We start from the raw sequence: 109778 nt of genomic DNA, 5'->3' as shown, positions 1-109778 counted from the left end.
CTCAGCGGGGATGCTACGAAGGTGTTTCACTGCCAATCTGGCAACGTCTCAGCAAATGGAGAGCATTTACAAATCTCACACCATGCGCAGAAGGTTGAGAAACGCAGGGTGTTACTGATGTAAGAAATGTGGGCAGAGTTGGTCTCACACACACACACATACTCAAACAATAAGCAGTGGCAGTGGGCTAAGAGTTTTAGTATATAGAGAAATATACATCTCAGAAATTTGACAGTTCAACATTTACTTTTTATAAACATGCTCAAAGCTGAATATATCAGTTAAAGGTTAAATCCGAACAGGAGGGGTCTCTTAAAAGGCTCTGATCTTGCAAATTGTTATTGTGATCAATCTGTTCGACTCTTCTCAAATGCTGCATGTGAAGTTAGCCGCACTTAAAGCTAACACTAATGCTTTTGGTTTAGTATAAAACGCCGGGAGCGACTCTGGTTTTAAAGACTAGGTCACATGCCTTTGCAGCAACAGAGAAGGTTGGATAATTCTTACACCTGAAGGCACAGTAGGATCTCTGTGGAAAAACGTTTTAAAAAATACACAGTGAATTCAAACAGTACTTCCTACTGACGCAATATGAATCATGTCTCAATCCAACAACTTTTGTATTTTTGAGAGATGTGTCAAAAAATCCAGTCCACCAAATAAGACAGGAAGACATTACAGAAAAATGAAGATTTTCTCAGTTGAGCAGTTGAACCAGTTTTGTTCATTTCTGTTTGGAACATTATGTCAAGCTGTGTTGCTTTAACAAAGCTGAGCTGTGCTGAGTGTTGTGCCCGTATCACTGTGTTTCATAAACTGAATGGCTCTGAATCAGTGGCAGTCAGGCGATATTTGGTGTTGGTTGTCTGATGATGACTCAACACTTGAGCGTGTCTGTAGAGAATGGTCCTGACCTTGGCTGGAAGAATCTGTTCTGACTGTTTCACCTCTTTAATGGTACTTTTTTCCCCTCTCATTTTGATTTTTTTGCCGTTGGATCCATGGAGACTAGTCATCATAGTTAGTGACATAATGTACCACGTTCTAAACCATATTTTATCTTGGATTGTGACAAGCGGATGCAGCGCTTCAGTGACGTGTAGCCTTACAGGCTACTGTAGGTCTGCAGCCAGCTTTTTCATTCTGGCACAATTTATTTTGACAACGGTACTAAATCTGGCATATCTGTGGAGCATTGTGCATTACATTTTTGGGTCACGCAGTAGGCTAATATAACGTCTGTTGCAGTTCTTTAATTATTTCTCTCATCTGCTTGAGATGAGACTTATGACAATCTGAATTGTTTCTCACAGAAAAGTAAGTTAAGAGATTTATGGTTTTGTCTCTGGTTCATACATGTAGAGTGAGTCACACATTCATGTGACATGTAGAGTAAACTGACACGGGTGCACAAACGTCATATTGCACTGTGAATTATGTATTTGTGACACAACCTAGAGGCTATTATTAGTCCACACAGGTTATACACAGGAGAAATATTCATTGTACAAAAGATGTAAATATGTATATTTGAAATATGTGTGCAGATGTTGAATAAAGATCACATTTTTTCATACTCACATGCCTTGTTTTTTTCATTACTGTTGCTCGTCTTCCTCTCTCTCTCTCACACACACACACACACACACACACACACACACACACACAGACACACGCACCTGCACATTACACAGCTCGAGTGCATGCCTTGAAGGCTGTCCTGCAAGAATTATCTCCACACAGCTCTCCATCACTGTGAGAGAAAACAAAACATTTTCTCATTTTCCCCAGCACTTTCAATTTCATCCTTGCAAGGCAAAAAACTCTCCCTCTCTCTCCATCTCTGCCTCTAACCGTTTACTCTTCTCTGACCTTTGCGTAATGTAACATTTAACGCCTCAAACACACAAATGTCAATAGTGGGTCAGTGTCTTTTCCTGGAATACGCAAGGGGGAGCATATGCACTACTCTCTTTCTTTTTTCCCTGGCTGCAGCGGTAACCGTTGGAGCTTGAGGTCAGCACATCAAACACTGAACACCAGCACTATTTAAACTCACATACATGTACTTTTTATCTAATCCACTTTTGCTTATGAATCATTGTTTGACCTATAAGAGCTTGGCATGTCTCCACCGTCTGTGTGTTATGACTACCCCAGGCATGGCTGGCTGAGGCTTGCGTAAGCGTTGTGTGCGTGTTCATGCGCATACCTGCCTGTCTTCATTTGTGTGAGTGTGTGTGTGTGTGAGCACAAGAGTCAGATTAGGTATCAACAGGGTAGCTGGAGTGTCTCAGCTGCTGGGAAGCTGCCAGACCAACGATTGCCCAACACGTCAGAGGCGGGCTCTTCAGAGGATGACAACAAGGCCCCCAAAAAGTCAGCTAGTAGTAGGTCAAGTAATGAATATCTGAAGAAATGTGTGTGCGTGTTGGAAAAGGGTGTGTTTGAGAAGCTGTGGGAAGGTGTGTAAGCAAGTTGTATTTTTGTGTACATGAAGAAGTCTGTTATTAAAGGGTTTACAAGATATGCGTCTGTGCTTTGTTGCCACCAGTGAGATGAATACATTGATACAACTCTCATGCCTGTTTGCATGAAAATGGTAGCCAGTAGCTTAGCCTGACTAGCACAAAGAGTGGAAACGGGGAAACAGCCCATGGATAAAAGGAAGTGTTTGTGGTTAAATGAGGTTAGGTGTTAGGAAATCAGGTGTAGAGTTTGTCTGAGTGATCTCATCCTGTCCCTTGGCCACAAGTGTAAACTTTATCCTTTCTTGTGATACGGGATTATTAAGGTTTCACACCCACATAAACCTTTCAATAACAGACTACACAACTTCCTCATGACGTAAACTCCCTCTTGGATGGATGTTCCCCTCACACACACACACACACACACAAACACACACAGTGTCATCGGATATTTAATAGAACAGAAATTACAGAGGAGAGCATTTGCTGGTATTTCCAGGGACGTTTTCAGATTTTTGAAAAAGTTTTAGGGCAGCTTTAGAAATAAATGGTAAACTTTTTACCGTCACTGTGAACCATACAGGAAAAATGTGTAAATATATATAAATAGGTGTCACCCAGCTCTGTTTTCCCATGATGAGCCACACAAGGAAGTGAAGAAGCAGATCTGAGATTTGACTGTAAAGCACCTGCTTCACACTCCGCTCTGAGATGATTTTAAGTATTGTGCTTCTTCCTGGAACTCTTTGGCACAGGCAAGCGGCCCACTGATGCAATGGAAACAGTCCTGTGTTTAAAAGACTCTTTGACCTGATATATTTCATAATATAAATCCCCGAAAGGAATGTGAGGTATTGTGTTGATCATCATAGTTCAGTGAGGAGTCTGAACGCTTGTAATAAGGCTGGTATTTTCAACTGTCATCTTAAATCACAAAGGCATACCTGGAATTGATTTGAATGAAGTCAAATGATGATCTCTGCTGCAATCTTGTGGAGGTACGGCAAACTGCAGCTTTGTGTCACATCAAATGATTTTCTAAGACTCATGTCCATATAAGGTGCTGTAATAATCCTTTTTATAAAAACACAAACAAGAATAGTGTCTTATCAATATTACAATTCTGGCCTTTATGGATAATTGAAGTGGAAGAATCCATTAATAGTGAATTACAGGAACAGGCGTAATTGCAGACCTCATAAGGTGAGAAACAAATGGGGAAGAGATTGTGTGGCTGAGGTCTTTGTGATTTGTGAGATACTGATTCTCAGAAAACAGACGCTGAAGTTGTTAATTGTCTCTTTAAAACTTTTCTTTTCTCTTAAAACTTTTCTCTTTGTGAAAGTCTTTGGTGGTGTTTGATTTAAGCGGTTCACTGAGGGTTCTCTAATTCATTCTGTACACAACCACTGACAGCTTCTCTTTTCAGATAAAGAAAGTAAAATGTCACAATCATATAAACACAAACAAAATAGCCGTCACAAAGACAAAGACCAAGACAACATTACCTCCAGCCCTCATCTCACACATACTGCTCACTCAGCTCAGAGTGCTTTGTGCTAACAGATAGGCTCCATGGGCTTATGGTTAGCTCAGTAGATGGCAGTCTTTCAAATTATTTGATGCATTGGTTGCTGTCGGACTTATACTTTCAACAAATATAACAAAAATACTTGTAGAATAAGTTGCACACCCTACATTTGATTAATTTAAAGGTGCATTTTGGAGTATTTTCCAGTGTGAATCCTTTACGTCTGAGAAACATGTTGAATGTATTAATTTCTTCATAAATCAAACTTGATATCTTCTTTGTTTACATCCATGTTTACTAGTTAATAGTCTTCTTCATCAATGTCTTTTTGGCAAATTACTGCCATCTGTTGATCAGTGGAATAGTGAGAAACCATTGGCAGAGATGTATTTTTTTGCCACCTGCATGCTCATGTGCATGTACAGAAACAAACAAGGACCCACTTGTACAAATGTAACTTTTTAGCACTACTAGTGGTCAAAATCCACTTTTCAACAAGAAAATAATCATCAGATCTATCAGCAGTAAAGACAACCGTTAGTTGCAATTCTCGTAAAATACACTCTCCAAGAAAACATGTAATAACATAATCATCTTTCTCTGACAACATGAGTCTCCGTTGGAGGTAAATGGGAGTCTTGAGTGTCGTCTGGGTCAACAGGCTCTTAAGCACAGTCAGGAGGGGAATGAAGAGTGTTTCTCTGATGAGGTTATTTCAAGTAAAGTGGCCCCTCACGGCTCTGTGTTATCATCATGATTGTTTTCTACTCAGACAAATAAAGTAAAACAAAAAAACATTGTTATGGTATTAAAATATGTTGATGGCATGGCAGTGGGCGGCCTGATCTACAGGGCTTATTTATCACAACCTCTCCGACTGGTGTAAATCCATTTGTTCAGATAGGAACATCTATCAGTGTAAGTTTTATCTGCCATCTCCTACTGATAGATGTGTTGACCCATTTAAGGAGAGAATCCTCTCTTAAAGCGACTCCTCGGGCTGAAAATAACTTATGCACCACAGTGTTGGTAAGGTTAACATGAAGTCTGTCCAAAGACAGAGCTGTGCTTCAGATTTGGTCACAGCCGCAGAGGCGCACATCAAACAATGCTTAAACATGTGTCATCTTGTGTTGTATGGGTGAACACTGTGATGACAGGTCTTGGCACTATAGCTCCAGGAGAGGGCAGTGTTTTCATGCACCTGTCCAGGCTAATCCCCATCTTTGTAATTAAACTATCCTCTTTGATACAAGGAGCAGGTGGATCAGAGGTGATCAGCACTGGATGTAAGGGTATGGGTGAAGTACCGGCACCCAAGACAAGCATTGAAATCAAAGGACATTATTTGTCTTTTTCACAGATTAACATGCAAGTGCTATCTGAATGGGATCAAAGCTGCTGATGAAATCTACATAACTAAAGCATAACTGATCACTGAGATTTTTTTATCATCACACACCATTTGGAGGTCATTGTTACCTCAACAATATACAGTCATAGACTCATGCATGCCCATCCATATTTTTATTTGAGTCGAACACCAAGAAACAACCTCAGATCTGGTTTTTATGGGGTCTTAAACAACAGCAGGCCAAAATTGTTTTAACCGGTTATAAAATCATCCATCTGTCGGTGGAACCAATCAGCCTTTCCTGGCCTGAGCTCAGGCTGTTAAAGGTGTCGCCAAATTAGCCAATCAGAGCAAAAATACCTGTTAGCTCTTCAAACTGTTTTTTTACACAGCAAATGAGAAACATTTGAATTATTCTCAGTGGCACCTACAAGCGTTCTGGTACTGCACAGAAACCCTCAGTGTAAGTCAGCTTTTACTTGACTTCATTGTACAATTATATTCTACAGTTTTTTTTTATAGTAGTTCCACAACTTAGCCTTGACAAAGATTTAAATGTTAGAAAACTTTATCGTACTGGAATAATTTGCAGATACTGTATTATGTGATTAGAGTGATCTCTATTCATTCACTATGAGATCTTACCTTGACTGAGTATTTACTCTTTAAAAACATACTGTATTAAGGATTATTAGAGGGCTGAGGGTTAGACTTTTATCTCTGCTTTGTAACTACAATCACTGAATGGAACAGATATAAATTGTGCCCTCAAATGTTTTGTCATATCCTAAAGGATATTAAGGATATTTTTTTTTACAATTTATTCATTTCTAACATACAAAGAGTCCATTTCTTTTATCCAGTATAAGCATAAAGTGATACAAATGTTAAACATCTAACTAAGGCAATGTAACAACAAAGCTCATTTCCCTCCTCTCGCGTCTGTATTATTCAGTGTGTTGTATGTTTGATTAAAATAAATGTCTCTCCTGCAGGTAAAAGCATGAAAAGCAATGTATTAAGTGCCAAGCATACAGCATGTGCTCCACATCCCACATAAGCTCATCATCACATCTATTTATCTCTAGTAGCTGCAGTAGAACAGGAGATAGACTGCATGTCATTTCATCTATGAGTTCCACTCTATGTTTCACTGCTGTTTCCTAGAAATCTGTTACCACAGACATCACGGCTGCTGCTAATGGCGCCAGTGGAGAGCACTGTGGCATTCTCTGAAAGCTTTAAGTCATTTATGAGACCGTGCTGAAAGACAGTTTTGAATAATTTGGATTCTTAATTGAGAAATGTTGTATTTATAGTCCCTATTTGGACTATTTCTGGTAAAAGTCATGAGGGGCTCGAGCCCATGCCAGCATGCAGATCATTAACAGGCTGCAAAACCATCGTAAGACTAGCTCACACACTCTGATCTGACTAAATCTTTTTACTGTGAGAGAAACCTGAACACAAAAATATGAACAAAATATCCAGGTGTCCCACAGGAAAAACCAAGAGCTCAATCAAACCCTTCCTACAGTGAGGCTTACAGCTGTGGCACCATGCCTCGCATATTTGCCTGTTTTTCAAAAGGAAATGACTGTAGCAGAACTCTCATGCTCCACCTACATTACATAGGTATTGAATATCACACATTTATTTTTGGTTAAGTACGTGTGAAAGTAAGATAGAAATCAACAAGGCAAAAACAAACTGTTTTAGTCTTCTGTTTTCTTCTAGTACGTTTTGTGTTTTTGTCTTCTGGGAAATATTGAAATGAAGCAGTTCTCTGCTGTCACCCCATGGAGTGTTTTCACTCAAAAATACCCTCTCTTGCATGTCACTCATGCTTCAAGGGGCGCATGGTAGCTTGTGCTTTCAAGGCTGCCTTGTTCAAAAGGCGCAGTGTCAGCCTACCTAATTCCTGACTTTTTAGTTTTCCCCTACAGACTTGAGTGCTTGAACACAATCACCGCCAATCTCTCTGCAATAGACCCACGTCTGTGAGGAGAATAGAAATTAGATGACTTTGTGCTTTTCATCATTCATGGTATGAATTGGAATTTGGCCCTCAGAGTTTGTTGTTTCTTGTAGGAAAAAGATCTTGCAACATATGAAGGTCATGAGAAGGAGAAACCAAGTACTGAAGTGTGTAGACGCTAAACCAGTTAGGGAGACCTGACAAGTGTGGGTGTACAGTATATATATGTATAAGCTGCTTAATCCTTAACCCCCTCTTAAATGATAAATCAGCACTTTTGCTTACTGATGACAGAGAAAAAATTGTGCGCTGACCAAAGAGATTAGCTCAAAATAAAACAAAGAGCACAGTGTTAAGGAGATTTTCTCTGCCACACAGGGCCACGCTGACTAAATTAATATACACTGGCCTTGGCTGCAGCCTTTGTGGTCTTTCATGCCACTGAGCTTTGTAATGATTCTTATTCTGTAAAAATGTTCATTAGCCAACTTGCTGCTCACTTCAAGCCGGTGGATAAGATGTTGAGTACATAGGTCCCATTGTATGTCGGGGCAAATACACAGATCAGTTGCACCCGGCAGCAGCATTAACCCTTGTCCTACATGTGTACTCGCATCCAAAACTGCATTCTTGAGAGGAAAAGGGCTGCAGCACCTCTGTGCCTCAGCATATAGACAAGCAGTTCCAGTGGTGGAACTTACAGCACTAATCTAAGAGCTATACTTTAGCATGCTATTGAGGTGCTTCACATAAATATCTCAATTTTATGTCACTTTATCTTCTATACAACATTTCAGTGGGAAATATTGTATTTCTTTTCTCGCCACCACAGGTTAGGATTTTGGCTCAAAATATTTGCAGAGTCGGATTTCATGTGCAAAACCTCTTGTAGATGTGATACACCATTAAACTTAAGATGAAATTGATGATTCGGTAAATTAAAAACAGTCAGTAACTGCACTTCCCACAAGTGTGTAAAAAATTAGCTCTGTATCATCCACTTTACTTGAGTATTCTTAAACTGCGGTATCACTGCGGTTTAAACTGATGTATAAAATCTGAAGACTTCTTCCCCCATTGAGCGAATCATTTGAGTGCACTTCATGTGCCTGTGCTAATGATAATATGAAAACATGCTATGTGTAATTGAACTGAACCTCACTGATTCTCAGGGGAGGGATTAAACACACACGTTCCCCTGACATCCTGTCTGCACGCTCGTCTAATTCACTACCAACGCTCTGTTCTATTGGCTTTAACAACTAAGAGGATATAAGCGTTAATAAGAACATATTTTCTAAAGTTGAGAGGAGCAAGCTCGTACAACCGTGTCTCTGTGTCCAAGTAGGATCTTAGGCTCAGAAACTGGTTTTACAGATGATGGATCGGTTAATCAGTTGCTTTAAAATCAGAATTTGTCTTTGGATTGACCTCATGCTGACCTCAATTGTTATTGTCATTGATCATCACTATGTGATGTTCCTCCTCACTTCACTTAATGAGTTTGTCCTTGAGCTGGACATATTGCGAGCACTTACTTCTTAAACATCCTTTCATTAGTTACAGTACAAGTACAGTGCCTGAACTGTGCCAAACATGAAAAGTTGACGAAGGGATTAAGTCACCAATCCACGGAGTTGCACAATGGCCTCCTCCCTTTCTTTCCATTTACTCTGAGCTCCCCATGGGTGAGCCAGGGGGTTATGAACAGGGGAGCAGTGAAAGGGGTAATCTTTCACTCCTTTGCATAGCATAAAGGCTTAGCTGGAGATAAGCTCACTCTCTGCGGCATGCACGGCAAGTAATATTAGATAGACACCGCTCACTTTAAAAGGAAAGTTGGTCACACATCTGAGAGACTAATGAATTATACATGCAGAAATACCACAATACACATGTATGTGGGTACAAAGGACCAACACACAGACCTGACAGTGTACATGGCATTTAAAGTTGGCACCATAATGACTTAGAAAAGTGCTCTGTAAAATGAAAGCTTCAGGTAAAATCAATTTAAGTTGCTTTAGGTTGTTTTGGAATGAGCATGAACACACACGTGTGTGTGTGTGTGTGTGTGTGTGTGGGGGGGGGGGGGGGGGGGGGGGGTACAGGGCAGGACACAGGTAGCTTCTGTATTCATGAGTCAGCGAGTGATGGATGGAGAGGAGAGAAAAAACACTGGCTGACAGAATGATGGACAGATGGAGAGAAAGCAAAGCAAGATGGGACTTTAAAGGGAGCTAGCCGAGGGTTGGGAGGGGAGGTGCTAGAGAGAAATGCAGCAGCAGGAAGTGAGAGAAAATGAAACACGACTGAGGAGAGAAAGGGAGAGAGGGAACAATAGAACAGCAAGAAGTCAAAAAGGGGGGTTGTAGCAAGCTGGCAGTGCAGTTTGCATGGCTCCACTCTGCGGGTGACTTTAATTACTTTTCAGCGTCACTGCCTCTCCTGGTCATGAGCTGCATGCTCCGATCACCAGCCTCTGATTATTGGGCCTTTGTGAGGGCATCCGCCCGCTGTCAGGCCGTAATTACGTTTGCGCTGGAGAGCATCGCAGCACATCAGAAAGCTCGCAAGGCCATTATCTAACTGTTCTCCTCTCTATGGGCTTCAACTGCATGTGCTGAGGAACTTAAAGGTTAAGGCCACTATATACATAATTTGTGTTAAGTGATGCTGTCAGTGGATCTCGAGAGTAATCATTTCCTCAAGGTTAATAGCAACTCAGTTTTCAAGGCTGACTTAAAAAACAGAAGAGTCAAAAAAAAAGAAAAGGGGAACTGAAGGCAAAAATAAGAGATGATTAATAATGAGACAGCACAATAAAGCACCCAATCATCCAGTCATTGTGAAATTCTTAACTACACACTTCTTCATGCTTCCACTGTGTGTAGTGGCGACTTAAGAATAACAAGAATAACAGCCTGAAGGGTGAAAATAAAGCACTGGTTTCTTGTTAAACACAAATGTTCCCATGGTCACTGTGACCGCACCACATGTAAGCAAGATGCTGATCTGTTTACTCCCCCGTCTTCCTCTCATCCCACCTTCTAGAAACCTCTTCAGTCACTTTTTAATTCACCAGCTTCTGCAGATTCTCTCCATGAGTTTCTCTTTTACCTTCCTCATTCAAGTATTCTGTGATTCACCCTTGGACTGTACTTAATGCAATAGCTCGCAGCCAATCTCAAAATTGTAATTTTTTAGCTGAGCTCCTGGACAAAGTTGCTCTCTCACATCTTTTTCAATCACAACATGAGTTTTGACAAATTCCAAACAGGTTTAAGATGCACCACAGTATGGAGACAACTCTGCTAAGGGTAACAGTGACTTGTTACCGTCTTTAGACTGTGTTTTATATATATACATACCATTGAACCTAAAATTACTGGTATTGTATTGTCTTTCACATATGTGATATGATATATTCACAGTTGTGGGGATCCTGGGTGAGGGAGCTGCTGTGTGTGATCATGGACACACCTCCTCTAACACAGCTGCAGACTATCATGCAGTAATGGACGGTACTTAAGCAGTGTGGCACTTCATGATGTACGTGTTTGAGAGAGGTTCCTTTAAATGAAACGCTGACTCTCTTTCTAATAAATTGTTGAAGAGGTGAGAAGTGTGTGTGTGTGTGTGTGCGAGAATTGACTTTCTTTGGAATGACTCTGGATATCATTTTAATTTTGTGGGACCTCTCTACTGAGTTTGATTCCGTCAGCCAGTATTTCCTCCTGGATCGTGTGAAAGGTGTAGCAGGCATTTAGAGTACAGTCTTAGAGTGTGTTATTTCCTTTCTACACACAACACAACACAACACAACACAATCTTAAGCTGAACTAAAATATCTTAATTATTGGATAGATTGCCATTAGATCTACTCTAATCTATTCTAATGTCTTTTGTGATCCCCATCAGGTCAAAATTTCTGTTTCTTCAATAAATTGGAGCTGATTACATTCCCTTCAACCTCAGCTCTACTTTGTCTTTAGTGCTCATTAGCATGTGTTTGCATGTTAACACACTAAACTCAGACAGTAAACATTGTGTCTGCTCAACATCAACATGTTTTCATTGTGAGTATGTTAGCATGCCGTTGTTAGCATGTAGCTCAAGTGCTGCGGTGCTTGAGTACAGCCTCACAGAGCTGTTAGCATGGCTGTTATGGCTATATAAATACAGTGACCATAGATTACTGCAGCCACAAATCTCCACTCTCCACTTATTCTTTCTCCGTTCTGTCCTTTGTCCTGTCTGTTTTTGTACTGTCTAACCTTTCTTTTCATCTTTTTTTTTGTCTCCTCTGGCTCTCTACATCCCTTGTGTCTGTGATCTTAGTTATTCCCCTTTTCTCCACCTCTCCATCCCTGCCATTCTCTCTCTCTCTCTCTCTGCAATCATTCTCCATTGAACCAAGAAAGAGGGAATGAGATGGCATTAGGGGCGAGCTGCAGGTGTCTATTGAAGTGTTGTCCAGCCAGGCACCCCACCTTCAAGCGTCCACATCCCACAAGCCCACCGTTGTCTGAAGGTCGCACCTCTCCGAGCTACCGCACGCAGCTGCTTAGGGCCTCTGAGTCCCGTTCTCATCTTGCAGTCCAGCACCTACCTGCTGAGCAACATCAAAAGAGCTCGGACAGACCTTCAATCACGCCAAAGCCAAAAGATTATCGGCTTGGTGTGCGTCTGTGAAGGGAAGAACTAAGGAATTTATCTGTTTGTGATGCTTGGCTTTATGTGTTCTCTTCCACCTAATGTTAAATTAAAGTCATAAGAAAGAAAGATTTATGAGGCAAGTGATGAATAGCAAAGAAAAGTGGCAGTCCTGCAGAGAGAGTACACGGTATCAGCAACGCTACATGACACATCGACATTGCTCTATCTGATAGGAGAGCAGAGTGAGGAAACTCCTTTACTATAACCGCTACTGAAGCAGATGTTTAAAATTCAGCAATGAATTACAACTAAATACATCACTTGCTACAAAAATCATTGGTGACCAAACTGAACTTTTCATTTGTTTCCATTTATACACAATTCTCCAGGTCCTAAATATTGTGATCTTGCGTCAGATCTGGAGCCAGTTACGGGCTCTTTAAGACAGGCTGCAGATGACTCTCGTATTCTGGACGACAGTGGGACACGATGATGGACACTGACAAGACCTTCATTTCTTTCTGCCAGTTAAAAATCTCCCGCTATGCAACAAAGATGAGGTCAGCCTTTGATTAATAGAGTTATGACTTCAAGGTTTTGTACCATTTAGGACAGAAAGTCTTTGTGGGTCAGTCACTAGCACTTTATAAAGACAACTTGCTTTCCCTTTAGCGGAGCTTTAAAGCGAACAGAGGAATGTGCCTCTCCCTGTGCTCCTTGAGGCCATTTTACCGCCGAGCAAACACCACTGGGAGGATTAAAAGGTTTAGGTCTAGCTGGAAAAGTGAGCCACACAGGTTTGGTTGTTATTAAAGCAAACACTTCCCAAGCATTTGTAGACAAAAACTACTGCACAAGTATGTCTTGCTTTAGGCTCATGCCGTGTTTCTGTGTTTTCTGGGCACCTGATAAATGTAGAGCCAGTGTTCACTCTTGGTCTCCAACAACTCCCGAGGGAAATGTTTGAATTTTTAGGGGCTAAATTGTCAGATTTTATACAACTTCCTGACATATGTAGTGGAACTCCCCAAGACCCGTCAACAGACTTTGATGTGTGAAAATGGTGCAGTTCCCCTTTAAACCAAGAATTTTGAGCAAGAGGGTCACAGGCTTTATAATAATAATAATAATAATTCATTTTATCTTGGTCAACAACCCAACTTTCCATGTTTTAGGAAAATGCATTTCTTAGTTGCTCATATATCCTGCTAACTGACAAGAAAGCAGACAGACAAAAGGGACAGGAAATGTAACATCCATTCTAGAGCTAAAATAAGAGAATTAGAAGATGGTTAACTATCTCCCTGATTGTCACTACTTGCCGTAGTCACCTATTCATAAAGCCTGACTTGAAACTACTCCTTATATGAAGGTCTGTATCCTGGCAACCATAGAATTGGCCTTGAAATGTGATTGGAAGTTATCCCTGGCCTGGAGCTAAAACATCTCCAGGGGAGATTTCTAAGACACAAATATGTCACATTTCAAACCACCTCTTCAGTCATACACATCCGTTGTTAACTGCAATACAACTCCAGGTCTGCCCTCCCTTTAAACATCATTATAGCCACAATTTACAGCTTTACATCTCCTCTGACTTCTCTGGGTGATAAATTCCTCGTGTGTACATGTAACGGTTATATCGTCTGGAGCAAATGTTGTCAACAGCCTTTGATTGCTGCCGCACTTGACTGTGTGTCTCTTTCATGTGCGTCATGTCACGTTCAGCATGTTTGGTTTTCAGCACAACCAGCCATCAGAGGAGCAAGAGCATGCGCTCCCCGCACGAACTTCCCTGACACATGGCAAGATTTTTGTCAAGCTTCTCCTAGAAGGCAGCAATACCACCAATTACCTCAGCGGAGCCAGCCAGCCATCTCACCGGCCTGACAGATGACTTTGACCTCAGAAAACATGAGGACCTTTCTTGGTTGACACATGCGCCTGCCGCTGAAGGGAGAGGTTGATGGGTTGAGGTTCGGGTATGGAAGATGCAAGGCTTATTCTCAGACTCCGTCCTGTACAAGCCTCAGTCAGGCAAGGACAGGTAAGTTACCTTGATGGCATCGTTCTGTGCAACCCCTACGAATGCATCTCTGTGTAGTTTTTTTTTATATATATATATATACACAGTAACATTTTCCTCCTAATGATAGGGTTCATAACCTGCTTCCTGCTGGGCCTGAAAGCTTGGCCATACTTTTCCTGAGATGTGAGCCATGAATGCATCTTCCTGTGATAAGAGGCACTGAATGTGAGGACTGATTTGTGGTGGATATGTTAGTATGAGGACAATAATAATGCAATAAAATGATTTGAGTTTATTTATGGTAGCGCAAATACAAACATTGCGAGCTCATAAACTGAACTGAATTACAGGAATAAAACCAGCAAGCCTCAAAATCAACAAAGCAAAGAATAACAGGACATTTGCTTTTTCTTCCAAACAATGTAGATGACTGAGCGTTAACTCAGTCATCTACACTGCAGGCTCCCTTGTGTTTGCCAATGTAGATACGACTCTGCTAATGTGCTTCCATGAGATGGAGACTGACTGTGAAACAACTGCTCAACTTTTACTCATGTCTGCAGCAAAAATGCCTCAGTAGTTTGATATCAACATTAATGCAGTCAGTGCCAAACACAGTAGACGAGGAAACATCTAAATAAACTCACTGTGAACTACCTGCACTAGGCAGTGTAATTTGGAGCATACTTTAGTTGTTTTTCTAATTGCGGCACTGCGTGTCACTTCACGCTGTTATTAACATTCCCTCTGATATTACATGCTGCTAAAACACCCTTGACTTAATCAGAATAAGGCTCGAGAGCCTTACACTCCCCACGTAACAGACTTGATCCCTTGTTTTCTGTGCTGCTGTTATTATCGTAATCAAGCCTCTTGAAGCGCTGGAATTTCCTCAGCTCTCGCTGACCCACCAGGCAGAGAGTGATGAAAATGCACCTCATGAGTGTGAGCTCATTATTCTCGGCTTTACCTACACTGGGTATACAAATGCAGAGTGAACGTACCTGAGCAGCTCACTTCTGGTAGATACCAAAGTGAATTATGGATGAAAGTTCTTTGGGTTTGTTTGCTTTCCTTCATATTTTACCATTGTTTTATTATCCTCATCTGAAAGTCACTGCTGCAATTTTACATCAAACACAGAACCTTTTCTAATACTGGATATGTGAATATATCAATTTACATTAATAATGTCTTTTCAACAGCCAAACAGTAAAGATTATAACAACAACACATTTTGTCCACTGATGTTCACAGCAACACACAAAAAAAAGTGTCCATGAAATGCTTCTGGGGTGCACAGAAGAATCGATATGATAAAAGGACACCACACCATAATATGACACAGTGTTTCCGACAATGCCTCACCGGTGATTTATTCTGAAGCTTGCATTGCTTGACTGTCTTTGAATACCTCAAAACTTCCAAACAAAATTCCCTCTCATTAAATACATATGCAGATACTGATATTTTCTTAAGGTTAAGCTTGATTGTCAGACTCATTTTCTCCATCATACCAGCCTTGGGTGAGTATTGGGTTTCAAGGTTAGCAGCTGCAATGCAGGAGCTGGACCACATGGTGAACACCAGAGGCACAAACAGTGTTTTTGTCAGTTTATCCTCTACCCTACACAGTTTGGGTAAGGAAATAATGAGAATCAACCATCTAATTTCATCCACTGCTGTTTGAAAGATGTTATAATATAATATATATAGAGATTTTTTTGCCACTTTGGGAAAAAGATGTGTGCTGTAGCCAAAACTAACACGTTGAGAGGGGTGAGAGGGAACAAATATAGTAGTGTGGGTAAGCTGCAGAACATAAAACCAAAACAATTAGCTGTAGACACTAAAACACTTCATAGAGCTGAGGGAAAATTCAGAGACAGGTGATAATTCTCTGCAGGTTTCTCACTACAGATGACAACCTTCACACCACATATGCTCAATTTTTATATCATAAAAATATCAGTTACACCTGTTACTATTAAGGGATTTGAATAAATGAAATTGCCGACAAAGAGACACAGAATTGGAGCCACAACGAAGGTCAGAGTTCACTCACACATGCCGGGGAGGTGACCCAGCCAGCTGTTTTCAACTCTCCTGGCATCTGGAAGCCACACATTTATGCAAATGAGAAGCAATTAGCACAAGGATGCTCATTTGGCCTAATGCACTCACCAGACGCAACCAGATCAAGGAAACAGAGCCAAGTGAGAACAAGTGGTTTAAACAGGAGAGTGAAAAATGTAATACTGATATGTCATGTAACATGCTGGCTGACCTCCCTGCAGTTAGAGCTCTGCAGAATTATGTACAATACCAGAGGAGTCAATTCTCTCTTTTGGCAAAGCTGTTAGTGACAGCACCTCGACCGCCTGTAGAATCATTAGCAGAAGAAGCTCAGCACACTGACACTCTATCTGAACAAATGGCTTCTCTGAAGAGACAGGTAAGGCGAAGCCCTTAACACTGTGGAGAGACAGGACTGCTAGCTGATTAAGTCACAAGGGGCACCCAAGTCCCAGCTGATTATCAAGCATAAAATTCAAATTCTCCTCTTTCTATGCACCATCAGTTTTCTGTCTTGGATCATCTCAGTTTGCCTGAACCCTGACCCCAGCTGCTGAAGTGAGAAATGAAAAGCAACCCGAGATCAGCTTCCGAGAGTGATCGATTGCCATCCTGCTCCAATTTCACAATGAAGATGACAGTGACACACATTTGGAGCAACACCTTGGTCCCCAGATCTCCAGACAGATGGTATGTGGTAGTTAGAGCGTGCCCTCAGCTGTCTGCAGCCGCCCAGCAGTGTGGGGCTGCCGCTGCCACAATCTACCCGTCTACTACACTCCATCCGCCATCAAAATTATATGACCAATATTCTCCGTTTCAGCAGAGGCTCAGGAGAATGTGTCATTACGGCCTATTTGCATCATGTGCTCTACCCATCCAATAAAACAGAATGTCTGAAGAGCAGGGCAATATTTGGGTAATAACCTAGAAAAAAAACAAGAAGTGCACATTTGTAGAGAAACAATTTCTCCCTTTATGCTATTATGAATGTGTGCTTTGTCTTATATCAATAATTTAACCAGAGTTAGATATCCATAATCACATTTCCAAAAGGCCAAAAGCCAGCTGTTGTAGCTGGAAAGATGAGGTTCACTCTGGTGAACTCTGAGAATTACCTTGTGTTTGAAAATAACTATGAGCGAACCGATGACAGTAATTAGAAAGTCTCACATGCATTCATAACTAATATGAAAATTGGCAACGTGGCCCAGTACAATTTACTGTGCTTTCAAGCATCGCACTTTGAACAAGTAATTACTCAGGCAGCCGCATGAAAGTTGCTGTTAATTTATTTGTTAAGGGGAAACTGTGGGTGCATAAGGAGAAGAGGCAGAATGCAAATCGATTGAAGTACCTCCTTCCCGCCCATTACCCTTTCTTGTACGCTTCTCTTTTCCTTTAAACAGCCTCTAAAGATGCTAAAAAAAGGGTGATTATTTCAGACAGTGGAACAACTGTGGCTTGGAGGGATTCAAACCGGCACAGTCTGTGCAGAATCTGTCACATAATGCAGCCAGAGCAGCAGAGTTCAATTGTAATATGCCCTCAAGATCTGGCAGACACGCTAACATATTGCATATTTATGTATAATTCACACATCGATTCTCGTCTGATCTCAGAGATTTTATGTGTGCACAGGACAGAGACAGCACGCTCAATGCACCTTCACTTCACACAGTCTGGAATTTATGCAAAACATCAATTAATGAGTCAGAGCTCTGATTCATCGTAGCTGTTATTCAGCACCAGTAGCATGTTCGAGGTACTTGTACTTTACTTGAGCATTTATATTTTATCAGCTTGAAAGTCCTATGCCTACTACGTATCAGAAGCAAATATTGTACTTTTTACTCATATTTAAATATTCGTCTGACAGCTTTAGTTACTTTTCAAATCAAAATTTGCCATACCCTTCCTGTCAAGCGACAATTTCAACTTAAGTGTTTTTGAATTTGAATTTGTCTGATAAAGTGACAGGTTTAGTTTTCCTCAATGCAAATCTCATACTTAATTGAATTTTTAGAGATTTGTGGTTTTCACATGACAGCACCACAACAGTGACATGAAAACCAAACTAAACTTCCCAAAAGTAGATGAAGTAGTTGAAATTAGCACAACCTTTAACAACATACACATTAATGCCGCTGTAATATTAATCCAGAAACATCATATGCTGTATAATACTAAAACACTGACACCATTTCTCTGCATAATGAGTACTTTTACTTACTTCTAAGTAAATGTTGCTGATAATACTTTTGAATTCGAAATGCACAACTTCTATTTGTAGTAGAAGAGGCCGCAAATAATGCTGCATAAGGCAAATAGAAGATGTCAGTGCTCTGTAACTTGAAACCTTAAACCATGCCAGATTAAATGATATCACCATCCAGCTGTTCAGACAGGAGCTGCTAATTGAAATGATGAAGGGAAAAGTGTGGCGTCCTTGCAAAATACACAAATGCAATGAAGAAATAATGAGATTCGTTAATACTAAAGAGTCTGTCTAATTGGTTGTGGTGTTCTGCCCTTTCAGAGCTGATCTCTGCCTGAGCATACAGCTATGTAAACAGATATGGGAGCGATACGATAAGAAGAAATTGTTGGGCTGCCACGTCCTTTGACTCACACACTCCACACTCACACGTTCTTCTGTCCTCCAATTTAGCAGCTGAATCATGTGTTAATACTGAATAGAAAAACTTTCACTGTTGGGTTACAGATTCCCACACCTCACATCATACAGCAAGGTGACTTCCAGGTCAAGTGTGCCATAACATGAATGAGACATACCATACTGATACTGATGTATCGACCACTACAGACCCTGTTAGTCAAAGGAGTACAGCTTCAACAAACCGGTCTGCATGAGTTTAATAGCTTGTGTAAAGCCAACCGGGATCATTTAAAGCAACTTAATTATGTGACTTGGGTTCCCCCCAGCAAACGCAAAGTCTTATCCTCTGAAAATGACCAGTTCAAAGAGCCACTGCCAGCGAGTGCTGCCATGGGAAAGACCAGGACAACAGCGGAGATAAACAATGAAGCCACCTGCCTCTTCGAGCCACTCAGCTGTGCCACTCGACTGTGGACCTCAAATGAAAGACCACAGCTTCAGGCAACATTCTGGGCAAAAAATACTCAGGCAGCCTTCCAGGTCAGAGGAAATGGGAAAGTTTAGAGGAAGACAAACTGAATCCAAAATTGTGGTGTGTTGGGGATGTTTTAGAGGCTGCAGCCAGCTCATCGGTGAAATGTGGTGGAAGCGCTTTAGTGAATCCTCGACTTGATTGCAAGAGACACCATAGTTCAAAAATAATGCATAAAAAAAGCTTTAAAATGACTTTTGAATGACAAATTAACACAATTATTCTCTTATAAATAAAGAGTTAAATACATAAGCAATTAAACTCCACTCTTACACGCCTTACTTGGTCTGGTGTGACCATTAGCTTATGATGGCTAACATTAGACACATATTGCTGTTTACATCACATCATTGACTTTTTCAACTCTTCCCTGTTTGTGCCTTTGTTACACCATCTTTTAGCTTTGCTCTAGTAATTGTTGCTTGTGGCCACAGAGGCTACTCTCCTTTACATAGCGTTGCATTTCAGTGTTTTTTTCATCTGTTAAAGCAAACAAAACTGTTTCCTGAGTGTTTTGCACGAACATACCAGGACAAGTGTGACACTTGAACACTTGTCCTCGAGGCATTGGGGAGTCTTCCTTGCATGACTCGAGCACACAAAGAGAGGATGTGTTGCCATTGTAGGGGGCTATTACTCACTCTCAGCATGGCAGCGGTAATCACTTTACTTTCCCAACATCCTCCTTGTCTGTCCAAACAGGTCATGCCAGGAAGAGAAAGGAACTGGAATCCTAAAGCATTTACGAGAATATGTGAGCACAGTTTAAACTTTTCAATGGGCTGATTCACACTTGATTACTTGATAGATACCCAGGATGGGACACAATGTTGTTTTGTTATAGAGGTATGAGTTTGTTTGTGTGTGTGTGTGTGTGTGTTTGTGTGTGTGCACTTGTATTAATGCAAGAATTTGTCTCTTTTTAGATGCTGCACTGATTCAACACACCAATTTCTCTACCGACCTTTACACTTTTAAAGCTACATTATTGACATGTAGCAATATGGTTGAGACATATCTTTCATTTTATTATAAAAAAAAAGTCACCTTGAGGATTCATCATCGGCATTTCAGCATGTAGATTGTTACACAGACCCAGCATGCACCTGTTGTTCACGCAATAGCATGGGTGTGTTAGATGGTGCCAGGTGGTGCGTTAAATCAGTGATTAATTAAGGTAGACACAGTCTTGTTTCTTAACCATACCAAAGCATAATAATGCTAACCGTACCCCATAATGATGTTATCCTAAATTTTACAGCATCATTATCGACTGTTGTGTCGTTCACAAACCACCATTGGCCCGGCTCAGGTGAGACTGCATCGCCCACTACCTCTCTGGAGCTCTGCCCTCCTGCCGCCACAAACACTCTTCTACTTCTGTAACAGGTGAGACTTGATATGTAGTGAAGTATAATACTGATTATACTAATACTACTGATTTTAAAAATACTCAAAAGTAAAATAAAAACATTTTATTACACTAAAATGTAATTTATTACTGTCACTGCTTTTAGATAAGATATTTTGCCTGAAAACAGTTTCTTTAATACATAAAGACATGATGAAGGCTTTTTCCTACTGATGGAAAAGGAGTATATTGTCTTGTCTCACCATATTCCACATTTACTAAATCATCATAGAAACTCCTGAGCTCAGAAACTGATAATAAATGCTGTTGGCCTTTGTATAAAAAGTCTTTTGGGGATTTTTGTGAGGTCAAATAACACCTTGAGTGTTGTGCTTTGGTCTCTAATGGGACATTCTTTTGTTGTTGTGTTTGGATAACAGATTGGAAAATTTTCTCTTCATCCAAAGCTAAATAATCACTGAGGTGAGAGAAGGGGCCACTGCATCGAGATGAAACTTCTAGACTGTTCTTGGCTGTTTATGTGGTAATCTGCATCCACTTAACTGCATATACAAAGTGTGAAGAAGGCAGTAAACAGATGGAAATCAAATTATTTCTGACTGCGAATATAAAATTGAGAAAACAGGGCTTTCTGTTCCTCATCTACTGTAGACATATCACGCACAACAGCTACAGTGGGGGATGAATTCCAATTTATCGCTGTCTTAAAATGCAGCTTAACTTACCAATTCATCAGCATCCTATGGAAACAAAACCTACACAGGAGCAGCAGCAGGCTGAGGTACCTGTAGGCAAGCGTTGACAGTTGATTATAATTGGGTTGCCTCTTCTCTGTCCGAGCTATCACATCCTATCAAGAGAAATGGCCTGGGAGATGGTGAATGCTGGATCACAGCTGCTACACCATAAGAGCTGCAAGAGCAGACCGTACACCCACCCAAAATACTGCAGGAGGAATGGTCTGTATAACAATAGGAGGGAAACACCCGGGATCTGTCTATCCCAAGGACACAGGCGTCACTCACATACCTACGAGCACCTTAGTCCTGACTCACATCTCAGGAAGTTTAGAGGGAGTTTATTTCTAAAGCACCTACATATAACAAGTGTCACAGAATGACTCTCAAGTCAACAAAAACACAGCATAAGGCGAACAAACAAAGAAAGAGCACACACACACACACACACACACACACACAAGTCAATGAAAGGCCAGTTTACATGGAGACGCGCAGCTGGCATTTACAATGTTTGCACTGCTGACTGACCTTAAATCTTGGAAGGCTATTCCAGAGCCTGCAAGCCACAACAGCAAAACACAGTCCAGAGTTTGAGTGTTGACTAATGTACAGCACATGCTATCAAAAGCATTGGTAAGATGACTTCAAGGTCTTTCTTCTTAGTAAAATGTTGCTTATTTACACATACATCAGGTATAGAGTCACAAACAGTTGGTGTTGTGTTTCTTACCACTTGACAAATGTTCATTATCTACTTGCTTTTATCTCTGTTTTTGGTCTCTACCGACCGATTTTCACCACTTAATGGCTGACTGTCTGCCATCCAGTGTTATTAATGCTAGACAGCTAAACATTGACCAGAACCTCACTATAAACCTCCATAAAGCCAAGATTAGCTGCAATTGATCATCCTCTGTTTGTTGATCACTACAAGTGACCCCTCTTTCACATTGTCACAATGTTCATACATCTTCATTTGGTAAACTGTTATTATTGAAAAAGTATCACTTATAGCCGCTTTAAGTCTGCTCCTCTGAAAACACATCTGCCACTTTCCAATGTAAATCAATCTGTATTTTTCTAAAATCAACTTTCATTTTTCTACACTCTTATTTTATTGTTTTCAAGACATAACACTCATTTCCAGAAAATTCTTTCTGCTTTTGATTGAAGCTTCACTGTAACTTACATTTTTTTCACTTGTAAGAAAAAGAGGTTTTTAGGATTTAACTGTAGACAGAAATGTCCTGATAAGATGGAGATTTTTAGCACTGTTGAGATGAAATTAAATGATCCGATTTCTGCCTTCTGCTTGTCAAATATTGGGCAATTTCATGTCTTCAGTTCATCAAATTCACAGCTCATGTCCACACTGAGGACAGAATGTGTGGACGAGGTGTCACAGGTAGACATCACTTCATTTGCAGAGGCTAAAAGGTTTGGCACGCTACATTAATGGTTCCAAAGTCTTGAAACTGAGCTGAGCAAACAATCAGCAACATGCAAACCCCACGCAGAGAGGAACCAGGCGCCAGCATGGCCTGCCCACACATCTCTCATTCAGATGAAGAAAAACATCTGAAGAACTGCATCGCACAGCTCAACTATCTGCACTGCACCTCACATACAGGATGTTCTGAGACTGAAGACTGAGGTTATAACTGAAGCTGATGCAGAAACATCTGCACAGCTGCATTCCTGTCTTGTTAAATGATTATATAAAATTGTCTAATAGACTTAGGAAAGGCTGAACTTGACAAGACCTAATTTGATTACAGTGCTGTAAGGGACATTAAAGCAACTGCGGGGAAATACAGCATGTGGGCTAAAGCAGCCAGATAGCTGCCAGTGTGCTCTTCTGCACAGAACACACTATTTAAGTCTGACTGTTCCCTGTGGTCATTAGAAAGGAATATTTACAGATTTGACAGACCAGCATAGATGATTTCAAGTTAAACAGTCTTATTTGAAGATGTATTTACATACAGGTTTTAAGCTGTAGCTTTACTTCTTGTTGCTATTATAATTCAATGTAGTCGTTCTGCATTAAAACCTGTGATCATTGTTTGAAAAATTGCTGAGGCACAAAGGAGTCCACCACACCGCAGCTGCCTGTATTTGATGAAGGTCGCCTTTCTCCTCCTGTGGCCATGGTGCTCATTCTCACCACATCAGTCTGGCCACAATCACCTTTTATTTTCTGAAGATAAAGAGAGAGAATATTCACATGATTTTTTTTTATGTGTTAGGATTATTATGATGTCTCCAGTCACAGGAGCAGCTTTGTGTTGGAAATCAAAGTTAGCCTTCACAGTGACATTTCAGTTCTCTCAAAAAGAATAAACTATGAGAATAAATTAACACAGAAAAACAAAACCTAACAATCACCGGTGCAAAACTGCAGATAACATCGGCTTCTACAACTACAGCTACGTGAGCTTATCGCTGCCATCGTCTGAGCACAATGAGCATTCTTTCCACTGATTCAATGTAGTTTCATCACACTGAGGCTGTAAAAACATTGTTTAATCGTGTTCTTCAGGGCTGTATTGAAAACAATGCACTGTTAGAAATCCTACAAAAACCATGCAGTGGGATTTATATGCAACAACAAATTGAGTTTATTGTTATTATGGTCAATTTGCCATCTGCTATTTGTTTCAAGACCTAGTTTCATACTAAAGTGGGCAGATGGTCTAAATTTGCCGCAAATCCATTGTAGTTCTGAAATAAGCAATCATGGTGGTGTATTTCTGTCATTCTATAAAAAGTTTGTCATCCAAAGACTCCTCCTGTTAATTCAAGGGGCTATTTTTCCCTGAACTACTCTCAGATGAATGCAGTAATTTTGTTCACATTTTAATACTTGGGGCTCAACTACTGTGCATGGAAGAATATAACCATTTATAATTGTATGTGCCCTCTCCTGCTGGCCCCTGGAACCATCAGTCTTTCATGATACTGTGAAATTAGGCTGCACCCATCTATTAGTTTCATTATTAAAAGGGAACGTCTTCAAATATCTTGTTTTGCCCGTCCAACATTAAAAACCCCAAACCATCAATTTAAAAATGATATAAAACAGAAAAGCAAATCATCTTAAAATATAGTTTCTACTGATTCATCGATTAGTCGACCAATTGTTTCAGCTCCCAAGTAGAACTAGGTGTTCCGTTTCTATCAGAGTCAACTGGTGAGGAAGTAGTTCATCCTGTGGCATACGATACAGCCGTGACACTTTAGATAAAACCAGCCTCAGTGAGCCAACTTTGTGAGGCCCAGACAGCAGGATTAAACCCCAAGCTAGCTCACTATCTGTGCAACATGGCTGCTGAGACTGGGAAGTTTCTTTGGTAATAAGTAATACAGACTTTCCTGGTGTAAAATAAAACGTTGGGTAAAATCATGCTCCTTACAGAAGGTATGTGGTTTGACAACTAACAATGAGCTTTGATCTTCATATGTCTATAATGGGGGGGGGGGATTAAATCTCATTTTCTCTGTTTTGACAATAATTAAGAAAATGTGTCTTCTGCAGCTGGTTAAAGGATTAACCTTTCAATCCCAGCAAATGACACTAATTGGCAAGAAACACTTGGGAGACCACATGAAGACGACAGGACGAGCATTTCAGACACTCAGTATTGATCCAACGGATAATAATGTGTTCCAGGAGCTAATTATCATTCTTGTGCATGTAAGTGAAAAAAATAAATAAAATTTTGACAGAAGACTCATTTCAAAAATGCATCGAGGAGTCATGGTTTACTTGACCTTTGGATACAGTTAAGACAGACGTTGACCAGTGTAACACAGACCAGCTCCACGGCATTTTCCTCAGATGTGCTGGTGTGAGAATTAACCTTAAAGGCAGAGAGAAATCCTTCTTGTACTCAGCGGGCCGCTCTGACACTTTGCTGTCTGGGTGAGCTGAGGGATGAAGCCAAGCCACGCAAGGATCAAGTAACAGGACACAGTATGAATAGAGAGACGCTCGGTCTACTTTACAGAATCATGACAGTTTAAGACAGACGTGTAAAGCTTTTATAAAAACTGTACATTCTGAGTGGAGGGGCTGTTGGAGCTACGAACAAGCCTATCTACTAATTCAATTACTCTCAGATAATTGAATTCATAATTGCTAAGGCCATGAAGCATTGAGGGCTGTGGCTTTAAGGCAATAACATTGTTGTATGTGAAAACATGGACCGTAATTAAAATGACAGAGTCCAAGTAGAAAGATGGCATGTACGCTCCAATTAAAACTAAAGTGAAGGAGTGAAGGCTTGCTATAGATTAAAGCAAGGTGTAACAGTTCATGTTTGGTAAAGGCTACTCTACTTGCAAAGCAATTAATTTGAAGAGCATGAGACAGGCAGACATCAGTCATTGCCTGGATCACTTTTTATCTCCTCCACGCTGCTGAAATGAGTGGCCAGCTCCTGCAGCACGGCTGTCCTGCCCAGGTGATCGTTCCTCCTCTTCTCCATGATCATGTCCTCCAAGCTCTGAAACTCCAACACGTGCGAATGCTTGTCAGACATGAATATTTTCAACCTGTAGGGCTGTTTGCCTATCCGTATCTCCCCACCCATTTTGAACTCCCTCTTTCCGAACATGCACCAGGCAGCGAAGCACTCGGAGTTCCTCCAGCTCAGCTCTCGGTCCTTCAAGCCCACCTGCTCCATCGCGTTCTGCACCACCATGTCCGGACCCAGAGCTTTGAAATTGTAAAAGTCGTTCACTATCCGGCACCTCCTCCCTTGACTGGCATCCGTCAAAAAGCTGTTTTTCACCTCGGCTCTGTGCAGGTGCACCACCTGGAAGTCCCCCACGTACACAGCCCAGTGCGGGTACTGACCGGTGGCCACAAACTCCACCAGGTCCCCTGCTTTGCATTTGTTTAGTAGATTCTCCGGGGAGTAAACCTCCAGGTTGGCGGACTTGACGCTCTTCTCGTAAATGCATTCGTCTCTGTTGTAGACGGCGCACTCCACCTCGTCGCGCTGATCGTACTGTTTCTCTTCCTGATTCGGGTCCCTTTCCGTGCCATCCACCGCGCAGCCATCCTCCAGCTCGTCGTCGTCGTTCGAAAATATGTAAGAGACGCCGATCCGCGGACCGTCCTCCGTGTCCACGCCGTTCGGGTCCACTGTAGGAACTTCTGCGTAACTTAAATGCGACAGCTTGTCCATCTGGTTCCCCATGCCGCTGCTCACCTGGTAGCAGCCAGTGTAACGTGATCTGATGGCGAGAGCTGTTACCGGTCGCCAAACATCACCACCATCTGCAACAAAACCTCACAGGTTAAAACTTCCTCCGAGCTGCCGCCGGACAGCGGGGTTTATCCAAATTACGCATAAGAGTATCTCCGTGATGTGAGAGCCGGGACAGGCCGTCAGTGCCCCATCAACAAGTGGAGTCGGGAGGAGAAAACAAACTGGTTTCAAATTTAGAGAAGAGAATTATCCCTCAGGTGGAGCCTCGTAGACTCACCTGCTGTTTCCCCACCTCCTGCGTAAAGTTCCCTCCGCCGGCGGTCAAACAGGAAACAAAGGGAGTTAAAAGCCAAATCCTTGTCACGCAGGGCCGCTCGTGTGTTTGTCCACAGCGCAGATAAACTAGTCCACGGTGCTCACGGCGCAAACACTGGTCGCTGTGCAGCAGAGATCCGGCCGGCGGTGAGCTGGAGGCAGATCTGTGGTTCGGCATCGCCACAGCGACTCTCTCCAGACACACACCGCTCCGCTTTCAAAGCGGAAGTGAGCGTGATCATTCACCACCTTTGATATCCGCTCCTCATCCTCACACAGTTTAGACGCTGGTTGAAATCAATGCTGTGACTTTGTCTGAACTGTTTTAATCTCAAAGTTTTATTTTATTTTATTATTATTTTTCAATTATTATTGTTTGATGCTCTGAGTGATTTTATACTATATTAACTAAGGAATAATATAAAGCATTACTGATTAATTATTAATTTATCTTATTTTATCTTATTGGCTTATTTATTTCGTTGGTTTTGATTTTATTTATTGGCTGTGGTCATGTTTATGTTTTCTTCATTGACTCATTAATGGTCTCGTTTCAATAAAATTTTAAACATATTTTATTTGATATATTTATTTATATTAGTTGGTTATGTTTATTTTGATTTATTCGTGTATTAATTTTCATTATATTAAGCTTATTGTATTTGTTGAATTTTAATTTACATTTTGTTTAATTATTGTTTTACTGATCTTTTTTGTGTGACTGTACAGGAAAAATGCAGAGCAGGCAAACCTCCATCCTGGTTTGGGTGGCTGACTTTGGCCGTGTCACAAATTACAAATCTACACAGTGAGGAGACCTGTGAGGGGTCCGACATCTGTGGATATTTTAGTGTTTTGACCACCTGTCTGTCCTTGAATGAACTGAAGCTGCGCAGTCATTTGCTCCGTCTCCATCTCCTGGTGGGACCATAATGTCTCCATTACATTTGTAGTGGCTTGTGGCCTGCCTAGACTCGCTCTCTGTTATAGGCTATTTTCTCACCACTGTATCCCACAGGCAAGGGGAATGTGCTCGGTATACCCCAAAAATGGCTCATGCTGCAGCAGCCTCTGTGTGAAAACACCTGATCTGAAAATGGTATCGCTTTGAGTGAGAAACTGGGAGAGACGCTGAAGGGTGTGAGCATGTTTGACAGGTTGTCAAGGGAAACAAATGTGCAGCACTGTGAAGAAGATAGACATAAAGACTCAAACTTCAACAGAGCTGAAGGACCTGAGTTTGACCCCAGCACAGGCTGAGCTGGGTAGCCACTGGAGAGGCTGATTACACCCTGACTGCAAAGTCATCCAGTACAGTAGATATGATAAAGGACGTCTCTCATCAGAAATGTACTCTCTTACTTATCCATTCATCTAGTTTAAACAGGCAGAATGGCCTCATTGGCCACAGAGGACTCAGCAGATTAGCATGGCGGCCTTTGGACAGCACTCCCTAATACTATCAGGTTAATTAAGAGACTGAGCTTTCCCAGAGCTGCACAGGATCACACTGTGTGATTTCCAGTCTTGTGTAATCCAGATCAAATGTTTACCCTGATTAGTAAAATTCAACCTGGGTCACAGAACTTTCCTTATGCAGGTTTCCAGGTCAAGACGGAACTAGCGTTAAATGATTTAAGCCACACATACAGTGGCAACGTCTCTCTATTGGTCCACAACTGTAGGATTTGTTGCCATGAAATGTTGAACAGACAGTCGTGGTCCCCAGCGGATGAATCCTAATCACTTTGTTCATCCCTTGACGTTTCCTGGACCAACACCAGCACATCAAAACTTTAAATCCTCCCCTGAAATTTCGAATCACATCTCATTGACAATTTGGTACCTAATTATACAGACATTCATGGTTCCCTGATGATGTTTCCAAATGACTTTGGTGGTCCCCAATTTTTCCTGTAGTGCCACTATGAGATTGACATTTGTGGTCCTCAGTGAAATTCCTGTTGGCTGGATTGCCATGTAAGACATTCATGTCCCCGTCAGGAGGAATTGTAATAACTTTGGTGACCCCCTGACTTTAGAACTAGAACCATCCTCTGGCTCTTTGGCTCACTAAATACCTGCTAAATTAATCACATTACCGTCGGCTGTACTTTGTGCTAATTAGCAAATGTTAGCATGGTAAACTAAGATGGTAAACATACCTGATAAACACCTGCATGGATTTGCCTGTCTGTTTTGTCCTCTTTTGCAATACTCTTACAGTTCAATAGAGAGGACATCTATAACAGCTTAATCCATTAGAGATAAACTGCAGCGTCATGAACTGATCCGATAATGATGCAGCACAGTTCACAGGAACATCATCTAGGATGTTGTACTTAAAGTTACACTTGAAGTGAGGTAAAGATGACAAGGCACCAGAATGCACTTTGCAAGAGGCCGGTATGATTTCAGCATACTGACATTTCATCAGTTTTGGCTTTATGCATTTACTGTGAATGTGCACAACTTTTTTTTTCTTTCTTCTATTCCCGGCTTTTCTCCCATTTCAGCCCAAAGCTTTGCAGCAGTCCCAATTCGACACATATGATGGAAGTCGAAAATAACAAATTTACAGCATGAATTCAGCAGATGTATTACACCTTTCCTGAGCGTCAGTGCTGGGGTGAGAGTGTTAGGGAAGAAATTAGCTGTTAGAGTGGTGACATGCAGCCCATTTGACTGCTTCTTATCCTCGGGTGGCATGACCCAGTTTACGCCCCTGGTGCCCCCCACCCCCCACCCCCACAGTGACACTGTAATTTGTGGTGCTGGGAAATTACTGGAGCAGGGAGCCCTGGGAGACATAGTCAATTAGGCAGGGCTCCACCTGTCCGGTGGGGGCACAGCCAGCCACAGACTGACACCTTAATCTTCCTCCCAAAAATGTGGGTTTTTCATAGCTTTTCAAAGGCTTCACATCCATGTATGAGACATTGTTTTTCAGCTTGCCGTCCATTTAAATCTGCAAGGGTAGGTGAACAAGTGTACACTTGAGGCAGATGGACGGAGCATCCGGACCGCTGCGTCTTGCACACCATCTGTTCCACCTGGCGAGGAAAACATCCACCAAGTACGGCTTAATATCATGTAATGTGGTTAGCTACAATTTAGAGCCAGTAGGGGCTGGAATCAGTGATACAAAACCTCAATGTACAGATCAGGACAAACAACACTGGGAGACATTTTCAGGGAGGAAAAAGTTCTTACATATTTATTTATATTTTCATATACTTTTTACATATTTATTTGTAATAATAATAATAATAATAATAATAATATGTATCTGGAACAGAGGGGAGATGGAGCAACGGTGTAGGAAGGGTATGTTGAAGGAATGTCACTTTCTTTTTTTAACCCATTTAATTACAAGAGCGTCATCATTATTAACTCAGTCAATTATATTCACAGTCCCATTAAACAAGCTACAACAAAGATTTCCTAAAATATAGGCTGACATATAAAACTAGCATTTTTTTAAACACTGGTTGATGTATTCCTGCGCGAGGATGGGGGATATGTGGGATGACCGAGCACTGCAACTATATAACAGACAGGCAGGATTGGGGGGGGGGGACTCTTATTGTGAAAGGTAGGCGTGTATGAAAACAGGCGATGAGTGAGGTGTACAATACACACCCATACACAACATACACACAACAGTTTCTACACAGTCATCATGCTTCAACAGGACCTCATGTTAGTCTTTTTTTGTCTATTTCAGCATCACATTATAAGAAACAACAACCACAAGTGGGTCAAAAACTGCAGAAGGCAGATTCCTTCAAGAAAATAGAGAAAGACTCAATAAAATGGGTTATCACTCTAAATGCAATAAAAAGTATTCTTGGAGCCACACTGAAAATTCATGACAGACTTCTCACACTTTTTGGGCCATCGCGTCTCTGAGACACTGGGCAAAGCATTAGCATTTCCCTCCCATGGGTCTGTGAGAGCCTTCACAGCAAAGTTGCCTTCTCCTCTCTAGACTACAAACCCCATTTTTCAAACACGGTGTAAACAGAATCCCTTGGAGAGTGTGGCGGGCTGGCCAAGAGTGCCCTGCACTGCACACAAACTGGAGTTGATCCAGGAAGAGATACTGGCAGGCAACAGTGGCAACAGGCCAGGGTCAAACACACAGACCTGACTATTCCCGTTCTACGCTATTAGGTACACTTGGTTAATCTTGTCGAATTCTTGAACAGAGATAAGGATTGGTAGTTTATGACCCAATGTTGTTGCTTTTATTGTTTATATACAGTCATTCAAATGCACATAAATCATTTGAAAAAAAAAATCTAAGGCAAAAAACTAAATGTAAGCAAACCAAATCCAGAGATTTGATCAAAGACCTGGGAGTTCAATTGGCTGACAGTGATAAGGCAGCGAAATAAAAGGAAGGACAGTAAAACAGAGAGAGAAGATTTTAAAAAAATCATTATACAGGAAAAAAAAGGTCTTTGGTGTTCTCTTGTAATGAGAAAGAATGATAACAAAGGATTTAAAAGAAAAACAACAGTTTCTCTGATGCCCAGTCAGTTTCTAACCTGTCTTGAGTTTCCAAAAGGAAACACTTTCTTGTGGTAAACATGAGTTCTAAAATCATGTGCGCACTACAAGGGATCCAAAAACAAAACAACAAAAATTACATGACATTACTTCATCCACAGGCTTGGAGAAATCCTGCACAGTGCAAAGAATAAATGCCCCCAATATTGATTACAGGTAAAGAGGAAAAGTATCTTTTTATGGTACGAGTTGTGCAACATTATCATGCATCAGATCACCTAACATGAGACAACACGGGGAGGCAGCGGGGTCTGTATCTGGACTCCAGTCCAAAGACTTGGTCCTAAAATATGCATATTGTCAAATGATTCCTGAAGAAGTCTGTTCAACGTTTTGTTTATTTTGTGGATCATTTTTAGAACACCTATACAATATCAACCACTTTACACTCCGCTCTCAAGGATCACAAAACATCCATTGATTGAAGGTTGGGGTGAGGGCTAGTCGGTGGAGAACAGCGCTTGTGTTTCCAGTTAAATGGTCTTCAAGATTAAATGCTGTTTACCTGCATCACTGTTATATACTGTGATAATAGCACCACTCCAACAGATAACACTGCCTTGCTACGAATACGAGGAATCACAGAGGGGGACAGCGAGGGGGGGGTTCGACCTAGTGTTGGTGACACTGTCAGAGGGATGATTCCTCATACAGTAGGTAAATGACAAAGTGCTGGCGGGGCTAATTTTCCCATGACTGCATACTGATAGACAAGATGGTGGGGCTTCACAATGAGTGTTTCCTTGTGATCAGATATGAAGACGCAGGTTTAGACCTTGAATAAGAATTTCCTCGTGACCAAATCTGGAAGTTTCGGGGCTGGGTGGCTTATGAGGGTTGGTCCTTCTGCAGAGCTGAGATGTCCAGAGGAGGAGGGGCCCGCCCGCTCCACTCCTTCAGCTGCCCGTCCTTGAAGAGGAGGTTGAGGGCGGGCAGGGGGACACCGGACTCCGCCGGGGGCTGACTGAGAGGGTTCGACACGCCACTGTCCAGGTCAGAGGGCTGGATGCCATCCTGCCAACACAAGGCAAATGTCACAGATCGAACCACCAGGCAGAGCGGATGATGTGTGGGACAAGGACACATGTCTCTGTGATAAAATAACCCTAAAAGCAGGGAGTGGCTGTGGCAGAATGGTTCCAGTGAGGTTTACAGTCTGTGACTGCTTTAGAAAACATCCAGCCCCTCCAAACGCTAAACAATATGGCTGAAAATGTCAGGATAAAATATGCAGACAGGGTAAAGAGGCTCAGTTACAACAGCAAGGCCTGTGACATGGGCAAAGAGCATTTTAGACTAAAACTACAGGTTCACCATGCCTCTCTTTCTCTCCTTTCTGCTTAGTATTGTCTTTCCGCCCTCACACACATCCTCTCAGACTGGCAGACTGAAACTCACATCATCACGTACACCACATCATTTGCAAATCAACAGAATCCCTCAGTTTTATCTGAACCCATCTCTCACATAATCCTGAGTCACTGCTCTCAATTTCTGCTATGATAATTGTGCTGGATTTTTGTTTTGGTCGTTTCTCCCCCATGTCTTTCTTCAGTTTCTTCTGTGACTTTCAGGACACTGCATGTACAATGCACACTACTTCATGTTTGGTATATCAATGCTTTTGTGTTTGATCTTTCAATGTAATTAAATAAAACATTCGCTATCGTTGCCTTCAGTTACAAGTCTATTCTTAAACTTGGCTGTGGGTCATCTCCTGATAACAGGGATATTAACTGATTGGTGCAAGAATAGCATAGTGTATTACTTACCAAATATTCTAAACACAAAGGTTAATGAAATAGTTGTCAGGAGAAGTCATGGTCACTGATAATTACATCAAAATCGGGACTTAATTATCTCATTATCCCATGATAAAACATACATTTCTATGCTGCTCATATTTATTCTTTGAGCCGGTTATTCCAAGTGAAAAATGTAATTACATTGTTTTCCTTTGTGAGGCAATCTTTTCTCAATATCCTATCATCCTTTTAGCCTCTTGTGGCTTACTGCCTGACTGGAAAATTAAATGAATCAGTGTAGGAGGCCCTCAAGAGTGCCCACAGTCTGCACAACACAGTGCTGATGAAACAGCTGTACCTAAACCACATTAAAATAACAATTCTGTTTAATACATTTACACATTATGAAAGAGTCTTCAGCTTGATTAATTCTTACAGACTCAATCTGTAAAACTAAATTCCTGACTGCTGACATTTTCACTGGACACTGTTAGTTCTCTTCTTTTCTGCCAGTATTCTAATGTGGCGGAGTGTTTTTACCTGGAATGACTGAACGAAACTCAACACCTTCAGCGACAGCTTTCGGCTTGAGTGAAGTAGCTCTTGAAGGCTGAAAAAACAACAAAGCTCAAGTCTGTCACCGCTGCAGCACGCGTCTTTACACTTTTCTTAGTGTTTGAAACAAACGTTTTTTGAGGATGCCGGGTGGGTTTTATGTTTTTTTTTTACCTTTCGTTGCAGCACAGTTTGTGCGAGGCAATTTTTCGACACACTTTGCGGTTGAGCTCGGAGCTGAAGAGGGGCATGCCGAAGCACAGCTCAAGAGGGACCCACTCATCTTCAGATGAAAGGGCTGAAAGAGAGGGATTGGCATCGGCATGAGGCATGGGGATAACATACATTGTAACATGACACACATACCATTAACATGGACACGGTTTGGTTTGGGATCTTACTTTCTCATAATCTCATAATTAACTCACCTTGTTGCCATTTTTGACATCTTTTCCAATTCTCAACTGATTAAATAAAGTTAATTGAATATATTCTATTGAAAAAAAAAACACTTACCATCTGTCTTTGCTTTGCTTTCCACGTTGTTTTCTTCTGTCACAAGCTCAAAGGACTCAGTGCTGCCATTAGTGTCCAGGGCTCCACCAAGATGGGTGTCCCCTTGAAGAAAAGCAACAATCTCTGTCAGCATTAAACCACAGAAAGGAAAATGATTACAGCTTAAGTGGCACTTCATTAATGCACAACTTTTTGATAAATTCCCCTTTGCAAAATAAATATCAAATGTCTCTCAATTAAAATGCACTGGGCACTGATTTGTCTATAAACACGTGTTTTAAATATAATCGGTGATCGCTTACGTCAGCGCAATTCAATCGGTAAATCTCAAATTAAAGGCTAATACTGTTCGATCCACATCCATTAGCAAAGGCTATCACAATAAGGGACACAATTATGCAGACAAACAGTATAATTAAACTGGACTGTGAGCAGTCTTTATCTAATTTGCACCATCAGTGCCAATGGCCATCAGAGGCAAGGACATTGTTGCTAATTGAACTATATGTCTCACATACACACATTTGCATGTGCAAACAGTCAAACAGGGTGTGTTAGCTACCTCTGCACTCAGTACTGTCGCTGGCCCGGCGACGGTGCCTGTTGTTGGAGTTGAGCATGGTGATGTAGCCACACTGGTGCTCCAGGTCCACGTGCTCCTTCAGCTTCAGCAGGGCTTTGTGCGTACACATGTTGGAGTAGGAGAAATCTGCACAAGGACAGCACAAACATGGGAGTGATGCTTCAAGTGCACGGCATGTAGGGCTGCAACTAATCATTTTTTCATTTGTGAAAAATGTTGATCAGTGTTTCAAAAAGCCCAAGACGAAGTCCTCAGATGTCTTGTTTTGTCCACAACCCAAAAGTATTCAATATATTGTCATAGGTAGAGCAAAGAAATCACAACATGTTTACATTTAAGAAACCTGAATTACAGAATATTGACTTCTAAACAATTCTTAAATAGTCATTTAATAGTGGGCCACTAATCAATCAATCGCTTAATCATTCTGGCTCTAAAAGAATGACATTCATATAAAATCGGTTTCTGCAGAGGATGTGATGTTCTGAAAGCAAATGTATTAGAGGGGTGAGACTTCAGTGTTAAGCTTGACACACAAACTCACGAAGAAAAGGATTTCAGAGGATTCAAATCCTTTTCATGATGTTTGACAAGTTAAAACCCTCAAAGCCAAGAAACGTAATATTTGAGTAATCAGAGAAAGGAGCACAGCTTGACTGAGGTTGACTGAGGATGTTTTATCATTCACGCACAACACGGCAGTGACTATCAGAATCAGAATCAGAATCAGAATTACTTTAATAATCCCGTTATGTTATGAGGTGAGTGGCAAAATCTGCACATACTAACAGAACATTTAGGCTGTATAATATCATTTCACTAAGTGAGTTTACAGCTTTATCCGCATTTAATTACTCACCTGCTTTCAAATCTTCTTCATCAAAAGGGAACGGGATGTGAACTGTTTCTCCATGACCGTGCATACCATGACCCTGAGGGTTGAGCACACACACAGTACAGTTTTCTTATCCACAAAGTGGGACTTGGTACCAAATAAGTTATCATGAAAGTAAGAACTGTACGGAGTAGACACACAACATTAGATGATGCCGTGTTCACAAGTCCAAATTCGAGCAATTACACAAAGAGCACAACTTCCTGAAACAACCTATTTGTGTGTGTTTACCTGGATGAGTACAGCCGAGTGTGTGAGGGCATCGTTGAGCATGGTCAACACGTTGGATGTAGGGACGACTCCTGGGTCGTGACCCCAGGAGGTGATCAACAACCTGTCGTAGACCTGAACAGAGAAAAACAGGTCATTAAAATGATTCTTCCACAGCTGCCTATCATTGAAACCACTAGAATGCAACGTGATGGTGTGCGGCATCATGGGACCTCATTTCCTTCTAACAGCTCCGCATTCACCACACAAGTAAGACCGTGGACTCAGACAAGAATAACAGCAAAGGACAGATAAGTGACATGGTAACATGGTACAACAGTATATAACATAATTAGGTTTCTACATGCACTACATAACCTCACCAGTGCTATTTATATCTTAAGTGGTTTCATCTAGGAGGTGAAAACCAAAGTTAAAGGAGAGGAAACATCACTCCTCCGTTCGTCATATCAGCGTGTCAAACTTATCAGCCTTCCACTGCAAACAATAACTGATGAAAATATTTAAACCACCACCCTGTTGCTGATTCTTCGTGACTTTTGCTAGGCTTTCTCTAACTGAGTTGAAGGAATTCCATGAAAATGTAAGTGCTATAATAGTGTATTTTTAAACTCTGAAAGTGGTGAAGAAGTAAATACTCCTTGTTGTTGTTGCTACAGTTCAGTTCGCTGTGAAGAAAAACTGTTTAAATACATAAAAGGAGCAGTAGACAACAAGTAGAAAAATACATGCTGCCTCAAGTGACCCCTGAGAATTTCCTGCATCAAATTGTCTTTTGTCCCCCAGTCTCACATTCCCAGGTTAGTTGAAAAATTCCAAGACCACTGGGAGGCCTTGGAGGAGGAAAATACAGGTGCACGGTGCGGCATGACTGTGATCCTGATGCACCAAGTGCTTTATTTAGAAATTAAGGTTAACAGGGATGAAGGAATCAGCCTTGAATTTTATCTCCAGGGCTCTGATTACATGTTTCTCCAACTGAAATAGCAAGGTCAAAATTTCAAAAGACAGTGGTCAAAAGAGGAAAGGAAAAAAGTATCCAATCACATCTTTGAGTTTTTGAAGCTGTTTCTTATCACATGTGGGGGTTTTATCTTATCTGACTTCAAAGAGATTTATTTTGCTTATATGTAACTGTATCAGCATATATTTACTTGCTTAACCGTGTACCTACATTTATTTAACTACCCTTTCTGGTTAATTATTAGTTTGGGCTAACCTGGAAGATGTCCGGCAGTTTGCGGAGCCTGGAGCCTTTGGAGAGCAGCAGAGACGGCGGGCCTTGGCCGGTTACATGGTACAGGTACAGCTTGAACCAGATGGAGCTTACCTCAGGGATGGCTGGGCCAATGTGCTGCAGGGACAAACAAACATGTACACACACATCAGTGTACAGGAGCAACACTGATGCATCCACATGTACATATCATTAGATATTTTTTTCATTTCTTACATAAACATGTGCCTGAAACAAAGTAGTATAGTTTCTGTGTGTCTGTGTTGCTATTCTGTCGCAGGAGCAGAAATTGAAGCTGCTACTAAAGATGTGGGCAGAAAACAAAGAAAGGAATTCACTGAATTCCACTTCGCTGAGTCCCAGCAGTGAGAAAATAAACAGCAGCGTGAATGGTACAACAAGAGTTTAACTTCTTTGCTTCAGTCCCTCTGAGCTCAGCTAGAAAGCTGGAGTGTGTCCAGGCAGAGGAATTACACATGAGCCTCTCCTCCCTTCCTCCCTCTCTCTCTTTGTGTAGTTCTGTTGTTGGGGGCAACTGCAGGCTGAGCGCCCACAAAGCGTACACGCTCAGTCACAAATCACTGCAGGCACACAAGTGTGTATACACAGCAAGAGGGCAAACACAACCAAACAGAGCACACAAGCACAAATGCACGAACTGTCGACTTAAACACAAACATAGAACTCTACTCTAGCATAGGCAACATTTGATCCAACATCCCAGCACGCCACATAGTATCCCCTCTGCTCTCCCTCCGGGTGCCATACCTGAGGCGTGCAGCTGCTGATGGGTCTGATCTCGTTGCTGAGCGGCGCCATTGAGACCAGCAGCTTGTAGTTCTTGTTGAGGACGCGGCTGCAGGTGGCCTGGTCCAGACCAAGCAGGCTCTCACAGCGCAACATGTCCAAAGGGAAACCTAAATTGGAAAAAAAAGCAAAACAGGGACAGTCAAAACTTCTGTTTAAAATAGGCTGGAAACCAAGAGCAAGTGATTAGCTGTACGCATGTAGTTTGCATTCTTGTGACGCCTATGATGTGACTGAGGTAGCTGCATCACAATAAGTTCTACAATAGATTTCTGGTAGGAATAGTACAACATTTTTCCTGGTTTCTAGGGGTGCTAAGCTAAGCAGCTGCGTACTATAGCCTTATATTTACCAGACAAATACTGGAGTGCTATCATCCAACTGATAACTAGAAAGCAAGTTAACGTATTTCCCAAAATGACAAACTATTCTTTTAAATAAAAAGAATCAGAGAAAGAATGGCAAATAGGGCTCCTCTACGAAGTGTGGGTGCATCAGACATTAACTTGGTCGAAGAACAGTGGATCACATTCAGAGCGCATAGTAAAGACTCTTTCTTTATAGCCATGGTGTCAATAGTATTCTCTCCAAGGTGACTTATAAAGAATGTCCTCTTTAACACAGCGTCAACTTGACATTCATGAATTTAATAATCACCTCTTGCCTTCTAAATATAAATGTAAGAGGAAAGGGGCGCCTAAGAGGAACGATTAACAGATAAATGAGCACCAGAGTCGGGTTTCACCGATGCAAAGAGCTGACTGAAACTCAGGTCAAGGAAATGAAGCCAATTACAATAAGCAATGAGACTGCGGTTTCATACTGTGCTGTCTGAAGGAGGTTTGGATGTTGATTTATCTCTCTGATGACAGAAAATATCTATCAGCTTCTCTGCTGGATGTTGCCAATCAACCTTCTATTACTATGTGGTGCAGCACTGAGGAGTTGGAGCAAAGCAAAGAGTCTAGTCTGTCGAGAGATTTGTTGGCAAGATTAACTGAACTCTCTTCCTAAATGAACAATCATCAGGATCATCACTAGACACTTGTATCACTGTGGGCTTAGTTTAGCTTCAGCCAGCAGGCTCTCAGTGTGCTCACTCTTCAACAGACGGCTGGAGCAGAAGCTGAGGCGGACTGAGAGATAAAACCATCAGAAGTGAGGCACGCGGCCAAAGCAAACAAACAGCATCTGGTGGCACAATGGTGGCAACGTGGAAACTCGGAGATTTGCTTTGTGGTCATAGGAGGACTCATTCTCTGCTGCTCCCTCTAGGAGCCCAAGTAGAACAATACAGCTTTACTGTGGGTTTATACTATGCCTGTGAGTCCAGAAGTATATGACCATAATCAAGATAAACTATGACAGAAGCAGCACAAACAGAGAATCCAGAGTTTGCAGCTTTATCCAGAACTTTCACATAAAAATAACCTTTAAGTGCTTCAGTACTTATTGATTTGACCACAGAACTAGTTTAAGTAGTTGCATAACAGTCATTTAGATTAGTTGTTTGGCACAATTATAGTAATGATAGCTCCCTCTGGAAAAATAAGTTAATAAAGTAAATAAAGTTCTATCTTATCTGACCTTACCTTATTACACACACACACACATACATCCACAAGCTTCACTCTGCACTATAAATCCACATTTCTGTCTAATTGACTTTCACTTTGTCAAGTGATTTTGAAACAACCATCACAAAATGTTGCTTGCGTTTTTAATCACAGAGGATGTCACCTGTTGGCAGAAAACTAACTACAAAAAACAGATGAAGCACAGCGGGGACTGCGTGCAGACAGTAGAAAGTAAAAAATGTCATTAGCTTGCAGCTGAGGCTGAGAAGGCACTGAGAACTTAAAATCAAAACCGTCATGCCAGCTGTCTAATAATACACAAAAATCAGGCCTGTAAGTGTCCATAAAGAGAATGGCATAGGGTGTAGCTGTTTAATTACCTATGTTTGGGATATCGGGTCCTTGGTCCTGAGTGAGTTCTTTGTTGTAGCGCAGGAAGAGGATGGTATTTTTCAGGGTCAGAGCGTGGTCAAAGTAACGCTGGGCCTCACCCTCAGCTGTGCTCTCCACCTGGAGTCAAAGAAACCAGGAGAGAAGTTAAAGTAGAGTGTGCATGTATGTGGTTTACCTGTGAGCGTGCACACATCAAGCTCTAAATTATTTTCTACATAGATTCAGTATCCTCTGGTGTTTCACAATACGAAGATTTACTAAACACAAGTCTTTTTATTCTTATTTCCATTGCTGGTCTCACCTTCTCCAACTCAGCCAGGAAGCTGTCCAGAGTCTCATCGGACAGCTTTCCCACCTCAAACATGGTCACTGCATGACTCTTCAGGTTCTGATAAAAGGAAAAAGACACAGAGGAATCAAAATGTAAAGTGGATGTCCAGTTTTTAGTCCGATTTAAAGAATTTTGTCTGTATTAAGCCTTTTGAGAATCTGACATTAAGGATCCGTGTGTCTACATGCAGTCACTAACCGGAGACAGGTTGCCCATCATGAGGAAGGCTGTAAGGGTGGAGTCAAAGAGGAAGGCAATCCTCTTTGTGGGTGCTGCTGGGATGCTCAGGCTGCTTACACTGCCCGTGTCTGCTACAGGGACACAGAATGAAGGTACATATAACAAGAGCAATAAATCTGTGCGGGAACATTAATGCACACAATAGCACAACAAGCTGTATCATTCTTAAACTGTGGATCTGAGCTTGTGATTTTCTTAAAATTAACATGTGGTAACAGAGGCCACCCCGAAGCTTTTTCCTTAACCATTTTAATTTCTTGGATTTCTTGATTATTAACATGTAAATGTGAATGATGAAGTTTGCCTGTCTGAGAAACCCAACAGTGCCACCTGTACATGAATAACAATGTTCAAGTAAGACCAAAACAAGACAATTCTAGACACCTGTTAATGGGAGAACGACTTTTAGAAGCACAACCAAGCTTCCTTAGGTATTAATTAGCATCGCTTCTGAAGTTCATTCAGAATTCACATTCAGAATGTGCTTTGTGTGCATACATCAGGATGTGGGTGTATTTGTATACACTACACGGAGTTTGTGTATACGTGTCTGTGGGGGGGCACGTGTGTCCTGACAGACCTTGGTCTTCCAGACTGGTGGTGTCGGTATCGGTGGCCGAGGAGCCTCCCTCCATGACAGGACTGCCCTGCTCCCAGGACAGCAGCATCTTCTGAGGGTCCATGGTGCTCCTAACGCAGAGGACAGAGCCACAGCCATGAAAGAGCAGAGGAAAGAGAGCTGTCACCACCAAGTTGTAGTGGTTTATTAAGTTCTAAAGCTGAATGAATGTGAATATTTCAGCGTGTAAAGAAATAATTTTTTCCTGATGGAGAGTGGATTTTTTTAGATCTAGGAGGTGGAGGAATAGCTGTAATTTTCTGTTCTCCGACATCAGAGTAAGTACTCTAACATACCAGCATGCAAAAGGTTGAATGTGAAAAAAAAGAAATAGAAAACAAGCAAACTTCACCTTACTGCTCACTTAATCTTAATATTATCAAGTATATTTTGTAAAAGTGCAAAATAATGCAAGTCAACGGGATGAACATAGTTCATCACATGGCACCACGGTCATTACGGACAGTTAATGATGATAGATATTGTGTGTCAGTACATACTTGAGTCTGTTGACAGACGGGGCGTTCTTCCAGGTGGGGTGGAGCTGCTCTGAGCTGAACACCTGACCTTTCTTTACAGCGAAACCGAGGCGGCAGTACATGGAAACTGCATTCTGATAAAACACAGTGAAAACACAGTGAAAACACAGTCACAGTCGTCTGACGCTCTTTTACTGTTATATGTCATTAATAAAGAGTTATACTTTGGGAGGAGATAGAGCATGAGAAAAATGGGGTATTAAAAAGAAAGGTGGATAGCACCACTACCTCCCAGTAAAATATCCAAAGACTGTCGCTGGAAAAATTGGCAGTTTTAACTCGTTTTTTACATTACATGTCTACCCGTGTGACTGATGGTATAACACTGACTCAAGATGGTGAATGCTGCTCTTCTATTCTAAGGAGACCAATTATTTGCTGCAGTGAATATAAGTCACACTACATTGTCTACGTTTAGTCAGGTGTTGCTTTAAAGTATTTTGGGGAGGATATTTTATTTAACAACTGTTTTAATATTGCACACAACACTAAACAGCCACCTTAAAGAGCATTTTAACTGCTGCTAATTCTGTATGAATTAGAAGCAAGTCAACCACTTAAGTATTATCTATACAATGTGAAGGAGGGATGAAATGTGTAGTCCTAACAAACTTAACCACTTTGATTGACTTGGTTCCCTGGTTATAAGAGGGCTGCTTCTGTATCTCAGTCAAATTCTACTGACATCAACATTGACTATCTGAATACTCTTATGTGTGACGCTCCTTTAATGCCCAACAAGATCCACAATAAAAAGTCGTTGCTTAATGTCTCGTGACCCAAACGGATTCAAAAAGAGGAACAAAAAAAGAAAAAGGTAACACCGTGAACTCTCCACTAAACTGTTGGCTGGCTTTTGCCATTATTTCCTTAACGTTTGTCAAGGTGAGCTTGATTGCTTTCTACACTTTAATGCCCAGGTGGTTCAAGCTGAGGTAAATTCTAAACCGCCTTCTTATCATATCAAAAGAAGCACAGAGCGGATTTTTTTCAAAGTGACTCAGACCATGAGTTATTTCACAAGGGAAAGTTAAACTCAAGTCACAATGGAAAAAGGAGACCTCTCAGAAATCTCAATCATCTCTGAGGTTACATGCTTTCTTCTGGAGAACTGTTGCCAACTCTGCCTTCAACCACTTCTCTAAAGTGCTACTTTTCAGCAACACGACTGAGATGAAACTGAGGATCAGAAGAGTTCAACGCTGCACACTGGAGGTCATAACACTGAGAGGGAGGTTGTCTCCAGGTCTGATAACAGAGTGAATAGGAAACTGGGGAAAACTCAAATGAACTGCTGCTGTTCAAACCCTCTGGTGGAGTCATGGGGCAACGTGACTGAAACAATGTGTGTGTGCAGTTGTGTGTGTCACATTCTACCTCTCAGGTGTATGAATCCAGAATGAAACAGACAAATTGTGCAGAAATATCTACTTGCCAGGCTACACAATGTCGATATGCAAACTATTTCATCTACACAACAACAACAACAATAAAGACAGCAATGCCAATGTGCTATTGTAATACTGCCAGCACCCAAACTCAACAATGGCATACCTTTGGAGAGCAAATTCAAAGGAACAAGAAACAAGGACCAAATATCACTGAAAAAAGGTTTTCATCTATCAGATTTGATGCCAATTTTAAATCTCTCTTGCTTCTTTCTACTGCTACACTGTTTGCCTTCAGGCATACAGACAGGCATGTCAAAGTCCCCAAATCTCTCTAAAACCACACTGGGAACAGAGAAAATTACCTCCCTATTTTGTCAGTGCAAAAACAGGGCCAGATCTACCGTTTTCCCTTCCTCTTGTAAATAGCAGTTCTTTAGTCCATACATTACAAAGGACCCTCACATTCTGCAGGAAGCGGATACCCACCTTCACTAAGTCCAAGTCAATCTCCAACACATTCGCCAGCTAAGAGGCACAGGAGGAGGAAGGATCAGGAGAGGCAGAGAGAGAAAAGAGGATATGGTTGAAAAGTTGATCGATAAGCACACACAAAACAGTCATATTAAATTCAAAGAGCCCAGCAGGTGAGCGCAATAAAACCCATTTCTGAGGCCTACCTCTGCTACGTTTGTCTGCTCATCGATGGACACAAAGATTTTGTAGAGAAGCGTTTCAAAGTAATCACCCTGGACACGGTTCATGACAAAGCCTTCCAGCGGGGGCACTGAAAGACACGAACATGCACATATTTCCCCAGACAGTTCTTACATTGTTTTAGTTTGCAAATTCTAAACTCTTGTCCGTATCTGCAATGACACTAATAGGCATCGTTTCAGTGTAGTGCAAGTCCATTACCCACAATGCTCGCTTATATTCCCACAGTTGTAATTTAGGTACAGACGGTGTTGAGTCAACATAATCACTCAGGAGAGGATAATAGCAGGATCTTTAAACACACACGCACACACACACACACCTGAGATGCAGCTGTCATCTGATATGGGAACATCCAAGTAGATGAAGCCCCGATTGTACAAGCCTGGAGTAGAAAAACAAACACTTGGTTAGCCTAGCTGACATAACGATGTGGTAACAGACAGTTGTACATATTGTATTGTAAATATTTACATTAAAACAACCAATCAAAGCTCATTTGAACAGCTACTTGTATTCAAATTGTGCAGCGTTTCCAGCACTTTATTCTTGCATTACATTTTCTACCAGCACTCGAGAGGCAGAGGTTCATCATCATGTCAAACTGTTCTCTAATTAGCATTTAAACTGCATGGACAAAACCTCAGTCCCTGTGCTTTATCGTTGATATTCACACCAACACACTGACAAGACCTGAAACTGGAACATTAGTTTCACCCTCAATTATCACACAAGACACAAGATGTTTGCCCCTTGCTCGCTGAATTTCAAGTTGATTTATCAAATCTATATTTTCAGGGCGAAAAACATTTTTCTGACATCTAAAAACAGCAACATGTGAGAATACAAATTGCGCTAAACAAGTTTTTCTAGAGGTGAATTAACAAGAAATCGATAATATTTTGTAGAATTTTTCCAGTTCTTACTAAAAAAAAAAAAAAAAAGCACACAGTAATAAAATGAATTACACATTTTATTTTATAAAACAAGCTGTAGAAATAATCTATAACATGTGACAGATACTCACTCAAGACCACATTGTACTCTGTTGATCCAGCCAGCTGAGGACCAGAATCTATCATCTTATCAATGGCTTTCTTCTCTGCTGGAGAACAGATCTGTAATTACACACAATGAACACACAACATTAGCATTAGCATACCTGCACATGTGGCTTTGTTTCCATGGATGTCAAAACAGTGGTAGTTCAGTCTGTGGGAGGATGAACATATTTTGGTGTTTTAAAAGTGTGGATTCCTAGACTGCTTTCCTGTGCTTCCTATTTTTCTTGTGAAATGGAGAAGAATTGTTGGAAACTTGGCAGGTATTTATTTTTAGTCAGGTGAGATCTCCACATTCAGTGCAAAGGCTCATGGGATGAACAACTGTAGCTTGGTGGGTAGTGTGTATGAATTTTAATGAAAGCTTAGGGTAAAAATCACACGTCATTTGTCTCACTTATTTTGTAGATCAATGATACATGTAATGTATATGAAAGGGAAGGAAGATTGAAATAATGAACTGGATCTCCATTAATGTATTTGCTATGTAAGAAATTAAATACTTAAATACTTAAATTTTAATGTGAAGAACCACAAACACTCCTAGTGTCCTCTCTTTTCCCACCATATCAGAATGATATCATCCGTTGCCAACCTGCTTGCTGGAAGAAAAGAAGCAACGCTCTTAGCTCACCCTGATATCGTCCTCAGTGATGTAGCCTGTCTGCGCCATCCACCACGGCTCCACAGAGATTTCCACTGGCTTGGCCGGTAGCAAGTCCCTCGCAGACTTCCTGCGAAAGAATTTCTGGCAAAGGAGACAAAAGGGGAAGGAGGTGAGGTGAGATCGAGTCACTGAAATCTAATAAAGATGGTAAAATATGCATAAGATTTTTTTATTAATGCCGTTTTTGCTTGAGTGTGCTACATTCAATGGCTGCTATAGTTTAATTCATGAGGATGTGTCCTCATATTGAGTATTGCCATGCAGTATGTTGTGGGTCAACCAATCAGGGGAGATACAGTCGGATTAAGTATTCAGTATTCCCTCTAAATGTATCTGCATGTACAAGTCTGTGAGTTTAATGTATGAGGTTTTGTTCAATCAATGATCATTTAAAAAAAGGCTATATGAGAAACATGTCTTACTTTGGATGACCTGCACTGGTTCATCAGGTCAATGTACTGATTTCTCCCGATGCCAAGCAGACGCAGACCTGTGGGATGATGAGAAAATTAGTAAGTAAAACTCAATCATGGCTCAGTAACTGGCCGTGAACTTGTAATAGCTTCACATTAGTACTATGGCAAATAAATCTGGCTGTGGTGCAGCTGCGAGAGGCATTTTTCAATTACAGCCTCTGAGGCTTCACAAAAAAATGAAAGACAATTACAGCAAAAAGCAAAGTTTGAAAATGAGTTTTTCTGGATATTTCCAACTTCATATTGGAGAGTTACTTTGGAAGGAGAGAAGGAGCTCCATGAGCAGTAACAGTGACTCATCCAAACGTCCTCAAATACCCACACACCCTTTCTGAGACAGTCCCTTGACATACACACGCACGCACGCGCACACACGCACGCACGCGCACACACGCACGCACGCGCACACACACACATAAAAACACTACACATCCATCAACCAATACACACAGAGGTTGTAAGAGTGAGTATGAGCATGCATTTTCATCAGTAATTAAACCTGCAGATCTTTTGTCTGACAAGCGAAAGAGTAATTACACAAACATTGATGCATGCATGAAACGCATACCAATTTTATAAGTCTTATTAATTTATTCATCTCTTATGAGTTTCCTATTTATCTGCAGCATCAGAAACTTTTCTTGGACACTTCTTAGTTTTTTCCACCATAATCCTAGGTACTGTGGCCAAGTAAATGGCTACGGTTGCTCCTACCTTCAGCTCTGGCCATCGCTAATCATTGCTGGCTGACGTAGAACACACCACTACCGGTGTGCCAACACAGAAAAGTCAGCACAGACTGTGGCGAATTAAAAACTCTGGTATACTGAGAAATTCAGAGATTTACCTGGCAGCAAAAAGCTTGATCAGCATTGTGTGAACTTATTTGTCAATGGCTTGAATATAAAAGACGTTTGCTTTGAAATAACACACATTTCCTGTGTCTGAGAAAAGTACAGTTTTATGGTCAATATAGTAGAAAGGTATGAAAATTTTGGCTCATATCCAACCATGCCACCTCCTCTAGCCTATGATGCACAGGCCTGGAAGGGGCTGAGAAAATGTGCTGGGACAGCTGCCAGCACAAACAGGGACCAGTAAGGGGTGTTTGCATTTCGGCCTCCTAATGCAGCAGAATCCTACACGCATATCATGCCTTTTCAGCGCAACGCAGACACAACACAGAAGCATCCACCCACGTAAAACTGTCTCACATACACACTCACTGCCTCTCCATCCACCCACTTCTGCATGACACACTTCCAAAGCTCCTCCAGGGAGATTAGAGGAGAGAGGCCCCTGTGAGCACGGCAGCCTGCTGGCAGCCTTCTGTCTCCACAGCGTGAAGGTCCTGTACTGCCAGGACTCAGTCACTCACAGCCACAGGCCAAAGCCAAAGCCCATTTCACTCTACAGCAGAAAGTCAAAGAATGTTACAACGGCCCGAACATACACAGAATAATTTCTGAGGGACACAGTTCCTCAGTAATGCAGTAACACATCATAAAAGCAACCACTTTGTTTTTTGAGAAGCAATTTTGGATTTATATCAGTCGGTCCAAAAACCACTTGGGCAGTGCCTTGATTTGGTTATGGAAATAAAAAGATTTTTTTTCTGGATATTAGTAATGCAAGTCAGTGGGATTTGAAAAACATTTCTCTCATAAACAATCAAAACTAGAGTGGGTTTTCATTTTGTTATTCAGGACAAGCTGCCCCCCATCTGTGGAACTCTCTCCCTGATGATCTAACGGCTCCACAGTCTGGGGAAACTTTTAAGAAAGGCTTGAAGACTTTTCTTTTTTTAAAAAGCCTTTGATTCATTTTAATTTATTGTATTGTGTTCCTGTTTTTATGCATTCTTTCTATTCCTCTGTAGCACACATTTTGCAATGAAAAGTTCATTATAAATAAAATGTATTATTATTATTATTATTATTAAGTAGCAGTGAGTTTTCTACCTCCAGTATTTCAAAACCACTACAGAGTAGCAAATCATAATTGTAGAATTGTATTACAAACAGCCATAAGCTACAAAGGCTGGCATAAAGGTGCTGATCTTCATCTTTATCAAAAAATAATTTCCTGCCAATTATTTTCCAAATTGGGAAAGCTGGAGTCTAAACAACTGCTTGATTTGTCGGGCCAACAGTCCAAAACCCAAAGATGTTCATTAGATATAATGATAGAAAACACAGAAAAACAGATCATTCCGAGGATTGAGAAACCCAAACCAATAAATGTTTGGCATTATGCTAAAAAATGGCAATTGATTTAAACAGTTGCCAATTTATTTTCTGTCAATCTGTCATTCATTTGTTCATTAAAGGTTCTAATGCTGATATGGGAAATGAATAACAGAGGAATGTCCCCTGAAGATCTTCAGTTTAAATTTAAAGTGCCCGCCAGTGACTTCATGACCTTCATACAAATCCCTGGGTTTCCTTAAAACTTTATATCTTTTCACTGCAACGGGTGCACCACCTCATACACTGACAGCCCTTTAACAATAAGAACTGGGAGGGAAGTTAAAAAGAGACCAGAAACACAAAGAGAGCAGGAGTGGGAGGCACACAGAACCCCAGTAAAGTCATTTCAACAGTGTAGGAGTGACGGGGGAAACTGAGAAAAAACAAAAACTCACAGTCAGCAGCAGTGAAGTTGGGCAAGGAGTCGTAACTCTTCTCACTGTTCATAATATCCTGGAGGTGCAAAAGAAGAAAGGAGTCAGGAGACAGGGAAAAGAAGAATTAAACTCATTTTTCCTCACCCCCTCTGTGTCTCCCTGCCTCTGATTAATAACAGGATTAGCAGATCTGGGCGGCCGTGCTAATTTCTACTCCTCATTTTCATTAAGTGCTTAAGACGGATTATCAGAATATGACATAGCCTTCAGCAATTTAGTGGCCACAATTAAAGCTCAGTCAAGTTTAGTTTAGCACGCATAGAAAGTGCGCGAATCCTTTTTAAGTATGAGCTGAAAACTAAATGGTTCGTCTTTATTCTTGTTCAAGCTAAGACATGAGAAATAACACTGGGCATTATTAGTCATATCTGTTCTGATGAAATGGGAAGTATGCCAAATGTGGAAGCGTTTAGCTAGTAGGTTGCACTCACACTGACGCAATGGAAACAAATCTGCGGGCATTATGCAAGGGAATTAAACAATAAATATATCTAATAAGTTTCAAGTGCAACAAAACAGAGGCAACACAATTACTGGTGCATTATTTTCATTAAGAGTGATTAATAATGATTATAATGATTATGACGTGCAGTATGGATTACTTTTCATAAACAACACTCCCAGCCGTGTGAACACATGGCCTCAGTCTTTGCAAGCTAATTGAAAATGTCAGAAGTCATGGAAAAACCAGCGGGTCAATGTCTCAGAGAGAGAGGGACTCAGTGTGAGACAGTGAGCCGTCATGCAGACCAAGGCCAAACTGACTGCAGAGCAAACAGCAAAGATTTTCTCTGGGTGTGTTTGTCCTGGGATGCCTCCTCTGTGTCTCCCTGAGCTGGTACACAACGCTTCACTAGACACTGACTGACACCTAGTGCCTGACTGATGCCAAGTCTATCAACAAGAATCTGTTATACCACATCATCCTCTGAGTATATGTCTTATAATTAAATGCACTCACTCTATGGCGAAGGTCGTTTGTGCCATGTTACAACAGTTTCTCTTTTTTTTTTTTTAGATACAAATGACATTTCATTTTAAGTGAATGACTCGCTCATGTTAGCCAATGGCGTACACAGGTTTCTCCTCTATACACACTGACTATACAATAATAGTGTAGCTGCACAAAGGAATACCTTTTTTTCCATCTATTCAGGTGTACCACATTATCATTATCCAAGTAACAAAGAACAGATTGCACGTGATAGCAGGGGGTTGTGAAGAGCTTAGATCCTTCTTTTTATAATGGGCTCTTGGATGTCTTGGGGTTTTGTGTGAAACTGTCATTTCTGCAGAGGTTTCCAGGGACACCAAAATTGAAGACATTGTTAAATTTAAATTAAAAGTGAGTGGATGTTTCCAAACCAATTAGAGAATGTTTGCTGCTGCACAATAAGAATTCCTGCTCTGTGCTTTTGAGTTTACCCAGCTCATCGTTGTGAAAGCTCAGATGAAACTGTAAAATCACCATCTTATTCTCTTGGGCTTCAGAAGAATACAACGCTAGACTACTCAATCAGCCAGCACTTTCACACAATGTGTGCACCAAGGTAGATGTTCTGGTGTATGACAAGGTGCTTAATGAGTAGGGCTGGGCAATGGTTTCTATTTTCATATGATCCAATCATGGTTACTCAAGAATGCCAATACGTGGTCTGATTGTCAGAAAGAAGCTTTGGATTTAAGCAATGAAGTTACTTGTTTTCTGAACTGATTAATGTGAGCTGCTTATGGGTGAATAAACATATTTCTATTGTTAAAATATCTTTATTGCTTTTATAATAACATTCATTCAATAGCATTTTCAAAATTATTATTGATTTTAGAGTTCAAATTTGGATTTAAGATTTTGAATAAATGTCTTGAATGTGGTTCAGCTTCTGCCAGAGCTTTGAAATTATCAAAGCAGTTAAGCAAATCAGTTCAAATTACATGAATAAACATTTCTAAAAGTGTGAGCATTTTATTTATATATATATATGAAAAAAATCTATTTAAGGCTAAGGCTAATAGTGAGATTATGATAAAGGAGAAAAAATGAAGCTTCCCCTCTTCCGCTCTGCAGTGCAGCAGAAGTTGCTTACCTCCATGATTCCTATGTAATATGAGAATGGAGTGACTCGCAGTCCTTTGACCATGATGTCCGACAGGTGGTAGGGGTACAGCATCAGGTGGTCCCGGCTGTACTTCAGCAGCTCCTCATAATACTTGCGCTCATCCTTCCTCACGTGGCGCACTGCTCATAAAAGACAGAGCAGTCAGGTCAAAGCTAGGGGTGAGTGTTCATACAGTACATAATCTATGGCAGATCAATCCAGGTTAAAAAAGGAGTATTGATCCTGAACAAGCTACAGAGGGTCATTAGGGTAGCAATACAATTGATTAGTTGAAGTGTTTACTATTACACAGCTATTTAGAGACTACTACGGTATTTTCAATGACATTTTATTTAACAGGTAGTCACTTTGTTGGTTACTGAAGACAAATATGCTTAAGGACAGTCAATATCACTAAGTCTGCATTACGTGTTCATACACATACATACAAGTGTACCGATCAAGTATTACTGTGATACAATATGTTTGTTTGAAAGTTGACAGCTTTTAGATACACCTAGCTAGAGCTAATAAAATAGTAAGTTTTATCCTATCATCTTGACAGTAGGAATTATCTGTTGTATCAGAATGAATTCCTTATAGCGAAATGCACCTGATAAACTGGAGACTGAGCACACATTAAACCAGACCAGAAACTTACTCACATCTGTTATTCTCAAGTTATAAAAGAGGATTTGTTCACTTTCAATCACACGCCTAATTATGATCCGTCCCACAGTTTAGTACTTGTGTAAGGCACAAACTTGCTCACCTAGGTTATTGCGGAATCGCAGCTGGTTGCGGATGCTGTACAACAGCACATGCTTGTCATACTCGCGCTGAGAGTTTCCCAAACTCTGCAGAGAAAGGAAAACACAGCAGACAGGAGAGGACCATAGTTAGATTTACCTGCGAGGAGGCAAAATGAGCTACTGGGACTCTTTTAACCCCTCTTCCCTCCCGCTGTCTGTGCAATCTGCATTATATTTCCATGCTGGAATATTTCCAGATCCCAAATTTACTGTGTGGTAATTTGAGCAAACATCAATTTAGGAAAATGCAGTATATAAAACAATGACGATGGACTAGATTTCAAGCAAGAACCCAAGACAGGGCCTTAAGCTCAGGTAAAAGGGCCCACCTTAAGGCTTTACTAGTCCACATCTCTAAACAAATTTTCTATGGATGCACCAGATCAGTAGTGGCACCAATACTGACCTTATTACGTGGATCAGGTATCAGCTGTGATGTGACTGATACATTAAATTGAGTCACTTTGACAGCGTCATGACAAAATTCACTGCACATTCATTCATTCTCTCAGAGCAGGTCATCAACTTAGTTTATACTGCCACAACAATCTCTGGCCTATGATGCTTGCATCCAGGTAGTGGAAAACACACACAATAAATTAAAAGGGGAAACAACACTGACATTTGGTCGGTATCGAGGGAGAGAAACCAGGGAACTTGGTGCATCCCTTAAATTTTAAATCATAATAGTACAAAAGAGTTGACACACAATAAGTCCGGTTCCTCAGCTGCCCACTCTTTCTGACTGGTGATGAGGATGCTCAGAGATACAGGCAGCTCAGACAGCATCACACCACGACATGTACGCAGGAGGAGGGATGTATGCAGACTATTAATAGTCAAACAACCTTCATATTGTTTGCATGTCTATTACTCATTGTGCACAAAGGTGTGAAACAGGTGACATCCACGCGGTAGAAATCATGTGGCGCCACCTCTCAAACACTCAGTCATGTGATGCCAGTGAAGTTGAGCAGAGGCAGCGGAGCCTCAATGGCTGTAATGTAATGATGGTCAGCTATGGCTCCGGCTGATGGCTGAAACCTCTGCAGAGGAGCTGAGCAGCGAGTCGTGGGACCTTGTGACAGCTGAGACTGGAGAGCCCCGCGGTGACATTGACAGGCTCACCTCCCTCCCCCCTCCAGGACCCAGAGGCTCTCCCCTCTCTCCCTGCCCCGTGGAGATGTTAAAACACGGTACCTGTTTGACATTAGCTGGTAGCTTGTTCCACGGATAATTCTGCCTGATGTGAAATTCCACGTCCGTGTTCATCGCTAGCTAGCTAGCAGGCTAAAAGCAGAATCCCTCGAGACGAACAGAAACGGGCCCGCGGGCAAGTCCACGGTGCCTTTACCCCCCCGACACCCAACTACCGAGCAAAGGACCCCCGGTGTGAAGAGATGTTTTCTCCGGTGGTTATTTTCCTTCACAATAAACGGACACTTCCTTGTTGTATTTTCGAACGAGCCGTTCGTCACGCTCGTGGCCACCTACGTCACTTCCTGTTGAGGCGTGACCGTGGATGTGAATGGAGCGCGTGAGCGAGGGGACAAACGCAGGGTCATGTAAAACAGTGTGTATTATTATTATTATTATTATTATTATTATTATTATTATTATTATTATTATTATTATTATTATTATTAAGTCACACACATACAGTGTGTAGGCGTTCATGTCCGACTGCTGCAGGGCTGAAATGAGCTGAAGGGCTCCTATCAAAGGAGAGGTTTTATTCTGTTTTAGCATCAGCAGACAACGACACTAATGACAGGACTATAAGCCAGCAGTATATAGTCCGTCCCTCAGTAAGAGAGTTCATGCATTCCTGAAAATGTAAGTCTGTAAAAACAGCTCATGAATACACATTTTAGTGTTTCAAAAAGCCTGTGATTTTCCTAAAAAGCAGGTAATTGTGGTTTTTATCAAACATTTTTGAATCAGCAGTTAATGGTACATTTGTGATGGACTAGTCTTTGCCTCGGATTAATACACATTTGCTGCACTACAACAGGAGGTATAGACTCATAATTAAACTGCAGTGCCCCTGTTCATGTTATTCAGTGCAGCAGTGACCATCAGTGATCCGTGTATAAAAGTTTTAAGGACAATAGCGTAAGTCTACAGGCTCAGCACAACAATTACAGCAAAGCAGTCACTGGCAATGAAAATGTTTGTTCCTATGCACGTTTCCCCCATCAATGCTCATACAACATTTATAAAAAGAAAGTCATGCAAGTAAAAGTAAAAATATGATAGATAGATAGATAGATAGATAGATAGATAGATAGATAGATAGATAGATAGATAGATCAATTCGGTGCAAGAAAAAAAGGTTTTATGTTTATTTTTATATCTTAACTGACAAAACATAATTTGGTACCTGGTAAAAGGCTCATGTTTAAAGGCAAACACAGGCCATTAACATGTCTTCAAAACAGAAATGTTCTTCATTTGGCTTTTCAAGTTGCTTCCAATAAATCAGATCATAAAAATGGTACAAAGTGATGATTTATCACTGTATACTTTCAGTCCTGAGCTCTATCAGTGGATCTAAATAGAAGTCCTCAAATCCATCATTAGACTTTCTGTAGTAGGATTATTACTGGGTCAAGAAAGGGAGGATTTAAGCCAGTAAGATAAAGTGAAAGTGAAAACTTTCAATCTTCTTCTCGCACCTCAACCACAAACTGGTTATTGTCAGATTTTCAGCTTCGCCCCTGAAGGAGTCTGCAGTGCGCACCGTGACCTATGAGCATGTAGTTGTCACTTTGTAACTGGTAACACAGTGTAGGATTTCACCGTGTGACAAAGTTCACCAAAGCTGCCTGTTCCTGCATGTCGTAATGTCTGACTTGCTGACAGCTCACTTTCTTGCAGCTATGTCATTCAATCTGCCCGGATGCAACTTCAGTTCCTTGTCACATGCTGCAAAACAAACATGACAATATTTCATCTCACTGCCTCAGGAGCCGAGGGGGTACACTTGAGAGAGGGCGCGAAGATAAGGCCCCCGTGTGAGATAAATGACATCTCAGTGATATCAGCCGCGAGGAAAAGGAGGCTCAAATGCCTCAGAGCCGTATCTGTCTGAGTGGAAACAGGAGGTTATGACATCAAAGGAGAATACATTTCATTTCTTTTTAAATCTTTCCCATCAGTGACTTCAAATAATGTTACAAGATATTCTGTCCAGATTCATTTTTATCTTTCAGCAGGGTATGAGATTCATCTGTTTGTTCCTCCATATCGCTGTTTCCCAGCCTTCTTGTGACCCCTTAAAATGAAATAATGGCTACTTATAACCTTTTGACAGAGGTTCTGGTTTCAATGTGGACAGAAGCTGTGAGCAGTGTGTTTCTTCTCAGACAGATTGATTTGAAGGATTTTCAGTGGCCCGAAGAGGTGAAAAAAAAAGAAAAAAATCCTCAAAAAACAATTGAAAAAGACAGATTGTTCTCAATCTGTTCCCAAAGAAGAGCAACTTGTTTCAAGAATTTTCTGGAAATTAGTGTCTGTGTATGGAAGAATAAAGCGTGTTATTGCTCTATAATGAAGAAAATTCAAACTTGATTTACAAAATTATTGATTACTAATTGATTTACACTGGAAACAAGTTGATATTCTCACTGTGTTCATGGACTTGTTCAATTATTTTTAGAACAGAAGCATTTAAAGCTATAATCCTTAAGATTTTGATGAAATTAAACCCTGTTTTTCATTCTATTTCTGGCTGATATTTTCTAGCAACAGCTATTCACTGTATTTACATTTTCTATTCACTCTCTAAATAGTACATATAGCATTGTTAGTGGCAGAGTTCGCTATCCCCGACCTGGATTCAAATGCACACATGCGAGTCACTGATAACAATTAATGTAATCCAGCATTACTGTTTGTAATTTTATCTTGTTGATATCAGCCTCATTGTTTACTGTTCACTCTCATCAGAGCTGCACGAAGTTACTGCTAATGCAAACTGAACTTATCCTCCAGTTACTAGCTCACAGTAAAAGTGTTTAACTTGCAAAACTCAGTGTTACAACCAGTAAGCGCATTTTGCTTAGTGAACCTTTGCAGGGGCCTGACCCACAGGCTAAGAACCATTACTCTGTGTCAACTAAAGAGTTCTCCACACCAAATTATTCCAGCAGAGTAGTTGAGTAAAAAAAATATCACTAACCGTTAAATCTATGAATAATCAAACTAGATGTATAGGCCAAAAATACCACTGAGACCATAGTATGTAGATCTCCACTATATCCAGGATTGAGGGTAATGGATGCTATATGGCAACATGACATACACATTACTACAAGGTAAGGTGAGTAGTAGTAGTAGTAACAACCACTGACAACACGCAGAAACACCACCACATCTTGAGGCAGCCTGAGCCCAGTTCTTACAGCTGTTTCTTCTGATCAAGCAGGCCCATCAGCGCTGCTCTATATTTACCTTCATCCTGGGTTACACACAGGAGGGAGGAGGAGGAGAAGAGGAGGACTTAAACAGCACAGGAAGATGGACATGGGTTAGCAGCTCGGGGACACTTGGATTAAACACCAGCCTGGGTGGGCTCGATGGCTGAGTCAGTACCCTGTGATGATTCTCCCTCCCATGGCTATTGTAAACACTTTCTCCACCAGACCCTGGCAGAGCTGTTAAGCTGGCAACTGGGTACCAAACAGCTCTGTGTCACATGAGAGGCCTGGCTGGAGTCACAGTGGCCCAGGATACTATTCTTAGATGCAGGAATGTACACAGTGGCCTCATGGCGAGCTCCACAGCGCCTAACTGGAGAGCCTCGTCGTTTCTCTGTCATGCTCCTTCTCTCTCCCTGACTACTACCCACTTTCTCTCTGGATAATGCTTTGGTTCTCTCTTGATTGGAACTGATATTTCCTCTGAACAGACCGTCCAGACATTTCGGATGTTATTGATTTTCTGAGGGCAAGAGGTAAGGATTCACTGAGTCACAGATGTTGCTGATGAACTGGCAACAGGTTCATGTGCCAGACGTTTCTCTCAAACTCATCAGTTTGACACAAATCTGACATTCAAATTCCTCAATACTAAGCTTTTATTGTGTAACACCACAATTTCTTCAGCAGTGCCCTCAGTATCTGCTGCAATTGTATCCTCTTTTTATTAATTTTATCATTAATGCTTTCTTTCAGGCTTAATGGTGTCAGACACAGCTGATATAATCCAGCTATGTGCCACATTTTCAATTACCTAAATGATTATTACTGTAATATTTTGTATTTAAAATCAGCTTTGGCATTTGGTTATAGTATTAAGAGTTTTTTTAATTACTGTCTGTCATGATGATAGTTGCATGAAACACAATTTATTACTATTATACTATTATTATTAGCATTGTTGATGACTAACTAGAAAGAGATTGAATATAATGTATATGTAAGTGTGACTACTGATGCAGTTTTTCATTAGGGACCCTTATGACAGCAGGTCTTCTGATCTGAGACACTGAGTTGTCAAATGTCTCTCACAGTCATTGGCATTTCATAATATACAATAATGATCAGTTGTCCAAATATATCCTACAGACTGTGCCCCGTAAGTAGGAGTAAATCAGTAGCTGTCGCGGGGGTGATTATAATAGGGTCATCACAAACTGTCCAACAAGGGGGACAGACAGAGACTATGAGAGCGGAGGAATATGATGGAAAAAAACAACATATAGAAAATAGAAACAGGGATGGGGAGGGAGTGTGAGGGACAGAGAGAGAAATTCAGGGGGATGGAGGGACAAACACAGATGGTCTGTTGACACAGTTCTGTTAATGTTAGCAGTGATGGGCTGCTGGATAAGGGAGATGTGGCCTAATGCTACATGGATGAATCACGATAATTTAGAAGGGCTAAAAACAGAATCTGTGAGTCAGTAATCGTCACATTAAGGGCAGCTGCTCTGCAAGAGTTTTAAGAGTTTAAGAGAGGGCTAATAAATGAAAGGGTTTGCCATCAGTGGGATTTGCATTGTTAGTCAGAGGGCAAAGGTGAAAAGCAGATAAAATATCCAATGAAAGAAAGACAAAGTGAAGCTCTGCTAGTCTGTTTTATCAAGTCATTCTGCAGAAAATGCTGTGTTCAGTCAGAATCTCTCTGTTCAATACTGTAATCTTTATGTTCCCTGAAAGCATAATTAATTATACATGATTTAAAATAACTAACCTTAACCCGAAAGAATGAAACACCAGCTTTTAGTATGGAAATCAGAACCAGTTTTACACTTTGGTTTTTGTACCAAATTAAACAAATAAGATATAACGTAGGGGCAGCATGGCGGTGCACTGCAATAAGGTTCAAGGTTCAAATCTGCAAGGGCCTTCCTGTGGAGTTTGCATGTTTGCATGTTTGCATGTTTGTATGTTTGCGTGGGTTCTCCAGGTTCAATCCAGGTACTCAGGCTTCCTCTCACAGTCCAAAGACATGCAGGTTAGGTTAATTGATGACTTAAAATTGCTTGTAAGTATGAGCGTGAGTGGTTGTTTTTCTCTTTGCGTTGGCCCTGTGATTGCCTGGTGACCTGTCCAGGGTATACCCTCCATCCCAATTTCAGTTGTGATTGGCTCCAGTCCCCCTGCGACCCTTACAGAGTATAGTGCAGTAGACAATAAATGGATGGGTATAATGTGGTTTTTAGTGCTTTACAAATGTGGGTATGCAGATTTACTACCTTTAAATCGAGCCAGGGAAGCTGTTTGCCCCTGTTTCCAGTCTATATGCTAAGCTAACTGTCTCCTGGATGTAGGCTCACATGTAACGTACAAACATGAAGGTCGAGTGGATTTTCTCCTCTGATGCACGGCGGGACAGTGAATGCACATATTTCCTAAATGAGGTAGATCAACGGCAACTGATCTTCAACAACATACCTCCACTCAAAAAACGTTTTTCTTGATCACCATAGTTTAACAGAACTGTGTAATGTCAGTGTAACATCATTGGTAGCCATGCTCTGGTCAACCATCGCTTTCCAAAAGACAGTACACAACAGTATGCGTCTCTCTTTCTTTCCTTTACCCTCCCCAGAGAATGGCCTGTAGACCACGAGATGTTTTCTCTTTTAAAGACTCAGAACTTCCCTCCCACCTGCTTGGCCAGCTGAACATCCTGCGGCAAGAGCATATCCTGACAGACGTGCTGCTCTGCACGGAGCACCAGGAGATCCCCTGCCACAGGAATGTCCTGGTGTCCAGCAGCCCATACTTCCGCGCCATGTTTTGCAGTAACTTTTTGGAGAGCAGTCAGGCCCGAGTGAATCTGAAGGGAATCTCTTCCAACATCCTGAGTGGCATCGTGGACTATGTCTACACAGGCTGCATCACTATCACCATGGAGATTGTGCTCCCACTCATGCAGGCAGCGTCCATGCTTCACTACGCAGGTCTCTTTGAGGCCTGTTCCATGTTCCTCCAGGAGCAGCTGAGCCCAGAAAACTGCCTGAGTATGATACGATTGTCTGAGATCCTTCACTGTGAGAGTTTGAGGGAGAGGGCAAAGGAGATGGCTGTGAGGTGTTTCTCTGATGTAGCTGCGACAGAGGACTTTTGTGAGTTGTCTCTTCCAGAGCTCATGTGTTACCTAGAAGACGACCGACTTTGCGCTGAGGAGGAGCAAGTGTTTGAGACCCTCCTGGCGTGGATCCACCATGACCCGTTCTCACGACGCGGTGCAATCCATGATCTCTTCAAGAAAGTCCGTCTTCGCTACATTCATCCAACTTACCTCTTCCAGTTCATCGCCAATGACCCGCTGGTGCAGTCCTCCACCCTTTGTACTGAGATAATAGAGTCAGTACGCCGCCTCATGCTTACAGTCAGCACCAAGTGTAGCCGAGAGCTCAAGCCACTTTGGACCACACCACGACGTTACACCTGCAGGGAAACACTGGTGGTGGTTGGAGGACGCAAAAACAATGAGCAGACCTCACGAGAGGCCCTGCTCTATGATGAAAGGACTCATCGCTGGCAGTGGTTGGCCAAGCTCCCTCTGCGCCTCTACAAAGCTGCATATGTGTGTATACATAGCATCCTCTATGTACTCGGTGGACTCAGCCTCTGCATGACATCAGGTGACAGCTCAGTTAGCGCCACAGTTTACACACTCTCCCTCAAGACCAACCAGTGGCGGACTGCTGAGCCCATGTTGGAGCCACGATATGCCCACCAAAGTGTGTCCTATCTGCACTTTATTTTTGTGTTAGGAGGTATTGGGGAGCACAAGAGAATCTCTCAGTCGGTAGAGAGATACAACAGTATGTTTAATCAATGGGAAGCCATGGCACCAATGCCCACAGCGGTGCTGCATCCAGCTGTGGCGGCCAGCGATCAGAGGATCTACGTTTTCGGAGGAGAGGACGCCATGCAGAATCCAGTCAGGCTGATTCAGGTAGAGACAACTTTTCTATTTTGTGGCCACTGAAATACAGACATGGCTTTACACAGAATTCATTCCCAGTGTTTGCTGATTAAAAGTCAAAGGTCTTTACTGGGATATCACACAGACAGTGAAGTACAATCTGTTATGCTGTGATAAACACTGTCTTTTGGCGTTTGTGGTGTGTTAACAGGTGTATCACATCTCTCGTAACTTGTGGTCCAGGCTTGAGACGAGAACGGTGAAAAACGTTTGTGCTCCTGCTGCAGTCATTGAAGACAAGATCTATATCATAGGAGGTGAGTTCAATAAATCTCCATCTGCTGTACAGTTTACAGTACGGTCGTTAACATCTTTACAGTAGCTGTGGATTTTAATTGAATTTTAAATCATCAACAACAAATCCTATCATAAGACCAAAATCAGTGTGTTAGTCAGTCTCTCAGTACTGTTCGACTTCCAGACTCGGCAATCGGCCATGAGCCTACTGGTTCCTACTGAAGATGTAAATCTTCAATAGAAATAGAATAAAAATATGATTTTCACTTTTTAAAAAGGCAGAGTAATTTTTTAAAACAGCTGGGCACTGTAGCTTTTATCAAACATTAGTCATACTGGAGTAAACGGTACATTTGTTTGGGACTATTTTCAGCAACAGACTAATACACATTTGGTGCACAAGTCTTTCTAGCAGCAGGACAGTGTGTGTCGCCCACATCCACTATAATGAAAAAACATGCCTCCCAGTGGAACAGGGTTGCTCAGTAATGGGATTTTAATAGTTTTAGACCACGGTGGAGGTGGCACAGAGGAGAAAGTCAAATGCGTCAAAAAAATTGTTGAAAATAAGAATAACATAAAACATCACCAGACTTTATCATCACTTATTCTTCAAAGTTGACTAAATGAAAATCTAATTTCCAGGATACACCAGGCGAATGATCGCCTACGACACCAAAGCCAACAAATTCGTCAAATGTGAGAATCTAAAGGAACGACGGATGCATCACAGCGCCACAGTGATCAACAACAAGCTCTATGTCACCGGCGGACGGATCCTCAACGGACATGATGTCATTGAGGACTCAGACTGCTTCGAGTGTTACGACCCGAAGACTGACGTTTGGACCTCGAAAGGGTCTTTGCCATATAAGTTATTTGACCACGGATCCCTGCCGCTGGTCTGTGTTTCCAACAGGCCCAACCCGCCATGACCCACCACCCAGCCAGCCACTTGGGCAAATGCTTTTCTTGTTCTTCACCTCCCCTTTGCCACGATTTATTGGGCCCTAATTACACAAATGGGAAACCATTTCAAGCTGACTGCATTCCTTCACGCAGCTCAGTCTCTGCCACAACTTAGCGGCACGTTAGGCCAGGCTGACTTTCACCGGAATCAAAGGCGAGCTCAGCTGACGAGCAGAGGTGCCATTTCTAAGGCACCTGGGGTGGAACTGAACTATGAACCCAAGAGATGACGAGACGGGAGACATACTTACACAACAAGCAGCTGTTCAGACACATATGTAATCCAAAAGACTCTTTCCGCAGATGGCTGCACTTTGATGGTAACTAAAAGTGTTAATGCTTTAATTTCCCAGACATTTACATACAGTATATCACTGCCTGGCAGCTGCAGTTGACTATTATGTAACGTTTAAATACATGGGGAATTATGTGACTGGCTGCTTGTTAATTCTATGAGGTCTGCTTTTCTTGTAAAACTGAAAATGACAGAGCAGACAGCTGATAAAATTGCACTTTATAGAAAATACATTCCTCCTTGACCCACATACTTCTATCAAAGCACACTTGGTGATGAGAACAATTGTGACAGTACGCAGACAAGCTCCCCATGCAAAGCACAGTAGTCTATCATATTGAAACACTGATGAGAAGCACAATTTTACTTATCTGAAATTATCTGGGCCAACTTTATTCCAGTTTAAGTGGCTTGATTTATGACTTTGAGAATTGTTCCTACAACGCCCAACAAAGCATGTTCTGTATTTGTTTCATTTATGTTTTCGCTCGCAATTCATGAAGTGTACGTAAGTAGTGTATGTAACTTTAATTAGAATAAAAAGACGTGATGTTTTAGGTTAGTTGAAGCACTGTGAACTCAAAGATTTGAGTAGTTTGGTGGTGGTTTACTTTTAATTTCACCATCTAATTTGCTAGATAGAGTAAATGGCTTCACAGGCAGCTATGTTGATGCAAGGACATGTGACAATGCTGCCTTTGAGGGCAAGAGTGTAAAAAGGGATGCAGTGACCTGCTGAGGGCAACTATGACTGGAAATAGTGATGATGAGATTTTTAGGGTTTGCAGCCTACAGCAGCCTCATGTACACGTGTAACCTGCAGGTGGTTTCTCACAAACATGCCGACCAGTCAGTCTTTTATTCATCTGAGGAAAAATTGTATCAGAGGAAGATGTTAGACAGTCAGACTGTGGAACCACCCTTGCCACCAAAACAGGCCACCGCCGTTGCTTCTGACTTGGCTCTGAAACCCTCTTGACCCTTATGGAGCACACATCCACTGCTGTGCTCCAGCCCTTGGCCATGGTAACAATCACCATGGCAACCCTGTTATCACCCAATTGGATCATCCATGGCAAGCATCCCTGCAGCGAGTCTGTCTATTTAAGACTGATCAACTGCATGGTGCATAATGTGTTGCTGCTACTTGCACAATTGACTTTCTCTTGCATTTTTTTCCCTTTAAAATGTTTTATTTTCTACTATGCAGTATGCTTATATTTTCGATATTGATTTCCTTGTTTGTGACGTGGTTTATAAAGGAACACTGTTATTTATGTATATGAACTGTATGTGGTGACACTGCAGACAAAATCAGATTTCTAAATAATAGAATCTGTTTTTGGACAGCAAGTTTTGTTATTGTTTTACTGAACTTTGTGCAGATTTAAATTGTTCTCCATGTGTCTGCCGACTGGCTGAGTCATGCTCCCTTCATACTCAAGGGAACATTGTTGACACGCACACATAAACATGTTCACTTGCTATCAGGTGACACATTTGTTCTGCGTACATCATTAAGTACCACAAGTACCAGCGTCCTGCAAGTACTGCATTATATTTAACTCTGTTGTAATATTATATGTATTATTATGAGAACTTAAAACAGTTTGTCTGGCATGAAATGTACACACTGCTTTATGTTACAGTTTGACACGACATGCGTCAACCTCTTGACCCTTCAGGCCACATTCTCATTATAAAGAGCGTCTGGCAAGAGGAGGCTAAATATGTAGTTACCAGCGTCCCCCTGAGAGGCTCACTGTTTGTATGGTTGGCCTATTTGTATGCAGCCCTCTGCTGAAGTTGACCTCAGGGGAGGAGATGCAGGATCAGATTTCACTCTTACATTTTAATCCCTGCTCATTAGTGGGGAAACATTGAAACTTGCCCAGGAGCAGCGACCAAAAGGGAATTCCATCCCATCCCACATTAGCAAGCCCAGACTGTCATTGAGTTAAATGGCTCCTTGTTAGCCTGGTCACTCTGGATGCCTCACAAGCACCCTTAGTTTATGTGTCTGTGTGTGGATTCGGATGCTTGACCAAATCATTATGAAGACACACATGCATCGCATTAAAACCTTAAAGTTAGAACCTACCAGCCAACAACTGTGACCATCATGAATGATTTGCCACAAGCTGAGTCAGATGTCATATGCTCGTCTGTTAGCCAGAGCAGCATTTGAGAACAGCACCCTGTGAAACTTTTTATTGAGCTGCTGCTAAATACACATCATATTCAGACTGTTTATTGACTGTGTTTGCTTTCTTTCTTTCCATAGAAACCAGTGTGTGAGGGTCACCCTTTAGGGAGGCTGTGGCCCGGCAGGTTATTTTCAGTGTCTGTTACTAACCCATCAAGGGATAGCATTTCATTGCTAGCCCACTCTGTGTGTGTGTGTGTGTGTGTGTGTGTGCAGACACACATGCAATAACTGTGGTTAGAAGAACTGTAGGAGCCACCAGGATAAACCTTACCCTGCATAAACCTTGTGGGTGTTTTTGCAACAAGCCACCTTCATTTTTTAGTTAAAATGTGAATAATCCGTCAGGTCTTACACAGTATTAGTACTACTGGGTAGCCTAAGGGTGAAATGTAAGGTAAAGTACAAATCAATCAGTAACACCAATTTATCCTCAAGTCCTTTTAGTTCATGAGAAGAGAAGGAAACCTGCTTGAAGTAGTTTTAGATACTACTTGAGGGGTTTCCCTGCTGTGTCATGTGAGAGGGCCCATTGCCAGTCTGTAACTTTACCCCGTGTTAGTGTGACGGACACCTGTACCGCCAGGAGGTGGAGCACAAAGGGGTTCTGCCTTTCTCTTTCACACAAGTACTACAAATACATCACCCTCTTCATTTGATTCTAGAATGAGGTGCGTGTGAAGAACTAAAGGTTTTGGTTATAATAAAATGCCTACAGTGTACACACTCAAACTTTCATCTAATTTGTGGATGGAATACTAGACCGGTGTTTCCCTACACGCCTGATTCAAATGAATGGGTCATGAACTGATCATTTTAATCTGGTGTGTTGGAGCAGGGAAACACCCTAAAACATGCAGGGCAGTGAGCCCTCGGGGCCAGGATTATTAACACAAGTACTGGGCAGTAGCATTTAAGTGAAAATAAGTAACAGAATGAAATAATTTTAACATTATGGTTTCTTTTTCATTTAATATTAGAGTAACATTAAATAAAGCAAAATAAAAGTCAGGATGAAAGAAATATTTGATTAGTGCTACTTGCAAGAAAAAGGCGTCTTTCACCATTTCTGCAGTTTTAAATATTGTAGCTGGCTAATTGCAGAGACTGTGTCTGTTGTGTTGCTCACTGAGCATAATCAGATGTATCCAAGTGATAACTTAACAGGTCTGTAGTAAACACCTTCCACCACCTGATGTCCCCAACACCACAGGTTGATGTGGAGCCCAGAAAGGAGGATTTCCCTTCAGTGCCCCTCTGTCGCCCTCTGCTGTCTAATGTGACTTTGCACTGTGTGCTCTGTATCACTGAACATTTCTGTGCTGCAGTAAATTTAACAACAAGCTTTGAATTCTGTCTCAGGAAAATTGCATCAAACGTAAGAATCATGATTTTATTATAATTTCTTTGATAAAAACAAACAGATCACAATACAGCATGCATACATTCCTTACAGAAGTCTAAAATAAACTGGTCTGATGTACGGCTTCACTGGAAAACGGCGCTGGTTAGGCTTTGTGTTCGTTTGGTAACAACTGTCACAAAACACACTATATGAACCTGTGAGAGTGTGTGTGTGTGTGTGTGTGTGTGTGTGTCAGAGTCTTCTGAAAGGGAATAAAAGTTCATAAAGCATATTAAATGACAGTTATACACTTAAAAATGCCTACATTCAATTCATTGGAGTGTTTTGTTTTAGCTATTATTCCATTCTTAGAAACAACCTATTAGCATTCACACAAACTTTCATTCATGAAGAACCCTGGGAAATGGCACTATGGACCCCCCACGAGGTGAAAAACAAAGATTTTAATAATCATTATTAATTAAGACAAAAAACCCAACAGAAACAATAAATTGGTCCAATAAAAGTGCGATTTGCAACTTAGAAGTATTTTAACACTGAGGAGTTTTTAAACTATATAACAGAAATAAAATCTTTATATATTACATTGACACAAATATAACACTAATAATAAAGGTTTCGGAGAAGAATTTCAAATAAAGAAACTCCAGAGGCAGAACTCTTAAAACATGGTAAAATCATACTTCTACTTAGTTAATTTTTTTTATATTAAATTTAAATTTGGAACAATTAAGATATACAGCATGTACACATCCGTAACCCTACATTTCTGTGCTTCTATTGCCCATCTCAGAACATGGAAGGGCAAGAAACCGAACCGTGGATTTCCCCAAAATGTCTCCCATTGAGTTTATCACACATATGTACAGTAGGTCCAGAACTACAAAGGCATTCAAAGAAAGAAATTACATTTTGGCACCAGGCACAGAATTGAACATACATTAAAACTAATGGCTAAAACTCACCCAGAAAAATAATCTGACCATTCACACCCCTCAATGTGTCTTCCCTACAACATGAGAGAACAGTAAATGTGCATTTAAACTGGCTAAAAAAAAATAATGATGTAACATTTGGCATAATTGTTGCTGGAAGAATAAAAGAGGGGCAGGGGCGCGGCAGAGATCTACCCCAACAGACCTGACAGTAGGATCTACAGTGCATTTCTGTCAAAAGACAATCTGTTGTTCTTCCTGAGTGCTAGAAGTAAACAGGAACTGGAAAACTTATTCAAAGCTAAGCTTCGGGAAGGGCCGTTTTTACTATTTACACGTCGTCACTGCAGCTTTTGGCTTTCTGCATCATGTGATCCCACTCTTATGTCAAATATACATTCTCTTACCTGGTTCATAATAGTGACATCAGCCTTGAATTATCACTGATTTGTAGAAACATGGCTCTCCTTTGTTATCTGGCAGCTACTGTCAAGTCCTGATCTGTCATAGCCAATCATAGCGTGCCAAGTTTTCCTGAGACGGGGTTAGGTACAAAAACCTTTGCTAACTTTGGGGTGGGGTGGACTGGCTTCACCATCACAGTGAACTAGGCCTGAAAAGCTGGGGAAGGGATCAATTTTTTTTCTATTGAACGACTAAGCTCTGGGAAAGGCATGAACAAAAAGTGCACGAGGCGGTCCCCCTCTCTATATCTCATTGATGGTACGCTCAGAGGGCCTGAAGTTAACAGAGTTAGACGATGACATGTAGAAGGATTGAGTTTTGCGATTCAGACGGGCACGCTTGGTGGCCACGGACAGGCTGCGCTTGCTGGAGGAGATGATTTCTGTGATGAACTTTTTGCAGTCTACACAGATCTCCATGGTGACCCAGTCCTCTGTAAGCTCCTTGGGCAGCTCTGGCTCGTCCTGTGAGCGTCCATCTTTGCTGCTACTACTGCTGCTGTGCTTAGACAACCTGCGGAGAGAAAGAAATAAGGAACTAATCTGACAAAGCACAACATTTTCACCACATTTGCTCAGTGTGTACATATATATGTGTGTGTGTGTGTGTGTGTATATATATATATATATATATATATATATATATATATATAAAGAAATAAAGAAATGGGGGGTTCTATAGTACATACTTGTAAACACTTCTGCGTAGGCTGTGTCGACTATGTCCAGACCCAAAAGGGTTTTTTTCTGGCTCAGCAGGGGCAGATGATCCACTTGCCTCTTCTTTAGCCACAGCACTGGGGCCCAGAGAATAGATGGGCAAAGTGGAGTAGGGCTTAGATGGCAGCCGCATCTGAAGAAAAATACAAAATAGTTTAAAAAAGTTTTAAATTCTCATACAGTATATGCAGTTCATTAAGCGATCATCGGGTGTCAAGTGTATCAGGCGTTTCTAAAGTGAAAGTTCAAAAGTGTGTTGAATGTAAGTCAGCAGCCTCCTACCTTTTTAGAGCACTGGGAACACACAGGCCTGGAGAAGATAAAAATTAACTTAAATTGAGTTGAACATTACTAAACAGATGTGTATAACTGAAGAGTACTCCACCGATTTAGCATTGCACTCCCATAGCATTGTTGGACTCATGATAGATGGTTTAAAACAAAGACGATCGAAAATAGTTTTTCCCCACTATATAATTGACCTGTAAGACCTGTAAACAGAGTAAAATTGGTGGAGTTGCCCTGTAAGTCGAGTAGTTCTAGTAATAGTGACTGAATGTACCTTTTGCAGAACTGGCAGGTGTAGGACCAGGTGAAAAGGGAGAACCTCTTGGTCCGACACGAAAAGCAAAGCTAGAGAGGTGAAGACAATACATAGAATCGGTTATACTGAAGCGATGACTCAGGAAAATGATCACTCCGACGGCAAAATGGTGTCTACCTTTCCTTTCTTGAGGGCGGTGTAGATGTCTTTGTACTGCTGAAACTTTTCCAGCTCGGCCTTGACCAGAACCTGCCTGATGTGCATCACCTCCTCCACCGTCAGAGCCAGACACTCCACTGGGTAGCAGAACTCCTCCTGCAGGAGAAACACACAAACATCAGCAAACTACCCATATACATGCAGATTAGGAAACAGATAACCCAAAACAGTGAAACAGCATGAAGCGATGGTATCCCCTGCCAATGAGACTAACACCATGTGAATGTGGCAAAAAGCACAAAAGTAATACAGTCGAGATGAAAAAAAAAAAAAAACACCCACAAAAAAATGATGCTTCCACTGAACATATGATGGTGGTCCACAGCTTTTAGCTATTAATTTACTTAATTCAGTTATTCCATTTACTTTATTCCTGACCACGGGTCCAAAACAGCAACAAAACAACAAAAACAGCTTCAACAGATAACTGCAGCCAGCTCAACATGGTCAGTTTTCTTGTCTGCACTACTTACTTTTATCGTCATTCAATGAACTTACACTAACTGACTATTTTCCATGTGAATCAATGTTTTACAGCCATTCACACATAACTAATTTGCAAGTGGACCCCCATCATGGTGCAAAGCAGTGGTCGAGATTTGTGGCATGTTTGGGAGCCTATTCAACACCTCCAGCATATTCATCTCCTCTCAATATATTGCACCCAATGTCAAACTCCACAGAAGTGAAAATAGCTCAGGGGACTTCTTCACCAATCATTTACTCTCAGTGCCCTTCGGTCGATTTGGATTAGAAACTGTGAAATGTTTACAGATAATTTCTCAGCTCTCTTCATTTTATCCCCCCCCCCCCCCAAAGTTATTTTCAGTGTGATGCAGACCTCCCGTTCACACAAATGGTCACAACACATGGTCCCATTTTTCTGAAACAAATCGATTGAATGACACAGGGTTCTAATAAAGGATGGGTTCCCCACACAGTGCTGTGTGCCTCTGATGATACAATTTTACAATATGCAGTAACAGTGACGTACCGTGCCCTGAGAACCACTGGCGGCTCCCACCTGACCAGCAGACAGAGGGAACAGGACATCCTTATATTCCAACAAGCTATACACATACAACACACTTAATACAATTTAATCAAAGAACTATATGAAACTATAAGGATATTTTCAGAATATGCCAAGTATTATATTATTATTATCTACAGTCAACCTTTTAAAGACAAATGTTTACTATAGTTTAGTAACTCTCTCCTTACATTAGCTCATACAGTTAATTCACTGTTATTTAATCTCATGTGTGGCGTGACATTTAATTTCATAACAGCAGAACTTCATAACAGGAAGTCCCATGACAGAAAAATCATCTGACAGCATCCTTCTCAAAAGCAGGAGAGTTCACAGAGATGGCACCTTCCTCATCTCGTGATTTCATTCTTTCAACTCAAGCAGCTGGCGCCTACTGATGGTGCGGACCTACATCTTGCACACCACCGCTTCCTGCGTCACTCCTAATCTGTCCCACTATCAGTTTTAATTTAAAAGAAAAAAAGGCTATTACGGAGCAAAGTCTATGAAATGGGCTAATGTTGATGGGGAGACAGAAGGTTGACCAAGTTACCTCGGTGCTGGTGTCCGCCTTCAGCTGCAGCATCATATAAAATAGGAAATGACTGCATGTCAGTCTTTGGGATAAGACAGTGTGTAAACAGTACATCTACTAGAGAACCTGGGGTCTTATTATCTGTGTGAAAGGCAACACTTAATATATATGTGAAAGTGCTTCAAAAAGAATGATGGGAAGAGAGACAGAGAAAAACATTGCTTCAGGTAAAATAAATTACTCTTTACTTTCATCATGAAATGGCTGACTAGAGATTTGTAAATGTGTGCTTTCGATTACTACAATTCTCATTTTTAGGAGGCAAGATAGGATGTAATCATTAACATGAAAAGTATAAAGGAAAAGTAATGTAATAATTGTGTGAAAAGTTACTATTTTACTACTTACTATTAACAATTGGCGAAAAAAATGAATCGTCACCAACACATAAGTAATAAACTCAGTACCTCTCCTTTGGCATTTAACATAGCAGTGTAAGATGAAATGTTCACAGATTTTAGGAAGGTACTGAGATTAGTGTAAAACTGTCCAGGAGAGCCGTCTCCTCCACAGTATTTCTTCTGATTTGATGACTTGTGGTAGTTGAAACCAGATCCTCTGGACTGGCGCCAGAGGTCTGCTATTAGACTAGCAAATGGTGAGAAACAACTTATTCCATCTGAATCCCCTTTATACAGCAGCCTGTCCTGTGGTTTCAATTACGTCCAGCAACCTCACAAGAAATCATACAACCGGCACAGAGTTACTCAGAGAACCAGTGACCTCATGGGAAACAAATGGTCAGTCACAGGACGGGAGTAAATGCAACAGATAAATTATTGTATGTCCAGTGTTGTTGACGGATTCAGCCAGACTTCATTCTAATTATAATGCAACCATTCATGATTCGTTATTTTGTGTTTGTAGTTAACCGCTTTTTGCTCATTTAGCGTATTCTCCTTTCCATTTCGTTATATTTTATTACTGTGTAGAATGATTCACATTTAATTGGTTAGGTTAGGTATGACCTTTGAGGAGAATAATTGTAGCTATACAAATAAAGGATGTGATATACCATCTTGGTTTAATGTACAGTAAGTGTATTTATAATTGATGTAGTTAAATCTGTTGTGTCCAATGCAGTATGTTAGTAAAACCAGGAGGAAGATTGATTGAAGCTCTGCGATCAATCTCAAATGTTTCATTCTTCCGTCTATACAGGCCTTGATAAATAATCCAAAGCAAATCGGTTCTACAGGTTACGTACCAGAGACTTGGAGCTCTGTCTGGATGGGGGCACAAAGGGGAGGACACTGGTGGGGGCTTCCTTCTCGATGGAGTGCCTCCTCTGTGGAGACTGACGCTTGTCTGGCTGTGGGGTGGCGGAAATAGGCAGGAACTTTGGAGGAGCTGGGGACAAATAAATGACATAAATAAAAGAGCATGACATGAGAAGGCCGCTGAGGAAAGAACATTATCAAGATTTGGCAGTTTGAACAAATTAGATACGTTTCAGTATTAAAATCTTTTCCAGGTGAGATCTTACCCTTCTTCCCTATGACGGACTCGGGTGACGTGTCCTCCATCAAAGACGTGGACATACTGGAGCTGCTGCGAGTGGGCTCCTCCTGTCAATCAGAGCACATATTGAGTTACATGATACTAAAACTTGAAATTATTTTAAATATTTGCATGGTAAAATAAAAAAATCTAGTTCAATGTCCCTTAGAAATATAATGAGTTGGTTTTCTCTGAGATACTTCCAGTAAAACTTTTGAAAAATCTGTCTGAACATGCCAATTAATGCTTCTTTAATTGTTTGCAAAAATAGAGCAGTTAGAACTTAATCATTTATACATCAGTTCAAAAATATTAACCAAGTTTTTCAAAGTATCTTTTTCATATCTTTTATGAAGTCAACTCGCTGTGGACAGGACAGTACAGAGATTAAACACAAACATATTAGGGTTTGACTTTGACTTAAAAATGGATACTAGGTTGCAAGATCAACATTTTTCAAGCTGCTGGATTAAGGGGATGATCTTCTTATGAGAACAGCCAATAAGAGTCACATATCTTACATCAGATTCAGAGCTGTCCAGCTCAGCCAGCGTGGGCGCTCTGAGCAGCCTCTTCCTCTGGCTAAGCGGCTGCGCTCCACCTTGATTGGGTCCCATGGTGCCACTGGCCAGAGAGTGGGTGCTGCCAGCCAGCTTCCTGGGTGCATCAGGAGTGTCTGGGCGTGACAAATTATGATATATTATGATTAGGAACCATAAATTTTCATGACCGGTCTTCTCATCTTAACAGCCGGCCATCATGCCGCCTGTGTAAACTATGGGTGTCTTTGTGTTGTTACTGATACCATAAAGTCAGCATACATTACGCAGACCACATGTTGACAAGCTCCAATCATGCGGTTAAGGATTTTCTAAAAATTCTTTAAAATATTTTGTTACAAAGCCCAAAACACAAGATCACACTACTGCTGCTTGTTTCACATCAAGAGTGCTTTACCTGAGCTGCGGAATAAGTCCTGAGGTGTGCTGATGCTTTTCCCTGCACCTGTAAAGGAATTAAGAATTACAACCTTCAGTGGGACCACACAAGTTAATATTTGTATCCCTAACACCAGACTGATACCACAGGGAGGACTTGACAGCAACAAGCATCTGTCAGACCAGGTGTGAACTGAGGGGATGCTGTGTAGCGGTGGGCTACACTTACACAGACATGTTGTGCATAGCTGGAGAGCACAGAGGGGAAGGTAAGTGAGGGGAAGTGCCAGGGAAACAAAAAAAGACAATGAGTGCAGCCACAAAAGGTTATTCTCGTGCAAACATCTGGACTGTGAGTCCAACTGTAGGGCTACGCTGTCATCTGACTTTCAACTATTTATCTGAGGTAGGCTGCTGATACCATTGTTATGTAATTTTTCATATTCCCCAGTGAGAGCGGATTAGGGTGACAAGCAGGGCAGACTGGCTGCAGAGGCAGAGTGATGATCTGTAATCTACCCTACTGGCTCTGGCTCAGTGTACATCCCTCATCACCTAGACTACCCTGGTAGTCCCTGGAAGTAACTAATATAACACATCCAGGCCACACTTTTAAACTTATACTAGTCATTAAGAAAGGACCTTGCAAATTTTTGTAAATACAAAGGAGGCCATCTCACACAGTCTGAGATGAGAGATTAGTTTACACTGTGTTGACCCATTTCTTCCTCAGGTTCAGTGGGTGTCTGTACTACACCAGCCAGTAAATAATAGTAGTGTGTCATACACACACTTGTACAACACAAGCATGAAAAAAAAAAAAAAGAGTGTGCGTGTTTAAATCAGGAGCTAACCCTGAAATAGCCTGGAACAAAACACAAGGTACAACAATAGGAGCACAATAGGTGACGTGAAACTTTACCTGATGAGTCAAAACTGTACGACATGCTAAGAGGTCGCATGACTGACAGATATGCCCATGTTTGGGAAAAAAAAAAAAAAAAGAAATGGAAGCAAATAGGAGAAAAAGAAATCCGCGACAGTTAAAACAGATGATGAAGTCGGTGAACTGTCTAAGTTTGTAAAACATATTCAGAAAAAACTGCTTCAGAGAATCTGTGCAGCCTCCCATATGTATTATGCAACAACTGTTCCATGTTAACCGCCTAAATCCCCGGACAAAAGGCGCCCTGTGTAAACAGTATAGAAGTATTGTGCAGTATAGACTGGCAAAATATTTGAAGTTTTGATCTGATTAAAGCCATAAATGGTTTGAAACATAGGCCAATCATGACGACTGCATAGAAATGTGATTATCAACTGCCGATGAACTGCTTGCTTTTGTAAAAGAAACCACAAAGGGCATGAATGTTGCTTATGTTCAAACCAAAAACATCAGAGAACATTTGTCAGGAACCACAACAGTTAGTTTTGCAGTGCAGGTCTAGCAAACAACTGAAGGCTGACAGCTGCAGTCAAAGTGATCCTTGTTTAAACACTATGACACTTCTGATTAAGTGAACAGATCAATGTGGGACAGAGGGCTGTTAGAGTAATCATGATGGATGTTGATGGCTAAGCATGATTAAGTCACGGTTAATGGTTTTTGAGAGGCGGGGTTAGGCTGATTCAGAGCAGCCATGCAGGAAGTTAACCACCAGACTCTCACTCTCAGAAACAGAATTTTTCAGACAAAAAAAAGGTCTAGTGTGATTATTTAAGCAAAATATTGCATTAATTGTGTAAGTTTTGCCCAGGAGAGCGTTACACAAAACCACATATTTCTGGCCTTTTGTGTAGCATATATATATATATATGCTGTGTGTCAGCATATAAACATCAGTGTGTCTTACCGAGGCGACTTCTGCGGATCATGTCCGGTGAGACTGGCCTGAGCTTCCTCTCCGCTTTGATGTCCTCCAGCAGGCGCTCGTGGAGGCTCCGGGGACGCGGCGGGTGAGGTTTCAATTTACGGGCTGAGACCTGTCATGACAACCACACGAGTGAGCGCTGAACTGCCATCACCATGGAGACCAAAGTGAGATATTCCCCCTCACACCTCCAAAGATAGAATGCATGCTTTATAATCGCATTAAGTCATCTCACCCTTCTGCTAGCCAAAGTTTTAGTTTATGCTAGGAGTAACAAAATGTGATGGCGGGCATGCGTGTGACATTACGTTCCCCATCATTCACACCCTGTCATCTGGCATCTACAGTGTACTAGTCTAACAACTGACAACACAGTGTTGACTGCACTAACTAAGTGCTAATTGACTTTTCACGACTGTGTTGAATGTGGATGACAGTTATCACATCAGTCATTCTCTAAATGTTGTCAAAGATATTAGTACAGTATACTGAATGCCCTGTAGACTAACATTATAACATCACTTCCATACGAACTGTAAAATTGAGGGCTTGATTGTGCAACAATGACAGAACGTATCCTCAGAGAGATTACCGCCACTGAGCTGTGCACTACTCACAGGGTTGAGAGGTGGTCGTGACCTGATGAATTCAAGAATGATCTCATGTGCACTCTTCTTTAACCTTGGTGGGATGTCTCCATTCACCTGAAATTACATTATCAACCTTATATGAAACAAGTGTTACCAGCAAAGCAAAACAATAATCTCATTGAAATATTTTGGTCAGGGTTCACTCCAAACACAGAGGAATCTATTATAATAAAGGGTCTGTGAAGGTTAGTAAAATCCTTACCATGACTTTTCGTAGCTTGTAACGTTTGGAGCGGATGTCGTCCATCAGCATCTCGTACGGTGTGAGTTGGTATTCAATGGGCAGTGGGTTGTACTGACGCTCCTGAACCTTCTTCAGTTTAACACCATCCCGCAGATCGCGCATCACCTGCACCCAGAATCGTGCCTGGTGGGGACATAAAAAGATATAATGTGATAAATGCTGCAGTTATTTAAAAAAAAAAATGTAATTAGCAACATATGGTCACAGAGATAAATCTACTGGTCCAAGGTGCAATGAGTAAATGTTCTTCTTACCCAGTCTGCATTTTGCAGCTCATCGAGGTCTTTAACGGGTTCCCGAGTGTCACCTTCCATTCTCCGAAGGTTCTAGCCAAGAAAAGGGACAAGAATAAAGGGATAGGGGAAAAAAGCAATAAGGAAAACTGTTTGCCAAAGTCATGACATTCAATAAGTGCATCACTGCATTCACAACACTGGCTGAAATTAAGTTGAGGAAACTGGCAAACTGCCCATATTGTCATGGCAGTGTGGTTAAGTAATCAATGGATGTTGTTTCACATGAGCATGTTGATACCCGTCTCATCTATACTGACAGAGTGCCAGGGGGGGAAACTGAGGCCAATAGTCAACTAATAGCTGTGATTAATGTCTGTTAATTCATTAACTTGTGCAGTGAGGCTTCAGCAGGCACTCTCCTTGTTGACATTCAATATGTGCATCCTTTTTTCATATTCTTTACTGTAAGCCAGCTCCATGTAGCAATACTAAATATTGTAAACAAGTACTCTGCTGTCACACTGTCCTTTCAGTTGATTTGTTTTTACTGAAGGCCTAATTATGCACTGGGTGAAGACAGAAAAAGTAACTGTCAAGATTGGATTAAAGTAGTTCTGTTCTAGTAGCTCCATCAACAAAAGAATAATCTATAATAAACATTTATGCTACTCGTGCACTAAATAAAAATCTGAGAGGCTCAAGTTAAGTTCTTGTTTATGAAGCTGTTTCAGGCAAAATGAGTCTAACATGATATACGATATCTCAATCTCAAAGAAAGACAGCCTGTGCAGACAGCTGCTCTTATCATCTACGCATCTATTCATCCACGCCCATGTTTACTGCTGAAACACATTCCCTCTTCCTAATCAGGTTTCTGCTCTTTTGACCTTTCTCTTCCAATATCAAAATGCATGCACTACATTCATAAATACAATTTTTAAACCATGACAACATTTTATTTTCACAAGTTACTGTTTCACTTTATTTCTACACTGACAGAAAAGATGAGGGGAATCCAACAAGAAGAAACAGATACAGAGCAGAGGGACAAACAGTAAGAAACTGAAAAAAACGACTCATTGAGTAACAACCTAATTTGTAAGCATGTGCGGTACTGTGCATGGTTACTTATTAGCAATAATCCAGTCACATTCAGTGCTACAGGAGGTGAAAAGCGGCCCCTATAGCCTGGCGGTCCCCTCCAGCAAGCTCCTTAAATTACTGTAATGAGGTTAAACCTGATTCTATAATCATATATATTACATAAGACTGTTTATGTGAACCATGCCTCCTGCAGAAGTCACAGGCAGCACATGAGTGTGTACGTACTGTACAGTAACACTACGCTGTGTGTTGAGCTGTGGAGGAAATCATACGGCTACAATTTCTCTAAAGAATCAGAGTCAGGGAATACAAAGGTTTACTAGTAAATACACATGCTTTTTCTTTGTTGTGTATTCTGAGTGTTTCAGTGGGGTGTTTCCCACCAGCTGACACTGCACATTTCTACGACTTAATAAAGGTCTGTCTAATCCACATACTAATATACTGATTAGCCTAATATTTTCTGTGCACATTTGTGATAACTTTAGTGGATCAAACGATATCGGCTATGAAATTACAATAAATTATGTAACAATAAAAAACAAAAAAATCTTTTCCGTTCACTGCAATCTTCAGATCAGAGAGTGCTTCCTATAGTGGTGCTCTCCACAGTTGGGGTTAGGTCTAGTTTAGGCGTAGCAGCTCTTTTATAGTTATCATAGCATAACAGGACATTTCTTATCAGAAATGGTGCGATTGTCATTTTAAGATTAGAGTCCAGGGTTTGTATTTTGTGTCCATAATGCTCAAGCACTTATAACATCTTCCATGGTTTATTTCTTCAATGGCATTTTTTTCATGCTAACAGTTTTCACTAAACAAATTTCATTAAAAGGAGTGAATTCAAGCACATCTTGTTTGACAGATGGTTAATGGTTTAAAACGCTCTGTGTCTAAGAAGCACAAGCGCTATAGGGAATCCCTCACTAATCACACTCAATTACTTCAGTACCAACACTCCATATATACAAATAAATCGTCCAATAAGCTAGTACACCGACATGAGAAACAGGATGCCAGATCACATCCATGTAGAGTTAGGTCATGCTGAGTAGCGTAAGCGATGTTGAGTTCTCATCTGGCCCGACAAGGGGGTCAGACAGGGACACTCACAGTCTCAATCCTTCCGGGCCATTACCACTTTATGGGCTGTTTTGTTGCTATTGTGCAGATTCTGGGCACCACTCTGGTTTTTTCTTTTCCCAGGGTTAGAGGGGCCTAACAGATCCTGATTCAACCAACTGAATTCTACACAGTAAATCCACATACCAAAGCAGAGTGGTAAACCCAGGGACACGAGTTTGGTAAGTTCTCATATCCTCTTATCTGTTGTGTGCCTCCAAGCACAACTTTCCCAATCCTTTTCAATATCTGTCATATTATGAGCGGTTTAAGACGTGCAAATGAGGATGACTCATGAACAAAGTCATCAAAACCCCCAAATAATGGAAACTGGGATGAGTGACTATTATTAAAAGTGAGTGTATATGTTACTCATTAGGTTCAGATGACTCACTTCATATGTAAGTGTATTATCAAGTGGCTGAACAGATGGCATTGTTTGTGTCTCCACCAGACTGTGACTTATCCTCACCAGACTTATCAAGAAGTGGTAGATGTCAAATGCTAGATTTTCTTACCTCCTTGGCACTCTTGATCTTCTCGAGAAAGGTGCGTAGTTCCCTTGTCTCAGCATAGAGAGCCCGACACACAGCCTTGTAATGGTTGGGGGCATCTGATGGGCTGGGCAGGTGGGAAGAACATAGCTGTGGAGGAGAAAACCAAAAGACTGAGTTATATATAGTGGTACTAGAGTACATATATAGACCTCTTATATACTGTAGTTAAACAAAGATTCATCATCATCATCATTTATTACATTTTTAAGAAAGAACAGAGACATTTTGATACATCTCCTCTGGGGACCATGATTGTCTGTTCAAAATGTAATGTTAATCTATCCTACAGTTCTTGAGATTTTTCAGTCTGGACCAAAGATGTGGATAAAATAATTAAACTGAACTAAAGGAATCAACATGAACCTGATCCTCCAGTTGGGGACTGCCGTCACCTGTACACCATTTAAAGCTCTGACCCATATGGTATTTAAATGTGATTGTACTGATAATAAAGGCAGCCAGAGTAATGGATGAGCTGTCAAATTATCTCCAGCAACACAAAAGAGGAAACCAGCTGAATGACATGTTTTCATGTTCTCGTGCTGGGCTTGGTTCGCTTCAGGAATGTCTGAGAAAGCAGAAAAAGTGTCTTCTTCCTCGTCCACACAGGTGAAATGACACCTGAGCGGTGAGAGTCTACCGTGCTTAAAATAGTGCTGCATCTGTGGTTTCCATTGTTTCTACTACAAACAATGATCTGTATCAAGCACGAAACTCTATCTATTGCAAAAAATGAATGAAAACTGTAGATTCACTATGTAATATTGAAGCTATTATAACAGTATGTGCCAAAGTCATAGTATCAAGGTTTGGTGTTATATTGATGGACCTTTCTGTGGGAAGTCATTGTGTATTTGAGTAAATGGGTGGACCACAGTCCAAACTCCAGATTGACAGCTTTGGTAAAAGCATGACCGCTCATGTGGCCACTCCTCATTTCACTCCATTTCACTAAAGCAATGAGGAAACGCATTCAGCACATTCAGCGTCTAACTATTCCTGTCCTAATAGCAAGTCCTGTCATCTTTTGTCAGCCTCACGTCTCGCTGAACCCTCATCGACCCCCGCCTATCCTTTCCTGACAGAACAGCAGAGTGCAAGTAGAAAGGTCAGTCAGGAATGTGCCGTTATCCAATCTAGCCATGTCGTAGCAACGTATTGCAGTTTACACTCAAGAGAATGATTGTTGTGAGAATTAGGGGCCAAGCCAGACACGCTTTGGCAGCAAACAGACCCAACATTTGTGTTCTACACCGGGTTTATGATATGGAGGGAACGGGCTGTGAAAGTTTCTAAGCCTATTCCCCAAATACCAGGGCGTTTACACAGCTCAGCTATAATTACCAGTGTCTCACATACAGAAGCTACTTGGGGAATTTACATCACGACGGCCCCCCATCAGGGGAATTTGTTTGGAGCTGGAGTGACGATGATGTGTGGGTGTGCTGCTCTGTTAACAGACGCGATGTAAAAATGTGGGGAAAAAGAAAAATGTGCAAACATAAAGGCAGCTTTTAACACATACAGGATAGTGGAGGAAATACTCAAAGCAAGAGAATCTGCACATTTAATGCTTAAATAACGTGCTGTGCAATTTGATCCGTCATGGAGCCTCAACAGCCTGATCCCTCAAACCATGACTGATCAAAACATTGCAGTAAATGATTAAAGTTTTTCTGGGAGTATTACAGAGTGTGAGGGCTCCACTTTGGTTTTGAACACACTTGATGCATCTTAGACTGTACTTCCCACTTCACTAAAAAAGTTTGCAGTGTGCACTGATCCCCTGCAGCAGAGCACTCTGGGCAAATCAAGTACTCATGAAATCCTCCACGATTCCGCCTTCCACCCAAACAACCTACCACGATGATGTCTTGATAGCTGCGAATACTGCTGACAGAACTGGTGGTGGTAGCACAGACAGGGTCCTCTTCCTCCTCTTCTTCCTCGCACTCATCCTCCTCTTCTGTGGCTTCATAACCCTCGTCAGGACAGGGGTCGCTCTCAGTTTCTTCGGTGTTGGTCATCATGTCAATCAGGCGCTCCAGCGGCGGGCTGAGCTCGCGCTCCTCGTTTTCTTTGAGGCCATAGTCCAGAGCTTTGTAGATCATGACACCCAGCGAATCAATGACCTGTGGGACGAAAGAAGAAATGGGATGATCCAGATTATTACTCTGAACTCAATAATAAACCATTTTTGTAGGCTTTGGTCTTTGGCTAAAATTGTTCCTTTCCACTGAGTTTCTACTGAAAAAAGAACAGTGTTTAGGTTTAACATTTATATGAGCCTTTCATCACAGTTACAGGATTCATGTGTCCACACAACAGCTTTACATCCACTGCCTTCCACAATACCATATCTTTTATTTCACAGCTAAACATGAAAGACCTCAAATAAGAAGATCATTATAGCAATTATTCACCGTCATACCTGCTCAGGGTTTTTTCTTTTTTTGGTGATATTGAATTATAATATATATAATATAATTCAGGAGTGCACACAATATTGACCGCTCTTCATCTTGAAAATTAAGTTTCTAAATATGTTCCAACCTGAAGGACATTTCTAAATTTATCATGGTAGGAAAGCAGTTTTTTTTCCTGTCTTTTGACATTCATGTACTTCCTGTGCCAAAATTCTGTTCTTTTCAGCTGACAGACTAACTCCATTTCATGATTTCTCTGCCCCGTCGCTGTAATTTATAAATTAATGGCACACCAGCACCAGATGAGACCCAATTCCGTAGCACCCTCGTCTTAGTTGGATAAACAACTCTAACCACAACAAACTCAATTCACCTGAGCAGACAAGAAGGCAGTTCATGTCCTCACAGCCAGATGTGAAACGAGGCCACAGTGTTCCTCCAAATAGCGTGATTATTACCATAATCTGGGGATGATTTCATTTCATCACTGCTTCCCTTCATTAATAAGCAGGGTATGACCTATCTTTTTTTTTTTGTTTTGTTTTGCAGCCTGTTCCAACTTAACTTAATGTCTCAAACCACCGGGCTACCACGAAACAACGTTGTTCTTTCATTGCAGCATGTCTAGTTGGCTCTGCTGTACCGTGTCCTCCTCTGACAACTTAATCTAACCAGTGCTGTCAGATCAACAAGTGTTTTCGGAGAAAAGATGAGATCAAAACAGTACAGGACAGTAGACCCAAAATAACCCTTGGAAACCTCACATTGACAGAAACATTATATTTATATTCTGGATAACACCTATACATGAACATAATACAATATGATTTCAAACAACTGTTTACAGTCATCATTTCTCAGTCAGTTAGTACATGTATCTGTTCTCAGGGCCTTAGTTAACTAAACTGTTTAGTTGATTAGTAATGAAATAATAAAAAGTACTACAAGTCCTGATTTCCTTCAGGACTTCCTCTTCAAGTGAGACTCAAGGAGTTCACTTTATCACTTAAACTTTGAACAGTCTTCTGCTCCTGTCAGGAACAGATGCTATCTATCAGCATCAGCCAATGCCTGTGATATCCACATTTTCCTGCTACTACTATATATAACTATACTATAACTACTATACTGTAGCTTGCATCTCTTTTAGTAGTTATTTTATACAAGATCCAGCAACAGAGCTGTGTCAGTACACAACGGCTACAAAGGTTGTGGATTTTAATATGAATATCTTCCATAGCTGGCCGCTCTTTGTTAAGTTAATTAATTCACAAAATGAAGTTTCTGTGATTACAATGTGGAACAGTTTTTACAGAGCACGCCCACATAATAAAGCATGCTTCCTAAATCAGTATCAGTATAATTGGCTTACCAAAGTTTATGCTAAAAAAAAAAAAATCTAAAAAATTGGGTCTTTAATAATAAGAAATCTTGTCTACTAGGCATCTTAAAGTTAACGTAGCAAATGAAAGCTGTGCAAGCACAATTTTCTACCATCTTTATAATAAGGTTGCAGCACTGCAGATCTAAATGTGGCAACAACAACCAACACCTTAAAGCTATTTTGAAATAGATTTGTTAAGGTAATAAAATGATCAGCTATAAGTACTACATCCTGTGAGTCATTACTGTACTGTATGTTCTTACCCAGAAAGCAATGGAGACACATTGTTGAAAAAGGGAGGTGTCCAAATAAAACAGTGTTGATGTGGGTGAAGCTGGTGTTGGCAGGCTATGCTTGGGTGAGGTGCCAGTGAACAGCACCTGGCTGTGGTGTCTGGGAGTGTAGCGCACAGAGGGGAAGGGTGTTGACTGAGCATGTTTGGGCTCATTGACTTCAGCAGCTGAGACGAAAAAATCATTATGTAATGACATGTCATGCAGAGTCAAAACCCCTCCCTCACGTTACGACCAAACTCACCAAGATGGGAAGAATGGCCCATCTCAAAAACATCAGCTTCTCATGAGATAATAAAGACAGCCCTCTTGTGCTTTGCAACAATGCTTTTTCAAGAGAATTCAATGGGTTTTTAAATACTTAACTTCTGAGGAAGCAGAATTTTCTTAACCCCTTATGTTGGTTTTACTAAAAAGCAAAAGTTTGGGGCAATTTAAATTCAAATTCTAAGTTTAAGCTGTATCCACTTTTGTGTTTATCAACAACTGTATGCACTGTGTCACAATCATGACAAGTCTCCCTGACTAACAGGAATACTTTCCGGTCTCTACTGCTTTTACTTTGTTACAAAAGAAGTTGGGACGTAGTCGTGTTTAAACACAACGCCTTTGAGCGGTACAGTGAGTATTAGAGCAGTCAGTTTAACTCAGTTCCCTTTTCAATGTCTTCCCATAAATAAAAACAACAATACTTAAAATACCAATATAATTACAGCAGCAATAGCCTCTGCTGTGAATTATCCAACTATTGATCCTATGCTATCTTGGGGAAAGATGACTTTTGTGGTGTTCTAATGTTATCATTTATCAACCATCACTGCATGCAGCTGATAATCCTGTCCCCTATTCCTTAGTGTCTTATTATGTAACCTAATAATCCATCTGTAGGACAACATGCGCTGTTGGGGGCGGAGATACAAGGGAGCGCTGAAGTGACAGACAGCGGAGAGGGTCTCAGTCATGGGCCAAGGTTTACACTAGACCATGGACAGTAAACTCCATCCATGTCTAATTTAGGCCATTGCAAGACATCAAGACACTGTTAATTAAACCACTCTGCAATAATCTGGTTTATGTTATCCAAGCATAAGGAGCCCAAGAGCATAAATAATGACAGTTTGGGTTCAATTTGCCAAATATATAGTGAAGTCCAGACATAAATAATAAGAAAAAAAATACAAGTAAAGGCTGGATAACTTGACACCTTAACTCCAATGACATGTTGGCTAATGCTGCAACAGCTTTCATGAATTCATTCAGAACAGGAAATAGGAAAAATACAGCTGGGTTTTCTATTCATAAATCACAATCTCATTTCAAAGCCTGAGTCAGAGGAATGAGGCAAGGACACAAAGCAGAGGAGGAGGAAGGAGGATGGAGGAAGGAGGGAGATCAGGTATGTGGATAAACAGTTGGGAAAGACAGCCAGAAAATCCACTGCAGGGTTTCAGGAGCGGGCAGAAATGTCTGGTAGCAAACAACTAATTGAAACCAGGCTCCACCCAGGATAGGTGGAGGCCTGCTGCGGGGGATGAAACACACATATGTTCCAGTTGCTGTGGTCTTCACCAACCACAGGTAACGGAGGAAATCTCCCATACTTTCAAATGCTTCTGAGGAAATACAGTGGGATGAGTCACCTGGGTGTCAAAGGAAAAAAAATGGTATCACTGAGAATAAATTCAGCTTTAGTGTTGTGCATGACCGAAACAGAATTACTGCTTATGGTTTATTAAATACACAACTATAAGAACCAGTTTGTCACATAAAACTAAAAAAAAAAAAAACTGCTGTAAGAATTTCCTCCATCCTCCCCCTGGAGCAACTTTTCTCCTGCTGCACAAACAAATGATACCGAGCTGTTGCATGACATCATTGGTAAGACGCACTTCAGGCTTATGTTTCCCCAACAATGAGTTGTTTTATACTAGAGAACCTCCTCCTACTCCCATTAAGACTAGTGGCAGAGGCATCATCATGAGAATCAGTGACCAATACAAGGAGAATTTTTTACTCCTGAATAACCTTTGTCTCCTGAAGGAACACTGCATTTCATATCAAATGTCAAACATCATTGCCAGAGTTAGTATAACTAGTACAGAACAGCTTAATGAATTTTTCAGTACAACTGAAAGTGAACATGGAGAGAAAATCCTCATTTCTGAAGTGGACCTCTTTTCCAACAAGATTTCCACTTAACCAGTTAAAAAAAAATGGGTCAGGCTGTACACTTAGCAAACACTGGCCTTTTGACGACCAAAAAAAATAAATAAAGAAGGTCACATAATTAAAAACATCTGGTGGGTATATTTTCGGGCCAAACTGTTCAGACAAGCAACAAAGTGTGGCTCCGGTGAGGCTAAAGCTCATGCGGCCTTCGGCCCCTTGGCTATCCTTTCTTCACCAGAACCTGCTTGGAAAAGTGATTCATTCTCAATGTGACTACCCCTGGTTAGATGAAGGTTAAATAAAAGAAGTAAAATGTCATTTTTACATTTTACACAGAACTACAGCATTTATCCACCACTGAGTCTTTCAAAAATAACAAAAAGCTCTGAAATACTGCCAGTTTATTTCATGAAAAAATAGACACATACATTTTCTCAGTTGTATAGGCTGGCTCGACAAGCTGCACAAGAGGAGCTACCATGATGGGGAAAGCATCAGTGAGTCAACCAGTACGCAGATGGGCAAAGAATGAGTGGATTGTGTTACAGAGCAACATATACGCTCATAGAAAGACACGAGAAAGGAAAAAGTCAGGCATATGTGCTGTAGAGTCTTTTTGGCACACAGATCAGTTTGTACCTCTAGTTGTTCAGTAATGAATTGTCAATTCCTATCGTAATAACTTTTCGAGCCTTGCTTTTCAAACATATGACAAGTGTAAAAGTAACATCAGTATTCATTTGAAAGCAAAAGTCTGTAATCTCACAGACTACAGCAACTGGCCTGAAACGCACTCTTGCCTTTGCAGTTGCAGCCCAAGACATCACAAAGTTCATAAAGCAGTCAGCTAAGCAGCCTTCGCTATTTGTCACAGTAGTGGAGCAAAGCCATCACAACACAGACAGTTACATAACCAAAGCTAAATCTACGGGTCTCCCACTGCAGGAGCGGATGCTCAGCCTCCTCCAGTCTGCACTTCACCATCGTAGTTCATAGCGGGACACAACCCGATGCTGCTCTTTCATATCTCCTGGTCAAATACTGTCGAGTTTGCATTCATCTGTGAAGTCAGCCGGAAATTGCTGAGGACAGAGAAAATGTCCCTCTGGAGCCATCACTGACATTATGTGTCATCATCAAGCCAGAAGGGTGAAGCTTATACTGTAGATGCAGGTAAGATAGAGAAAATCGTTTAAAACAAAAAGCATCTTCAAACAAAACTAAAAAATGGTTACCTTTGAACACATGGGATACTGTGAAGAATCAGGTTTTCAAGGTTAAATAACCTCAGCGAGACATGATGCACATGACAGTTATTTTATGTTATTGTATCCTCCCAAAAGAACAAATCTACAGCATCTAGTTTACTTCACTACAGCAAATATTCCCCAGCTGCAAAATAAGTTCCTCTTAGTTTGGCCGAAAATGTCCCACAGTCGCTCTAAACACAAGTTTGTTCAGCAGCTTCTGTGACAGAAGAAAAAAATAGGCTCTTCACAGAAAACCCTGTTTGGCTTATTCCTAAGACCACACAGGCCCATCTAGCAGCCACTGGAAAATATATGTGGCAAAAGATCTGATATCTTCATAAGCTCCAGAGACTGAAAAGAAAACTCATCTCTCAAGCTTGACTGGACAGGAAAAAATAGAAGTAGATTAAATGGATTTCTTCTGTGGTGGATATAAATAGAATACCCTGACTCAAATAGCTGAGACCACTCAATAAATTGCATTTCTGTGGCTTTGTGCTTGCTGTAAATATCCCTGTATAGGCAGAAACGTAACCTTGGGGGCTGTAATATAAACTGCACAGGTGCTTTTAAATGAAATCCACCGTGTCACAAAAATCAATAGATTGATTGGGATAAAAGCAGGATGTAACAATAAGGTCACTGGCAGAGGCAGACATACAGGGATCAAACTGGGTGCCAGTCTATCACTCCAGGGGACCATGTCTGAGCTCATCTATGAAGAAGCATGCTGACAACTGACCCAAAAAACTAAATCTACACTTGTCGGTTACTCAGTGTACAACATCTGCACTTACATACATCAAATTTACGCACATACGCAAACAAATCTTTACCAAAAATCTGTGGTCGCTATTATAAAGTAGATGAAATATTATGTCTCTATCTTTTAAAATGTGCAGTCTGACGTCAGAGCAGAGGAGTATTTGTAGAGACAGAGCTCATGGCCTGCAGTGACTGGTACAACACAGAAGCCTCACATGCAGCTCCTGTTCATCCACATGCAGCGTGGAAGCCAGTGCTGTACACTGTTAACATGCAAATAATATGCATACTACATCCAAATACATCTAAAGTCTAGCCTCGTCTGGAAAGACGATAAGTGAGAATTAATTCAATTTTGAAACAAGAAAAAAAACAAAAAAAAACAGGTTGTCTGTGAGCAGCAGCTCTTCAACTATCAACTGAAACACAATCTATTAGGTTCCATTTCAAAATCCAAGGCTTTACCTCATGCATGGCGTTGGCAAACTAATTATCTTGGCCCAAAATTGAGCTACAGAGACCTGAGGTGAGAACCTGTAATAGGATACTACAACTAATCTCACTTTAATCTTCAACTGAGCACAAACTGGGTTAATCCTGCACAGAAGGTGCACATCTCAAACACACTCTTTTCCTCTAAGAAATATTTACTACCAACTATGAGGGTGACAGAGCATCACAAGAGAAAAGCAAACTCATGGCCAGTTTTAATATAAAGTAAGCAGCCTATTTGGCATTATTGACGAGTATCCTGACGCAGCTCCTGTGGTGTAATTGAGGGAAAGTGGGTCAACTCAATATGAGCTAGTGATTATCTCCAAAAGACTCAAGTGTGTAGAAGCAGAGACGGGTATGTCAGAGTGGCTAACTCACTTACAGAAGAGACTGAGACGCAACAAGCACACACAGGGCCTAAGTGTGAGGGACGCAGGACTACAAAGTGTGAAAGCACTCCTGTGAATTCTCAATTTAAAGGGTACGGTGTGTTTGTGAAAGTCAGTGTGCTCAAAATCTTTTTCTCTTTGCCGTGTTTAATGTTTACAATTTTAGTTTAGCATGTTAGCAAGCTAGCATTTCCTGATTAGCAGAAGCACAAAGTACAGCTGAGGCTTATGGGAATGTTATTAGTTGCTGAAACTGTGACAGAAAAGACAAATTGATTGCCTTGGCGCTAAACGAAAAGTCAGGGGATCATTAAAAATCTGTAGGAGTTTTCCTCTGGGGACCACATCTGTCTGTATAAGATTTCATGGCAATCTGTGCAGTAGTTGTTGACATAATTCAGTCTGGACCAAACTGGTGGGCTGACTAACAGAACATAGATGCCATTGTTGTTTTCAGCATGAGTGACTAAAAACAAGCGACTCCAAAAGAGAGCTCACACAAGTGACAAGTGATTGCACCTGTGCCTATGAGTCCATAAACCTAAAGTAATAAATTAATACATTTTTTTTAAAACAAGGTGTGTTCTTGCAGTTTAGTCACACAGTTGGTTCTCAGGGACTGTCTGTCTGGTGCACTTAAAGAAAAACATTGTGCAAGGTGTTATGTTTTTCCAAGAACCTCACAAGGCAAACACACACACCGTTTATTCATAGCGTAGCATAGGGCAGTAAAAACAAAGGCCTAGGCTGAGCAGCCCACAGTTCAACCACGAGATTTCATCCATGTTGACCATCAGCTGTGGTGGAGGAATTCTATTTCCAGCTAAAGGCATACAACAACACACATACTGCACATGCGTGTCATCACATGAAGTACAAGACAAACACGAAAGACGATCCGACTGCTCAGAGTTGACAGAAACCTCTGTGGAGTAATTCGTCTGTGTACACATAATGAAGAGACTTCTCCTCCCAGTAGTACACAGTGTGCCTTACTTGACCAAACAGGCTCTGGTCCTCTGGACCACATGTCCTCTTCACGTGATTCTGGTGATGATGTTTAAGCGTATAATAGTACGAAAGGAAGGAATGCATCATGAACAAAAGTAGGAGGAAAAACAACAAAGATGTGCTCTCTTTTAAGTGCTCATCTGTATTAGAGTGCAGCACATACAATAAGTACAGAATAAAGTAAAGAGAACCATTTGTAATGACTCATGTTTAGTGTATCAGGGCTCAATCTCTTGGACAAACAGAACGACTGTCAGTCATGTCATTATAGTTTGAGTAAAAATAATTTAAGGATACAACTTTTCTGTGCAGGTGCTGAATGCTGCAATCATGTTCCTTGTTAGTAAGAGGTCAATTTGTTATTTTGTGTCTAAACTTAATTATACAAGAGAGTACATCCCGCTTCAGTCTGTTCCTGCTGAGTGTTTTGACAGTGCTGACTGGACACAAGAAAACACTACCACTTTTCACCAGAGGTGGTAGTCAGTTAATATTAATTCATACATTGGCTTGATGTAGAGGAAATGTTTTTCCTCAAGGTCAGTGTCAATATTACTGCGGTACAGTGGATACACCAGCCCACATGTGGTGCAATTGCTCACCAATAGCATCAGTGGTAGGTAGGCTGTGAAAACAGACTCTGAAATAGTTCAGTCTGTGTTAATACGATGAGTCAAGTGCATGACATACGACGGAAATAGTAAAGAAATCGGATGACGGAATTACCGAATTCCGAATTAACAAAACAAAAACAGCATATTCTATTGAGGGTAGTAAAAACTGCTTGGACATTGAGTGACAAAGGAGACATGAAACTCACCTCTAATGATGTGCAGGCCAATCTGTATTTATCTGCAATGACAGAGCAGAGGGTTATTTATCTACACACACTGGATAGTTATTAATTGTGCAAGTGATAATTTGCAACAGACAATCAGCAAGGCATCCTCTGAATTATTTATGCGCCTGTACTGTTCAGTTATGCAAGACATCTTTAAAGTGATCAGACAGAGAACACACCTCATGCAGCGTTACAGAACATAAAATATTCAACCGTGAGAATGTAGGGGAGACTAAATGTAGAGCGAGCTGAAAGCATGATTACCAGACAGCACTAAAGATGGTTGTAAAACTAGTCGGGGAATAAACGATTATGTTTTCTCTGCGGTCACTGCCTGAGGCAAACTGAGGTGTCAAAAAAACGGCCACTGGGGGCAGGTTTTAGTGATACAAGTGTTCATTCACACTTGGTAGAAAAACATCTACCCAATGCCCTCTATTAATCTCTATGAAAACCATCAAAATGAAGAGTCATATTAAAGAAAGCATCAAGTCAGCTTTGATCACGAGGTGACGTTGAATGGGACCCTTCAGACTTTACAGTACACTGTAAACCTGAACTAAACAATACAACCAACAACAGGAGGCTAAACGATGAAGAATGATGAAACCTGAACTTTCTTCAGCTTTATGAATCTTATCTCTTCTTCTGATACTGGCTTTTCCAACACCTGTACCTCTAAATTTTAATCTAAGAGCTCAAAAGAAGCTCAAGTCTCTTTCCCACACTAAATAATTAGGATTCCCCTATTTAAAAAGTATTTCTTTCTTTCGGTCTTTATGAGATCTCTTTAAATATGATACCTAATTGCTATCAAGCAGTGATTGGTAAGATAGTGTAACTGCCAGTATGAGTAATGTCAGGGGTGAAAGTGCAAATAGAGAGATAAATCTGCAGACTTTAACACCAGTTCAGACTGTAAAATTAGGTCATCTCAAATAAATATGAAGCATTGTGCAATCTCTCTCAATGGCAATATAAGTGTTGTTTCCATTCAAATACCAAGGTAGTGACGGAGTAATTTCCAATTAAATTGGACCACTCTGACATTATTCTATGTCATCGCACGCACTATGAATTACAGCTAACAGACGGGAGAAAAAAATAAATAAACAGCCATCCGCCAACGCTCATCTGAGGAAACACTGGGTCCTCTGTTTGTCCCAGCCGAGGAGAGATGGCTTGGCCAGGGCCCTGGTCTCTCCTACAGCAAGTAAGTCATACAGGGCATATTTGGACCAGTGTGCAGCGTAACCCGGGCTGTCCTGTTCAAAGAAATAACAGTCTCTGTGCTGCTGAGTGGGTTTCACACAGATGAGACTTTTCTACAAGATTAAATTTTAATCTAATGAATAAATACAAAAAAGAGATGTTACATCCTCATTTAAACCCATCCAGTGGCATAATTAACCACATCAACCGTATGAATAATACTGTTAAAATACTGCATGCACCAAGTTCTTCTGTACTGCAGGTATGAATCATTGAAAATCTTGGGGTAAACAAGTGTCTCATCTTGATGCAGCTTTCACGCTTGGCCCTTGTCTAGGCAACATGGTGTGGGAGTGAATATATTCTTCCCTTTGCTCCATGTGAGCTGATCTGACGGCAGCAGCAGCAGTGTGCGTCTCATCAATTGAGCCTAAAATAACACTTGACTTTGACTGTGTGCTGCTTATTAGCCTGATTGTGTTTGCTGTGCATCACAAAAACGATCGTAGGTAAGATAGGAGGAGAATCGGCTCAGTGTTGGGGGTCTGGGTGCTGGCCAAATCATCCCACCTTGTCACTGACTCCTGTGCAGGACATACGTAGGTTGCATAAGCCCCGACTTTCTGCTGGCAGAGTAACCTCTTCAGCTAGCTGCTGAGACACTGAAAGCTTAATAGGTTTCACGTCTCTCTCATCGCCAGCCTAATAAGAATCAGGACGGGGCAGAGCTGTCCCAAAATACCTCAGCCACTAGTCAGAGGAGCAGCAAAGGACTCTCCCCATAATCTCCAAACTCATCTGCAGTCAGACTTCTGAAGTCTGTGTCTCATCATCACGTTTGTTCTATTTCAGGCGGAGCCGAGATTCTCAGCAGCACCCGCTGGATCTGTTTATACTGAGAATTTTCCACGCACACAGCAGCAAACATTACTGGTTGGTTAAATATGCTGAGATGAAGGGGAGCTGGACTGAGGGACCAAGAGAGATCAGGGGGGAGGGGTATAAATGCAGGAGGGGAAAAGAAAAAAAAATAAGAAGAAAGGTGGATAATAAGTTCCCTGGAGAGATAGGACATAACCTGAGGCAGGGCCACACCTCCTCCCCCCACACCCATCTCTCACATACTAATGGAATGCATGAAAGGTGCAAGGCTTTGAGACACCATGTACACCTTTCTACACACCTGAGAGCCCATTTGAATGGAGAATGTGCTTTAAAAAAATGCTTTAAAGGGTCTCTGTTGTTGTCCTCAGTACACAGAGCTGTGTTGGTTTTCAGGGTTGACATCTAATATGGAACTATTTCACACCAAAGCTCCTGGAGACCCAGAGTGATAGTAGTTTTTCCTTGTAGTTGGCTGCCTTCAACTTGCGTCCAAAATGTAAATCTATATTACAAATATTTGGACTGGAACTTTTTGATGTTGTCCACTAGCTGCCTATGCTTGTCAGGTAGATTAGGACTGAAACTGATGATTATTTTCATTAACTATTAATCATTCGGTCTTTAAAATGCCAGAATATAGTGGAAAACCTAAGGTGACATCTTCACATTGATTGTTTTGTTGGACGAGCAGTACAAAACCCAAAGGCATGCAACTTACTTTGATGAAAACAAGCAAATATTCACATCAGACCAGCAGGCAGCAGTGAAATTTAGGACATTTTGCATATATCTTTTAAAATGTGAGCTTAAAGGATTATCAAAATTCTTAACAATTAATTGTGTGTCATTCAACTTGGCCACTTATTCCCAATGTCTGATGTAGTACATGCTTACAGTATTATTTGTTGCCTTTTTAAATAGTTGAATTGCATTTTGTTATTCATGTTAAACACTAAAAGCTTTGGAACTTAAGACAAATTTCAGAGGAATATTCTGATCAACTCAACTGATCAGTTCTATCTCCTAATAAGTTAAACTCTGAGGTAAACAGAGGACAAACCTACAGGAAAGTGGACCTCATGCACCACAATTGAGTGGATCTACTTTATGCAGCATACACTCGAAAAGTATTGGAACAGTGAGGCCAATTCCTTTACTTTTGCATTAGACTGAAAACATTTGGGTTTGGCATCAAAAGATGAATATGAGACAAGAGATCAACATTTCAGCTTTTATTTCCAGGTATTTACATCTGGATCTGATACACAACTTAGAAGTTAGCACCTTTTGTTTGAACCCACCCATTTTTCATGTGAGTAAAAGTATTGGAACATGTGACTGACAGGTGTGTTTTGTTGCCCTGGTGTGTCCTGTTACACTGATTATTCAAACAATAAATAGCGCTGAATGTCTACGTGAACAAAAGTACAGAGGCCACACCAGAAGAAGCAAACCACTCATTAGCAAGAAGAATAGGAAGGCCAGGCTGGAATTTGCCAAAAAGTACAGAGACGAGCCTCAAAACTTCTGGGACAAGGTTTTATGGACTGATGAGACAAAGATGAACCTTTACCAAAGTGATGGAAAGGCTAAAGTTTGGAGAAAGAGAGGATCTGCTCATGATCCCAAACATACAAGCTCATCTGTAAAACACAGTGGAGGTCATGTCATGGCTTGGGCTTGCATGGCTTCTTCTGGGATGGGCTCATTCATCTTCATTGATGATGTAACACATGATGGCAGCAGCAAAATGAACTCAGAAGTCTACAGAAACATTTTGTCTGCCAATTTAAAGAAAGATGCAACCAAACTGATTGGGAAATCCTTCATGGTGCAGCAAGATAATGATTCAAAACGCACTGCCAAAACAACAAAGGAGTTCATCAGGGGCAAGAAGTGGGAGGTTTTAGACTGGCCAAGTCAATCTCCAGACTTCAACCCTATAGAGCATGCATTTTACCTGCTAAAGAGCAGACTGAAGGGAGAAACCCTCCAAAACAAACCACAACTGAAAGAGGCTGCGGTGAAAGCCTGGAAAAGCATCACAAAAGCAGAATGCAAAGGTTTGGTGATGTCAGTGGATCACAGGCTTGATGCAGTTATTGCAAGCAAAGGATTTGTAACTAAATATTAAGTCTTCTTCACTTTAATCTATTTGAAGTCTATCTGTTCCAATACTTTTGCTCACCTAAAAATTTGGTGTTCTGTTACAAATAATGCTATCTTCTAAGTTGTGTATCAGATCCAGATGTAAATACCTGGAAATAAAAGCTGAAATGTTGATCTCTTGTCTCGTATTCAACTTTTGATGCCAAACCCAAATGTTTTCAGTCTACAACAAAAATAAAGGAATTGACCTCACTGTTCCAATACTTTTGGAGGGGAATGTATATGCATGCAGGCTTTCGCTTCTTTTTTTCTACCAAACTACATTAAAACATGTTTCCATTGTGTTTAAAACCTCCCACAGGTGTATGGAGCCCACACTGAGCACCTGCTCCCCTCCTCACATTAATCTGTGCCTTTTGCTCCATGCCACAACACAAATAATGGGGCAGTTAGCAGCAATGTGAGTCATTGGCATTTGGCTTTTTGCCAGTTATTCACTGTAGCCTTGATGCTGGATATACAGCTTGGCTCTGGACTGGACCCAAGGTGCTCTGCGGTTTGAATGCATCACATGGTTCATTGTTTACTGTAGCTAACTGACCGCTGATGGAGCACAATCTCAAACAGAGGCCCCAAGCATCCCGCCCTGCTAACACACCCATCTGAATATAGCAACAACGTGAATCATGCTTGTAATGTAAATGCAAAATGCTGTTGCGAGGCTGTTAATAATTGATCACACAGCTTGCTTGGTCTTTTTTTTTTTTTTTTTTTTTTAATTCCCGGCAGCTATGCGGTGATCTTTGATGTATTATTAACAAACGCATCGGCCGTCTGTAAACAAATTCACCACATGGCTGGAAGCAGACAGCCACAACAATATGGCCTCTGTAAAAGGATGCTCCACTGCTTTGGCCTGTGACTGATGAGGAGGAAAATGCTTCATTGTTGACAGCCTGGTGAGATGAGCAGTCTTTCTGGTTTGGCTGCGCAGTTACTCAAACCAGACAAATGTTTGAGTATAAATCCAGACATATTTACCTGTGCTGCCTTCAAAGTGCAGTCTGACAGTCCCGTCTCTCCAGATCCTCACATCCCCGGGTCCCTCAATCCTTCTCGGACAGTCGACAGCCGAGGCACCGGCAGACTTAGAGCTTTTCCTCCGGTGTTTCTGCGCTAAAGTCCGGCAGCATTGATAGCACACCGCCCATGCCTGCTCCTCGTTTATCGGCTGGCTGTACAGAGTCAGGATTTCTTCCAGGGAGACCTCAACGGCTCCGTCGCCGCAGTCCATGTTCACGTCCCCGGCGTTCAAGTCGGCTGCCAAATCCCGGAGAATGGTCGGCGAAGTCAGCATCCCGTCGTCAGTCCCCGGTCGCTTGGCCATCCTCACATCATCATAGCGACATTCCTTATGTAGGAAAAAGGTGGAGAAAAACAAAGGGGAGTTGTGTGTCAATATTTCAGAGTCACTCGGCTTCACAGAGTCAGACGTTAACGTCTCTGTCAGCGGTTAAATCTCCACCAGCGGCTCAGCGGGCTGCCCGCACGATGCTCCGCGTGGTCCCAGTGCCCGCCAGATATCTGCCCACGGCCGGAACATGAGCTCCATGAGCTTCCGCCTGCAGCTGTGTGGACCAAACTCCATTTAAAAAAATATCCAATTATGAGCTATGGTTAGTGAATGTCCCTGGGGTTGAAAGGTACTTTGTAATTATGAAAAATTAATGGTTTAAATCGTCTATGGGAAGGAAAGCAGACATGTTACTTTACTTACATGAACATTTGCCATTACCTAGTGTAAGATATATAAATGTACAGTATGTATTGTATATAGGTTTTTCTTTCTCCTTAGTTCTTTATCTGTTTTTCTTACTTCTGGTTTTGTATCTTGCCACCTGGAGATCTATGAAATCTCATCTTATTTTACTAAAAGCGTACTTGCAAACTAAATTTCTCGGGACATTAATATAAAATGCTGTTATAGAAATATAGTGGGTTGTTTAAACATGATAATATAACAAGAGCCATTCTGCATAATAAGGAACAAATATTTTTTTACTTTATCTTTTAATACTTAAAGTATACTTTTACTTAAGTAAAGTTTTAAATGCACGAGAAATGCATGAGATTTACTTGTAGCCTCATATTTACTGTCACCTCTTTTTCACCCACTTATACTTCTTTCAGCATTGCCTATTATTAATATCAAGTTGTGCTTATCACTTTAGAAAGTGCACAGATTCCTTTACTTCTCATCTCACTACACACATTTTCTTGTGAACATCATTTTCCTTAATTATTTATCTTAATATTATCATATTGCATTGTCAGTCAGAGGTTATAGGCAAATGGCAGTGTTGTAGACAATCTAAAGAAAATTATTAAATAAGGACTAGAATTTTACCAAGACAATGTGTTTGATTTCATTGGACAAAAAATGGCATGTGTCAATCGATTATTCACACATATTTTTTGTAGGTATTTTTGGAATATATACAATGCATAAATACAATATTTAGATAAATATAAAATCAAATGTTTTTGTTTTTCTTGCTGAAGCATGACCATCATATTCATGCTGTTTATAGATTTTTTTTCATTGTAGTAATGACAGCAAAAAAATGAAATTACACTTCTAATCAACTCATTTGATTTTGGACGTGGCTAATGACTGTTTATCTGTTAAAATCAGGTGTACAGAAACACTATTATTATTACTGTAGGCTAAATGAATCTGCTATAGCTTTTTGACTGTGGCGAACGAGAAATGACAGCACATATCACTCCTTTCTGGGTTTCACAACTTAAGAAGCTGACAACAATTTTAATTCAAAGAAGAAAAATGTTGCAGATAAAATGTTTTTTCCTTCACAAAAGTTGGCCTGTACACATTTCACCATTATCATCTTAGTGAATCAGCAAAAACTCTTGACAAGCAGCAGTTATCGCAAGCAGAAAATGTTAGACTCTGAATTTAATAAGCATTGCTTTTAAATGACTCTCCAGCAATGCTGACCTGAACATCCTCTATTAAATCAATTTTGGTCCTAAAGAGGTTGCCAGAGTTTTCAATAGAAATCTTACTGAGGTCCAGCTGGTCAACATCGCCATCTGCTGGTCATAGCTCTCACTTTTCCAATGACCCACCATGAATCACCCCTGAATGTGCTTCTGGGTGCAGTTTTTCTGTTTTCATATGTACCTAATAGGTCAAATGTTTTATTTCAGACAGCTTGCTTTCGATAATGTTTGGGAGATGTTTTGTCACCAATGCTGATTCAATCTGATTAATTCATACACGCAGGATCAGTGTAAGCCAGACATCATAATAAAGTGTAACGTCATATAACATATACGTGGATGTAAGAGAACTGGAGAACACATAATACTGAATAAAGAAAGAACAAACTTGTCAGATCAAAATGACTTATAGGCACATGCGGGTGTGTTTTTTTCTTTATCTTGCAAAGGCTGGAAAAGACAGTCTTCAGCCTTCAAGCTTCAAAACCTCCAAACCTCCGTTTCTAAACAGCACTTCAGGGTCTTCAGAGTGAAAATCATTTACAGTGTTGACTGAGGTTAAACAGCATCATCATCACACTATTGTTTTTCATTCACAACAAAAGGAATACATTTGCACAAAGAATTGAAGCGAATTCTTTAGGAAGGCCCCACACAGAAATGTGTGCAGGCTGTTCTTGTTTTCTTAAAATTGGCTTAACACAGTGGCACATTCCCTGACCGGCACCATAAGCATGGGAGAAAAGCATGGTGGAGAGTGTGCACACTGTTTGGCACCCACTCTCTGCTTCACACATGCATTTGCAATGGCACAACAAAGATGCAGCATCCTGGGATCTTTGGATGGAGACATATGCAGGTGCTTATGTTGTAAATCAGTGCGATCAATGGCCAAGATCTTGAAAAGTCACAAGCAAACATCATCCACGTGCTTCCTGTAAATCATCATTCCTTGGTGAACTGTTCACAGCTCGGGCCATCTTCCTCCTCACAGACTCTTGGCTCGTCTTCATCTTTCATCACACACATTCCCAGGCTCAGCGTCTCCGCTGCTGTTGATGCTGACGGGCTGCCCATCCTTAGATGCCTCCTTTGATGCCCTCCTTTTGGACTCACGAGTGGTTTGCTGTGAAGACATGTAAGATTTTGAATGTCACGTCATTTAAATGTCACCACAGTGGCCGCAGAGCGAGTGGGCAAAGATGTCCAACTGAGACCTGAGTCACTGAGGCTCTGCCCGTAAGTGGAAGGTTAAACAAATAAAACAGTCTGCGTCTCTGAGACACTGAAAATGAAATGTCTTAGGTCAGGATGATCTTTTTGAATGTTAAATGAGTTTTGTTAAAAACAAAAAGCATTAGAGACTAAGTCCTCAATAACAGATGCCAAACTGAATTTAAAACATTCACAACAAAAGCATCCGTACATCTGTCTGTCTCTTTCTATCTGCTGGCCATTAAAGCAGTCAGTTAATCTATAAGATTAATAATTAATCTTATTTTCTATATCACTTGTTTATTTCTATAAAATGTAAGACAGCAGTGAAAACTACAATTTATAATTTCCTGGAGCCCAATTTCATTCATTCCTTGTTTTATCTGATCCTCAGCCCAAAACACAAACTCCTTCACTTTAGTTCATTAAATTGACTGAGAAGCGACAGACGCACACTCCTTTGGACTGAAGTTGCAAGTTATACGTTTGCTTCATGATCGATCAATCAGCTGTTTAGTTGTGCACTTAATCGTTTCATAAGTCAATTCAATGTTAGAAAAACAACGTCCATCACAAGCTCCAAGAGCCCAGAGTGACGTCTTTGACTTGGGCCTTTTGTTTGACTAATGATACAAAATCCAAACATATTCAGATTTCTGTCATATGTGACAAACAAAAGCAGCAAATTCTCACATTTCATTAAAATAGTTGCAAGTGAATTTTATATTAAGCGACTAATCAGTTCAACTCTTTGTTTCAGCTCTCCACCTCCATACCATATACAGAGTGACTTATTATCAGTCTATGTAATATCTATCCCAGCATTCTTTGCACTGCCAGGCTCTCTTGCACTACTTGTGCCCCGAATCTGTATGTGACACAAGGTGACAGTGACGTCTATGTGGTGGTCTATCTGTCAATAACACTGTGGCTTGTATTTGTTTGTGTATATGTTTCTCACATTTAGAAAGTCTCATATATCTGCAAACTTATTTCATCAGTTCACTGGACATAAATCTGCCGTCTGTCCTTCCTTCCCCATAGCCATCATGTTCTCTGCTCCTGTCACTTGTCCACAAAGGCAAGATAAACTGAGATAAATTGTCTCTTGCTTTGAAATTTTTTATGCTGCCATCTTGGCCAGATCTGTCGTAGAATAGAGGCATACCTGCTAAAATGAAGGTTTCATAAAATAAAAAACATTCACTGCACTTGGTATAAATATATCAACAGCTACTGACTACTAGAGTCCTTATGGAGTTGACTCTGATTCTGGAGGGGGGCTTCATGTGAGAATAATTTAAGAGGACAGGTACAGCACGTCATGTTGCTGAGACAGAGGCTGTGGTGTTCCTGTTTAGCCGTCAGTCATGCTGATACCTGCTACCAGAGACACCTACATCACTGAAGGAGCGCCTGAGTCTCCTCTGGTGGTTGGAGCCGGTGGATGTGAGGGCCTGCTTCCCACACTGGGTACCAGTGTTCACCATCCTCTTCTCCCTCAGACTGGCCTCCAGAGCTTTACCTTTGGACGAGAGTTGATGGCTTTGGTTATCACTTGAGACACAACCACATTCTGGTCCTCCAACATTAAGATGATAGCAGAGGTGGTGCAAAGCTGCTGTCAGGGAGTTGACAGCTGGTAGTTGTGTTTTGAGCGGTTCCCCTAGCTTTTTTGTGAGCGCTACTTCTATCATTTTTGTGCGTAAAAGAGCGTGCGTTTTGAATGTATGGTGGCCTGTGGTGCATGCAGAGAGGGATTTTGAATTTTCTGGTAATGAAAAAAAGACGGCAGAGGCTCTTACTGTTTGCTACTGGCAGAGGGGTCTCTATGTCCGTGTTGGTGAGCCACGTCGATTCCGTCTCTCTGGTCCAGCTCTCATGGTACCTCGGCTCGATGATCGCGTCCGCCCGACTCCCTCCACAACCCATCGGGAAAATCATCCACGGCAGGTGCAGCTGACACGGGCTGAGCACGGCTCGGTTTGTCTCACGGCTGCTGCATCCTCCCCGGATCTCTACTGCAGCTCCATCCGTGTTTCCGTTTCCATCATCATGCTGCTGCTGCTGCTGGTCGGCGCTGCTCTCCACAGACAGCAGCTGACCAGCGTTAACACACACCTGCGTCATCCACAGAGGGGAGGAGGGGAGCAGAGGCTGCACCCAGACTGACCGCTGATAGGCTCATAGTGTCACCATCATCACCACCACCACCATCATCATCATCATCATCATCATCATCATCATCATCATCATCATGCAAATATGCACAAATACCAATCAAAGTCTTGGCAACACTGGTTAGTATTTATAGTAGCATGAAAGCACTTATACAATAATGCATTGTTAATAAATTGATCACATGACTTGTTTTATTTTATTACAACTGGGTTTTAATATCATTGATCATTATCTGTTTACACAGCAGCCTCCATCTATGGGTGACCACAAGTTTTTATGTGCTGATAAATACATTAACAAACACTCATATTTGCTTACAACTATGTTATAGTGTCCTATAAAGCATTTATTGAAATTATATACTGTTCACAAATTTATATATTATTTATTTAGAATAAAATAATTTAAAAGATTCGAAAAGTCAGTAGTTTAATAATTCATTTATTATTTTTTTAATAGCGACTACTGGTTTTATCAAGTTTATTCATGCTTTCAGATCATAACAACAAAACACAGATTTGTCAAGTTGTGAAAAATCCCTTGTAAGGTATTTATGCATCTGTTTAGAAAGAATGCAGTTATAAATGTCAATAGATACGAAGGATCATGATTTTTTCCCCCCCTGTCTAATCAGCCACCATATCTGCTGTTACAGAGTATTAATAGCATAAATCATCAAAATTATATACCAAATATAGGTGTAACTTTAAATAGAACACATCCATTTATATTGTGCTTTACAAAAGAACAAAATAAGACATAAAATGTTAAAAGATTTTGTAAAAAGGGGTTTTGCATGAATCCATCAAATGTGCAGGAGTGACTATTAATAAGCTGTTAATTCATTGATTTTTTCCCCTGAAGTGGTTAATTTACAGCCCACTGGAGCAGTCTTCCTGATTAATCAAAGAGCCAAAGAAGAACAAAGCAACTGTGGAGGAGGAAAAACACCAGCCAGAGAGGTTTTTCATGACTTAGTGATCCCAGAGTTGTTATTATTAATAGCCCAAGAGTGATTCATTAAAAAACATATTTATTAACCACTAATAAAGCCAGTAGTTACAACTTATAAACTCTTAATAAAGGGAACTCTAATTAGAAAACCCTTATTAACAACTTCCCTCTTCACTCTCAGGCTGTGAACTTATACAGGCTTTTATCATGTGTCCCAAACATTAGTCTTGTCTGGATGAAAAAATGGCAAAAATCTGGTTGTGTAAAGAAGCAGCTTGAAAACATCCCCTTCACCAAGTTCACATTGCCTGTCAACCTAAATCTAGATCTCAAATGATAAAATTGATTAAAGTGACATAATAGATTTTTTTATTCTTTTAATTAATCTACGCCTAAAATTGGACTAATAGTGAATTTTATGTAGGTGTTTATTCAGCCTGATGAGGTTTATAGACTTAATTCCACAGTGAAAAGGCACAATGAGCCAAAGTCAAGTGAATTTCACATAGAATATTTATTTTTCACATTTATTTTAAATATGTGGATCATTTTTCAGTTGTACTGACAATACAGTATTTGCACATAGGCCTATCATAATTTTTCTCAAACTGCCTGATATACAGAAATCATAGGAGCATACAATTAGCAAACATATTGCTTTATACTGTAAAATGACCTGTCTCAGCTGGAGTTGGGGAAACGATGGTCAACATCTACTTGTAAACAGACATTTCTTACACAGAGCTTAAAACACATCACTTTCAAAATTTGAGCAAACAAAAACAAACACACTGATTTTAGAGGCTTTAAATAAATACTATATTTAACATACATTAATTCTTTCCCCATTTTCCCCACATATGTATCCTTTTTTTTGTTGCTATAGGTAAAATAGGGTGACAGGGGAAAAAATAACAATAAAAATGCAGCATTATACATGTGCCTTGATGCCATGAGGGAATGTCACCCATTCTGGTGGGAAACTGGGAAGCAATTCAATTTTACAGCGTGGTTTGAAGAGGAAGTGACAGCAAAGGAGAGGGCCCATATTTGTCAAGTATATTAGAACAGACTTTCAACAACTTGTTGGACACGGACCCAGGAATGTACCAGGAACATGAGCGAGAAAAAAAAGGTGGAAAACAGGAAAAACGGGATAGCAGTGGGGAAAAAATTAAAGTTGGGGGAAGTGACACATCTGCACAGAGAGGGAGATGATGATGATGATGATGGCGACGTGTCTAGACTTTGAAGTCCAACAGGTTGCAGTCGATCTTGTAGTAAACGTAGGGGTAGTACTCCTGCTGGCTCAGGTTCAGCCCTGGAATGTCCATAGAGGCCTGCAGATACAGGAAAACAAAAGATTTACATACACATCTAATGCTTGTTAGTGTCCATGTTTCAGTATCTTTCTTTTAATACAGTAAGTTCCCATCATGGCAACCAATTGCAACTTGTCCCATCTTCTGGACCAAAGGTAGTGCAGAGTTCCTCCAGCATAATGAATGACCCACAATTTCTGGGCTTCTGAAGGAAACCCAAAACATGAAATGATAAGTTGCACTGGTGGAAAAAAAAAATATTCAAAACTATCTTATTTTTATGTCACATTTGGTTTGAAGCCAGGTGACGTCAGCCAGTTGCACATTAGTTAAAAAGGACTAAAAGGTGATTTAGTCCTGAAAAGTGGAAGATCAGGCGAGGCAAGGACCCGGATATTATGCATTTTAAAGAGCCGGACTTCCTCCAGTAATTTTACTTGTCGCTTTAAAGGGTCAAAGAGTGTGTGAAGGAGACTCACATCAATGATGGCAGCGCTGCTGTCCAGGTGTTTGTAAAGGTCGTACAGCACCTCCCTCAGCTTCTTCATGTTCTTCTTGTTGGGCTGCAGCAGCATGGCCTGGAAGTTCACTGGCAGCCCATACCTATGAAACACAACAGGTCTGTCAGGCCATCTTCATGGCATGGACATGTATGGAAAGAGCAGCAGGCCGATGAACTCGCTGCTGGGTCTTGACTTGCTTACCGTAATACTGACTCCACAAACACACGCAGGGCTTTAATGTGAATCCACGCGATGAAGGCTTCGCTGAAGTTCACTTTGAGCCATCGCACCAAAGGCCCCTGGGTGATAAAGCATTTAAATATGTTTTCATAAAGATATCATACCTGTCAACTTGCTGCAGCATTTCCATTTTGGATGGGTTTTGGTTACATTTTCCTTTTAAGATCATTATTTAAGACAATCTGCATGGCCGTGTATACTCAGATCAAACATTAAATAAGAAATGAACATCTGTGGCCAAATCTTGGCGTAAAAACAAAAATGCAGTGAGCTCTATTAACTTTTTCCTCCCCTATTTAGTCAGTAGAACCGTTTGTAAAGAAAACCGCAGTCGTACAAACTGTTTCTTCTTGTCAGTGGACAAACGTGTCATCTCCTCTTTGTCTGCCTTCATCTCCTCCTCATTGTACTGGAAATCACGCACTGTAAACCTGGGTCAGGACACAGAGCAGAGAGCTGTCAGCAAACACTCAGACATTCAGGACCACACACACACACACACACACACAATCAAGTGCACTCCTGAAAATGGGCTACATACATACACACAGACACATACACATAAGCACACACACAACTAGATCGTGCTAATTGGAGAGACTGTCGAGTGCAGAGAAAATTGCATTTATTATAGAGCTGCTGTCTTTTTTTAGAGCATAACAAGCCAGTTCCTGCATTAACAAATAGGCGGCCTACTTCAACCAAGAGGTGTCATTTCTACTATTTATCAGAGGTGGATTTCCCTAAGGATAAATAACCTTCATTCATTGAAAACAGAGGAAATAAACATCATCTGCAATTCAAAACAAAGCCCAAAACAGAAACACAGCTCAAGTGGAACTCGTGAAAATCTCACTTTTATAATAGAACGGAAATGGAATAATTTACTTGTTTTCCCGGGCCTTGTGCTTGAAGTCATCCATAGCCTTCCTGAAGAGGGTGACACTGAACAGACCGCTGTCATTGTCTTCAAACAGCAGCCTGGAGGAGTGGACAGCACACACAGCTTGTTTGACACATTTGACATTTTAATTTAACTTTAATTAATACTTATGTACATTTACTTAAGTAAAATTGTGAATAGAGGACTTTTACTTTGTAGTATTTCTACACTATGGGAGTCCCATTTTTGCTTGAGTAAAAAGTTGGAATATTTCCGTCTTTACTGAAAAGAGGGTTGTTACATCCCTCCAACAAAGGGTGGGCAGTATAGATAAAATCTTTTTTCACATATACAGAACTTCATATTGCAATATTTATACATGTATATTGTGATATAGAAAATCTGAAATGTCAATTTAGGAAAGTCTGATGCTGGTTTATTCAGTGAAGTATAAACAGTGCAACTGTCAATAATTAATTCTTCTTGGATTGAGTATCTAATACAGCAACAGGTACGAGATCCCTCACTGGCTTCCCACCCACAAACACTTCATTGAAATAAACACAAACCAGCCACATTATTTATAGATATTATACAGAATAAGCCTTAAATCTGCATTGCCAAAGCCCTTTATCTGTCCTGGGTTTTGAATGTAGCCATTGACAACAAATAAGATGGTGAAAGTTAAGGCAACCTTCCCCTGACCTAGCTGCTCTAACACTGAATGTTTCCCCATTTCCTGGTCACATCAGCAGATAGGGCTCCATATCTGTTCTGGGTGTACAGGTTGCTAAGTAACCACGACACACTGAGCCACGTGCGTCCAAAAGCCCGAACATTACGCCTCAAATCATCTGGCCTCGTTGTCAAAAGGTCAATTGCTTTCTGTAGGTCAACCACATAATGTTTCCTATTCTAATGTGAGTCTGTTGGGGTTTACAGGTCAACCATGAAATGTTTCCAATTTTAATCGGAGTCAAGGAAGAGGCTAAACTAACCTTAGAGGACACGAGGGTGACAGAGCGAGAAGCAAAGGTAAATTGTCTGAGACGTTGTTCAAGAAAATAGGACACAGAAACAGACACAAACTACCTTCTGTGCTGGAAAAGTAACCACAGACACTGGGCCGCACCGACAGAGTGCAACTGTTTTATATTTTTTTTTGACCATTCATAAATTTGGCAAAAGAAACAAACAGGATCATCTAGTTATCCTTACTTAGTGGAGCGCGGCACAACCATTTCTGCCAGGGTTTCATACGTCTTCTGCCAGTCGACATAGCTCACCCTGGTAAATGAGATCACAGCAAAGCATTGTACCTCTAATCAAGTACTCTCATTGAGATTAAGAACCAAGCACCAAGCAGCATCCACAAAAACAAAATCAGCAAAACAGAGCAACACCAATAAACAAAAGAAACAGTCACATGAATCATAGAAAACATCAGATAATACAGTTTTAAATTCTCCAGCAGGGATGTAGTCTGAAAGATGGTGCCTGAAACCAGTTCTGCCAGCATTAGTGTTCAGATGTAGATTAGATGTGTACTCCAGTTATTAGATTTAAATTAGAGAAGAGATGTGAGGTAGTTTGGAAGCTTTAAAAATGTTCTATAACAAAATGAATTAATAACATTTCTACAAAATCAGTTTATAGACTGTGGTAAAGAGGGAATCTGTATCGTATCTGGATACAATGACATGATAACTGAGACTTCCCAGCTCAGTGGATATTAGATTTGTAGATACTGAGGCAGGTGTACTTACTTTGGGACAACCGCCAGCATGGTAATCAGGTACTCTGAGTCCAGTACAAAGTCCTCTTTCTTCACTATGTCAGCCAAACTCCTGGTCAACAAGCTCCCCCTAAAGGACGACGCATGCAGATCAGATTGATACACAGAACTGTGACATTATCCAAACCAAAGACAAAATACCGGCAAATACAGTATATCAAATAAAAGACACCATATAGTATGTTAATATCATTATTATACTACTCACGCATTCTTCCTCTCCAGGTTCTGCAGGTTTCCCTTCAGGTTGTTGTAGGCTGAAGCTCTGGCCTTCAGGTCGTTGTCGATCTGAGTTGCTTGCTGGAGAGGATAGGATGAATACTATAAAATACTTCCTTCCAGCACCAAATATACAGCATATAATAATCCTTGTTAGATTCAAGACAGAACATCAGAATAAAGGTCTTGAATCTTGAATCCATAGACTGTTTAGAAGAAGTGGACGTTGCCACCATGACTATGCCATTGTTTTGTGATTGGTCATTTTGACACCTTAAGTTGGGCATTTTCAAAGTTGCTATCTTGATTCAACAGCTGTTGCTATCTTGATTTTGGAGCCAGAGGTGATGAATGAGTTTTTTTCCCCACTTCTGATTGGTTAGGCTAATGCATGACCCAACTCTGACTGGTTCGTCACAATGTAGCCCCGCCCTGAAGCATACCTTGCTTTACGGTCTATTTTAATCTCTCATAATTCTCAAAAATCTTAATTTCTCATTGACTTCAACACAGCCATACTTCTTTTTGGAGTCAGTGAGGTCGCCCCCTGCTGGCCTTGAGAAGGAATACAGGCTTGAAGCAATTCCACATTGGCTTCACTTTTCAGACCCAGAAAACTTCTTTTACACAGCCTATGGTTGGTAACGGGAGCGGGAAAAATCAAACTGTGCTCATATGTGCTTACATGTGATTGTTTCTGATGCCATTTGTCTTACTGGCTATGTTCGCTGTCTGTTGCTGTTTATTCTGGTGTATTAAGGCCTTTCGTGCAAAAGTGATCTTAATGCCTATGATATTGCCTGATTAAAATACACTTTACATATACAAAAGCACAACTGTTGGGACAGCTTTTCCCTCAAACCTTGGAGATGATCTCAGAGATGTTCTTCAGCGACTGTTTGATCGGATACTTCGCCATGTCCCACTGAAATCTGGTGATATAGGTGACCAGGTCAACTGTAGAGAGAGAGAAAAACATTCAAGTTATCAGCATTAATTATCTTGTCAATAGCCTTTATGCTGTAGAATGATTGTATATGTGGATGTACAGTAACCCATCACGCCTTTCTTTGAAGTCTTATCAGCAACATCTACCACCTCCTTCACCTCATGTGTGTTAACTACTGAAGACATCAGTCTGATAATTGTACTAACTGTAATTACCTCCATTGGCAAGTAGGTTCTCCTGGACTTTGTCTCTGCTGTCCTCCAGAACATCGGCCATATACTGAGCGACCTTCTTCACCACACTGAGACACAACACGGGGTGAGGAGAGGGGTTAGCGACCAACACATTGGGTCAGAAACGACATTTTACAAACCCTTTCAACTGAGAACATAACATGCAGAAGTAGATCCTGCACAGTTTACCTTTCCACAAAAGTGTCAAGTTTAGCCAGTTCGTCCGACAGACCCACTAAGACATCTAGTGTTCCGACCTGTTAGAGACAAAAAAAATGCAGAAATATTAACGTCCACGACCGTATGTGGGTGGATTCCCTGTAGTGGGAACACAGGTGACTGTAGCGTTTAACCTTCAGATCCGGGATGTTGAATTTGCTGTTGTTGGAGAGGTTGTTGGTGCGTGTGGTGGCCACCATCAGCTTGTCCCACGTCTGCTGGCATGTCTTCTCCCCCGGAGCAGAGATCATCCAGAATTCAGTCATGGCTGCTGGTCAGAGGTTTGTCCACCGGGCCTTGGATGTGAGGAAGTCACTGAAGGTAAAGCAACAGAAAGAGTATTAATAAAGCAACAAAAAACAAAAGCATCACCTGGACAACTCAAAATGATGGGAAACTGACCAAAGACAAATTTAACAAGGTCCAACTTTGCATTTTGAGATAAACTGTGGCTCCTGTAAATGAAAGCGAAATGTAGCATTTCACACATGTAGGCTGCACATCTTCAGACATAAAAGCAGCTGTATGTGGTCCTAAATCTACCTAAGTGTTCTGTTCTAGCGCAGTTTTGAGGTACTTGTAGTTTACTAAAGTATTTCCATTTTATGCAACCAAATACTTCAACTCTTTTTAAATCTAAACACATGATCAGCCCCACTGTATCAGCACTGTGTAACAACTGTAAGAATCATCCTGTCACCCTTACATGCTAATTCTGAGCATGTCTCTGGACTTCTGCATTTGATCTTTATTCAAAAGCATTCGTCAGCACAACCCCCTTGTGGTCACTATGTGGTCTTCAAGTGACACTGCTCTGGACTCGAGCAGCGACTTAAATACAGTATATGTGGGTGCTGTATTGGCAAAAAAAAAAAAAGTATTTTTCCATCATGGAAGTCTGATGCTGTTGAGAGATCTGGGAGAGACGCTTCATTTGAAGAAGCTTAAATTCAATATTTTAGGAAGGAGAACAGTGTTTGAGGACCAGAATTGAGAAATATAAGGGGTCTGAGGGGGGGTGAAGGATCGACAATATTAATCCTCTACCAGTGGTTGTTTGTTCTTTGCTGATTATTTGTTTAATAGTTTTAAACACACTTTTTTTTCCTCTTGTTTTGCCTTCATGATTTTGCTCACTTGTTTTCTACCATGAGACTTGCTTTTTATCTATCTTGGCTATTGATGTGTATAAAATCTGCCAAATAATAACAATTGTATGTTCTTTTATGCCACTATAATGTGGTTATTGGAAAAAATATGGAAACATAAGATTGCTTCTATGTACCATTGTGGACTGTATCTAATAATAATTTAATGTTATGTTAGTTTAAATGGCCTCCTCCAATCTGTACATAAAAATGCTGCTTACATGCCAATGCTTCAGTAATATGACACATATGATTATAAAACCCTGCAGAATGAGTACTTCTACTTTTGATATGTAAGGTTTTTTTTTGCTGATAATACCAAGGTTCCTTTACTTAAGTAATATCTTAATGTGTGGCCTAACTTGTACTTGTGTTTTCCCTTTTGCAGAAGCACGAGTACTTTTCCACCACTGAATAAAAGACATAGGTCAAAATACATGAATCAGAGTCTTATTGTGAGGCTGTTTCTTCCTCATTTGAGTTCAATTCTGAGTTTGAATCATGAACTTCCTCACATTGTTGCACATGGTAGCAGTATGGACACTGCACACACACACACACACACACACACTGGTTGATTGCATCAGTAAAACACAGTAGGGACAGACAGGTCATATGATCAGTTTCTGTTCTACAGAGGACATGATAAACACTGATCCTCCACTATAATTAAACGCCAAGAACAACATGCGACTAATTACTGCCGCTCTTTGGGTTTGACTTGTGGATTATTCTTTAACATTAAGTCACTGACAGACAGCTGAATAAGCCTGGTCCAGACATGGTTAAATTCAGTGTTAGCTTGCTGCTGACACTCGCCTGTTTGCACTGCGGTCTCACGCTGTCACGACGTCAATAATCGGTGTTTTTTATTACTTACCGAAGTGTTTAATGCCCTCAGTGTTTGGTCCACACGATGTAGTTCAGTTAAATAGTGGCAGCTTTCCATACATGGCGCAGATAATGGCAGGTTTTCGACTCAATGGTCCTTCAGCAGAGCATCTCACTCACAGTCAGCTGATCAGGGCAGTAGTTGTGCGCCTGCGCAAACGCTGCTGCGCACTCTGCTGCCTTCACGTGACCGATAAATCCTCGTGAGGCTCGGTGTCTGAATATAAAAATAAGAAACAGCAGCTGTTGAGCGTTTAAAGCAATGTTTTTAGTTAACAATATATATAATACAGTTTCAGTAGCATTATTTTTTTAATAACATAGTAATTCCAATATTTCCGACAGTCCTTAAAGGCACCATGGTGTTTGTTTTGGCAGTAGCTCTCATTATTGACCTCCTCTGGTAAGATCTGACTACTACATTACCCAACAGATCTGCCTACAGGTGGCAGTCAATGTCTTAAAATCAACAATTTCATAGAATGGACTGATTCAGATCTTAGACTTAAGTTTAATAACTTATACATTCTTATATTGAGTCTGTGATTCAGTTTGTTATCCTGATGTGAAATGAAAAGTTGCAAATCAGTCACACGTTTCCATCGTGTCAGTTCTCTCAGAGTCTTTCAGCAGTGATAAAAACAGACAAATAAACAAAAGATGATCTTGTATTTCCATCTGGTCTGTCATCCTCAGTGACTAAGAGTGAAACTCTCACTGAAGCCATGATGTGAAGAAAACCAAAAACAAACAAATAAAACACTTCAGAATGCTAAGATAGATAGATAGATAGATAGATAGATAGATAGATAGATAGATAGATAGATAGATAGATAGATAGATAGATAGATAGATAGATAGAAATACTTTATTGATCC

General features: G+C 40.9%; 7 protein-coding genes across 9 annotated transcripts in view; 2 read left to right on the top strand and 5 right to left on the bottom strand.

The window, feature by feature from the left end:
- The window catches only part of trib1 (tribbles pseudokinase 1), a 7913-nt gene extending 6333 nt beyond the window's left edge, over positions 1–1580 (top strand). Inside the window, exon 3 of the mRNA XM_070846332.1 lies at positions 1–1580. This exon is cut by the window's left edge and continues 1059 nt beyond it. The gene's annotated coding sequence lies outside the window, so the exon portion shown is untranslated.
- Positions 1581–25595: 24015 nt separating this feature from the next.
- lratd2a (LRAT domain containing 2a) lies at positions 25596–27097 on the bottom strand. The gene is made up of 2 exons (XM_070846834.1): positions 26859–27097; positions 25596–26649 (listed from the first exon to the last, which is right to left on the bottom strand). Exon 2 carries the CDS (start codon positions 26567–26569, stop codon positions 25745–25747), a length of 825 nt encoding a protein of 274 aa, XP_070702935.1. The 5' UTR covers positions 26570–26649; positions 26859–27097; the 3' UTR covers positions 25596–25744.
- A 2987-nt stretch (positions 27098–30084) lies between these two features.
- fam91a1 (family with sequence similarity 91 member A1) lies at positions 30085–53077 on the bottom strand. Of its 2 annotated transcripts, none has more exons than XM_070846547.1 (24): positions 52843–53077; positions 51603–51687; positions 50819–50970; positions 48693–48750; positions 45995–46062; positions 45540–45653; positions 44872–44962; positions 44167–44229; positions 43808–43914; positions 43617–43655; positions 41701–41813; positions 41162–41271; positions 40540–40652; positions 40312–40398; positions 39998–40127; positions 38002–38150; positions 37216–37350; positions 35997–36110; positions 35730–35802; positions 34850–34996; positions 34288–34389; positions 33946–34069; positions 33757–33826; positions 30085–32485 (listed from the first exon to the last, which is right to left on the bottom strand). In XM_070846547.1, exons 1-24 carry the CDS (start codon positions 52912–52914, stop codon positions 32300–32302), a joined length of 2502 nt encoding a protein of 833 aa, XP_070702648.1. In that variant the 5' UTR covers positions 52915–53077; the 3' UTR covers positions 30085–32299. The 2 variants fall into 2 exon arrangements, with proteins under 2 accessions (XP_070702648.1, XP_070702650.1); XM_070846549.1 differs by having other exon boundaries at positions 40540–40649.
- Positions 53078–58704: 5627 nt separating this feature from the next.
- klhl38a (kelch-like family member 38a) lies at positions 58705–61309 on the top strand. The gene is made up of 3 exons (XM_070846992.1): positions 58705–60060; positions 60242–60347; positions 60973–61309. Exons 1-3 carry the CDS (start codon positions 58705–58707, stop codon positions 61260–61262), a joined length of 1752 nt encoding a protein of 583 aa, XP_070703093.1. The 3' UTR covers positions 61263–61309.
- A 3867-nt stretch (positions 61310–65176) lies between these two features.
- Positions 65177–94597, bottom strand: spire1a (spire-type actin nucleation factor 1a). 2 transcript variants are annotated; one of them, XM_070846815.1, is made up of 17 exons: positions 94166–94597; positions 88898–88929; positions 79758–80027; positions 77857–77982; positions 75131–75202; positions 74835–74999; positions 74600–74686; positions 73965–74094; positions 72131–72178; positions 71695–71849; positions 71160–71241; positions 70881–71023; positions 68004–68141; positions 67845–67915; positions 67565–67592; positions 67252–67415; positions 65177–67076 (listed from the first exon to the last, which is right to left on the bottom strand). In XM_070846815.1, the coding sequence occupies exons 1-17, from the start codon at positions 94509–94511 to the stop codon at positions 66806–66808; spliced, it is 2328 nt and encodes a 775-aa protein (XP_070702916.1). In that variant the 5' UTR covers positions 94512–94597; the 3' UTR covers positions 65177–66805. The 2 variants fall into 2 exon arrangements, with proteins under 2 accessions (XP_070702916.1, XP_070702917.1); XM_070846816.1 differs by lacking the exon at positions 72131–72178.
- A 2448-nt stretch (positions 94598–97045) lies between these two features.
- On the bottom strand, positions 97046–99407 carry LOC139216054 (brain and acute leukemia cytoplasmic protein). The gene is made up of 3 exons (XM_070847112.1): positions 99169–99407; positions 98764–98888; positions 97046–97274 (listed from the first exon to the last, which is right to left on the bottom strand). The coding sequence occupies exons 1-3, from the start codon at positions 99305–99307 to the stop codon at positions 97158–97160; spliced, it is 381 nt and encodes a 126-aa protein (XP_070703213.1). The 5' UTR covers positions 99308–99407; the 3' UTR covers positions 97046–97157.
- A 1590-nt stretch (positions 99408–100997) lies between these two features.
- atp6v1c1b (ATPase H+ transporting V1 subunit C1b) lies at positions 100998–109023 on the bottom strand. Its single transcript, XM_070846256.1, has 13 exons — positions 108890–109023; positions 106996–107176; positions 106832–106899; positions 106625–106710; positions 106323–106417; positions 105450–105541; positions 105213–105311; positions 104665–104733; positions 103452–103544; positions 102901–102994; positions 102525–102622; positions 102300–102423; positions 100998–101838 (listed from the first exon to the last, which is right to left on the bottom strand). Exons 2-13 carry the CDS (start codon positions 107125–107127, stop codon positions 101740–101742), a joined length of 1149 nt encoding a protein of 382 aa, XP_070702357.1. The 5' UTR covers positions 107128–107176; positions 108890–109023; the 3' UTR covers positions 100998–101739.
- Positions 109024–109778: the final 755 nt, after the last annotated feature.

Source organism: Pempheris klunzingeri, chromosome 16, assembly GCF_042242105.1.
Source record: "Pempheris klunzingeri isolate RE-2024b chromosome 16, fPemKlu1.hap1, whole genome shotgun sequence".
NCBI lineage: Eukaryota > Metazoa > Chordata > Actinopteri > Acropomatiformes > Pempheridae > Pempheris > Pempheris klunzingeri.
This window is presented reverse-complemented; position numbering and strand designations above follow the sequence as displayed.

What these genes read in the sequence shown, in the direction of transcription:
- spire1a (XM_070846815.1), bottom strand. Translation starts at nt 94,511, where the DNA reads ATGGCCAAGCGACCGGGGACTGACGACGGGATGCTGACTTCGCCGACC. An exon ending in GCACTTTGAAGGCAGCACAG is followed by an intron (nt 88,930 to 94,165) that starts GTAAATATGTCT and finishes CTGTCATTGCAG; the next exon opens with ATAAATACAGATTGGCCTGC. An exon ending in AGCTGCAAAATGCAGACTGG is followed by an intron (nt 75,000 to 75,130) that starts GTAAGAAGAACA and finishes TGTCCCCACCAG; the next exon opens with GCACGATTCTGGGTGCAGGT.
- fam91a1 (XM_070846547.1), bottom strand. Translation starts at nt 52,914, where the DNA reads ATGAACACGGACGTGGAATTTCACATCAGGCAGAATTATCCGTGGAAC. An exon ending in ATTACATAGGAATCATGGAG is followed by an intron (nt 48,751 to 50,818) that starts GTAAGCAACTTC and finishes TTGCACCTCCAG; the next exon opens with GATATTATGAACAGTGAGAA. An exon ending in CACCAGTCTGGAAGACCAAG is followed by an intron (nt 40,653 to 41,161) that starts GTCTGTCAGGAC and finishes GTGTCCCTGTAG; the next exon opens with CAGACACGGGCAGTGTAAGC.
- klhl38a (XM_070846992.1), top strand. Translation starts at nt 58,705, where the DNA reads ATGGCCTGTAGACCACGAGATGTTTTCTCTTTTAAAGACTCAGAACTT. An exon ending in ATCCAGTCAGGCTGATTCAG is followed by an intron (nt 60,061 to 60,241) that starts GTAGAGACAACT and finishes GTGTGTTAACAG; the next exon opens with GTGTATCACATCTCTCGTAA. An exon ending in CAAGATCTATATCATAGGAG is followed by an intron (nt 60,348 to 60,972) that starts GTGAGTTCAATA and finishes TCTAATTTCCAG; the next exon opens with GATACACCAGGCGAATGATC.
- atp6v1c1b (XM_070846256.1), bottom strand. Translation starts at nt 107,127, where the DNA reads ATGACTGAATTCTGGATGATCTCTGCTCCGGGGGAGAAGACATGCCAG. An exon ending in TTTGTGGAGTCAGTATTACG is followed by an intron (nt 102,424 to 102,524) that starts GTAAGCAAGTCA and finishes TGTGTTTCATAG; the next exon opens with GTATGGGCTGCCAGTGAACT. An exon ending in GCAGCGCTGCCATCATTGAT is followed by an intron (nt 101,839 to 102,299) that starts GTGAGTCTCCTT and finishes CTGTATCTGCAG; the next exon opens with GCCTCTATGGACATTCCAGG.
- lratd2a (XM_070846834.1), bottom strand. Translation starts at nt 26,569, where the DNA reads ATGGGGAACCAGATGGACAAGCTGTCGCATTTAAGTTACGCAGAAGTT.
- LOC139216054 (XM_070847112.1), bottom strand. Translation starts at nt 99,307, where the DNA reads ATGATTTTCCCGATGGGTTGTGGAGGGAGTCGGGCGGACGCGATCATC. An exon ending in CCCTCTGCCAGTAGCAAACA is followed by an intron (nt 98,889 to 99,168) that starts GTAAGAGCCTCT and finishes TCTCGTCCAAAG; the next exon opens with GTAAAGCTCTGGAGGCCAGT. An exon ending in TCAGGCGCTCCTTCAGTGAT is followed by an intron (nt 97,275 to 98,763) that starts GTAGGTGTCTCT and finishes ATGTCTTCACAG; the next exon opens with CAAACCACTCGTGAGTCCAA.